Genomic DNA, 144,179 nt, shown 5'->3' with positions numbered 1-144,179 from the left:
AAGGTGAAGCTCTCTGGTGTCAGCAGAAAGCTGATTTGGGGGATGGCAAGATAATTCAATGAAATTTCTAGTAACGACAAGAAGATTTCAAAGAAACCTGCAGGTAAAGTACTATTATTTTTCAGTAAATATTTGTTCTGCCTCAAATTTACCCCATTGGCAGAGGTTGAGTTTTAAAGGGGGCTGTGCTGATAAGGACATCCCAAGTCTTCAGATGCTTCGATTCCTTTAGAAAATCTTTCCTGAATTTAAAATCCACAGGTGAATTCCGGAAAATAAACCTCAGTGACAGACAGGCTAAGATAACAGTATGTTGGGCTGCTCAACTTCATATTTCCATTTTCTCTGGTACATTAGTTTTCTAAAGGTGGCATTTTGGCTCTGACCGAATGGAAGGGCAAAGGTTACTGAATCTGAGGCTGTGGCTGCTGGAAAAGAGAACAACCACTACAATGGTGGGGAAAGGCAGGCCACCAGCGCTAAGCACAGAGAGATGTGGGAAACTGGCAAGTAGGAAGAGGATGTCATTTTCTGAGAAACCAGGAAATGAGCTTCGCGTTCAAGCATTTCTATTTATGGTATAAGAATTGCAAATATCACAGGAGATATTTGATACCGAGATGAGGAAATATGTGACAGGCCCTTTAGTTTTAAGCCTTTGTCTTTGCATGGGCTGCTTTTGTTCAAGGAAGCAACAATGGAAAAGAAGGGATTTGGGGGGGAAAAAAAAAAAAAAAGGTTTCTGCCACAGCATTTCCCAAACTAATTTTCCCGTGCCCCTCTCCCAAGTGAACTCTACCATTCGTGACCCTTCTCTCCCCCTTTCCTCCCCAACTCATCCAGCATCCAGCATTCAGGATTACAGCCACTCATCTCATCTTGCAGCCCTGCCAGTATCTCTTGTACCCCCCTTCTTTCCCAGAGGGTGAGTCCTAGTTTGGGAACTGCTGTTTCCACTACATTTCAGTTCCCAGCAACCTATCTGTAAAATACTTTGACCAAAAGGGAGCTGTTCCCCAGAGACTGTGATGCTAATTCTGCTGCATGGCACTGGTGTGAATTCAGACGAAATCTCCTGGCCACACACCAGCGTTGTCCTGCTGGGCTTGTCCCTAAATGTGTAAAATGAGAAAACCTCTACAACGCATTTTTTAAGTGTAGCACCTTACTCTTCTGCCCCTGAGGTTAGCTGTACCGTTTGGTTAGCAAAATGTCTCTGTGCTCATTTCTATTCTGTTGCAGCCCCAAAACGTTCTCCCTTTTCTGCCAATAGCCTTTATTAATTCAGATACTTTTCCTTCGAGTTGCATTAGTTCTATGTTTTAAAGAAGAAATCAAGCATTGGGGGGAGGGAACACGGTTTTCACTGCTCTTTCTGGAAATTTGGAGGCAAAAACTGCGAAACTCTTCTATACCAGGGTCTTTCCCAGAGCTATTTCTCATCCCTGCTTTTCATTTACACTGGTGGCTCACCAGAGCCGCTGACTCGCTTGCCTGAGTGAGTGGCTGCACATCTCCTGGAAGCTATTTGCTCATCCATTACAAGGTGGAGGCAACAGCAATGCTCCGCGCTATTTCTTTATCTATCCAGATACAGATTTTGAAGGTTCACTATAGTCGTTTGACTTTGAAGCATCTTGGCCCCAGAATACGAGGTAATTAAAACAAATAGATGCTTTAAGGGAATTTTTGCTCTTTTGCTCAAAGGTTTCTGAGTTACTCAATCATCTCTCTAAACCAGCGTATCCTTCTCCCGGTGTCTGTTTATTACTTCCAGGCTAAAGCATATGCATCTAAACCAAGGAAAACAGTAGTGAGGTGCTTTGGGGAGAGTATGGAAGCGAAGGGAAATGATCAGAAGTTGTGATCTTGGTGGTAACACTAGACATAAGGTGCTTTCCTGGCCCACACTTATTGACCCTGATGGGGGGACGCCAGCATGACAGGCACCCCATTCCTCACACCACCCTACATCCAAGACCCATTTAGCTTCCCTGCCATTCACCAAAGTTATGAGAACTTGCTAGGTGTCATCATGGCCCTTGTCTTCTAGGGCACCTTGCATGCTTCCCCTTTGTGATGGTAGGTGAATTAGGATTATACAGGGAGATTATTTTTTTTTACCTGAAACCCGAGAGCTGCTGCTAGTGGCCGGGGATAAGTCTATCACGAACAAAATATGTCATGGTTCCAACCCTGTGCACGAGAGGTTTTTCTGCCTATCTCTCCCGCAGTAACGCTTGGTGTGAGAGGCGGCTGAGCCCCCCGCACGCACCGTGCTGGCTGTGCACAGGCTGCCGCCGTGTGCCGGAGCCGCCAGCTCTGCCTGGCAGAGGATGCGAAGCGGCTCCGCAGGGACCACGGAGAGGACGTCCATCAGAGTTCCTGTCAGGCCAGCACTTCAGCTTGCATGAGATGTAGTTGATTGATTGCTAAATTTGTTTCCACGACTGCTTGCAATATAAAAAAAGACAGTGACAGAACTGCACAGAAATATGATCTGATGTAAAACCACAGTGGTTTTCTACTTTTTAGAAAGGTTTTGTAATGTGTTTGAATTGACCACCTGGCTATCTTTGGCTGCAATTGCTAATCCTTCAATGTCCTTAACTGGTGTCCTTGATACTCTAAATTAGCTAATATTTTTAGAAGATTTTAATTTTTATTTTCAATTATGCAATGGCTGTATCACCAGATATTTTTCATGTCAGTATGATTAAAATGCTTAATCCCCTCAGAGAAATTTGCAATGATTTAAACCACTGTTAGAAATCAGCTTTACGATTTAGGAGAGTAAAAAGTCAAATAAATTTAGGAGGCAGCAATTCTTCTAAAAGGTTTTTTCACTCTCCTACAACACTGGGACAGATTCTTTGCAGAAGCATACTCAATGCAAGTACTATATGGATATGGGGGGGGGGGGGGGGGATGTCTTCTGCATTCATAAAATTGGGGTGCCCCAGGAATGGGGTCCCAGGTCAGCAGAGAGTTTCTAAGCAGCTGAAGGAACTATGACAGCAAAGCAGTCGTGTGCCCTGACCTGGCGCTGGGGCAATTGAGACACCACATGGATGTGTTTAGGAAGAGTCAAAGTGGTCCAGATCTCACCCTATGGACAAGACTTGAGGCTTAATTCAGGATGGGAAGCAGTCTCAGCAGTGACTGCTGCTTTGGCAAAATGATCAGAATTAAACTCCAATTAAATAGTCATCATGTTCATAAAGGAATTCTTTCTATCGGTCATTATATCAACTTTCTCCACGTTTTTCAAAATATTCCTGACTTTTCACCAGTCAATATGTAGCAGAACTTATATATGTTCATATCTTGATCTAATAACTATTGAGCTGTATTAATTAAACATTTTTAATTTGCCTAGGTGAGATTCAAATTTAGGCCTATGTTTCTCAAAAATATTATTGATATCACTTGTTTTTAAGATGTACTGTGTTGTACAATCTGTGTCAGAGCACTTTCCAGGGAATTTCTATGGTCTAAACAGAGGTTTTTGTGATTATTAATATTCAAAATATAAAAAGATGCTCCGTTCTTTTTGCATATTTTTTTTGTATTCTCTTGAGAGAGATATTGAAATTTCAGAGTCACAAATGGCTTTCAAGTATATGGGAGTCAGATTTCTCCTTGGAAATGTACAGGTAATTATTTTCAAATCCAAGGGGTCTGTGAAGAGTGTCTGGGTTGCTAGAATGAATTGCTAAATTATACGTACAGGTGCTAAGTGTTATTACGTCAAAGTGTAAGTGCAGGAAATGAGATCACCCAAAGCTACCACAGGCACTGCAATATTAAGAACTGGGTGCTGCAACCGTATTTATCTCCTGGTTTCAATTCTCCCCCTGTTAAAACCACTCATTAACTATTCTGTTGAATGCTGTGAAGGAGACCAGGCTGGGGTGGGGGGTACAATGAATTCGGACTGAGTTTTCAATTAAAATCCACAGTCTGTTCTGTTTCTGATAATCTCTAAATTCTTTTGAAGAAATGATCATTATAACTGTGTTTAATCTGTTTTCAAAACAGACTGTGAAATAGCCATTGTGTACGCACCTTCTGTTTTTATAACTTCTGCGCTTTGATATTGTAATTGATGCAAGTGGGTGCAATTAAATCTTTATTTGGAAACTTGCACCAAAGCAAGTCATTCAGAAAAAAAGCCACCAATGTGCTTTGACTCTAGATTCTCACACATATTTGCACTTACAATCAAAGCTTTTGTTCTGTTAAACTTACAAGGGCTGTTTAGCATAAGAAAGAGTTAACACAAGCTGCCTTAGGTTGTGCTAATTTCAGGAATAACACTGAAATGGGAAAAAATCTGCAAGAAACAACACTGTCTCAATAAAAATGACCAATTTATTTTAATAAGTAACTCACCACAAGTGGAAAGGTTTATTGTTTAAAATGACCAGGGATATGCCAATGATTACTGTCATTCAGTGATCAAATACCCCTCTCTTGATTTTCTGAAGTGAAAGGAAGATCACGAGAGAGCAGATCAGATCTCTAGCTCACACTACTTCTAAAATAATCAACAAACTCCACTGTTTTCACTTCTTGGGCTTTTACATCAGCACATGAGACAGGCAGGGCTCAAGATCTGCAATTAGCTCTGACGCGTGGTTTGTTAGCATGTCTTTATTATTAGTGCTGTGACACAGCTATTGATCAGCTATCACTGATTCAGGTGATTCAGGTACTGCTGTCTTAAAATTTAGCTGTGGATTCATTCGCATGAAAAGATATTTTGTAGAAGGGTAAGTGTGATTCGTTTCAGTAAAATGATCTGTCTGCTTGGTCCCACTGCAGGGCCAGGCTGTAAAAGCACGGAGCTTGGTTCAGGCTGTCAGCTGCTTCTGGAAAGGCCACAGGTCAAAAGCTTTTTTCTTTTGCTGAGAGACTCTAAACTAAAAAGGAAAATCTTAAATGTAATAAAAGGTGGTGTGTATATGTGTTTACACTAATATAAAATATAACCTCTTTTTCTTCTCAGAAAGTTCAGGTAGACCATTTTACCACCTATGAAGGAAAGTCATGATAGCACATAGTGGGTGCAGTCAAGTTTAAAAACCCTTACAGTGGGTTTAAAAACCTCTATATTCATTTATCCGGAAAATACCATCTTGGCCATCTTGAGACCCAAAGAAGACGACTTCAAAAGGGAACTCTTTGGCACAATAAATCTCCAGCATAAGCCAAGGCTATTTATGGAGTTCCCGTGCCAGGAACAGCCTCCTCATGTCTCTCAAAGACTAAACTCAGACTGAGTCTACCACTATTGGGAAATCAAACTCAACTCCACTGAAAACTTCTTTATTGTCGATGAGACTGGTTTAAATAGCACCTGGGCTAGTGTCTAAAAAAAGTGCTTGTTTTCTGATGATTACCTCTTGAGGTAACTCAGCATCTCAGGGACAGGTCTCATCTCCTGTAGTAGGACAATTCCCTGTTAGTAGAGCACTTTCTGTCCTTCGTGCCATCCTTCACCAGATGATGCTTGTAAAGCTTCTCCAGTCTGACTTGCCTGGAGTTTGTGTGAGTTCCAAAATTTGTTTTTAAGATCAGCTTAAGCCCATTTAAGATGAAACTATCTCTGAAAAGAGATGTATTTTCTTCCTTCACTCCCTTGGCTGCATGTTTCTGTGCCTTTTCCTGTGTCAGCACTTGCATTTTCATGGCTTTATGGTCTGAGTAAACCTGACTGAAATTTAGCCATTGGAAAGAAAAAAAAAAAAAAAAAAAAAAAAAAAGTGGTCAGCTAATGTTTATGTAAAGGAATCAGCAGGAACAAAAACCGGGAGGAGCAGAGCAAGGGAAAAGGATGGATTGTCGTTTCCGGTGGTTTTTGCTGGATGTGAACCTGCCCTCTGAAGCTGCGTCGTCTGCGGTTGGAGTGCAGCTCCTAGCTGCCTCTGTGGAGCCAGGTGTTGGACTGCATGTCAGACCACAGCCCTTACTACAAGTCTTTTGCAAATTCTAAATTTTCAGTGTAAAAGTGACTCTCTGATAGCATTCAGTTTGAAGAAAATGTTAGAAAGGCCTTGGATTTATTAAAGTGTGCAATGAAAACAAATTTCAAAACTAGTTGCAAAATGGCATTTCTGTCCTTTTTTTAGAACCATGTGTACAGACTTGGGAGGAGAATGACCCGACTATAAAAAATATTCTGAATTCCATAGGACCGTACAGAAGTAAGAATGGCTCTGCCTTTTATACTCGCCTAACTTACCAGGTTCCACCTTCCCACTGATTGATACCAGAATGAAGGAAGAGGAAAAATATTTTCCCTCCCTTCAACCAAATGTGGAATTCAAATAAAAACAAAATAAACCAGCCAAGCAAATATTACAACTTCCTGCTCCAGTCCTTTTAAAATTCAACTTCACTGACACAAGCTTGGAAAAGATTCAGTGCCCTAAATTACCACTGAGAGTAAATAATAATTATATTTGCCATAAGAGGAGGTTTTGGGTAAGTGTCAGCCTGAGGACAGCAGATGCGACTATCTGTTGGGAGTTTCCCTTTGCTGCCGTAGTAGGTTTTGCTTGGACGAGGAGAGGAGAAGGAGAGGAGAGAAGAGAGAGAGGAGGCTACTCAGGCCCACGGCGGCATCAGGAGCAGCAAACGCTTTTCCAACCATTTTTGCCCTTTCAGTCCTGCTCCTTTCCTCTCTCCTGTGTCCCTTCCCCTTTAGCGGTCACAGTCTGGGAAGTGCCAAGGGATTGCCTAAGCGGAGACAGGGAGTGCGAGTGCTGTGTAAAGGGCAGTGGGGAAGAGCTGTGGGTACTGAGAGAGAAAGGGGGAAGCCGTGAGGATGAGGAACAAGATCCTCCTGTGCTGCAAGAGTTGAAGAGAAAGTGCAGAGAGGGGCAGACTGTCAGAAGGGTCAGGAATCTTTTTTCTTACCCACAGCCTTTCAGAAATACCACAGCCAGCAGGCTCTGCAGCCCAATGTCTTTTTTCAGATTCTGCCCTTTGGGAAAACCTCCCAGAAAAGCATCAAACCTTGTTAAGCATCCCTTTCCTGCAACTATTCCCCTAAAACCTTTCATAGCCCCTCCAAAACCTTTCCCACTCTTCAAAGACCTTCCAGCTCCTTGCTGCCCAGTTTGAATGCCCTCAATCTCTTTTGCTTTCCTGAAATTCAACTAATATCTTCTTGTTCTTCAAAGTACCATGACTTTTCCCATCCTTTCTCCGCCAAATCTTTCTGCCACTACTACAACACTGAATTTTGCCTATCCTTTCTCCATCCTTGGGACAACATAATTACATCTAGTCAGTACAGCTGAACAATCTGCTGCTCAGTAGGCCCCTCAGATGGCATCACTCATGCCTGTCTAAACTAGCTCTGTTTGGAAAGAAATTATATCTCTCTTCTTTATCACTGAAGACCTCCATCAACATTGATACAGGACCCGCACCTGTTCTTGGGACTTTTTATACATCCAGAGGGGTTGTTCTGACCTGCAAAGTAATCATGATGTCTTCCAGCAACTCTCCACCCCACATTAACAGTTCCCTCTTGGCCTTTTTCAATATTACATTTCAGTTTTTACTCTGTCCTCACTTTTTCAGTTTTCTCTACAATGAGTTTTTTATACTGACACAAGATGTGAGCCATAGATGTTTTCAGGAGGTGAACTAGAGGTTTTGGCTGTAGAATAAGGACATTCTAGGCTTTTGGCAGCTAGAAAAGGAATGACAAGTGGTTTGGGTCAGTGGGATAAGCATATTAACTTTCCTTTTTCTTTTTTTTTTTTTCCTCTTAAAGTAGCTGGCTATATTTGAGTTGTTATCTAAAGGTCATATTTATAAACATACTGGTTTATGGTGCTTGTATTTGTTTTCACTCTACGATATCATTAATTTAATCCCAGAAACAATAATTTAGATGTAGAATTATATACATATAATCCTATACATACATATATTTCATATATGCATATATATATATTTAATTCTATATATCAATATTATTCATAGATGTCCACACATACTTTTTTAGGGATGGATATTGGCATTTAAGTCATTCCCATGTGTAGGAGAAGGTACTAGTGGCACCCAAGCCAACATTAGGAAAACTTGGCTCCAGCAAATGCATTCTCCCATGCAATGAATACCGCCTTATCAATCTTTTGGTAACTTGGGGTTGTGTTATGTCTTTAGTGTGTGCTTACCTTAGGTGTCATGACTACATCAAGATTTACAGTCAAGAGGCCTTGAGTGAGTCTACTAGCTATTATAGCTGTATTAGCCTACCTGTTTACTTGTAGGTGCTTATTTTAGGTGCCAATTTCCTTGAGGTTAATTGTCTTAGCAGGTGCAACTCTGGAGTTAATTATATATAAAAGGCAACCTAAGTATGTTGGCCAGTTTTCTCAATGAGAACAGAAGTGAGACCAAAAGGTCCCTGCTACCATATAAAAATTGCTATATGAAGGTATAGCTGGTCCTGCAATGCTTCTGGTCTTTCTGCTCCCAGATATTCTCGTCATTATGTCTGAGATGAGATCACAAAGGGGTTAAATGAAATATTTTCCTAAAGTGTTATGGGATTTGCTGATGCTTTGTTGTTATAAAAATAAAAGTGCTACAGAGGCTGTTGCTTCCTTGACTTGCTAGGAAAAAATGAATCTGTATGTTAAACTATGTGTATTCCCACGCTCTGTCCAGAACGACATCATGAACATAGTTGTTTTTTTAGGCAAGTGGTACCTTGACTATGTGCAACGTTAAAGGCATACTTAAAGAGGGAAATGGTTAGACTGAACCTTCATAATTAAATTTTTACTGATTTTGGTGACTTTAACCTAGGTATCAGTCAAGTCCTTCATTCTTTGTCATTACAATTTTTTCAGGGTGGAAGTTTTGAGTAAGGACAAAGATGGGAATTGTGTAAGAAGGAGGGACTTAGAGAAGACCGTTGGTCATCAGTTTACTAATAATTAACATTAAAAGCTATGAGACATTCTGGCTTCTAAATTGTTGGCATTTTTTCAATTTTTGTTAAGTATTGGATGGTTTACCTCGAATTTTTTCAGTAATGAAATTGAACTCTGTCCAAAAATGTGAAGTCAGCACAAGTTCTGAGAGCACATTGCTTGCTGAGTTCTCACACTTTAAAGCCTTATAGACTCCATATATACCCTCCCCTTAGCACTTTCCCTACTGCTGAACATGGGATCACCTACCTTGTGCTGATTGGTTAAGTCTGTTGATTTTCCTGCCTTTATTTGCCTCTATTTTCCAACTGTCTGGTGTTTTGAGCTCTTCCCAGACTCACTGATCACTTGTTTACTGTCCTGAAGTTGGAATTCTTGGCCAACTGGCAGCTGAGAAGGGAAGAACCACAGCTTCTCAGTGCATTAAATCGTCATATTAGGCTCTAGCTTGGAAAAACTTTTGCTGGCTTTGTTTTCTTTTTCCCTAAGCATGACATTACAAATATGTGAGGTTTTCATTTGTTGTTGTTTTTTTCTTCTTTTTTATTTTGGGATTTTAAAAAAAAAAAAAAAAACCACCACGTTTAGCTATGACAAATCTAACCAGCTCTCCTGCTAGGGTAAGAAACGTCTTTTTTTCATTATTGCAGTGGCCTTGCTTGGTATTGAACTACTATGCGACCACTAATAAGGGAGCTACCTTAGAAGAAACATTAACTGAGGAGAATGAGTATTTTGGGAGACGATGTAAATGACATAACACAAATTTGGGACTGATGATCATTGCAATCATTAATCTTCTTCTGGGGGCAAGTGATAGTGATGACAACAATCTGACAAATTGTAAAGCCCTGTGATGAATTGAGTCTATTATGAACTTTTGTTTGTCTCACCTGCACTCTATCCTCTGTTCTAGTTAACCCTCAGGGGAACTATTTTTAGCATTGCAGACCTGAGATAAATTGTAGTTGGGTATAACTTCCATACCATCTAATTCCATTGCAGGGAAGTTGGAGGAGGGCAGGAGAGCTTCCTTTAAAAACTGAAGAAGGCTAGACTCTTCCATCCCACAACAGCTATGCGCAGGCAGGTAATCGTGAGTCTGGAACTGCACTCTTCATGCATTTCTAAAGCCGTCCTTTTGTACCTAGCATATATATGGATTCATACTGAGAGACCACATGTATATGCCTATATACATTACCACAGAAACTATGGAAATTGTTCTAGGACACCTGAAATAGCATCCGTACTCCTAGGATAGAGAATCCTGCCTTTCCCTGTACTTGCACTGCATGTAATTCACTGAATCTTTCAGTATTTTATGCACTTACTGTATTTTTACACAGAATAATCATTGCTGGAATATTATGTTCAAATGACTGGGTTTGAACAGGCATAGCGAGGAGAAAGCTACCCCAGTGGGTATTTGGTTGCATGTCCTGCAAGTTACCTATTTCTTCTTCCTCTGGCCAGGCTGTAGAAGAAAGAGTTGATGTTTAACTATGCCACTCAAAGCTCTCCGAGTTTGGTAGGTGCACTCTGAGGAGACCCCACTGAAGCAACTCAGAGGACTAAAGTGAAGGAATGTCTGACTCCTGAATCTTGCTTGGCCTTGGGCATGGGCTTTCAGCACGGGGGGAATGCACAGAGGTGCCAGGAGAATGCTTTTAAAAGACCATGTGTCTGCGGAATTTTGGTGACTGCAGGTTAGGAAACAGCTGAGCAGAGTTTTGCACAGAATATAGTTTGGGATTTAGCACCTAAAGTTTACATGAGCCCATGTCTGACTTTGGAATGCCTATATATGGAGAAAAATAAAATTAACTGCTGACTTCAGTAGCAGCTGCTGTGTACTCAATACTTTTGATTAGACCATTTTTACTTAGGTTCCTGAATATGGATTTATGAGCCAACCATTAACAATCTTGGCTGAAGTTCTTAAAAGGAATTCATCTCTCTTATACTACCTATGATGAGGCCCAAAACCTACCAGTGGCTAAATTCTTTAAGAAAGAAAGCAAGCTGTTCTTTACCACACTAAATCATGGGTATACTAGGCTTGGCAGCCTTCAATAGTAGAAAATAGTAGATGCTTGGGGTAAAGAGTAAGAATAGGACAAGGAGAGAAGTATGCTTGTCCAGGATCCTCTCCAGGCAGTTCAGGGATTCCCTGTACCAGAAGTTCTGTATTTGTATTTAATTGCTGTGAGTAGATTTATTTTTTTCTCATGAACTTGCCTAAACAGTGGAATACATGTAATTATTTTTCCTCCAGCACATCCTGCAGCAAGTAGTTCCACGTTTTCATGGTGCTCTATATGAAGAAGGGTACCTTTCTGTACTTCTTTGAACCTGCTATTTGCCAGGATCTTTTGAGAGAATCATTTGTTCGTAATTCCTTATCTACCCTTCCTTTGCCACTCAAGATTTTAAAGGCCTTTTTATTATCTCATCACCGTATCACCCAAGCTCAACATGAGCCTCTGCATGTGTACATTTTAGGCTAGAATTTGACTGTGAACTGGTCTGTGGATTTATAGTCATGTTCTAGAACCTCTCCTGTTCCTATGTAAACTCTTCAAAACTAATTTAATCCAGGGTAGACTTATAATGATTCAAGGAAATAAAAAAGCAGATTCTATTCATATTGGCAGTGGAGATAGATAGACTGAGGTTGCTGCAGGAACCACGAAAAATCCCCTTTAATTACTTTCGAGAGCTGAGAGAGTTGAGAATTACATGAGGTTCTTGAGTAGAAGTGTGCGTGTGTGAATGTGTACGTATGTCCACACAGACACACAAAACTGCCAAGGCCATCTGTGCTGGAGGCAAGGTGGTGAGTTTAGTCTAGGCGCTCAGTACCCTGGCTTAAAGACGCTGCTGGCTACCATGGAAACTAATTGTATCACAATTACCTACAATTAATCTTGCATATTAGGATTGTCTTGAGTTACTTGTGTAAAACATTCGCTTTGTTACAAGTCTTATCTGAGTGGGGTCAGTCTGACCTTAACAGGTCACAGGTTGAAGTCAACTTGAGAAACTGTTTTATGATGCATTATTTTAACAGTATTTCAGGTACAGCTCTTCCAGCGCAGCTTTAATTTCAGCCTTTAAAACATAAACTTGTTGCAGATGGTAGTCTGGATAGAGGAGAAGCGGCGGAAAAGTCTGTTATAAACTGTCACAGCAAACTAAATCTGGCTGCAGTCACAAGAGTAGTGGTTAAATTATTCTGGAACATCAGCAGTAGTTTTTATGTGAAAACATGATCGTGTGCAATGTTTGAGGGCTATTGCTAACATTGGTTTTTGGAGATGAAAGCTTGTATTTCAAGTTGTTGAAGAGTCTTTGAAGATAAGTGCGTGCATGCATGTGTCTCTGTGCACAAAACACGCAATTAGGAGTCCTTTTAACCATGTCAGTTTTACACTATTGTGACTTGATAGGCCTCAGCAGAGGCAACCCTGACTTACGCAGGCATAAAGAGTAACAGAACTGGGCCTGTACATCATATGAATGCTCAGTATCTTGTTTATGTATATTTATACACAGATAGAATACACAATATTGTGTAAGCATACACACAACACAAAATAATGCACTGAACATAACTGTCGTTCGTGTTGGTTAGAAGTATCTAGAGGTTAAACCCTGTTGAGTTTGCATCTCATCTCACCAGTTTGAACTAGAACAGTCATGAGCTGAGCTGCGTTTTAGACAATGAGTCAGTACACAGGATGATACAGCACAATTTTAGGGGCTTTCTGATATTCCACGTCTCTGATCACCATACATTTTTAATGCAGAGTTACTAATACAATACTGATAAGAAGTACAGCTAAAGAGAATGCAAACAAGTTTAATAATGTCTTCAGGGCTTTCCGAGTGTGTAAGGTTATTCAGTCTGTTTACAGACCACAGTCTGCTAGAATAAAACAAAATCAAACCAAACCCTTGCCCTGAAGACATAATTGGCAACGTTAAGAATCTTACAATACCCCAGGGACAGTAGTTGCATCCCTACTTCACCACGTATTGTTGTCGAAAATATTGTTTAGTTGTTTATCTATCTGGAATTAGCAGATTAGGGAGTAGTGTTTTAGTGAATACCAACATCTGTGAAAGCAGTTTCAGTCTAATAGGCTGAAACAGACACTGTATAACCACTTTGGGGAAGAATTTGAGTAAATGCAATTGTGACTACAGTTTCTTCTTTTTTTTTTTTTTCCTTTCTTCTCCAGGTCAGCTCTGATAACAGCTATCTGGGCACAAACCACAGCCCTATAATCTCACTTTCTATTATGTATTCATTTTGCCACTAGTGATTCAGAAATAGCCTTGTGTAAGGTATTAAAGATCAAGTAAGCCAAGTCAACATTTCAAGACTCTCATATGGCTTTCATATAGCTGGGTAGAATGTGTCTTTTCACAATTGCAAACCTTTCTTCAAGTTGGATGTTAACACTTTCAGAGTAACTTTTAATGCCAAAACGACGTTCCTCCCTTTCAGTTCAAAGAAAACACAACATCTGTCATAATGTGAAATGTAGATTTAATGCAAGTGTCAAGTCAGGCACTTGGTAATGAGGTAAAAACCCTTGAGATTTTTAAGTCTGTCTTCCACGCTCTCCTATTACAGGGAGGGGAAAGGAAAGAACTGTTTCTTTGGCACTTAGCAGCTTTTCTGTGTCCCTTATCTATCCTTCCCGGACATCTTCTGTAAATTAGTGTATTTTTCCTGGCGGTGTCCCTGAGAGGGAGGAAGGTGTAATAATGCGTGCTTTGTGGCCGAGGGAAGCTGAGGTACAGACCAGACACAGTCCAGACCTGCCGAGGCACCGCCCGGAGCCCCCAGCCCCGGCTTGGGGTGGCGGTGGATGCTGGGTCCCGAGTGGAAGGGCATCGAGACTTAAACTCGCGGTCCGCATCCCTCAAGAAAGTCCGAGCGGGCGCGGCGATGGCGGAAGCGGCGGGGCGGGGTGGGGGGGTGGGAAGCAACAGGCTGGTGGCACCGTTCCCCGGTGCTGAGCCCGGCGCGGGGCCGGGGCGCGGCGCGGCGGCCGGAGCTGTCACAGCAACGCTGCGGGCCCGGAGCAGCCCCGGCGAGGGCGGCGAGTGTGCAGCTTGGCGCGCCGGGGAGCCCCGGCGTCTACAGCGGGTCCGGGGAAGCGCGGGCTCGTGGGAAGGGCTTGCGGATATCTGCGGAGAAGTAGAAATATTTGCTCCTTGGATGTCCCCGCCTCGCCGCCCGGTTTGGGTTTTTTGGGTTTTTTTCTTCTGCCTCTCTCCGCCGTTCCCCCAGGAAGGCTCGAGGCAGCCACGGGGTGATCACGGCACGGTAAGGAGTTGGGATTTCGGGATGCAAGTGTCACATGGCAGTGCAAACGACTCCCACATTAGCACTTTATCAGGATCTCAAACTGCATCTTTTATCTCTTTTAGAAAAGCGTCTCTCAGGGGAGGTTGCCCTCAATAGATCCGCCATAAAAAGATTTTAGTGTTGCTCTTGTGCTTCTGTGCATCCCACTGTGAGGGGGTCCCAGTGGTCCCTTGGGAATACAAGGAGTTGTGAGAAGTAACACAACTGGCCACCAGACTAATCCACTCCCTCTACCTTCCCGCTAGTACCTCCCCCTTCTGCTCTTTTTTTTCAATAGCAGCCCTTTCTCAAAATCTCAGGTTACTTTGCTAAAGAGTTCTCAGCCCTATAGTTTCTGCCCTTGTCTCTGCCTCCAGCTCCTTAAGAGCCACCCAGCCCCAGCGATTGGATTGGGCAGCCCGTCTTGACACACCACTGTGCCGAGTGCTTGAGGACGTGTTTCAACAGATGGTTGGGGTTAGTGTGTGTCATCACACTCGAGTGGGGATTAGGGGAGAGAGGCAGCCTTGCTGGAGCTGTGTGGTCTTCCCCAAGTGTGAGCTGCAAGCAGAAGAAGAACTACCTAGCTTTGGGGGAGAAGAGGGAGGAATCGTTTCCGGCAGCTCAGAGGGAAAAATAAAACCCCACATTTTGTTCAGGTAAAGTAAAAGGCACCTCATGCCTCTCTCTCTCTCTCTTTTTTTTTTTTTCTTTTTCCTTGACGGTTTTCAGAGGAATGCTAGCACAGCACACTTGTCAAAGCCAGTTGCTGCTGCCTTATCAATGCTGCTATTGTACGGCTGACAGATAACAGCGAGCACAGCCTGATGCTCGGCTGTCTTCACAGAGCTAACACCCGTAACGCAGCTCAGGTCACGCTGTTGAAGGTGTAGATTAGAAAATCTCTTCTGGAGCGGTGTATCTTACCAGGGCGGGTGTCTCCTCTCCCGCAGGCTCTGCTCTCCTCTCCCGCACACACGGGTTGTGCCCAGACCTCCAGGGCAGGGGAAGCGGCAGCCGGATAATTGTTCGTGGCTGTTTCTGCGGGTATAAATGCCTCCGTGTTTCGCTAGATCCGTGGAAACTGCGTGGTCGGGCGGGGGAAGGAATCGCGGCAGAGTATTTCCTAGGTTTTGAGGAGGATGCTTGAGCAGTGTGTAGCCTGTCTGGGGCTCAGCTGGGAGGCAAACCAGAGTGTTTTGAAAGTGCATTTGAGATGTCTGTAAAGTTTGAAGACTCCTTTATAGAGACCTGGCTGGGCTTCTGATGATCGGCATTGAGATGGTTTGGTTTACACATGGGCTTAAAGTTAAGAGAAAATCAGGAAAGTAGGGAAAGGCAGGGTACAATGTAATGCTGCTCTTGCAGCTGCAGCAGAGCAGATGGATGTAATTCATTTGCAGATCTGTTTGTGAAAGTTTTACAAGTCATTGAAAACTAAGTAGCATCACTATAATGGATCATTAAAGTCTCGCTGTATTTATAGATTCTAAACTAGCGATCTGAAGTGTTAATTAAAAGTAAGCAAAAATGCATGTTTAGGAAGTAAGAGAGGCATAAATGTAATTAGAAATTAGTTATGGAAGTACTCTGCTATCATTTCCATTTAATTCCGCTATTAAGTTCATTGATGTCTGGAGTGTGGGAAGCCCGGCAAATTAACTAAGGAGTCAGAAATGTTATCACTAATTACAGTATGTTAGCTTATCAGAGAATTAAGATGTTCTCATTGTTTTACTCTAAATGATCTAGATGGAGAAACTAGAGGATAGGTTATTTTACTTTTTTTTTTTAATAAAGGATTTACTGTGTATATATATATATATACTGTCTTCCTGTGCAGAGTAACAAAATGATTTGTTTCTTTCGCACTATAACAGATCTTCACACTAACTCTCACATACCTGTGGTGCTTACGAATTATTGGCCTCCTACTTGTGAAAGAAATCTAACACTGTCCTCACCATTTACAGGTGAGATATTCTATAAATAATTCTGTATATAATGTGTTCTGAAATAAGATCTGTTTAGTAGGCTGAGCAAGGGGATTTATAGCTGGTGCTTTGTGATTTTGGCATTCAAATGTGTAACGGTGCCCATAAACCCATGTTTCAGGTTGCACATATATTTTTGCCTCAAACCAACCTTTTTTGTTAACTTTTTTTTTTTTTTTTTTTTTTAGCAGCCTATTTGGCCCCTTTACAGGTTGTTCTCAGCTTGTATTTTCAAACACACTCTTCAGAAATAATGTGTCCTCAGAAGTGACCCAGAGAAATTTGAAACAGAGAATTAGTTAAATCTCTAATATGACTGCATGACCAGACCAGGACATGTGTGAATAAATTTGACTGGTTTGATTTTTCTCTCAGTCCACTCTTTCTGATTGTAAAAAGTGATGGAAACTTTTATGAGCTTAAAAAATAAAAATAAAACCAAAGGAAACCTCCACTATGACTCTATGTTAAAGCCTTATATATTGGATTTCTCCTTTTGCCTCTTCCCAGTGTGTCCTGTGAGAAGCTTCGGTGCACAGAGGTTTAGTCTTCCAGCAAAGCTAAGGTGCAGCACTGATTTGCACAGCCTGCTGCTGTCACAGCCTAACTGAAACACATCCATCTCTGTGGGTAGCATCAGATCACAGATCGGATGATCTATAAGAAAACATATTTTGCAAGAAAGTGCATAGCTAACTATACATGCCCAGCTTGTTATTGTTTTACTAGGGGAAAAAAAAAAAAACAACAAAACGAGTTTCTCTAGCACTGCCAGAAAATCTTGCTGAGAAACTAGGAACAGCAAATCATGTTTTTCCTTCCTTTATAATGATGGGGCTGTTTAAAAGACAATGCCCACGGGGCAGTCCAGCTTCTTGTCAAAATGTAATCTACTGTTCCAGATGGTAAACATTCAAAGACATATTTATGGTGACTTCTACATACCTTCCTTTGACATTGGCTTTTTTTTTCCCTGAGAGCACTTGTACTGGGTACACACATGAAGTTCCCATTAGCATCCTAGCAGCTGTAAAAGTGTTCAGGACTCACAAAGATGTTCCTCACAGTGAGATAAAAATAATCTGAGGAAAAGATCTGAGACTAGTACAACCTCAGTAGATCCACGACATGCTCAAGGTAAAAAATTCCAAAGGTACAAAAAGATCCATAAACTGCTGCATGAAAGCTGTAACACATTTTTGTTGCGGCTAATTCATCTTTGCTTGATATGGAATGCTGAACATACCAGGCATGTCTGTACTATCAACTGTGTTTGTGATGTGAGGGAATCTGCGCTGCACAAAAGCTGGTGGGTTCCTTTTTCCCCCAGCTAGTGAAGAGTAGGTGGGATACTGATTTTCTTCACAGAGTTGTTTTCAAAGTGTCACTTTTTTTTTTTCCCTCACTGCTCCCAGCAGTGAGGCAGAGCTTAAGAAAATGCTTTCCAGCCAGAATGTGTTCTGCCCTGAATTGTCTTAATTATGTGTCAGTTTATTGCTTGTCAGGGGCTTCCTCTTCTTAGCACTTTATAATCGAGGTGGGTGAGCTTGTTCCATCATAATATGCAACTTCAGTTTCTGCTGGTTGGCATGTCTCCTTGGCCTTTCATTGATTTTTGTCTCTGTTACAGAGGGGAAAAAAAATAATTATGATTGGTGTAATTTCACATTGAAAAAAACCCCTTGGTGAATTTCCAAATGGCGTGTAAATACATCTTCAAAAAGTAGGCTAAATGAGAGGTCATTAGGGGAAAAAAATGCATGTAGGAATCCAGAAGTATCCTAGAGATGGCAAATATCAGTGTGAAAATTATTGTAACAGCTCTCATTCCAGTCAGGAACTGATAAAAACAGTTTATTAAAAATGTTGTGATCCTGGGGACAGTGTTACCAAATGTGGAAGCCATTATAAAACCCACACTCAGTGGAAGTCAGACAGCTACGGAAAAAATATTTTGAAAGACTGGCAAATTCTGTTCTGACTAGATCACTTTATTGCAGACTATTTTGACAGTTTGCAGTTTATTATCTAGCTTTGTTTAACTTACATACTGCACTTGATGCTATACGTTTGTTCATGCAGGATCAGGAGTTCGAGCCTCGTGTAATGGCAGGACTCATTCTTCCCCAGGTGAGGCTGGACACTTGTCGCAGATGTCACGGGAGTCATGGGTTCCATGATTTCCTTAGCTTTAGAAAAGGCTTTGGGGGATTTGTGTTTGAGTGGGAAGGCAGACTGATGCGATAACAATTGAGAAAGCTCCTTTCTGAGTGCCTTGAGAGCTGCAGTGTTCAACAGAGAACGAGGGTCCCGTGACAACTCGGCGGTGACACAGAAAGAATCCAATTAGTGGCCACTCCTGCTGTTGATACTAGATCTCTCCTAAAAAATTTCCACCATTACCACGCTCATTGTAATCCCATCCACGACACTGATAATGGGATCAAGAGTGTGGTTTCAGAATGCCTGTTTAAATTTTAACTGCTGTCTTAGGAGATTTTAAGGATATTAAATTAGAAGGCACTGAGTAGCACAGCTCACAAGAGAGCTACGTGACACGCATCACCCAGTAGTTGTCTTTCTCATACTGCATTTTCCTAACACCTCCATCACAGGTAGAGCTGCTGTAAGGCAGCTACAGATGGAGTAAGGGGGCTGTATGTACATAGTGAATAATCCATTTAATTCTGGCTGCCCCTGCACTGCAATTACCCGTAGACCTTGTCCCTGTGCACTTACACATGTGGAAAGCAGCAGGAGAAGGGAGTGGAGGTGATACAATCCCCTTTGCTGTGCCCTGGTAGTGACGGCAAGCCAGTCTGCTTCTCCCTTTAACAAGTCCTAAACCTGCCTTCCCAGCTGGACCAGCAACATAATATTCCCCCTCGCCCCCCTCTTTTTTTTTTTTTTTTGTCTTTCGCTTTTCTTGCTCCAACACTAATTCGCCATTTCCATATGATCAGAGCGCAGTAACTCTACTGTTGTTCTTACCAAGTAGGGCACATTCAACACTGTCACGTGCTTGTAGAGGACACTCTAAAGCGGAAAAACTCAAGGCCTTCACCAGTGTCCCCTCAGAACACAACACGGTAATATACGAATTGCCAAACCAGACAATTTTTAGCGGAATTACTTTAGCATATTTCAGTTATGTCAATAGACTCCTGAGAGCCCCTGCAAGATCTTTGCTTTAGTATTGCTTGTTCATGCTCAAAAGTTATCGTTAACTGATGAGGGTAATTCCTTTTCAATTTTTGGCATCTTAAGACTTTTATTTTCTGAGAAAACAAATACTTGCTTCATTTTCTGGTATATACATTGCACACAGCAGATTTCGTATCAATGATTTCCCAGAACTTTAATTCCCACTTTCAGAATCTGCTTAAAAGGTTTGGTGAGCCTTTGTTACTGTGTGTACTCTGTTAATCCTGGAGCTCTGAGCCTTCCCAGCCTTAACCATGGCTGGTGATTTGGTTACAGTGAAACATTTGTGTAATAGTTGACCTTTTCACCCAAGAGTTTATCATGGCTTTCTTAAAATTTTGTTTCAATTTATTTCATAGCAAAAATTAACTTACAATTGACTATAATTCTACATTGTCATTTTTACAGCTCCCTGCAAAGTTGATAATATTGCTGGAACTCCAAACAAAAAATACTCCTTTTCACCAATTTTATCACAGGCTAGTGCAACGACACCACTGTTATATTCTGGAAGATTTCTAAATGCGGTACAATGGAAATCCAGACTGTTTTGTAGATCAGTGCTAGATTATCCACAGAATATTTCATGGAGTTTCTAAATTGAAGCAAACCACCGAAAGTCAATAATTTTGTGTTCTAAAAAAAAAAAAAAATTCTCTCCTAATGCTGTCTGAGTGTAATTACGGCACTGTGTGTTGCCATTTCTCTATGATGTGACTCTAAACCCATCTTAGCAAGGAGAGGAGCTGCTCCACAGCAGCTGTATTTTTGCGGTGCTTCACAGGAGGTGAACTCTGTTTGGAAAGCCCACAGAGAAGATGGGGGAGCCTTTGGCAGTGGAGTTCTGGAGAATAAATGTAACAGGGAGCTGAACATAGGGATTGTTTTTCTCAAAAGCATCCATAAAACCAGAATAGTGGTCTGTTCCAGTATTGTAATTGCAATGTGCCAAGATGTTCATTATTCTAGCATGTGCACTGTTTTGTCTGTTTTCACTTAAAAACAGAAAAATGTGTTACCAAGCCCATAAATGTCTGCAGAAGTGCCAACTCTCCTGACTTTCATCAGTAGACTCATGATATTTAGCCTTCTTTGCAAAGCTTCAAGTGTTAGAGGCAAGATATAATGTGAGAAGTTCAGATCTCTCCTTTCTGTTTTTTTTGAACCTAATCCTCCTGGTTGCTGAGGAAGCTGGCTTGCATGCAGCTCCAGAAACATGAAAGAAACTAATGGAAATCCCAAATTCCACCATGTAAATGCACGCACTTTGCGAATAAGGTGGGTTTGTGTATGTTACGCCTGGCAATTAAAAAGAAAAACAAAACTTTCTTTCCTGAGGTTTACCGTAATCAGCTCCCCTCACAAGTTCTGATCATTTGTCTGATAACTCCCATTTTGTTACGGAGGTTTTATTGCAAGGGAGGGTGAGGCTCCTTGAGTCCATTCAGCCAGTGGAATAGCTTGCTGCCCTGGAGAAACCCATCCTTGGTCCTCCTATCCTCTGCCTCCAGCTGTGCATTCCCATCTCCTCCCTCGTGCCAGTTCTGGCTCTCCGCTCACCTCCTGGCATGCTGAATGAGCTCACCAGAGCAGCGGGAAGCTGCGCTGGCTGCCCGCCTGGTGAGTTGGTTCAGCTCAGCAAGTGGGCAGAAACTCCACATGGTGCAAGGGAAGCGGTCAGAGCTGGTGGCTTGGGGTGAGGGGGGAAAATGTGGCCACCCCTTTAGGGGTTTGTGAGCTGTGAGATCACTCAGCTACCTGGTGACATCTCACCCTGTGAACCAGGGTGTTGTGTGTGTCTACGGGAGAAGGTGTGATAATAGACATGTGCGACTGTGCCGGTGCTGCCATGAGGCTAAATGTATGCACTTTTAACGAAAGTGTATCCATTTTTATTGAGAGGATTGCTGCAGTGTCACTCAGAATACAGAAAGGCCACCCTTACTGTTTCTGACTTTTTAAATCAACAAATAAGCTTTGAGAGAAGCTAATAAGAAACGTGGGTGGAAAAGAGGAAAGAAATGCAGGTGTCTGCTGTGCTGCTGCTTTACAAAGGAGAATGAGATTCTGAGGGTGGGATCCAGTCTGCATAGCCAAGGCACTTGAGGTGCCCCTGAGTCTCAAATACTTATACAGCAGCTACCTAAAGGCATGTTCTCTCTCCTATCAATGAAAAGAGTCCCTCTGAAGGCCTCCAGGCATTGAGGTTAGGCAGGCAGGATTTCCTCTTGGAAACCTTCGAAGGTACCTGCCTCTTTCAGTTGCACGTGTAGGGATGGAGCTTACCCACTTGCTTTACAAGGATTGCTAAGGAGCTTAAGCTGGAGGCACTTGATAGCACCTTGAGTTTCTTGGTTGGCCCACAGACGAGCAATGCCATGGATAAACACTGTCTGTATTTGAACAGCTGTGATGTAATTCCTACACAGCTCTTTAAGGTGTCTCCTGTACTATCCACAGAAGAAAGCACGAAGCCGGTCTTTTATTTGAACAGCAGGAGCTGTGATTCACTTGAAGTGACTAGGATGCTCATTTTATACTAAATGTAATTGAGGTACTGACTGTAAAAATGGAACACTGTACTCATCCAAAGTGTCATCTGTTTCACTGCTGGGTTATGCTGACAAGAGAAATGCATGGCCTTTTCTTTCTAAATTATATCAGTTACAGGAAAATGTTTTTAAAATCACCCACTGTTGCTACTTGAAGAAATGTCTCGAAGGCCTGTGAGGCAGATGTAGCTTAGGGGGATCAGAGATGTTGTTGGTGCCTGCAAGCACTAAAGGTGTAGCGAGGAATAATGGATGATCTTACAGGGTTATGATGTTGGACAAAGAATGAAAGACAGACAGAATTGTAAAAGATTCAGTACTCACATTTCCGGATTTAGCTATGCTAAATCTTTTGAGGATTATCCCCTACTGACTTGGCTGCCTCAGGGCATGCCCATCACAAATTAGGGAGCATCAGTGTAATAATAAACAGAACATGCTGTAAATAATCAGCACAGGATACCTTTTAACTATCACTTTTTCCAAGGACTGCAAAGATGCTAAACAATAGTAGATTTTAGAATATTTGGGGTTTGGTAACTTGTTAGCAATAAAGAAGTACGCATTAAGCCAACCTTTGTAGTAATTTTTAGCAAAGATTCCCTTCGTGTCATTTTATTGAAGAGAATAGCTGTAATACCTGAATTCCTGAATGTGTCCCTAGTAAAGCACATGTGAACTTATGTTGTTGTGATCTATTTTACATCTACAGCCAATTTATGAACTGAGACTGTAACACTACCTGCTTGGCCACCATTGTGTAGGATTTAGGGAGACCATTACTATAGTTAGACCAATTAAAATGTTCTGAAGTTAACCCACGTTTATCTGCCGGGCATTCCAATAGTTTCTTTTGTCTCGGCATTCATTATCTCACTGGAAACTTCAGTCCGTTGCTGGTATATAGGCTCACAGAGGAAGGCTTCCTGTGCTCCACTGCTCTGCAACTCAGCTCCTAAATGCAAACGGCCCCTGAGTTATTTTTTTGTTTCCTTCCGCTTGGTATGGATAATTCCTCTAAAGCATGGATCCTCTGAAGTGAGGAATGGTAAAATGAAAGAGACTTTGAGGGATGCATGGTCAGGGATCACCAGGCTTCTAAAAAAAAAAAAAACACCAAAGAGTTCATGATAGAAAGATGAGCAGCCACAAAGATGTGTTGAAACAGGTATGTCCCTTTTTTAGGGCTTTTCCATCTTATACAGCTCACACCCAATTTTCCGTTTCGCTGAATTGCTCTGCAAACTTTTCTTCTCCACAAGTTTTGCACCTTTTTGCACCTCAGTAACTTGTGAAAGGTTTAAGATGCAGTATAACCATATCTCAAGAAATAGGTATCTTTTACAGGTGCTTGTTTTGACCTTGAGTACCATGGGTACCTTTATCATAAAAACAGTCTATCAAATTCTGTGAATCCTTTAGAGTGGAGAATAGTTGCCGGCATGGGCTGGAAAAGCCAAGTAGAAGAAGGGCATGGCTAGCTAGGACTGAGGTCCATGCTGTCTTAGACAAGTGACATTGTGCAATCATATCCTGACTTTGTTCGTTTTAAGGAATCCTGTCTACCTTGTATGTAAGCCTGGAGAATTCACTGCTCCTTCTGGCAAATGGACAGCATGAGCAGTATGAGAAGACTATGCATGCTTTGTTTATTGATCCTTTTGTGTGCTGTGTAAAAATCCTTGATCATTGTCAGAAACCTGTGAGGTCATTGAAGACAATCAGGTGCTGAGGAGCTTTAATGCATCCCCGTGTGGTGAGCGAGCTCTGTGGTCATGCTCAGGAGTATACCTACCACACTGCTGACCTTCTGTTCTCCCTTTGGGTACTGCTTCAAAGTTGTTTTGAATAAATGTGTTTGTTACATATTGTGCACTGTTTACTGAGGTCATTGACATGACCATCAGCAGCTCCAGTTGGGATGAGTGATGCTACTGCTGTGACCTGTCTGCTTCACTCCTCTTCTGCAGATTGCTAATGGAGTGCATGCACACACCTCAGGAGCTCCAGTACAAAATCCAATGCAGAGCAACTTTTTAATTTGACACAAGAATATTTGCCCTTCAGTCAGAGATAGTTCAGGTAACGAGCAACAGTGATTCAGCCATTCTACATTTGCTGCACTAATACAGCTGTATACTGAACTGTGACAGCAGTGTTACCAGGACAGTGGACAAGGGACACAGACATGTGGAGCATCAGTGTGTTGAATCTGGTAGCTATTATTTGAACTATTCACTCTTTTTTAAGTATTCAAATACCTATAGCTCCCAGAACTTCCACTTTTCCCCTGCCTACAATAGAAGAGTATGCTGAGTTTTTCAGTTTGGAATTGATTTCAGTAATGCATGTATTTATGGGTTTTTTTGAAGTCATACCTTACTGTCAAACAACTCATCTTTAGAAAAAGTGTTGCAGGTGGTTTGGATGAGAGCCTAACACAGGGCAGAGCAGGTCGCCAAGAATGCTTCACCCCCTCTCTTCCAGACACCTTGCTGAGTCGCATATGGTATGAAATGAGGAGTCCATGTCTCAGCCCTTATCTCCAAAGCTCTGCGTGGGCCACTCTCATTGTTTGAAGAAGTTCTTTGCCCTGTTTCATCATGAATCATCGACATCTACACTTAACAGGAACAATGTAACTGAGCAATGGAGGAGGAAAATTTAGGTGGGCAATGAACTGCCATTCTGAACACTATAGATACAGCCATCACCAATGAGTCTGAGGGAATAAGCACCTTCTAAAACAGACAGAGTAGGAGTCTGAATCATGGTTGGTAGACCTCCCAAAGGAATGTAGACCAGATTTGATGAGTGGAAGATGGAAAGAAAATACATTCTCTCCCTCTTTCAGTGGCATTTCATTGTTCTTCTTGCACATATCTATTGATCCATCCACATATCAGTCTGCTCAAAGGTATGCTTATATTTTCTTCCAGCAGAAATCCTGAGCATGGTATTGCACAATCAAGCATTTCTAGGACATTTACCACATATCATGTTCTGTTGTCCAATACCTACAGTTGCTGTAATGGACACGGCGAGGTGGTGGTGTCAAAGAGGAGCTAATCTGTTTTCTCAGCAGTTTGGAAATGACAGATCTGGAGACCTTATTTTCAGTCTTACCCCTTTGTAGTGCTGAAAGAAAATTCTTTCTTCCTTAGAAGCCTCATGTAAAACAAAAATCTTCTACTTTGGTAAAGACACATATGCCCTGGGAACTGTTCAGCTTAAAGTGCAGGTACATGGAAGTACACAGGATGGAAGATTGCCTTGGGCACCATGTATATAATTTGCAAAGGCTAAAAGCATTATTCCTCTTTTGCTGTTTCTTATGTGTTCTTTGTATTTTTCCCCATTTTGTATACAGTACACGAACCGTTTTCCATTTATGCTTTTATCTTTTGATTTTCCTACTTTAAGATCTTGTATTCAATGCTGTCAGGAAACTGCTTTAAATGAAAGTGATGTGGAATAGTTTTAATGAAAGCCAATAGAATGTGAACTTAATCTTTTTCATAGGAAGTTTTACTCTGGTCTATCCTGTGCCCTGCTTAAACACATTGGCCTTTTTTGACCTTTTTGTTGATGAAGGTTAAGTGAGAAATATCTTTGCTGCAGCCTTTCCAGCTTAACCAGAAAGACTTTCCGCACTTCATACACCTTTCCCTAATCAAAATCGTTGACCTGGATTTTCAGAGAGAAATTAATAGCTTGTGGCAATGATGATGAAGTCTCGAGCCTTCATCTCTCATGTCTCCAGCTCTATTTTGCCAGTGATGATTTTGCTAGTCCTCTTGCTAGAGATTAATGAATCTCAGGAGCAAATCTCAGTTTGGTTAATGGGTTCCTCCCAAACATCTTCATTGGCATCAAGAACAAATGTAAAGAATTCCTATATTTGCAATTTATGAACGTTGATTGCATTGCTTCTGCAAAAACCTAGAAATGTTGTCATGTTTTCCATCTCTGTCTGGGCATCTTTTGCACCTACTGTAACACAGACAGAGACAGAATGCTCTCAGCTAGTAAGGGGGCTATTGCCTGTCCTTGGTGTCCTGGCTTCAAAATACTTTGACAGTTTCCCTGTAAAAGATTTTCGAAGAGAGCAGGATCTATGTCCTCAGGACACTGCTGCTTTTAATGGAAAGGCTGTCGTGTTCTTCAGTTGTCATACTCTTGAGAGAAGAAGAGCTAGGTCTGAACCTCACTCTTTCCTTCAGACCCAGCAGTACCCATTGCAGAATTTTGCAGGCTGAGATGTCTCCATTTGTTATGCCACAGCAAATTGTGCTCCATGGAGCTTTGTCGTGATACCACAATGTGCAGAGGCAGCGTGAGAGCTGATTGTGTAGCGCAGGGAAAGAACCAGCCATTCTTTAACCTCAAATTTTATTTTGGTTTAGTTCTCAATTTAATCAAGCCACTTCTTCCCCCACAAAATACAATCACACAATTAGCATAACGTTCTTCCATAAATAATCTGAATAGGGATGTTCAAGTCAATTCTTTATCCTTCTGTCAAGAATAAGGAAAGTTACCTTTTCCTGTGAAGAGAAGACACTCTCAACCAGGCTCCTCACAAACATATAAACATTTCATATAGTCATAGAATGATCACAGGAAAATTCACGTTGGAAGGGACCTCAGGAGGTCTCAGGTCCTGCTCAAACTAGGCTCAGCTATGAGATTAGATCCAGTTGCTTGGGGCTTTGTCCGGTTGGGTCTTGAAAACTGCAGAAGATGGAGAGTGCACAATGTATTGGGCAACTTGTTCTGCTGCTTGACTTTGTCACAGGAAAGAAACTTGCTTTTATCTATATGCAGTTTGACTCTTTTGTTTGGTTTATGCCCATTATCTCTTGCACTCCTGCCATGTACTGCTGTCTCCTGACAGAGCCTGGACCTATCTCCTTTATAACCTCTTTACAGGTACTGGACAGTTGCCGTAAACTCCCCCCAAAGCCAGCTCATCTCCAGACTGAACAAGCCCAATTACCACAGGTTTCTGCTGCAGGGCAAGTGCTCCACCCCTTGACTATCTTGATGGTCCTCCACTGAACTTGTTCCAGTTTATCATTGCTGTTCTTGTACTGTGGGCCCCCAAACTGGGCACAGTACTCTAGGTGCTATCTAATGAGCTCTGAGCAAAGGGAGATGATCGGTTCTCTCAATCTACTTGCTATGGGGCTGTTAATACAGCCCAGGGTGCTGATGTCCTTCTGTGCTCCCTGGGCACACTGGTTCAGCTTGCTGTCTAACATGATCCCTAAGTCATTCTCAGCAGAACTGCTCCCCAGCCAATCCATCCCCAGCCGGTGTCATTGCAAGGGGCTCTTCCTTCCCAGGTGCAGGAATTAGCATCAGTCCTTGCTGAATTCCGTAAGGTTCCTGATGGCCGGTTGCTCCAGCCCACCTAGGTCCCTCTGAATGGTAGCCCTGTCTCAAGGAGATCCACTTCTCCTCACAATTTGTTGTCATTGTCAAGTTTGATGACAGTTTCTTATTTTGTTCAAAACGCTCTCAAGTTTTGTTCTCATTATTTTACTTTAAATTACATTTTATTTTTTATTTTTGTCCTGAGTTCTCAGTGGCTCTGAGTAAACTGGATATTTATAAAAAGCAGTATACTAAAGCAACTCTCTGTTGCAGCTTGTAATTTTTTCCTGATATATGCAATTGTTCTTAACTCACCTTTAAATAGCTCTTCCAGTCACAGGGAGCTGCAGGACAAATAGTTCTCCAAAATATATTCACATGGGATGGTCCTCTTCCAGATTTTGGCCAGGTCTGTCACAATAGACATCTTTAAGAAGATCTCCTTCACAGAATCTCTTTCAAATTCAATGGGTTCTGTGCAGCCCAACTAAACAGAGCATTGAAGACTACTATTTAAAACATATAAGCTAAAACCATGCAAGAATTTATCTCAAGTGTAGGCTTTATTTTCAGTTACAGAGTTTTATTACCTGTTTCAGAAGTTTGAGAGGATTTTAACTGAACTTTGTGAGTCCTGAAATACATCCATTTCAAACAACTGCAGCCCACAATCTGGAGATCTGAAAACAACTTTTAAAATTTTGCATCTCTTATCATCAGTGATATTATTTCTAGTTCCTTGCTGCTCTTTAGCAGCGCTGGCAATGCTGCCTTCCCTCATCATCATGTTGCACGAAGTTCCTCCTATAATTTCATTGTCAGTTCTCAGTAGTGGTGTTTCTTATATGCCTCTGAAACTTTAGAACTGCTAATTAAAACAATTAATTTTAGTCCAACATGCATATCTTATTGATGTGTATATTGTCCTTAAAAAATTATTTTGAAATTCTATTTGTTGCCAGATAAGGAGTTAACCAATGGAGCTGAAATTTATGAACTTAAAACATACAAAGCCACCAAAGCCACCCTAGTTTAGTGATTGTTCTGGGTAATTTCATTTCCCAGTCACCCTGTATGATTTCTACCTGAGTTTGCTCATACCTGCCCTCTTAAAAAGCTCCCTGCTGTCTGATCTTAAGAACTTTGTGAATGGCACTGAACGTTCAATTCATTCAATGCCCAGCATTTAATCAGGAACACATCACTTCTACCGACCTCTGGCAGTATTCTAGGAAACATAATTTTAATTTCTCCCGTCATAGTTTTTGTGGCAAAATATCTGAATCACTTTTTTAGTGAGAAGGTTGTTTGACATGTAGGAGAGGAGATCAACTGCTGACTCATACTTTAGGCAAGTGATGTGACCACCTGCACCATTCAGCCGATTCTTGAATATTTAGAGTGAAATACATATTTCCAGCTCAGTCCACATCTGAGCTATCTTTGTCAAGAGTTTCACAGTGTGAGGAAATAAAGAGAAAGGAAATTTCACAGATTTTTGTAGGGTTGCAGTACAGGGGAAAACTTTTTTCTGATACTTGTTTATAAGGTTTAGCATTGAAAATGCTCAAAATAACCTAAACTTCAGTAACATTTACTTCTTAAAACCTGGTTACTATACTGCTATTTTTGACCTTTTCACTGAATTGAGTTGGTAGCAACCATGGTCTGATTCAGTTTTTATCCATCCTCCTTCACTATCCATCATCTTGTAGCTTCTCATAGGTAACCACTATGCGATAGCAGTTGTCACCACAAGCCCGTAAACGTCTCTGAAACTAACGGCTTATCTACAGTGGCATTTATTAACTTTTTAAATCAGTGCAAACTCGCTTGTATAGATGCATTGAAACTGGCTCAGCATTCCTCAAATAAATGTAACATGGGTTACAGCAGCTTTGCAGGTACTCCTGTAGAACAGACATGTATGCGACCACTCTCATCTGGAGGATGTTTCTAATTTCTTTGGCAGTGCTCTTTCAACCACAAGAGCTTTGACCATATAATGGTTGAGCAACTCCTAAAACTTCCTCAGGAGAATGAGTTGTCTATTCCTGAGCAGGATAATTTAGGCACCCAAGCTCTGAGAAGGCAGAGGTTTCCTTCTTGCTAGCTAGTTAGGTCTGCTCTTGCAGGGCAATATGGATCTGAAATGCAGTTTTAGACTTTTCACTTGCAGCTTGGAGCCTCAACAATAATCTTTATTCTGCACTGATCCGTGATCTCTGATACCTCGGAGCGATTTCAGAATCACTCCTCCCAGCTGTTGCTCCATTAATCTCCTGAAGATTAGAGGTCCCATTGCAAATAAAGCTGAATGTGCTCCATAGCATCTCCTAAACTACTCCAATCCATAGCTCTGCATGTTGATGTAAAGTGAAGTCACCATTTTTAAATGGTAGTTAACATGCCGGGCTATAAACAAGACGCACCGGGGAGTTCTCCCATCGGGACAGACCTCCCATTCTGCTGTGTCTCTTAGAAGGTCAGTTACCTTGGCCAGAGTTGGGGGTATAGAAAATGGAACAGCTGGAAGAACTAACTTCTTAATTTAACTGAGTGCAAATATCCAAAATCATGCATTGGGGCCTTGAGTTTTACTGCTGTCTTGATATTGTGCTACCTTGTATACTGTGATATTAAGGGAAGATTGCTGATACCAATTTTATGGCTTTTACACTTCAGGAAAAGTTAACAATGTACAGTACAAAAGCTGAATGAAAGAAAGCAGACCCAAGATTTTTAAGATCTAAAATAGCTTTTATAACTTAGAGCTTTCACAGTCCTTCATATTGCTGGAGAAACTCAAAAGATACATGTTTTAAAAAAATCTCGTTGGAAGACGAGACTTAATGTAGCTGAAGCATGACTCTAATCTAATTTAGATTTTGTGAGTAGGACATGGAAAAAAATTGTGTTAGCAAGAACTAGTTCCACCATCATGTTTTAATAAAGGAAGTGAATGTTTGTTCTGTGTGTGTGTGTGTGCGCGCGCGTGGGAGGTAGAGCAACAGAAGAAAATCCCTGTATCCTTAGCGTCAGAATTTTTAATTTAGGTTTCACTCTTTTGGTTATGTTTTACTTCAGGAATTTCCCATTTTTCAGTTCATGATAAGGACTTCCATTAGTATAACAAGTTACACAGCTATGAGAGAAGCAGTGCAAATTATGGCTCCCAGCCAATCCACGAGTTCTTTTGTCTCCATCATTAATCTAGCTAATGGTAAGGTAAGATTTCATTAAAAGAGGATGGTTTTTTTCCTGAGAAACAAAATTTACTAGAATTCTGTATTATATAATATACTGAGGATGCAAAATGTCTCTGGTTAGACTGACAAGTCACCTTTTGACTGATAAAAATATATTCCAACTGATTACTAAAGCAGTGTTGGTTAAGGATAATGGTGTAATAGGTACAAATTCATCCCATAATTCCTTTAACCTCAGTAAATATATTGCAAATGTTTAGTGTCTATTGTGGTAACATAAAGCAGAAGTCTTAATTAGTCTAAACAAAACAAATACATAGGAGAGTTTTTAAGTGTGTTTCCAATTTCAGAAAAAATTCTCATAGATTTGCCTTATTTTTATTTTTTTTCACATCTTGAATCAGACACGAGCAAATGTGTTTGTATGTGTGTGTTTTCCCCAAAGCACTGAGAAGAATGTCGTGTGAGAATTATCTTTTCCATTCACAGTCATGCTGTTATTTGGTCACATTTCAATCCACTGGAAGGAAAAAAGAAGGTAGGGGGAATTGAAAGCACAACAGAACTGCTTAAATGAGTTCAAACTTCAATGGCGCTGCAACCCTTAACAGAAGGCAGAGCTCTGTTGTGCCTATGGAATGGTTCCACACTTCTTAAAAAAAAAATTAAAAAAGCAATGACATTAACAAGATAACAGAAAAGATTCATTACTCACAATTTTTTTTCTGTTTTTTTCAAGTTAATTTCTGCATTCTCCAAATCAGAGAGGCAAAGTTTCCAGTAAGTAGTCTTCCTTCCCTCCTTCCTTGCCTTCATACATTTCACTTTCCTAAATTGCTCCTTAAATATTTTAACTAAGGTCATTTTGCTTTTTGATTCATTGATTGTAGTGACATTGTTCTTTATGTTCAGAAGGCAGTGAGGAGTAGTCGGGTCTCAAGTCAGAGTGACTTTGTTAAGTGCTGAAATATAGGAAAAGCCTGCTTTATCAAACTCCTGAGTTGTTTTTCTGTCTGAAGCAACCTTGTCTGTAGTTTGTGTTTCTCGCTAAACAAAAGGCTGTATTTGGCTGCTGAAAAATCAAATCTGCCAGAACAGTAAGGCAAAGGGAGATGCTGATATTTTATCAACTAAGAAAGTACACACATAACTGGGGGCTCATTAACCCTCATCAAGTCACATCTAAAAAATTTCCTGCTCCACCTCCCCCTTCAAGTATTTTTAGTATCAGTTAACATTTTAAGTCTATTTTGGGGTTGCTAGTCTCCCAAATACCCAAACTGAGATAGATATCCTTTTAAATGCAAATTATTTGTTTTCTTCTCCCACAATTGCATAGCAGAAACACAGGAATACCATACACACTGAGGAGTTATAACAGTTTGTATGAAAGTAACTTTTGAGGAATAGGTGCCTGTCAGGTTCAGTCTATTTCAAGAAGACTCTGCCACCTTTTTGCTGTTTCTAAGATCAGTCATATTTGCTTCCACTTTCTTCAGTGATTAATTCTGCTGGAATAATGATAATGGGAATATTCCCCAAGCCTATACATCTATTCAGTACTGGTACACTGACCAAATCAAACCTTTTGGTTACATAAAAGTAGGAGTAATTGCAAGCTAAATGTAAAGTGACTTGCTATGTCAGAGCTGAATTGAATCTTTTCTTTCATTTTAGAATATTTACTATATTTTTATTGCCTACTACTTTGGCTTTATTGTATTTTTACCTCACTTCACTTAATGGTCAAATTTTTAGTTTGGCTTTCTACTTGTAATTTAGAAGGCAGAATTTGCCCTTTGTTCTTTTGAAGTGTAAGAGTTGTGTCCAGTTCTGTCACTGGCTAGCTACCTGAGCACTTGGAAGCAGAGTTGAATCCTATAGCCAGAGCATTTTTACAATGTAGCAAAATAGATTAATGAGTCAGGCTAACACATTTTTCCAAATGGAAGATCAAACACTGTGACAATTTTTTAGTCATATCCACCAAAATCATGATGAATAATTAAATGAGCAGAGTCTGTTGTCTCAGGAAAAAAAAAGTATAGAGATTAGTTTTATTTAAAGTAAGGGTTTTGCTCATGGCTGTTAAAAGCAATATTCCACACTTTGAAAATGTGACACCAAGAAGTTTTCTCCTGCACTGTTTCACCCAGAATTGGGAGGCAGGGGCCATTTTATGCCTGGTGCTGAATTGCCCCTTGCATGTCCAGTATATGGATGATGGAAGTTCTTTCAGCAAGGAATCTTTAGCAGTAAGTGATAGAAGCCCTTTAGAAATTAGTCTACTGAGATAATCCCATTAAGTTATGAATATCTAGAAGTGTATGTGATCAGTTTTAGCTGTTACTGTGTTGCAAATAGAAATAGAAGTTGTATTGATCTGCTTAGGCTGATCCATTGGTTTTTTAAACAACAGATGTTTCCATTGTTATGGCAATACTGCTACATGAGTGGTGAAGTCAGTAATGTTCAGACGTTGCTGGCATTTGGTTTGCCTTTTCACTACTCTGTCTTCGGCATCTATTATGAGCAAGGCTAGATGGCAAGAGAACAGTGCCAGGCAGTGGGAGAGCTCTGTGTATGCTGGAGCTCTGAGAAATACTAGGATATATCCTTATTCAGAAATACTTCTTACAGTGCCTACTGAAGGCAATGAGAAACACAAGGCCAGAGGAGAATGGAACACTTACATAAATTGTGGTTGCTCAGACTGCTCTGTAATCATTCCTATAGATGGTCCAGCAAAAAGTATTGGATAACTGGAATTGGATTCTCTTGTCCATTTATTGGCATTTGTGAAGTCAGCCACCAAAATGTTTTCTGGGTCATTCTGTTTTCAGTGAGTTACAACTCACCTTGGACTTGTAACTTGTGCATAGAATATTTAAACCCTGGAAATGCAAAAACATTTTATGCACACAGAAATCACCGAGTTCTCCACTGGAATCAAGTTGTTTCTGGGTGAAATGGGAAGCTGCTGTATAAGGACGTTCTTTATACAGAGTTGCTCTGAGGAAGTAATGAACATGTCTCTGGCTGAGTCTGTAGAAAGATGTGGGTCTAGTATTTTCCTGTTTTCTGAAACACTTCCTTGCTGGCATGGAACCGAGTACATAAATTCAGGACTGACTCAGAGATGGAGTGAATCACACACAACACTCCCTGTAGTCCCTCCAGTCTTTAGAGGCTTTGTGACTGTTTCTTTTGTGAGCTTAAATAAGATCATTGCAGCCCCAGGACATGGTAACAGTCATTTATTACCACTTCTGAAATGATTTGGGAAACTCTTTATCACCAGAATGTCCCAGGTATGGGAAAAGTCCTGCACAAAGTAAACCCTCCTATGTTTTATTGGTTATCTGTGTTATATAGGAAGGATTTCTCTCACTGTCACACGTACACCTACACTCCCCCAAATTCACAAACAATATGCCACGCAGCAGTATCTAAACACCTGCTGTTCAAAGGCAGAGCAGTAACTACTAATCTTGCATTACAGCATGCTGTAAGCCTTTCTCATCGTGGGACGCTGTTAAGTCTCCATCTGTACCACAGGTTGGAAATGTGTTGTGGCTAGGTTCCCGACTAAGGCTGTATTCAGAATTTAGATAGTAAATGGTGCACGGAAACCTGAGGAAGACAAATGAAAGAAAGAAGAAAAATTAAAATGCTCCTCCAATTTCTTTAAACACAGCAGCATTTAAAGAAAACAATGGGTCCTTTTTCCATAAAATAAAATTATGGTGTAACATCCTCTCCAATGTTGTCATAATTAACACATTTGTGCACCTACTAGAAAGTATTGTATTTTCATATGCTCATGAATGTGGAAAACAAGGATCTGGAAACTTTGACAGTGGTAGCTACCATCTCCATGTGTCTTTTCTGCTCTGTAATGGACTAGTTCAATGCCCACTAAAGTGAATGGAATGATTCCTCCTGATTCCAGTGCTATTGGATTCATTCCTCCAGTAGCTTCTTTCATCGTCACTCTGCTTCATTACCTGATATTTTTACCCTTTTGTATGTATAAATAAAGAGGTTCCTAAAGTCAACTGAAGTGAAAACAACTGTTTCACTTCAGTTGGTGTCATTTAGGAGATTCTTGATTTCACCTTATCACATGTACTTAAAACTAGTGTCTTAAGTGCAGTGGTGAGCAAGAAAGAAGAGGTAAAAAAATCATAGACCTCTCACAATGAAAGGAGATATTTTAAACAGGGGGAAAAAAAGCTTTTATTGTACACATGAAGCCAGCTTATTGACTGTGAACAGGGATGATTTGAGGATTGTTTTTTAAACATCTTCCCTCTGTTTGATTTGCTGTTCTAACCATTGTTTGCATTAGATTATTTTCATCTAGATAATTTGTTTTCTTTATTTGCTTTACTATTATTACATTCTTGGCCATTAGAAAACACTTTCCTTCCAAAAGTTCTTTGCCCAATTTGTTTCCCATAACAACAACAATAATAGGAAAAAATTACTCTTTTTTATAGCAAGTTAAGGGCCAGAATCCATCCTTTGGTACTTATGTGCAGTCACCCTTTCAGCAGGATTTGCACCCTGTAACCGAGGCTAAAAAAGTCGGCCTCTGCATCACCACCTCTCCACATAACTACAAGTAACTGTAAGAAAACGTAGTAAGACTTCATTTACGTTTCAAAATTGAGGGAATAATTTGATAATCATGTTCTAGTGTTTGCATACCTGTCCCTTCTTTGCATCCTCTCATACTGTATCTGACAGCTAATCTTTCGCTGCATCACGTGCTTGAAACTTGGTCTAGTTAATACGGTAAGTGGAAAAAATGTGTTAGTTGTGGCTTCTTGGCCTTTCATTATATCACAGATTTTGTTGGGGGAAGAAAAGTGCTGTAACTCTACTGTGCATTCAATCAACTCCTGCGAGAAGGGGTCTGGCGCACTCAGCCATCCCTAGCGCTGGTCACCTAGGAGTTATTGCACTCAGAAGGTCAGCAGGATGTTACTGGCTCCTATGATGTGGTCAAAGGAGGGCTTATGTGGCCATTGGGACAGATAAGTTGCATTGAGTGTGATTGACTGTGAGAGTGCTTTTTTTCATTCCTAGCCTCTTGGCCCAAGCCATATACATGCCCAAGAGTGCTGAGGGTATCCAGAGTGAAAGGCAAGTCTTCATTAGTTGCCCATAACTTTATGTGACATTAATGGTGAGCAAAAAGGTTCGATGGTAGCTAGTGAGAATCACAAAGAAACCCTTCAGTTGGATCATCCTAGCTATTACAGCATTGCTAAAAAATTGGAATCTGATCAACAAAAAATAAATAATTAAAAGCTGGAGAGACCAATCTCTCAAAGAAAGAGAGCCAAAAATGCATATTAGGTAATACAATAATAATGTTATTTTTCACATCTCCAATTATTTCATATCTATGTATTTTTGTTGTACATTAAGAGTGTTCAATCTAGATTCTGGGCTCAAATTTTCAAGGTGAAATCCCAGAAGACCTATTGGTTTTCACAGCCACTACCAACTTGAAAATCTAACAGCACATTGGTTTGTTTTTTTGATTTATTAGGAAGCAGGCTTAACTGAACTTACTGGCTGGAACCTAAACAAGTCTTGATGGATTTCTGCTTTGCACCTGCAGAAGTAGCTTTAGAGAGCTACTGCTCTCTGTAGATACTGTACCCTAGTGGTATAACTATCTCAAGAAAATAATTCAAGAAAGACAATTGTTGATAAATGAAGAAAACTGCAGTAGCAATGTACTTTGCTGTAAACCTTTCTTGCTGAAACCAGAGACAGTGGTCTCAGCAAAGCTTATGGGACAGATCAGAAAAACATCACTCTATGCAATGATTTTCTTATGGTTCTGGGATATATTCCTAGAGACAATATATAGATAAATGCAAGTGATTTTTTTTTCTTTAAAAAATTATTAAATTTATCTCTTAGAAATTGTTATAACTTTCTATTGGTTTATTTATTACCAAAAAAAAGAGTGAACTGAGGAAGAGTGGAAAAATAATGTCAATATTTCTTTCTTGCATAAGAAAAAGGTAAAATTTAGAGCACTGTAATATTGCAAGAACTTATTTATAGCATAATAATAATAATTATGAGGTAATTTGTTAAGTTCCCAAATAGTGGCAGCTTTTTATTTAAAATTATCTAGACTTTTATAGTCTTGGCCACCTAAAAGCTGGTGATTTAAAATTCACAATCCTTTCTGATTAACTGAGATGAGTCCACTGTCAGGGACTGTATATGCCACTATATTGACGTGTTCCACCTTAGAAAAGCAAAGGTTACATTTCATTCTGTAGCAGAATATTAGGGGTGTATGTATATCAGGTTCCTTGATTTACACTGTCTCCATTTTGGGTTTGTTGAAGGGAGGGTTCATTTTTTTTTTTTTTTTCTTTTTTTTTTCCCCCTCCCACTCCATTCCCTGGAAGCTATAAATGCCCCAATTTTTCCTGGGATTTCTTTTTTTATTTTTGGTCCCAGGTACCCAGCTGTGCATGAAATAATGCTCCCCATATGTGTTCATTGTTCCCGTTGCTGGTGTCTGTGCAAGTCACCAGAGTTTTCCTAATAAGGTTGGGTTTGACCTTTCAGTTTTCAAATGAAGAATCTAACAGCATTCATTATCCTCAGAACAGATACACTTCCTTGCCACTGCCCTTATAAAACAGCTGTAAGAAACAGTAAAGCATGCGTGTTCCAAAACCGAAGTCAAACCCCAGAGCTGTTCAAGAGTGCGTAAGCACTAGGCAGCCAGGCTTTGGCTGGCCCTTCCAGAAGGGTGGTGCACCAGATGCAGAGAGATCCCGAAGAAAAGGAGCAGGCAGACTGACAGAGAAAGAGACTTCACAACAGAGGAAACTAAAGCCTGGAGAGGCTTTTCAACTGACAGGCTGGCTTAGGCAGGAAAAACCTTTCTGGTGGTTTTAGCGTCCCCATATCCAGGGTGAGGGTTTCACGATGTACGTGCTGACTGCTGGGGTGGCACCCCCAGTTCTGCTCCTTTCTTGTGACAGCGCTGGCAGTGGTGTGACAACATAGGGAGCCAGATGACAGAGCTGACTCATCTGAAAACTAACCTGCTTGCTGGTATACTTTTGACTGGCAGATTAGTACCTTCACCTGTCTCCCCTCAACCCCAGGAGCGTGCCTGCTGGAACACGCTGGAGAGACACGTCGCCAGGAGGGGAGGGGAAGATGATGTCTCTTCTGTCGGAAGCTTGTGACTAGTTGAGGTTAAGGGAATGTGAAACTACAGCTCATGCCAACAAAATATTTCCTGTGTTCATGAAAATAAATGAAACAGAGCTGCTCTTCTGTCAGTGAAACTTTCTCCTGACTGGAGTCACCTATGAGATCTTGCTTCTTAATAGTAGCTCAGGTCAGAAGAGGAGAAAGTAGTTATGAAACGATTGGTTCTTATCAAAGGAGGAAGATGAGTGAGGAATTTAGATTAATACAGTAGATACTGGTAGTTACATTTTAGTCCCCTAAAGACAAAATAGACTCATTTGCGCTAATTTATACTTGATTTTAATATTACCTCATTTTAGAAAAGAACAAATAAATGAAAGAACAATTATGAAAGCCAAGACAAGTATCTCCAAAACTGAAAATTCTATTAAAATATTACAAATATTCTCAGAAAATACCCTGACAAGTTACAGATCTTAGTGATGGACATCTAGCTATTTGAACCATCCATTAGAATCTGAGGCTGGAGATATAAAAATTTTGTTAGTCAAACAGTAAGACTACGCTTAACTTGAAGATATAAATTTCTGTTGAATTTGATAAAGCTTTCCCACAGAGAATATAAAAGCAAAGCACTTTCATTTGGTTTTGACAGCTAAATAAAATATAGCTTATCATTTCTGTATAGTTATTTTACAATAGTATAAATCCTTCTTTTTTGTTGTTGTTGTTGTTGTTGCTCAGGTAGAAGAACATCTGCCATAAGTTTTCTTGTCTGTATTATGGCACTAAAAAAGCAGGTACACATTGATCAGTATTGTAATAATGAATAAAACACAAGGAAGACAGGATTTTTAAAAATTAATGTATGCTCTCTAATGTTTCAATTATTTTAACTATGGCAGCTTGCTGATTTGTAAGCAAGGTAATTAGACATGGATAAACTTGGATCTGCAGTGTCATTCAGCAAAGTAAATAGGAATGAATAAGTCTAGTTTTGCAAACAAATTCTAAATCCAGTATGAACAGAGCTTGTGTTATAACTAAAATGTGTGATTCCTAGCAGCTATAAGTATTAATGTGTTTTCCTCTTTTTGCAGGTTTTGCCTATAATAAATCCACTGAGCAAGACATACAGACTTCTGTCCAATGCTATGAAAATTAACCAAGGCACATTAACTGCAGGAAATCTTCAAAGGTACAAAAATAAAATGCTTATTCAGTAATTAATTAAACCAAACAAGCCATCAGCATGTGCTACATAACCTAAGTATTATGTCAGGTCAATAATTAAGCTGTAGTAAATCTTCTGGGGGTTCTATCCTGCCAAACTTTAAAGGCTCAAGACTAACCCAAGGACCCTTAACATTTTAGTGAGCCAGTAAATGATTACACAGATAGCTTCTCAATCCAAAGTTTGCTACTATTAACTTTCTATTTTTTAAGACATCCAGAAATTGTATGTTTTGTGGTTGTTGAATAATATCCTGTGAACAAAACGTATGCCTTTCTTGAGCCTAGGAGAAGGAATATTTTATAGGTTTGAGTTATGTCAAGATAAAAGTACACTTTTCCTGCAAGGAAAGATATACATTAAGCAAAAAGTAATGGTTTGGAATTTTCCCTTGTTTATGTGAACATGATGATTATGAAAACTTGAAGCTAATCTCACTGTATGCAGCTGGTCATGGTAAAGAAAAGCACTATGCAAGCTGTCTTATGCGACTCTGCCAAAGCAATTCCAAAAGTTCTACACTAGTTAAGTGCTTTCAAGGCCTGGCTGACTTTTAGGTGGAATTAGGAGGTCACAGCAAGTTGTGTGGTGACCTTATGATGTGGGAATTATGGCACTAGGCTGAGTATCAAATCATATGTGTCAACTTAACAAATAAAAATATAAAGCCACATGACAGATCACAGAGCAGGAAGCTTGAAATGCTCTGAGACTCATTTTTTCCCTTACCTATATAGTATTCTGTCACCTCATTTACATAAAATATTTCTGGTTAAACAATTTGCAAATGCATTTGATTTAATAGCAGATATATATATGGCAGAGGTAAATTTGGATTTAAAATTAAGACATTACTAGCAACGAAAGACAGCTGGTATACATCAAGTTTATTTCACGTGCGAGTCTTTGTGTGGAATTTTGTTTGGAACCAGTTACTATTTGACATGTTTATTTTAATTACAGAATATTTAAATTACGAGATCTTCAGATAACCTTTTGTAACAATTAGAATGAATATAAGATTATTCAATTTGTTTTATTTTCTGTCCAGATGTGTGGCTGTATATTGGTCCCATATAAAGCACATATTGTTTGTTTGGCTACAGCATATCAGGATATCCAGACTGTCCTATACCATTGATCTAGTCATTATCTCCAGTTCCAGATTAATGTTCTCCCCCAAGTTTATCTAAATTTTTCTTAGGTTTATCTATATTTTTCCTAGGTTGCTCTTAAAGAGGTTAACTAGAGTAGGGCCAAGAAAATGCATGCTTTAGATTTACACAGAAGTGGAAGTTAGGACACAACATGATTTAGAAGAGTGAACTTGCTTTTGTTGAAGAGAATGAATTGGATTATTATTTGCAGTGCCTTCCAGTTTTATTCAATGAAATGACAAGTGATCATTTTGGTGATGTTCCCAGTCTACCAAAGGCAGGAAGCAAAAATAATCTTATGAAAAACTTTATATTGGAAGATTTCCAAGCAATTTTCGCACATCTAAAGGTTAATTAATTAATTAATTAATTTTTAGAAAAAGCTTGGACATTGTTTATCTAACCTGAAATTTTAGAGATTCACTGTTCATTGACTACATCATGTGCCATTGTAGAGACATTTCTCAAGAAAAATTCATAAACATACTTTTTCTCTATAGATTTAGAGTCATGGTATCATACAATGAAACTGTAACTGTGATGTATGCATAAATATAATTCATATTTGTCAGTATTAGGAATGCCTTCAGAATATTTATTGTGAAATAAAGTCTTATCACTTGCACAATGGATAAAATAGTTGGAAAGTTCCAAGAAAAATGAAAAGGCAGCTTTTTGACCTGAAGCTTAAAAATCATGTCTCTTATGTATATAATCAATTAACAACACTCGCAGTGCAAAGCCTTTCCTGGCACATTATCCGCTGGCATTCCAAAAGCCAACTTCAGTTAATTAAGTTGAATACAACTTAACCCTTGGGGTTAGGTGTTTTAGAAATGTAGTTTGATTAATGCACACATTCATATCCTAGTCCCAGTTCCAAACAGGCTTTTGGATCCCAGTTTATTTCTGGGAAGTGTAAGAGCTTGAAAAACCCATTTCATCTCATCTGAAATGAGCATGATCTTGAAACAAGAACCAGAGAGGCATTTCACTACAGGTTACAGGGCTTAGAAGAGAGGGGTTGATAGTCAAGAGTACTAGGCTGACCAGTGGTGTCTCCAAGCAAGAAGCCTGGGTAGATGATCAGATGGGTCTCACAGAATTACTCGGAAAAATCCCAACTGGCAGTAGATTGTTAGGAGAGGCTGGGAAGCTGAGGAAGAGACATAGAGGAAGTCTACATTTTTTCACAGTTCACTACATCACCCTCCATTTTACTGAGGGCACAGTCACCACTCCATCAGCAGAAGCTATTGCTGAGCATCTTTCGAGAAGGCATGCAGCAGAACTATGATCTTTTGGTAGGGTTCCTTTTTCTGTGCTGTGGTATTTCATTGTTACTATTTGTCTACACAGGATGCAGCTACGTTATGCTGAATCTGTAATCAGGCAGCCTTTCTCTAGCTGGGATCTTGTCAAGCGTTTTCACCTCCTTGTCTAGAGGCTTTTTCTTACTCTCCTGCTAAAAGGTCACAAGGAAATACCGATCAAAATAGGCAAGTCCCATGGGAAAAATCCTCTTAACACAGAGGTGCATCTCTGTGTTGCATACATATACACGTTCAGACACGCACCTACACAATGATTATCTGCTGAGAAGCATGTGCTGAACTATTTGTTTCTGCATCCCTCCCAAGATGATCTCTATCATCAGTGACCTTAGTTCTATCTCATTAGTATATTCCACTTTTGGAAACAAAACTGATTCATTCTCAACTCTTTTTTTCCTCTCATGCTGTCAAGTTTATCGGTTTGGAAAAGAGGATTACGTAGAAGGGGATTATTAGCTGAAAGATAAGGGGTTTTCCCCCAAATGCATTAGGGTAAATGGCTTTTAACTACAATAGATATAGCTGATAAAATGAGATATTCCAAGGAGACACAACTTTGCCCCTTAATTTCCTCTTTATTTTGTGACTTTCTTGCCCACAGCATGTTTCTGATCTGACCTGGTAAACGAGTGCCCTTTCCAATTGTTTTTCTTTTCCATCACCTTCTCACACATAAACCTTTTCTATGTTTTTCTGTACGCACTGTTGATTAAGATCCAGAGGGAATTTTTTACAACCTGTCAATACAGTAGAAAGTCTGTGATCTTGGAGTTTTCCCTTTAGAAGCTGTGAAAGTGAAGATTCTGGGATACACTTTTAGTATATCCATAACCTACCACACGTCACTTATACAAAGCAACAGGCACTTGTTTGACTTTGTGGTTGCTCATCCCTATTAAATTAGTTCACACCAGTAGAGCTCCAAAGAGGAAGTATGAGGTTTTTTCTCCTTCGTTTCCTCCTGCCACTTAGTGGAAGGAGTTCTCAGCTGCTGATTATGTTGCTTCATTGGTTTTCTTACTGGCGTGTTTCTCTGCACTGCATGCCTTAATGAGGAACAGGCGGTCGGCAGTTTGGTGGGCAGTGTGCTGAGAGTGTGCTCAGGAAAAGAGAGATGGGCAAGAGAAAAACAGATCCAAAAAACTTCCTTCCCAGGAACTGAAGGCTGGAACTTTTGTATGAGTGTACTCTTAAGATTTCAAGATCAAGCTTTCAAAATGCCAGTCTCTGGAAGTATTTATGAACCTTTTCCCACATTTAGGTGGTGGTTTGTTCCTGTAAGAGCCAAGTCACTTCCTTCCTATCCAGTATCAGTCATATTCATGCCTTAGTGGAGAACTGGTGCTATGCAAGGACATCAAAATAAGCCACACATAGTCTGATAAAAATACTTCTAATATTTCATGTAAAGAATGTTTTTAAAGTAGATTTTGTAAAAGAATTGTATGTGTCGTTATTTCCTCTACATCTTCCAAATATTTCCATTCAGATGTTTAAGAAGAATGAAGATTTTTTCAGCCACACACTTCTAGTGCCAGTTACTTGATCCAGAAGTATCTCACTGTTTTTCTTGCACAAATGCAAGATGTCTTTATTAAGAAGTAGATCTATAGCATCATGAAGATTGTGATGATATAGTCAGGGAACGGAAAACAAGAATATTAGAAAGAAAACTCTTTTCTGGCTTTATGGATTAAGACCAGAATGACAAAAGAAAACAGCTAAAGCAAAACCATACAAACAAATAGAACTGCCTAATGTGATATCAGTGGTGAGATACAGTAATATTAAAACTGTAAATGCTTTTTGAGTGAAGTATGTGGATGATATTAACATTTCTTCACAGAGGACTTTTTTGGTCATCTAGAAAAAACCCGACATATCTGCAACTGCTTAAATCTACTTGCAGTGAGAAAAGCACTTGGACATGTGTTTATGTATGTATATGTGCTATTGACATAGCAATGAAGCAGCTTACTGACTCAGGGCCAAGAAACACTAATGGGAAAACTTTCCAGCATTTGTTGTTGCCTTGCAGATTTACAGATCTAAGACAATGTTTCTTTGCTCATTGTTGCCTCAAGTTGTAATCATTTCCCCTACCACCTCCTCAAACTGTTCCCAGAAGGAAGAAGAAAAATGGCCAATTTTCTGTGTCACATGGTCTGGTAGGTTTTGGTCTTGACAAGCAACCAGATTATGTACTAGTGAAGTGCAAGCTCTCACTTAAAGAAATGTTGAGAGTGAGGATATTACTTCTGGGGAAGAATTCAACCCTGTTTTACACTTTATTCCTCATCTGGAAGAAAAATGCATGGGTTTCCAGCCAGTTTTGCTGTTCTTAATATCTGTATGTACAGATGAAAGATGAGGTGTACATGAGATATTCTCATGTAAGTCATCACCCCCTTCTCAACTCCTTTGGTGCTATACTGCAGTGAGAAAGCTGGAGCATTAGTTAGTTGATTAACCTGGTATTTAGAGGATTTTAGTCTCACCTCCTTGCTCCAGTCAAGACTTTCCTGTAGAACAGTGCTGCAGTCAGTGCCACAGGGAAAACATTGCTTCACCATCTCACAGGAGAGCTGCGGAAATAGATACATTTAAGATTACGGAGTGCTTGGATAATGCAGTAATGGGATGCTCATAAATGCCATAGAGAAATCCCAGGCTTCACGGCTCAGCAGCTGTGTATCACACAGTGGGCATGTTTATCTCTAGGAACTGATCCTGGAAGCTGCAGACCACGCTGGTTCCCACTGAAGGCGTTCTCAGACCCCTCGGTGATCGGGTCCAGAGCCTCTATGGGATTTTGAAATCCTGTGAGATGTAAATTAAGATGACTAAGGCAATAAAATATAACCACTGATTAACAAAGCAGGTCTTTATAGCCATTAATTCTACATTTATAAATAGCTGGAGACATGACTGAGTGACAATGTTCAACCATGCAACTAATTGAAAGCAAATAAAGATATGATGACACAGTAATTGTAACTGAAATGAAAACATTCTTCACCAGCATTTTTAGATTCTTATACACACATTAACTTTTTCTTTTAGGTAGGAGGCCTTCCCCGCAACTTTTCATAGTTTAAATAGTACCAAATTAAACCATCACGTACACCACGTGTTCCTGAATATTTAAAACTATGCATAACTATTGAGGTCATCCAGAATACCAGAAGACAACCAAAGAAAACAGTTTTTCTATGGAAACTTGGACTTTGAATTTAGGTTGTGATTTAGATAAATTTGTAAATATCCCAGCTAGTGGCCATGATGCCATCGAAGTGGTGAACTGTGTTTGCAGGGCCTCAAGCTTAATATTCTAGAAGGATTATATCCTGTGATGCTCAGAACAAACATAGTGGATGGCCTTTACACCTCAAGGTACTCAGCTGGATCATGATGAATTTTTAACCTTATGAAAGAAGAATTTTGAGAATTTTTTGGGGTGGTGCTGATGGTTTTTATCTTTTCCTCATGATTTCCCTTCTAGTCATTACCAAGTGCTGTTGTACCACCTTCTGAATGCATGGTCTAATTCTTGGGTGCACCACATTTTCTGCTGGGTCTCTGTTGTGAGACTTTTCTCCCAGTCTGAATATTGTATCACATGCACGGCACAGGCTGGGATAAAAATAGAGAGGTGAAGGTGAAGCATGATGCTGAAATACAACAGCAACAAAGATTTAACTATTAACTCAAAGGATATTAACTGGAATAGATGGCATAGGGATGCTTATAGGCATTTGCTAGGAAAAAAAAAGGCGATGAGAGTGAGCTGAGGGGGATCTGTCTCATTCCTGGAACATTTCAAATATAGAGCTGTTCTATTCAGTCTTTCAGACTTCTGAAGAATTTGTGATGACTTTTATTGAAGTGCAGCTTTATCGTAAGACCAATATCATGCGGTTCCCACGTCTTCTGTTATTCATCATGGTTACAGTGAATATATTAAAGTTGTAGAGTTTGTGCTGTTGAGCAAGGAATTTTACAAACATAACTTCTATCTTATAAATCACTAGTACTAAAGGTATACAGGCTACATTAGACAATTTCCTTTAGCAAAGATTTGCTGGCTACAAACTTTAGATGCCCTATATACAGTTACTCATTAGATTATCACCATTATAACACCTGAACAAGTCATTTACCTCTGGAGGACTTGCTCCACTGTATCTCACAGGAATGTAATTAGCTATTGAGTTAATATACAAGGCAACATAAAATCTTGTTTAAATTTTTAACCTTATTGGCCAGAAAAAGGGGGCGGGGGGGAGAGGCTAAAATTGTTGTCAGGTTTTTTTGGGGGTTTTTTTTGCTGTTGAAGTAGTTCTGAAGCTTGTTATTCACTAAGCAAAGATTGCTGAATAGGAAGATGTCACTTTGCAAGCTGACTTTTCAGTGCAGGACATTTCTATGTGCATTCTTGATGAGTATATTGAATAGCAATAAAATACTTCCATAGATCAGAGTTTTAAAATACAAACTTGAAATGTGTGTGTCTTCTATCTAAATAACAATATAAGAGATTTCTGTCTCTTATGTTTCATTGTCTTTTTTTTTTTCAGACTTATGTCTTTTCTATAAGGTATAATAACGAAGAAATAGATTTTCGTAGCACTGCTACTTCGCTATATGAAGAAAATAAGAGGGATCATTTCACCCATCAGCCATTTCAAGGATATGGAATTTTATTGGTTCTAGCCAACTAAACAAGAGTTTAGTGAGGAGTAGAATATTATGTTCTGCTAAAACCGCAGAGAAAAAGTAAGCAGGATAGAATGCAGCTACTTAATTAAAATATGTTGTGTATGTCTTAGAGATGTTTATTTTAAATAATGGGTATTTTCTTTAGCTGTGTGAGCTCAAATGCTGTTTCTATAAAGGGAGATGTTTCACCTGCTTCAAGCTATAAAAGAAGATTTGTGATTCTCCTAAGTACACATGCCCTAGATTAATGTTAGTGTCAAACCGATTCTGCGTTAAGCTCATTTAATGTACCTCTGGGCTATAAGATGTTACTTTGCCAGCAGCAAAGGTCACATGTTTTCAGGTATTGACAGTGCAAGTAATGACAAGTTGTTTCTGTGTTTGAGTGGATCAGGGTCCTTTTAGCATTCATTCAATGAATTTGGCAAACTGTAGCCTCTGCCCAAGAGAGCTCTGTGCCTTTGAGCATACAGCGGAGGGAATTATTAAACCTCCAGCTCTGAAATCTATAGCTTCATTTAGTTCAGACCTCCCGAAGGAATTTTTATGCCTTTAGCTAAATAGCAAACAATTTTAAAGCTGACTTTACCTAGGTAGCATAATTCTTCTAGATCATATAAAGAAACTGAAAGTATAATTTAGATATTTATTGGTTTCTAAAGAACAGTTTTGTTTAAATATATTTATGTACAGTAGGTCAAACTAGCCTTACAACTACATTTAGAAAAAACAACAGCCTCTGGGAAACTTTGCAAGCATCAGTCCTAAGGAAAGAAGCCTGATCAAACAGCTGAAACTCGGGAGCAGAGCTGAAGTGCTGCTTTCCTGGCTCCTTCCTGGGTTGTTGAGTGATGAAGCGAGTCGTGTAACAATACCAAGATTTACACAATGTTGTGAGTCATCTTTAACAGGTAATCAGAAAGTGCATTTAGCCACTCACATGGGAGCCTGACAGTTCCCAAACAGTCACAGATTACACACGGTTTCTCCTGTACACTTTTAGTGGGGAAGTTTTATTCGGAGAAAGGGTTTGTTCTCTAAGGCAAAAGGCAACAAGGGGAGTTGAGGTTATGATGCTCTGGGTATAGAATCGGCTAAGTATTATCAGATGCCTACTATCTGTGTGGCAGATTTTTTTTTTCTGTAGTCTGGGATCTGAGCAAGGGGAAATGGAAACAGCTTACAGGGCATGTCAAAGAAGGGATGGATACCCTAGATATCTGTCTCTTGCACAAACACAGAAACCTAGGTCAGGGCTACAGTCAGACTTCTCTGGGAAGCAGATACTTGGAGCCTGAAGTCATGTCCTCAGTCTCAGTGCTTCCCCCTAGACTGTTTATACGTTATCCCAAAATTGTCACTTGATAAAGAGCAGAAAGGTCTCAAGAATGCCAGCACTCCATCTTCACATCAAGTGATCTAACCTGCAGAACCGAGCCCCCCTCCTTCTCCCCAGATTATGAATCTTGCCTGGAGCAGCTTTCCCAGGAAAGGTAGACTGAACCTTTTGCCACCATTGCCTGGTGACTGAGGAACTCTCCTGGGACTGGAGCTGGAGCTCTAGACATCATCAGGAGGAGGAGGGCTTGAATGTCAGACTTCCAGTTTCCTGGTGGATCCCCAGCATCCCATGAATTTCCCATGGCCAATGTGTGCCTCACAAATTGGGCTCCTCTGGAGACTTATGCCTGTTTCGCATCTCCCAAACAGCTTTAGCTAAAAGGCAGGATCTTAGGCAATTAGTGCAACAAAGACAGGGTGACAACTGAGCAGACCCAGAAGCCTAGCATTAGGTCTCCAAGGAACTTTAGGTATCTTAAGCTGTGCAGCACGATAGGTATGGATTATTTTAATTGCTCTTCTGAAGTTAAGCTCCTAAGTTTCTCTGAAAGGGCGCTGATGTGATTTGTTGCATGCTTGCTGAAAAGCACATTGGTTCATGTTATAGTGACCCAAGTATTATTAGAGATTGTTCATTTGTTCGCATACATGTCACACAGTTCCCAGAGGTGTCCATGCAGGGGTTTAACTGAACCTGATTAGCTTAATCAGCTCAGACTTGTGCATGGACATGCCTTTCTCACATCTATGCCATTTGTTTCACTGCCTCCCTTCTTTTCCTCGTCACGTTTTTCCTTATCAAAGTTTTCCTAACTTTAAACACTTCCCTGAACCTTTTCTTTTTTATTCTCTTTCCAGTTGCCTTTTTATCTTTGTAGAAAACTGCGGAAGATGTAAAAATGGCAGATCGAAGATGAGACTAAATATGATCTGAAAATGCAATACAGTTTGCCCCCAAGCTCTTCACAGCAAAGTTTGGGATCTGGACAGCTTCCTTAGCTTGCTTAGCACAGCTGAGCAGAGGAAGGATAACAGGACAATCTCAACTATGATGGTCTATTAGGCTTCAGGAGTAAAAAAGTTAAAAAAGCATTAGAGGGCAAAATTGTGCCAGGCTTTCCCTCACACTAGCACTGGGTACTCAGGCACAGCTTCCCTAAAGCCTAAGGCAAAGCAGTAAGCAAATATTTTTAGTGTTGCAAGCGGAAGTCTTACATCAGTGTTACTCTTCCAAAGGCAACAGTAGTACATTGGCTTATATTGTTAAAATTAAGGATTACAATTCATGCTTCTGAACACAAGTCTATTTTTTCTTCCCAACTGCAGATTATAGGACAGTAATATGCTTTCTCTACCCTTATGATAATAAGGATACTGAGTTTTAAATGTGTGCATGAGAAAGGAAAATAATGCATATATATGTGTGTGTGCATATGCCTGTAGGTAGATATCAAGACATAGATATACTATCTAGCCTTGTTTTGTTGCGGTGATCATTGAATCCCCAGACACAAGCTGCGAAATCATGAAAATTTAAGAGGCCCTCCCCAGTGTGATTCTTTCATCCTCGTCCTCTATACCTTTTGTAGTTGTACAATAGTTGTACCTTTAAGTACCACTCGAAGGAGCATCTCCAGGGAGATTTTAGTCCATGTATGAATTAGTCTGACAAGCAGACTGGAGTAGTAACTATTGTGCAGTGTGTGTGAATATACTAAACTGTCACATTGGCTCACAACCTCTATGTTCCAATGGAGTCCTTTGCTTTTGGACAATTTCGACAAAAACAAAAGGAAGAGATTTATTATTACATGTATTTGAAGAAAAAAATTCTACAGAAGGTTGACTAAAACTCTTTCAAATTTGTGCTTTTCAATATATTTTCAGTAAAAGGGGTTAGGCAATAGCTCAGAAATGACACCAATTACCTGATCTAGTGGGTGGGATTCAGGGACCTAGATGTAGGTGTTAGTGTGTGAATATCTGGTCTCCCATTACAGGCAATAGCATTTGAGTCGATACAGCCAGTGGGGCTTGGAGAGCTGCACCTGGACAGCCAAAGAGTTTCCAAGTTCCCCTAACTGTACAGACTGTACTCCCCTCTGACTGTCGTGGGGGCTTAGACACCTACCTTGTGGAATGACATTGACATTTTGAGAATTAAATCTAGGTGTCTACAATGTGGAGGTGAATCCCACCCAGTGTAATTATTTAAGTAGATGCAGTTGTATGTGTGAAGTAAATACGGTGATTGGATTAAAATGGTTGTGATTTTAACTTGAATAAATTCCAACCTATTCTGTTATGTGGCCCTCAGGGGTAATTAAAATCCAGTGTCCGGCTAACTTACTTTCAGGTGCATCTACCTAACACAAAAGGGACATATATGCCTGTATTCATGAGGCAAATAATTCTAGAGTTCTTTCTCATGATTAAGATATTCAGGGTGCTCAGTAAGCATTTAGTAATGCTAACTCCCGTTAAGCATTACATAAGCCAATTACACTTATTCATTTCCAATGAAAATATTAAAACCAGAAGTTAGAGAGCTAGTCCTGTAGAGTCTGAATGATTCTAAATAATGATTAGCACTGTAAAGTAAGAGCACTCATCACCTCCCAAAGTTGTTTAGCACTAAGCAGGGTGGAGTTCTCAGGGGCATGTTCATACCTCGAGAGACGCTCAGCCTAAAACTTAAGAAGCACTGACAAGTCATCAAAATAGACCTGAAGTGATTTATAGATTTTTGTGCTTGCTCCTGTGCATGAAGGTGAATCTGACTATAAGTAATAAAATTCCTTCCTTTAAATAATAAGATTCAGTCTTGTTTTTCTGTGCAAAACAAGTTGCTGACAGCCCAGAAATAAAGAAGGGTTTGAATTTCTTTTAGACTCAGAGCTCTTAAATTCTTCTGTCTCAGCACTGCCTCACTAGATATGTTGGTTGTGCACCCATTCAGAAGCAGGATACAGTCAGCACTTGATTATCCATGTGTTGCAGATTATTCATGCCACAGATATTAGCTGAAGCTCAGAGCCACATGAATGTGGCTACATTGCTTCCAGGAGCATCTCAACTCCATAATCAGTACAGCTGCTTTTGCATTACACAGAGCTGGAGTTAATAAGACCGTATGAATCTTATCTGGCTCCATGGTAAGCCAGTTCCCTGGGAAACACAGAGGCTCTTGATGGCGTCAACCTGTATCCAGCTGGGCTTTATTAATGTGGATTCAATGCTGCTCTGCCAAGCCCATAGTGGAGCTGGCATTGGTGGCAACCCTGAGGCTGGCAGGTGACAAAGGGTGGAGGGAGTGAAGCAGTTGTGACTGCACCATGGTCCATTTTTCTAGAAAAGGAGTTTGCGGTTTATTAGTGGAGGCACAGTGCCACAAGATTTCAGACCGTTTGTTCAGGTTTTTTTCATTTTAACTAATGTGTTTTTCTGAAGTACCGGGAGAAGTTGCACAGACCTGTGTTCAGTCAGAGCAGTCCATGTGTTCCAAAACCCACTCTGGATATCTATAGATTGAGGGGGGTTTAGTGCTTACTTAGGTTTAGTAGGATAGATATTTTAAGTTGTCAATAAGAGATTGATTTTAAGGGTGTGTATTCATCTCTAAACTGTACTTCACATCAGGAGACTCTAATGCATCAATCCTAGACTCACACTGGCACTATGACCTGGGCAGCTCTTGAAAGCCTGTGGCATGCAATAGCATTCTAGCACTGACTCTTTCAGTTTCTCCAAACTTTTAACATTCATTGCATGTACTTTTTCCTATGACAGTGAGACACATATGTTTTAGAGTAATCTCGAAAGTCTAGTTTCATATTTATTAAAATCTTAGTGGTTTACGATGGCTGTGAAAGTTGCTGCAGTTGAAGCATGCTGCTTCCATACCTGATGGAGGCACTTCCAAATGAAGTTGTTCTTAGCTGCCCATGGTTTTGCCTTGTCAAAAGCAGAGAATTCTGCACAATAAACTTTTGGGATATTCCCCCAGCTTCTTCATGATTGTATATTCATTTCATTATTTTTACTTTTCTTTTCAAAAGTCCTATTTCAAGTAGTGGAGGTTCTGAAACTATAGTGTTAGCTTGTGTGTAAATGAAATCCAGAAACCTCAAACACGCTGTTAGACAATGGAAAACTAAGATCCACAGACAAGACTGAAACATAATAGAGAAAATGTAACAAGAAAAACATCTTAATTGTGCTGAACCAAAGGTTTCTATAGGCTGCAAATATTTTTAATTTCTATAGCAACTTATTATCAAGAACTTTCTAAAAAATATGAATCAATTAAGCCTCACAATTTAAAAGTTAAATAAGAGTTATATTGGGATGGTTCTGTTTATCATTACAATACAGTCTGATGCATTTGTGGTTGATGTTTGACAGCATATACCCCTGTTGACCCAGATGGTAGCAATCACATACAGCAAGTTTTTCTAGATTGGAACTGTAGACAAGATTCTGACCAAAACTTCCTACACATTGAATGTAAACAGTGGCAAAATTAAGACACTGCCTAAACTGAGAGATACGAGTGTTAGTATTGTCTGTTAAATGCATTGGGAACTCCCATACATACGGGTAGTAGTTCCAACTATGTCTTGGTGTTTGCCTGGGCAAGTCCCTTAATCTTTTCTTATCAAAACGAGGACCAAAGACATGCCACGTGGAACAGATCCTGAAAGCTCTGTGGAGTCAATAAAATCCGTTGCCTGTGACCCCAGAGAAAACTTCCTTAAGGACATTTGGTAAAACTTCAGTGTGCTTGTATTTCTTTGAGCCTTTCTGCTAGAAGTGTTGAATTATGCAAGCTATGTCAATAATTGCCTGAGTTTGACTACATGAGCTAAGTAATTTAAGAAATCACTTATGAAAGTAGTGAATTTGATGAGAATATATGTTAAGCTAATTAATCATCAGTTAGTCACGGCCTTGTATCTAGACAAGCAGCAGTCTTGCAATATGCAGTGCCTGGGGGCAATAAGTAAGAATACTGTATCTCACATGAAGCTTTGGGGGCATTTCTTTTTTATCTCACTGTGATTGTGCTAGCCTATAGACGTATCATAAATTCATTAAAATGCAAACCCCAATATATTTTGTACAATGTCTGCCCTTCCAGTGGTGTAATCCAGATACTGTGTTCTTCAGCTGAATTTCCTAGCCTGTTGGAAAGAGAAAGCCCAGACCACAGAAGTCCCTGTGCCACAAACACACTGCCTATTCTGTTTCATAAACTTGCACCTTTCCCTAAAGCTTCAGAAACTTTAACTGTATCCAGCACGTAAACTAATCTATCTTCCAGATGTCCCCATTGCAGAACTGTAATTAAGGACAAGAAGTGATCTGGTGGGTACAATGCTCAGAACCATTTCTTTGTAGATGAAAATCAGCGCTTTTCCAGAAACAGCTAATCAGAGCAGTTTTTGTTAGTGCATCATTTCTGTCCTGTAAGGCTCCTAGAGTTGAATGTTCTGCAGGAGTTTGACAACCTCAGTGCTGTCGTACTGTAGCTGAGTGTTAATGGGACAAAGGTTTTGATAGCAATAGTGGGGTTTTATCCAAGAGGAATGGTGTCACTGTTTTTATAACAGAAATCTTAAAAAAAGCCTTTGTGGTCTCTGCTGTTATTTTCACCTAGGAGCTAATTTATGGGCAGTTCAGCGTACTTGGCTTTTCACATGGCAAACCTGTGACATGTCCTTTGTCTGCTACCAATGCTTCCCAACCCAGGGAGCTCCTTTCAGCTCACCTGAGTGGACTTTCAGTGCACCTGAGTGAAACTCTTTCAGCTGCTTCTGTGGCTGCTTTCTGCTGTGCTTGTCAAACCTAACTGAACTGTAACAAAATTAACAGGGCTAAAAACAGAGCAGTAACTAGGAATTAAGAAGCTGATAATATCAGTGTGGCCAAATGTACTAATCATAAAACAAAACAGTAAAATTTCACTGCTCATATGGCAGCTTGTTTGCTATATTACACCAGTTCCTGTATTTTACATGCTCAGTTGAAGATCGAAGAGCTGTCTCTTTTTCAGGGGAAGATTCAGTTCATTCATACCATAGCTATAGGCAAAATTCTTCAGCGCACTCTATTTTGCTGTGAGAATATTCATGTTCTGAAGTCAAGCTCAAATGTTCAGTCACTTCAGCTATTTGAACAAACCGATTGTTTAACATTTCAAGTCACTATTTAACAAAGTCCATTTCACGCAAAAATGGTCCCAGTTAATTCTTGAGTTTACTTTGCTAGGCCAACCACACTGAATTCTTGAACACCCAAGGAATAGGTGCAGTAATATGAAAGTACAGTAAAAACCCATTACTATTTCGTTGCTCATGGCTTGGACAGGCGTACTCCTTGCTGGGTAAAAAACTGGCTGGATGGCCAGGCCCAAAGAGTTGTGGTGAATGGAGTTAACTCCAGTTGGCGGCCGGTCACAAGCGGTGTTCCCCAGGGCTCAGTACTGGGGCCAGCTGTCTTTATCAACAATCTGGACGAGGGGATCAAGTGCCCCTCTCAGTAAGTTTGCAGACAACACCAAGTTGTGCAGGAGTGTTGATCTGCTTGATGGTAGGAAGGCTCTACAGAAGGATCTGGACAGACTGGATCGATGGATTGAGGCCAGCTCTATGAGGTTCAACAAGGCTGAGTGCCGAGTCCTGCACTTGGGTCACAACAACCCCAGGCAACAATACAGGCTTGGGGCAGAGTGGCTGGAAAGCTGGCTGGTGGAAAAGGATCTGGGGGTGTTGGTTGACAGGTTGAATATGAGCCAGCAGTGTGCCCAGGTGGCCAAGAAGGCCTACAGCATCCTGGCTTGTATCAGAAACAGTGTGGCCAGCAGGACTAGGGAAGTGATTTTGTCCCTGGACTCGGCACTGGTGAGGCCACACCTCGAGTGCTGTGTTCAGTTTTGGGCCCCTCACTACAGCAAAGACATTGAGGTGCTGGAGCGTGTACAGAGAAGGGCAACGAAGCTGGTGAAGGGTCTAGAGCACAAGTCTTACGAGGAGCAGCTGAGGGAACTGGGGTTATTTAGCCTGGAGAAAAGGAGGCTGAGAGGAGACCATATCACTTTCTACAACTCCCTGAAAGGAAGTTGTAGCCAGGTGGGTGTTGGTCTCTTCTCCCAAGTAGCAAGTGATGGGACAAGAGGGAATGGCTTCAAGTTGCACCAGGGGAGGTTTAGATTGGATATTAGGAAAAATTTCTTCACCAAAAGCACTGGAACAGGCTGCCCAGGTAAGTGGTTGAGTCACCATCCCTGGAGGTATTTAAAGGATGTGTAGATGTGGTGCTTAGGGACATGGTTTAGTGGTGGACTTGGCAGTGCTAGGTTAATGGTTGGACTCTATGATCTTAAAGGTCTTTTCCAACCAAAACAATTCTATGATTCTATGATTTACCTTGAACAAATTAACTGGAGGCCCTGCATTAGCAGGGTGTCCAAGGAACTTAAGGCAATTATGTGATGCAAAGCTGTAGTAGCAATACCAGTGTTCCTAACCTTGCCAGTACACTTGCTAGTAAGAAGACAGCAGGTCTTTCTGTTGTCTGGGAGAAGAAACAACTCTTCTGCCTGTGTCTCTCTTCTCCCCTTCTACCCTATCAAAATGAGTACAAGAACAGGATCCTCACCAAAACCATTACATGATGTAGCGCATGGTGAGGGAAGTCTCTCATGCAGGAGGGGTGTACCAGCTCATGTTTTGGTAAGGAGGGCTGCAGTGCTGGGAAGGGATGAAATTTCAGCTTCGTATGGCTCTGTGGCTTCTAAGTTGGGTCCCCACCCTTACAAACTTGAGATTACTTTATTGTAAAGAAGAGAAACATAGAATTACAAACTTGTAATTCTATTAAAATTAAAACCATGCTTCAGAAACATATAGCTGGCTTGGCTCAGTACACAGGACTGTTCCCTCCTAGTCTCTATCTTTAAAGGAGGCACTGGGGAGCATGGATTAAATGATTAAATCAAATCAACTAACTAATTACATTAAAGCAGTAAGTTGGATTAAATTTTTTGGTTTTGCTTTACAATATTGTGAAGGCAAACTCCTTGCACAGCTTCACACATAAACTAGGAAAGACTCTTATTTAATGGGACTTGGCCACAGGAGTTGTGCAACGGATCAGAGCCAGAAATAGCAATCAGAAAGAAATGATACTTCAGACAAAATGGAGCAGTATTCCCTGACAGTTCTGCCAAATTTGTTAATTTATTTTAATGATTTTTTAAAGCACTGAATGATACTTTGTTTTAGTGGAGGTAACCTGCCCAAGCTAACAGGCTACATGACACTGAAGTCATGTTTTGATTAGCATCAAGATTTCTACATGCCTAAATCAATTCATTGTGCAAAGGTACATGAGCCAAAAAAAGTAATACTCAGAATTAATGATGTTTGGTCATCTATTCTCCAGTGAGACTGGAGTGTGGTGCCCTTCCTATTGCATGTCATCAGAGCTGTCGTCTTCAGCCCTGAAGAAAACACATTTTTTAGTATTGGCAACTCTCTCTGCTTTATCAGACATCTCATTTTTGGCATCACATGATTCTAGGAAAACTTATCTCTTATTTGGAAGAAAAAAGAAATGTTCTTTAGTACTTAGTATTGCCAAAAAACCTTTCAAAATGTACAACCATAAAGGCTATGAAGCCAAAAGATAAGTAACACGAACACAGCATTTATTATTTTTTAAAATATCGTTATTTTGAAACCAGTTTCCTGATTTATCTTGGGGATTTGACTCATATCTTTTTTATTTAATGCTTGCTATTGGCAGAACTAGAGTCCCTTCATTTTTTTCAGTGGTTCTCCTGATTTCTGCTGTTCAGTAACTTGAACATCTCTGTCATTTTCATCTGCATGGATCACCCTCATTCTTTAATGCTACTGTTACTATTGAAGTGAGTGAGTGTGTTGCAAAAAACTTCAGAATGGAGCTTAACAAAAACATCTTTTAGGAAATTTAAGCACAGTCCTTCAGACTGTTTCAGACTGGATCTATTGTGTAGCATGGATAAATCACTGTTATTCTTTTATTCCTTCTGTATAAATATAACAGCAGTATAAAAATCTTTTTGATGTCTAAGATAGTGTATGGCATCACAGGAAAACTAAGGAGGTCTTCTAAGCTGATTAAATAAAACCAACAAGAGTCACAGGAGGGAAGGGAGGAGGGAAAACACTTGCTTGCCTGATCCGAGATGTTTGCAAGAGCTGCAGCAATTCTCCATCAGTTAAGGATTGAACTTTCCCTGGTGGACTGATGACCTTTGATGTGATAATTGCTGGTTTTCCTGAAACTCCGAAAGAGAACATGTATAGTAGGGTTAGAAGAAAAAGGGATAAATATTAATGAAGCAGTGGATTTTCATTCAAGAACAGCAGGAGCCAAGCAGTTAAACGCTCCTTTTCATCCCACGAAGCAGGATAGAAACTAAGATCCCTATAATATTTGCCACATAACTTACATACCTCAATCTCTGAGCAGTTTTAGAGTGTTGTGTATCTCTATGGATAAGAGCTTATTCTGTTGTTGAAAAGAGTATTCATCCTGCTAGCTTTTCCTTCTTTTGAAACTGTCATATAAAATTTCATTGAAAATGTTATTTTAAGTATTAAGTTTTTACTTCCAATGTAATATATACATAGTGTAAGGATATTAATTTTCCATTATGGTGACCTTAGAAGTTTTATTCTTCAGGTCAGGCTGGGTAAGGTACCACAGGACAGGAAAAAGGTGAAAGTATTATCCATCTTTTGTTGTGATCCATGTGAAAGTTACTACCCTTCATATGAATTCAGGTGGATCCTAAGTTACTACTTTTCAGGATCCTCTTGCACACAGTTCACCACCCTCTGTTTGATCATAGAAAATGACCAGTAAATGTGTTATAGTTGGCATGCAGTTTGCTTGCTCTTTCACAAGCTGGGTGAAAATAAAAATGTTTGCAGAGCAAAACAGGGACAACACAGCCCATGGCTTACTGCAAACACTTTTTCTTCTTTTTCTTTTTTTTTTTATTTTTTTATTTTTAACAGAGATGCATGTGTCTTATTTACCTGGTAAAGTTGTTTTCTTCTGGAGTTACTTGTTGCTTTGCTTTAGTTAGTAGGTGAAAAGATACCTACAGTTTGCCAAAAGGCTTACCATCTCCAGTCAGATGTTAATTTGCATGTCTGTCATGGCTTGGAAAAGATTAAGTATTAGCCTTTCTTCTAGCATGTCAGCCGCATTGTGCTGTTATCTTGAAGTATTTTAAAGCCAAATAAAATTGAGATTTTTCAGACTGATTAGCTGGTGTGACTGCAAAGGCACTTTTGTATTCAAGAAATGTCTTTGTTATAGCAGCCATCATATCTGACCTGCTCCCTAGGTCAATAAAGATGAAGGGCTCTTGGTCTGTTGCAGAAGGATCTCATTGTGGCCCACAACTGGGCCTGCTTTCATATGCATACACTTACTGCCAACCTAGCAACATACGTGTTCTCTTCAAATGATTAATATAGCATCAAATGAGACATACTGTTTCTCTGGAAAACATCCTTGTAAAGCTGACTGAAATGGGAGGTTAAATATCAAAGGGCTAACACAAAGAAAGGGAATGATCAAACAACTAGAGTATTTTGTGATTTACATGGGTTATTTTGCTGATGATTAAGTAAAGAAAAACCTGCTGAGATGAAGAGTAAGCAATTACACATTGAGGAAACTCTCATACTTATTGCCTTATTAGTAGTATTCATAGACTCAGAGACCCTCCACAGGGTGATCACTTGCTAATTCCTTATAGCCAACAGCTTTGATGTGCTTACATTATGTGATTTTCTTGAAGGAAGGGAAAAGGCAGAAAATATTCACTGAATGCATAACCACTGAGCATCACAGAAAAACCATGGAATTCAGGAAACAGTTGTAAATAAGGAAGGCTGCATGCTTATTCAACTGTCAACGTCCTTTCCTAGAATGCCGGTTAATAAGAACAATATGTTAATCATAACCACTGGTTATTGCAAGATACAGAATAATTCCCAAAAGTGATAGGGAGATACTTCATTGTCAGCACAGCTGACAGTAGCAGTAATAGTTGGCTGTGGAAGTAGAGAAAATTTTGATTACTAGAACTTTTACTGAAGTTTCAGTGTGCTACATATATAAGAAAAGACTTTGGAAAATTACACTTAAAAAACATTTTCACTAGAATAGTAAATTCCTGGTTCCTCCCATCTGTAATAAGGCTACCTTTCTGGTAAGGACCCTTTCCTCTATGCTGACAGTCATTTTAAGCTCCTTTTCTGCTGCTAGGGCAGGGGAAAGGTGCTCGAGGAAAAATTAGGTTCAGATGTCAGTTGATATTGTTAGATAGATTCAAAAACAATTCCAGTAATGGTGGATAGAAGAGAACATCTTACCTGTGTCTGTGCCAGTAATGAACCAAAACCGATGGTGTCTACTGTTCAAATGCCAGCAAGTGCTGTTCCTTGAGGCACATGCATGTTGTGAGGACTTTTTTTCTGTGAGAGCACATAGTCTAGGGACCTGTGAACAAAGCAGCAGGATAATAACAATAGTCTGACCATGGGATCAGCAAGTTCATCTACCGCCACAACTGTCCTAACTTACAGTTGTTCAAGACGTGCTGCGCTTGCTGCAATGGATGACATGCCCAGTTAACAGATGAGGTATGTGCTATGGTAGTCCACAACACAGCAGCAGGTAATATGTCATATTTTAGTCTCCACTGCTATTGTCATTACTAAAGTCTGAATGTCCTGCAGATTATGCAATTTAAATGTCCTCTCTCTTCAAAGAGAGAAAATGCATGGTGTTGTAGAGCATTTAAATGTAGAATGTCTGATGGTTGCATATTTATGTATGGCAAAGAACCATAACACAGATGAATAGTTTATCATGAACCAACCTGAAAAAAATTGTGCTAGTAAATAAGTAAATATCAGTAAATCTTTGCCAGTCCCTTACTTAGCTCCTAAGGTAACACACACCATACATTACTGAAGAAATGCAGTCTGCCTTATATTCCTACAGTATAAAGCAGTAAGTTAAACCATGGTTTTACTTTGAACATTGACCCAAATATGGTACTGTTGGCTTGTCATTTCCCTTAATAATATCTGAATAGTGTGTGATCAGTTTACAAGTAAAGAGATGAATTAGCGTATGACAGTCATAGCTCAAATGCAAGGCTGATGAATGGAAACAAGTCAGGAATGCATCTTTCAGGAGGCTTACCTGCATGATCATTAAGGATCCAAGCGCATAGTCCAGTCTAGCTTAACATATAATCATCCATAATAAATTGCAGAATGGCGTTAGTTTTGGAAAGTTCTTCAGTAGTAATATCATCAGGTTTTAAGGGAGGCCTTGTACAACTGTTGTCATTTAATATCGTAGGGACCTATGATCTGCACTATGTCTTTCATTAAAGGTAGAGCTGGCCAGAGGATGACAGTTCAGCTTTCATGGATTCAGATTTTCTCATTTCACACTGCAATGGAAACAAAACCTTTCCAGTGGTTTTTTGTTTTTCTTTCCACAACATGAAATTGTACTGAAATTTATTTTCAGATTGAAAAGTTGAGATTTTCCATCTGAGCCTCAAGTCTGGGAGTAAGCAGAAAGCTTAGCCTGGACTCAGAGTAGTGGAGCTGATCCTCCTCTGTTTTAGTTTCAATGTTATTTTGTTGATACCAGTGATATTCTACTAGCTAATGGTTTGCACAGTGAATTAAGGAACTTGGATGAAAGATGTTATGTAAGAAAACATGCAAAAATGTACTGAAAGTGTTATATCCAACATATAGTTTGCAAACAGAGAATGACACATTAAAAATTTGTCCAAAAGTCCTATTCAACAGGATATTTCCATAACATATGGCATAAGGAGTAGGTTTTTTCAGCAATAAGCCTTAGGCAGGTATTAGATGCTAACTTGTGGCATTCATCACACTGTCTAGGAGATAGATGCATATGATTCACACCAGTCAATCAGCAGCTTTGGTTTTAAGCAATTTCACGCTAAAAAGAAAATGTATTAGCAAAAGCTCTTTGCTATTTGGTTATGGTTATTTGCTTCCTAAAATTGCCTTCCCACTGTGTCCTCACCTGTAAGCTAAAACCTGTATCATTTGACTGTTAACAGTTGATATATATTTTGTATAGGCTGCTGAACTAAATGTTAAACCATAGAAGATAGGATAATTTATAATAAATAGACCTATCTTTATCATGCTAGTAAAGGTGATGATTTATGACATCCTCCATCCTACTGTATGGCAATTTTTGTTTCGTAGTTGTTGTTTACACCTTTCCCCACAGAACAGCTGATTCTGTGGATTTATCCGTAACAATTTCCCAGTGAAATGTACTTACCCATTGCAACTTTTAGGGCAACTTTTCTGCAGTTATACATAATGGAGTTTGTTTCTCATTCAGCTGAACAGACACTTTTTCACTTATTTACAACTGATGCTGTTGCTGCCAATACATGTCATGGCCATGAGGCACCACCGGCCCTGCCTGTCCCTGCCCACCCCATGGGGCCTTCACCTCCCTGCCTACAGCCCAGGACCCATTCCAGCCCATGGCACTCCCCCCAACCTGCCCAGGGCCCAGGACCCCATTCCAGCCTCCCGGGGCTCCCCCCCACCTGCCCAGGGCCCAGGACCCCATTCCAGCCCCCCAGGGCTCCCCCGGCCCTGCCAGGCCATGGGCCCAGCTGAGGCCTGCCCTGCCACTCCCTGCCATGGCCGGCAGGGCTCATGCTGTGCCCTGAAAATGTGGTTATAGGTGTTGCTTGAAACACAGGAGGATTTCATTTGCAGATACATAAAAATTACATTAGTGAACATAGGAAACACATGCCAACACTCAGACATTTTGCTTTATCTCTTTCCCAGCTCTATTCCATGAAAAGCTGAATATGTAATTCAATATTGTAATAAAGGCCTACTTTTGGGAGAGAAAACCATGCAAAGAAATGTGGAACAGTCTTACAAATAGTTGCAATGTTAAGATAAATGCCTCTGACCAGGGGTCAACAGAGTTTTAAATGTAGGAGATAATGGAAACATAATCTGGTGCCATATGATACTTCAGCATAATGTATTTTTCATTTCAGATCCTTTCTCTCTCTTTACACCCTGAAATGTTTGGTATACTTTTGTCCAAATTTTAACATGTCTATAATCTAAAGACACTTTACCAGCTAGGGAAGAGGTAAGATTCTAGGAGCTTTCAGTAAAACAGAAAAACATGAAGGTGGGGTAGCCTGAGCAGGTGACCAATTGGTGGATGATGCTATATATGTGCTACATGGGTTCTGCCATCCCCATCCTGCAGCTCTGGGGAGGGGATTTAGGGGATGTCGTTTGCTCAGAACCACTCTGCTTTTAAAGGAGATGCTAAGGAGAGCTAGGAATTTTATAAAAGCGCATTATAGAATTGAATAAAAGAGCAGAGACAGGAAAATGTCTTTTCAGGATATCCTCTTTTCTGTAGCTTGGAAGTCTTTTGCACTGTCTTTCTGTTTAACACCACCACCACCACAGTAAGTGGTTTTTCCAAACAGTATTCATGTTTTTCTTTAGGTGTAAGTTAAGTTTCCAGATATGCAGCAGGACACTAAACACGAATAACAGCATTTTCGGTCTGGAAGTTTTTCTATGATGTTAACATTCAGTGTTGAATTCTTCTCCTGCAAAGGAAAGTGTATGGGCAGAAAACAAGGGAGATTATGCCACGACCTCCTTGTAGAGTTTTTCCAAATCTTCTGTCCAAGAGGCATTGTTTGCTCTTCGCCATAAGCCATGGAAAGCACCTCTGATTTTGGAGGGAAATTATCTGGAGGCTGCGTTAGTCTAAGAAACCTGTGACCCTCAGTCTCAGAGTATCTATTACTAAGAGCTTATGATCAGAGCTGCCTACACAAGTAACCCTTACAATGGCAAGATTCTGCGGGAACAAATGCAGGCTAATAGCTTCATTCCTACTAGAGTAAAACTCTAGGAAATACATTAATCATTGTGATGTTAATAGATCATAATGATATCTTCAAGAATAATATGTTTTGGATAGTTTTTAAAGTATTAAGAAATAAAAAGGATTTGTAAAATTTAATAGATGTAGAGCTGGTTATGATTAGCCTTTTTTTCCAGGAGGCTTTTCCTGTAAAACTGCTTTATTGTGGTTATAAACCTTCTGTCAAAATTTCTTAAATTACATGTAGAACTACACATATTTTGCAAATGCAATACCATTGTAAATAGAGGCTTTGGAAAATTATCATTATTCACTGTCTGCAGCCCTGTGTTTAGAGTTTTGTAGTCTTCTAAAAAACTAATAGGCAGCCTGAATGATATTTTCAGGAACAATTGAAAATTGTTGACAGTGCTAAAAATTTGAAATTCCTTATTCTAAAGCAATAACTGTTTCACATAGTGAGGTAGAGGATGTAGCATTTAAGATGCCTGCATTTAGACTTTAAAATCAGCCATATGGGACAGAAGGGGTCCCTCTGGAAAAATATTCGTTTAACTCCTGATAAATTACTCATTTTTGCTTGTTTATTTTAAAGGACAACATACACAGGAATGTATTCATGGCAGATGAATTAGCTCCTATATTATGAGTGTGCAGTGTGGTTAGTGTGAAACATTTACACCACCCAGCTCATCAGAAACCAGTCAGATCATTTGTTTCATTCCAGCTGTGCTCTTTACATTTACATGGGGCCTGGGACAGAGGGGATTTCAAATCTCTCTTTTCTCATAAATAAAGTTGCACTTCTTTTCCAAATCCTGACTGTTTTAATCTGTTTCATTAACAAAACAAAAACAAAACCACAAAATGATGTCTAAATCAGTTTTTATTTCTGCTGAAGCAATGACCACTGAAATAATTGGAAGACTTCTCCCCAGTTCAAAGGTCAACCTGTAACTATAGCCAAACCAGCTCTTTTTAATGCCACTATTCATTTCTGGTCCTGAACATAACACAAAAAGTTCAGAAATAACCAGAAATAGAAAAATGTTTTCTGTCAATCCAACTATTTGAAAATCTTCACTGATTCATTCATTTTACAAGTCAAACGCTCTGTGATATTTTGGTTTCACTTAGTTCAGCTCACTTCTCCCTCTTTAAACAATAGCTGTACCTCTTTAAACAAATATTAAAATGTATTTGACACAGCACTTGTTAGCGTCTAACATTTCTGGGTCCTGAATATGGGAAAGACATCAATAAACTAGAGTGATTTCAGCAGAGGGACATCAAGACGGTTGGGCTCGGAGCCCTTGCCCTGTGTGAAGAGGCTGTGGGAGCTGGGTTGTTCAGTGTGGACCAGAGACAGCTTTGATCTAACAGCAGCCCCCCAGCACTTACAGGAAGGTCACTGAGAAGATGGAGCCCCATTCCATGTGTGGCAGGAGGACAAGAGACAATGGACATAAATGGAAACAAAAGACATTCAGACTGGATATAAGGAAAAACAAATTTCACCCTCAGAACAGTCAAGCAGTGGAACAGGGCCCCAGAGCATTTGGGCAGTGTCCATCCTGGGGGGTTTTCAAGGCTTGACTTGGTAAAGCTCTGAGCAGCCTGGTCTGACCTCACAGCTGAGCTTGCTAAGGACAAAGAAGTGGATTCTCTATATGTTGGTCTAAGCATTCCTGAATCGGGTCATTGACACAGTTTATGAGACACCTTTCATATAAGAACATCTCATCTACATTTAGGAAAAAAACATCCAGTAAAGCAAGCATTGATGGTTTCCCCACAATAATCACTGTAAACTGCCTCCCAAATTCCTTCCTTCGCAAAATGAAGAAAAGCAGTACAGTTCTGTCCTTTGCCTTTCTATCTCCTTTCCGTTATCTGGAAGTGATTTCTGATACATTCTGGTTCTTTCCATTCCTGATCCATTCTGTATTATTTAGAAGTTTCTATCTATCTTTCCATTCCTGTCTTCCCTCGCTGTGCATAATGTACAGTCAGGTGCTGGGACATAAGGTTGACTGCCTGCTCCATCACTGCTAGAGAAAATAATTCAGTATGCGCCCTGTCAGGCATCTTAGTACCATCTTGGCTCATAAGCAGGCTTACAATTAACTATCTATAAAGATAGAAGATATCTATATCATTCATAAAGATTATATAAAATTCTGTCTCTTCATTGCTAAATAGGAACTTTGCTTAATAAGAAGTGCATTGGAAATAAAAATATCTGTGCTTGAATGTATTCAGCCTCCACTTCCGTGCTTTAAAACTGATCTCTCATCTACAGAAGCCAGGACTGTGAAATTGAAGTACCTGTATGTGCACTTGAAAGATGAAGAAAGTCTTTCCGCAGGCATTTTCACTTGGAAAATCAAGGTGCATTTATATGTCCTACCCTTTCAAAATGTTTTCTGAGATAAAGTTATTCACAGAATAATTTCAACAAGTCATTCTCCAGTCTCTTAGATCTCAGACTGAAGATTATTTTCAAACAGCTCTTTGAGAACAGATTTCCAGAACTCAGGCTTAGAGAGTTGGTATTCCTTGGACAGGTAAGCTGTATATGGTATATTCTGTCCTTGAACAGGGAAGCGTGGCTCTAATTTCCGGGTTTTTTGATAGGAATATTAATTTTCAGATGAAATTTAGTATCAAGATGCTTTGTACATTTCGGCCTTTCCTCATGTGCCAGTGATGGTTTGCTTATTTTGAAATATTCAGCAAAGATCTTAAAGTGTCCTTGCACCAGGGATTCATTGAAAAGCCTGTTGGAGTTTGTTTTAAGGAGGTGAGAAGTCCTGCTGAATCCAGCAGACATATTTATTTTGCACAGCAGAACACATGTATCAGGGTCAAAGTAAGGACTTGGACACCTGATTTGGCAGTAAACTCCATCAGTTGTATTCCTTGCTCATATTTACTGCTATTCCTGTGCAAAACTATTTTCACCTAGTAGGACGTGGCTCCCATAACACTCCTGCCATGGGACTGACGCCACGTGGAGATAACTTTCAGAGTTTCCCCATGGTGGGTCAGTGGCATGTCACCCCAGGAATCCTCTCCCAAGCATAGGCAGGTGTGTGCTTGAGTGGGGACTGTGGGACAGTGAGGTGACGGGAGGCGAAGGGACTGGAAGGATTCCTGTGAAAGCAGACACAAGTCCCCCACCTTCCTGGGCTGGGGCTGTACCTTGTGCCCCCCAGGTAACGCAGCTGGGGGAACACCAGGGGCCTCCGGATTACAAAGATGGATAGCAGGGGTGAGGTGCTTCTCGGCAGTGCCTCGAGTCAGTGCAACTTCCTCGCTGACTAGTCTTTATGGAAAAGGATATGAAGCATCTGGTTTTTGTAACAGATTGTTTTGTTTGGTCTGACTGTCTGTTTACTATTATTAGTAGGCTGGTTTCTCTATAGTACAGGTTTGTCAGGGAGGAACTTATTTAGAAACACATTTCTGGGTCTGTCAAGGAGCTTTTACATGTATATCAGTGAAGGTAAAATTTTTACTATACCAGCACTGGAAAAGCTGCTTGACAAAGAGAAGCAACCTAGTAAGGAAGATCTTGCTTAAAAAGTGGTACTCAGGACCTGATCCATGGAGTCTATCTTAGTAGCCCTATTAAGTTCAGTGTGAACGTACTGAGAGTAAAACTCATTTGAATATAATGGTACTACTGGGAAAAAAAAATAAAAAAAAATTATTAGGCTTGGTCTCCAGACCCGGAAGTGAAGGAGAAGGTCAGTAGATACCATATGCAGTCCACAGTGGATCTACGTGCACACTTACTGTGCACGTAAGCACACAAAGTACTGATGCTGGGAATAAGTTCACTTTCTGCTCTTAATAATTGAGTAAGTTTTTCAAAAGCACTTACAGGAACTGCCCAACTCTCCTGGTTAGCCAGGGGATGGCACCTACCTTAATTCCTGTGGTGTTTGTGAGAAGTCCATCCTTCTGCGTTCTAGCTAAACTACATCTGAGATCCTCTCCTAGGAGTACAGGTGCTCTGTTTACATACATACACTTATATAGATTCATACTGCCCATTCCTCACACTTCAGTCCTTACATAGACTCCTCTGGTCCCCGTGAGCTCCTGCTGCTTGCCCTTGTGCAGTCAGCGAGGAGAGCTGCCAGAGCAGCTGTACAGTAGGCTCAGCTTCCACCCAAGACCACCCACCCATATGACCGCACAAGCTACCTTAACCTCTCCCTCTTATAACAGAGGTGTGTACATTACTATGAGGAAACGGGCGTGTTCTCTCTCTTCTTCTATATACGTAGATCCATACATATTCTGTGCTAAAGATGCTGTGTTCATATTCAAGCTAATCACGTCCATTTATTTAGGAAAACAAACTGTTTACCAAATAAAAAAATCAAAAATCTATCTTTCAAAGAGAGTTGCAGACCTTTGAGGGGAAGTAAACATATCTAAGAAGGAACCTTTTTAAACTGAAAGAGTTCTCTATCTAAAAGAGACATGAAAAGCTATGCTCTTGCACAGTTTCTAAAGCCAATGGATTTAAATAGGAACTTAAAGAAATGTGCAAACTGTGTCGCTGTTGTTCACCTCTGTGATATGATCTCCCAACTCAAGACTACTTACTGGATCACTGAATCGTCAGTGTGTTATTGTATGGTATGTTTTCATAATGCCCCACACTGCTGAAGTGAGCAGGGATATAGCAAAGATATGTGGTTTTAAAATGGAATTTTAAAATTACCTGAAATTCCTTCATACACAGAGTTTACTCTTTATATTTGAAAAAATACTTGGAGTATTTTAGCAATTATATTACCTGCTAGCTGGAAAGCCACTTTCTTTAAAGACAAAAAAAATCTGATATCAGAAGCCTGTTTGGAGCCTAGTGCACATCTAATTATCTTTCTCAGTCTTAATTATTTAGCAAGTGCTAATAAACTACACGTATCATGACACTCATGTTTAATAAGCATATAAATTTAATTGATTTTTTTCCCTCTCTTTGAAGACTAACAGACACGGAATTCAATCACAAGGCAATGGCATTATAACTTCCAATATAACATCAGGTTTTAATAAGCCTCCTGTTTGCTGCACACATGTGCTTAAGACTGCCTGGAAACCAAATCAGTAGAGAAAAGGGATTACTTTAGATTACTTTGAAATGTGCATTGTTTGAAATGGCCTCTGGTGACCAGCTTTCATGAATGGCTGATTTTACTTGTGGGGCACGTCATCTGGCTCAATTATACCAGGCTCTTTTGTATGACAAGTGCACTTCTCGGCTCTGTTGAAATATGAAATTCTAAAACAAAGTAAATCAGATGGTGAGAAATAAATTTAAGTAACTGTATATTATTAGAAGTTTGTCACTTAGCAGTAGGCACTCTTCTTAGTGAAAAATATGCGGGAATTTTCTTTTTAAACTTTCTCAGATTGGAAGTTAATATTAATATATTATTTTTCATTTTCTTTAATGTTTTGTTCAACTATATTAACAGCATACTTTCTTTTTCTCAAAGACAGATCATTTCTTCTACAGTTTTTTATTTTTAAAATGTTATTGGAGTATGTTGTTTTACTCTGACATATGAAGTGTTGGAAACTTTTACCTACTAAGAATATCCCTTAACCTCCACAAAGTTATAAAAGTGGGTTAGCAAGTGTGCGTTATACTTTCAAGTCACTGCAGGCTTTTTCCTTTCCTGTCTGTAACTGTTTGCAAAATTACAATGTAAAAACGTAATACAAGGTTATGATTCTCCCTGCCTGCAATTACTTTAAATTATAGTTACTTTAAATTAATCTACCCGGAGGCACTGATGATACATCATTATAATACACAGATTACATTTGGAAGATGAGCAGATAACTGATTGATTAGTAAAGTGTGTTGGAAATCCAATAGATAGTGATTCGATTAGACCCAGATAGGAACACATTCTTTGTGTTCACTGTAAATCCTATACTTTACAACTAAGATTAGGGGATTAACCTTTAAGAAGTGATGGTAGGTCTTGCTTTTTCCTGACTTCTTCTGTACTGTAAATGTGTTTCCCATGGCTGCAAGCTCGATATTCCCACAGGAAACTGACCCACAGATTTACGCGGTCGTGCCTGGTAGTCTGAGATTGCAGTGTTTGCCTTTTAAATAGGAGACAGAAGTGTAAGATGTGAGAAGAGCATTAACGTTACTAAACTTAAACCAGTCATCTGTCAACAGCTTTTTCCACTTAAGTGCTTCACTGTATTAGTGAAATTGAGAGTTGTTATTGTTGTTGTAGGGTGTTACAACCCTCTAGCCGTCAAGGTAATATGATTTAAGGAGAGATGTGAGACTTCTGAACCACTTGGTTGCTTTGATGCAGATGAACATCTCGCCTCCCTGATCTTTTATTATGTAATTTCAATCTGTCTGGAAAATCTTTATGCAATTAATAATCTCATTAAATTACTAATTTTGTTGGGTCTTTAACCGCACACCTGCTATGATTCAGAGTATGTGGGCCTTCGAGAGGTCCATCCACCCTTTGACATGAACATCAAAGATTCACAAAAGCTGTATGTGTGTGGCTGAGAAAACCTCTTTCACTCCCTTTCACCTTGGAGTTTCCATGTATGCAAAACGTTTGTGACTACAGCAGCATTGCTAAATGGACACATTTCACTTTAAAGCAAAGAACTGAAAATGGTAGGCATAAACCACTGAATCTGACCTTCATAGGGGCACTGGTGGGTGAAGCCACCTCTGGTTAACATGATGCCAATGACAGCGATTTCTGGCACTGCAGGCAGACTGGCAGGTTTTTGAAATTATGCTGATTAGATGCCCACCAATGTGACCAACCTGTAAAGTCATATTGGAAATTACAAAAAGCTGTCAATAGCAGAATCCCTACTCTGCTTTTTATGAATGATGAGAATCCTTCTTGTTGTCCTTTTTGCCTTTCTACTTTTCTTTTGGAGAATCTGATTTTAAGGAAACAGAGAACACTGGGGTCATATTTCCTGTGAAAAACATTCATCAAAGCTAAAACTGCCAGCAGGTCATAGGTAAAATACATAGCAAGATAATGCTTCTCTGCTTGGGATAAGGAAGGAAATCTCATTTTTTTGTGGTGATTGATATCTGAGGTTTTGGTTGTTTGAGATGCTTTATCCATTTATTTATCAGAGAAACCTATAAGAAGAAATTATCCAAAATGGTCTTTTAAAGAAAAGAAATGAGGCAACTTATCACTTGCAATGACAAGGCCTTCTGCTTCTTTTCCATGCTTTTGATATATTTTTGTGCAAGTTCCTAGCACTTGTCAGCAAATCTCAAAAATGTCCTAAGTAGCAAAATGTTCATTTGTGGACTATATCTTAATTATATACAACTATGTCAATTTTTGGAGGCAGGAAAACCTAAGTACAGAGAAATAATCAGTAGGATACTGGATAATAACGAGGAACAAAATACTTAACCACAAAATTGCTGCTACATTAGGAGTTTCTTGATTTAGGATCCCTGTTGTTCCTTACATTCTCAATTCACTGGGCATATTTATTGCTAATATCAAGGGAAAAGAAACCAGAATTCTTATTCTCAAGCTCCACAATCACAGTCCACATTATTACTAGTATTATTATTATTATTATTATTACTGCTGTTTCCTTTATTGGCCAGAGTTGATCTATTTTTGTTTCTAAAGAAAGGCCACTAGAACAGCAGGCCTTAACCTATAACTTTGGATGATGTGCTGTCCCCGTTGCTCATGCTCAAAAGAAAACACCAACACTTTGGTGTAGAGAAGACAGAGTTGTTTGCTCTTTGTTACCACTTGATCATGAATTGTGGATGTGGGGCATTGCATAGCCCATGGTATTGGGGACGGACATATGTCCAGTGTCCTTACTCATTACCCCCACATTTGATTTCAGATTTACAAACAAGAAAGAAATCTATTTATGTAAGCCAGATTCCCTATGCAAGGATGTGTTGAAGCCACATTTGCCAAATATTAAATATGAAGAAGTCAATACATCTTTAAAGCTTATAATGGAGTATATTTATGGATACTCAGTGCCCTGTTTCATAAATAAAGTATGTGATTCTGGACAGATTTTTATTGGCCAGACACAAAATGGCACTTTAAGTGAACATAGTAAAAAATGTGGACATGAAAACAAAGTGGATTTTCGAAGGGAAAATGCTCTTTTTTGAAAACTGGCTGGTTTGTGTTCCAAATTAAGCACTTTCAGCCAACGCACTGAAAAATCTTAAACACTTCTTGGCCAAAATGAATATAAAATCTACGAACAGTTTCAAAAGATACTATTCTACCTTTTGCTTTTCTTCTTGGTCACTGAAAGATATTCTCTTAAGAGACCTAGAAATAAAGTCCTTCTAGTTTTTATTCCACATCACAAGAAGTGGCACTGTAGCCCTTCTTTGCAGTTCCCTGCCAATGTAATTCAAGTTTCACGGGTAATTAATTCTCCATGCCAACGGGTCCTTGAACTGCCTGTTATAATACTAGCAGCATAGAACCAACTAAGGAGCCAAGTTTTCAGATTTTATCCCATGAAAGGTGAGTACAAACTATGAATTTGTGCTCCTATGAAAACAAAGAATGCCTGAAAGAAAAAAATTACATTCAGATTAAGAAAAATAGATTTCTATAGCTTCATTTATTTACTATGTTTCAGTTGTCATAGATATGTTCTATAGCAAAAATATAATTTAAATTTTCCAAATAGCATATATAGAAGCTATGATCAGCACTTGTTTAGTTGGCTAGAGAAAAGCATTTTATAGTACCGTCTTGATTTCTGAACATTGCACAAAAAACTTTATTTCCCCATGTGAATTTGAAAATGTTCCTTTTGGAATTTCTCCTATTTTTGTCTATTTCTCAAGACAAATTACAGTGTCTGTAGGGGCACTTGTAGACTACTAGCCAGTAACCAACACAAAAATTGCAGCCTTGTCTTCCCTGTCAAGCCTGTATTTTGACAGTTTTCTTTACTTCATTTCCTTCTAGAACTGGAAAACAGGCTGTAAAAGGACAAGTTGTCAAAGATCACCTTTTAATAAAGATTTGTCCTATGCAAAACTGCAATAGTTATGAGCAACAAAAGGTGGCATTACTGTGCTCTTGTGCAAGAACTATTCAATGAAACTTGGATCAATAATTTTATAGGCATTGATCAATCCTGATTTTTACCTTTATTCATCAAGAGGAAAAAGTTAGAGCTGGAAAAGAAACCCTTCATGGTCTTTTTCCTAGAAAAGACTTGCCTAACTTGCTAAAACAAAAGGATTTTTTAAAAACTAACTAATATAGCCCAAAGAGGGTAAAATGAAGAATACTTGTCAATGTTCATTTGGATTAGCGTAACTTTTATTAGCACCGAGGTGTAATTGTCAGGAACTTGCAGTTTCGTACTGTGGGGGATTATTCAAACACGTTGGTGCCAATGTTTGCTCAGTGCAGTCAGGATGACTGCGCTTTCTGGGTCAACATTGTCTGAAAAAGTTTGCTGTACGGTACAACTGAGGTAAGAAACTAAACATTGAGTCTCACTTCACGTAGCCTTTCGTGCTTTGTGAGGTCAGTCAAAGTTTTGCTATTTAAAGATCAGGCATTTAGAGAAAATGTATTTCTGCTTTTGCACCAAGAGCATGTGGTGTCTGGTGTCTGTCAGAAGAAGGCTGACTTCTCCGGTAACCCTGGTCTTCGGGGCTTTGTCAGCTTTTATGTGACTTAGAACAAATACATGGAAATTGAAGTATTTTTAAAAGTCAGTCCAGACTAATTACAGGCTTCCAGTCTACTTATCTGAATGTTGTATAATCACCGAAATGGCGTTTAACATTAAATGCCAATCCTCTGTATTGGCTTTGCAGTGCTCTAATGTTAGTCGGAGGCTGGACTGTTTGTTGGTGCAGAGACAATGAAAGACAGGATTTCTCTGCAACAGACACTTGGATTTTCCTTTTAAAGACGTTCACACTCTTCTGGTGTAATTACAGCCTGCCAGAGTGAGGAGCATGAAACTGTTTAGCTTGCGAAGCTTAAAATAAAAGGTGTATGTGAAAACAAGAACACGATCCTTTTTCTAGCAGTCCAGCACCAAGTCCCATCCGCTCCCTCTCCTATGGCTTCTTCCCCTGAAATTTAGAGCACCTTCCTATTAACGCATTTTTAGGTGAGTGATGGGGCCCTTTTTGTCTGCTGTGTTGCTCTCATTAAATTATTTCTGCTTATTAATCTGCTTGCAGTTAATGTTGCATGTCTGAATATGAAGTCTCAGGTGTGGGTGCACGGATCTTCTTGTGAATTATGCTCCAGTCTAATTATATAATGTGCACCCCGGTTCCCATGTGTGCCTCCTCTTGGGCACACCTCTTGAATCTTCTTGGGCTTGGGTGGTTTTTGTAGGGGTTTTTTATTGACCAATGTCACCGGGCTTTATCCACGGTCCCAAAATAAAGCCCAAAGGAACATATGTGGCAGGTCAGTACCCTGGAGGGAGCAGGCACGACTCTGTGGTTTCTTTCTCACCCCCTTCCTTTTTGCTCCCCAGATATCCCCTCCCTTCCCTTGTGTAACAGGAGGGTTTTGCAGAGCTTCAGTCAGTAATGCCAAAAATGTTAAAGTGTAAGTGGCTACCCATTCCTCCCCGGGCCAATCAGTCATTTTCAGTCGCGGGTTTAAATCTGCTGCAGCAAAGCCAAGCCTCTGTGCTTGCATCAGGTCTTACAAAAGCAAGGCTGTTTGACTGACAGGCACGGAGAGGGGGTTCTGATAACGTACTGAGCCGACTCTGGAAGCGGAGTATCAAGGACAAGGCTGTGCCAGAGGTACTGTGCATTATGGATGAGGCACTCAGGTCCGTCGTTGATTGATTGAGGGACAGTTACGCTCTTTCACAATGCTGGGTAAGATCATCTGGACTGTCACTTAATATGAGCTTTCTTGTCAGTGCGAAGACGACTTTTCACATAGTGATCCAATGCAGATTGCAAATGACAGCCACGCTCTCCTCTCTGCTTTGTAAGGGTTTAGTCGCTCGTGCAGGTGAGTTAACCTAAAATAGCTTTATCTCTTGCCAGGTGCTGTATGCTGGACATACTCTTATTCTCAGAATCTCAGGCTGACTATAACTGTTGGAAAAGCACCTGTGTTTGATGACATAATATGTATGCCCTTTAGCAGTCAAGGTGCCATCTAACTGCTGCATAGGTGTGGTACTAAATTCAGGAGGTGAGCTGAGGAGAATGCAAATTTTTTCTACTCTTTTCTTTCAGGACAGAGAAAGAAGCTGTAACGAACAGTTCTGGAGACTTTGAAGCGCAGCCACAGTGCTGAGGTCTTTGACTGACAAGCCTTCTGCTTTCTCCTTACAGGGCTCCTCCTACAGATGTTCTGAACACGTCTGCATCTCAGCAATTTTTTACTGTGCCCAGGTACTGAATATAAGGAACATGCTGCACAAAAAGAAGCGTGGGGTGTAGAACGAGCGTTGTGAGGAATATACCAGAAGTCATGCCTATACAGCATGCAGGCAGTGGCATGACTTCAAGCAAAAATTGTTTGAGAAAGTGTAGTTGCAGAATGACCGAGTTTATTCTTAGAAAATGACAGAATAAAGCTCTTATTCAACAATATGGCTTATAATCATGTTAAATGGTATGTGTCAGGCTTGACTTCCCCAAGCGTCATCCTTTCACTGTGTGACTGGGAGTTTATTGCTTGAACAGAATTTCTTTTCCTCCCTACAGGTCTTGAAAACTAGAGCTCAGGCACTTCTGGATCGGTCTTTTCATTGAAATACTGGAACTACTATGAAGTCTTCTTGGTTTGCACTCATCTTGGCAGTGCTCGGTATTGAATTGCTAACAAGTCACTGTTCCACCATTAAGTCCCCGAGGTTCAGAGGACGCGTGCAGCAGGAGCGAAAAAATATCAGACCAAATATCATCCTTGTGCTCACAGATGATCAAGATGTGGAGCTAGGTGAGAAACAATTGTTATTTGCTACTTCATTTCATCACATGTCTTTCAGTGATTTCTGCCAAGCAGAAAGTATTTTAAATTGAAAGTATTTTAAATTTGAAAGATGTTCAGGGACTGTTTATCAGGGAGTGTAGTGACAGGACAAGGGGTAATGGGTTTAAGCTGAAGGAGGGTCAATTTAGATGATTAGATGTTAGAAAGAAATTCTTTACTGTGAGAGTGGTGAGGCACTGGAACAGGTTGCCCAGAGAGGCTGTGGATGCCCCATCCCTGGAAGTGTTTAAGACCAGGTTGGATGGGGCTTTGGGCAACCTGGTCTAGTGGAGGGTGTCCCTGCCCATGGCAGGGGGGTTGGAACTAGATGATCTTTAAGGTCCCTTCCAACCCAAACCATTCTATGATTCTATGAAATTGAGAGGAGTTAACTGGTCCTGGAACAATATCAGAGTGTGGGACAAGTATGGAAAATGAGTTAGCAAATATTATTTAATATCATTCATCACATTTAATTACAGACTTTAGGAAATATATGCTTATCAAAATCTGCCACGGAAAGCTTTAATCACCACCATAAAAGGATTTAATAATACATGCAAGGACATACAGGTAAAAAACTTGCTTCAAAAGCCCTTTTTCACTTTGTGACTTTCTGCAGCATTTAAAAATTTGAGCCTTATGAGGTTAACCTTTCCCTCAGTGCTGTATACAGGAGTATCTATATTCTCCACATATTTGTGACATGTATGTATGTCATCTGACATGTTTATGCACACAGACAAACTGGTCTGGTTTCAGGACATAAGCTTAGTACTTCTACGAATTATTCAAGTGTTTAAAATTCATCTTCATTAAAGCTATGCTATATGCATAAAAATAGGATAGTTTTGCTTTCACAAGTATACTAAATATCTGACCACAACCTGGACATACCAGCCAGAAGTGTTTTTCACATATTTTTCTTAGGATGGAAAAAGTTAAAACACTTGGATGATGTTCCAGGAGGCCTTTGAATGTTTTCCATTAAGTAAGTTAGAAAGATATTAATGGTAGTTATGCATATAACTGATTTTTTGGTTCACTGCCCAAAGTGAAAAATCAAGGAGAGAAAGAGGATCATTTTAGGTTACCCCCAAGCAAATATTTTAGTTTTGGGGGTGGGAGGTGAGATCAAAAAGGTGAAAAAATGGCAAATCAATTTGAAATGAAATCTTGCATTCTTAGTGTTTTTTAATGAAAGACGTGTTTTTAATAAAAGTATAGTGAATTTCTAAACAAAATGCCATATGACATTGAAAAATCAAAATGCTTCATTCCAGAAAACTTATAACAAAATAGTTCATTTGTTCTAAAATCACATACTTTCAGCCAGAAAGTTGTAGACAAAAAGTGGTCTAGATCTAAAAGCAATTCTTTAGTTGTTAGCACTTTTGTATTTGTCATGATGCAATTATAATTTAGACAGTCTTTCAGGGTTGTGAGAACATAATTAATAAACTATATTTCATGACTGAGAGTTAGTGCTTTTATGCAGCAGATCTCCAAGACCAGGCCCTTAAATCTGAGCACATCTTATCTTTTTTATTTCTCACTCCTTCAAATGTCTGCTCTGTTTAGCCATGCTGCATAATGAATGGCTGTTCCCAGCTCTATTTTTGGCCTAAAATACAGCTATTACAATAGGAATGCATTTCTTCTTGATAGAGTCGTTCTGAAAATTTCGTTAAAAGGGTCAAGTCATGTCTTCCTTTTGTGGTCTGAAAGAGCCTACTTTCTCCAGGGCACCAGGGAAGGTAGGTCAGCAGACACATGTCTCTGAACAACGTTACCGACTTGCTGTCTTCAGTCTTGTGAGGGGGTTTGCAAGTGGTGAAAGAGGGGGAAGGATGTGGCAAGCCACTTTGTTCATATTGTGGAGCTCCTCTCTTTGAAAACTGCTCTGGATATTTGCAGGGCGCTCTGGCTCCTATTAGCAAGCCGTTGAGCAACAGCCTGGATGTGTATGCATTCCCACTGCATTAAACGAAGACACAGGTTTCCCCTTTTCATAGATCATTTCACAGGAAACAGGATTCAGCCCCAAGACTTACTGTACTGCTATATTCACACTTCTGCTAATAAATCATTCTGCTTATTTGCAAAGTAAAGCCATACTGTTTTCCATGTGTGAATTATCCCCTTGCCTTTCAGTGATTCCTGAGAAAAATCTTAAAGTTTCCCAAAGGTCAATGGGAAATAACACTTTCTGCCACAAACAGAATAAAGCTTAGGCATTGGTATCCAAAAATCACAAGACTGAAAGTCTCTCAGTATGGATTATTTGCTATTGTATTCCCAGCACGAACATTTCTAAAAGCTGTTCTAAATGAATGCTTGAACATAAAAGCGTATAAGGTACGTTATAGACTTCAATCAGGAAGGATTTGTCTCCAGAGCATGTATAAACATTGAACCAAACTAATCAGCTGGCTGAGTGCAAATGATATACAGGGGAGTTATCCAAAGTAAAATTTGCAAGAGGCAGGGAGCTTGCATTTAGTTAGTGCTCAAAGCATAGGAGTATGCACATCTTCCTATCAATCTGCACCATCCTGAATTTTGCATTCTGGATGCGAAGAAGTTCAGCAGAGCTGCTGTCTCATTCAACTTATCAGATAAACCCCACAAATTGCTCCACAACTCCAGTCAGTTCCTATCTATGTTGGGAGGAATGTGTCGTAGAGGAAGGATATTACAGATCAGGTGGTGGATGGCAACTTAAGCAGTGTGAAGCAGCCTGGCCCACAACTCTTGAAGAAACTTGGCGAATACTTGGGTCTGGAAGCTGGGAAATGACTGGTTAAATTGTGCTTCTGTGCACTTTCTTCGTCCCACCAAGATCCTGAGGGTAGAGAAATAACTGCCCAACACTGAGGCAAATGAGCATCTTGCTCAAGGCAACGCACCAGCTCCCAGAACTGCCCAGAACTACTGCCCCCATGGAGACAACGTACTGCTGCTCTTCGGGGCTGCCCCTGGGGTCAGGTCTGTACTCTGTTCAGGCACGAGTACAGGTATTTCCAACTTTTTGCTCACTCTTTAGTCTCTTCCCCTGACCTCCAGATTCTCTATCACTTGCACACATCAGTACCTCAAACCATGATCCCCTCAATCACTTTTATATTCCTCACTGTAAATAATATCTTGCATAATGTTAGAGAGGAGTCAGAACTAATGAACACTTTGGTAGTTCCAGTGTTTCTAACCCAGAGGTCTTTGAGATGTCAGAGAAGTGGGAAAAGTTAAAAAAAAAAAAAAAAAAAAAAAAGTACAGCGCTGGGTGAAGGACTCACAGAATCATCTGAATACATTGCATCAGGCATAATTTGTCTGGTTTGCTTTCCATCTTCACTAGAACTAAAGCACTTAACGACACAGGCTGAAAAAATGGGGATATGTGCTGAGATCTGAGAAAGTCCATCACCTTCCTGGGGCCTTGTGTACAACCCATAAAAAGACAAGGTGGCTCTAGCCATCCCTTTGTGGAGGTGCCCACCTGTGATACACCTGAATGAAAATCCATAGCAACTTTAAGACTTGTTATGAAACCTTGGTTACCAAACATATTTCTTGATAAATGAGAATAGACTGAGGTGACACTGAATTTCTTGCCTGACAAAACTTGCTAACTTCTGTGTCCAAAGTGGCTGTTCCCGGTTATCTGGTTCGCCTCAGGTACTCCCCAATGAGTCGTGTAGAGCGCGAGTGTCCTGCTGTCAGACAGCGCCTGAGTACATGTGCCCCAAAGACTGTGGGCCAGATGGTAAAGAGCACAAGCTGTGAGGAGAGCAACAGACAGCAAAGGATTATAACTTATATCAGCAAGTTTTATCTCCTACTTATGTTTTGTTTTCCAAATGAGGAAGTCTCACCTGCTTTGAAATGCCTATTCCAGAATTTCCAGAGGGGCTAAATCTATTATCAGTGTCAGTAAGTGCATACCTGGAGGAAAAATGTACTCATAAACAGCAGGTTTGCAAGAGCAGAGGGCTGACCAAGCAGAGGAACGAGGAAGCGCTCTAGCAGCTACTCATTTATAATGCAGAGAGGCATGAAGGTGCACATCAGCTCTGCTGCTCTTACTGTGCATTAGCGTACCTGAATGGAGCGCTTTCCATTTAAGGACCTACAAGCACTTTACAGCTGAGCTCTCAGTAATAAACTGTGATATTTCAAAAATGGGAGAGCTATGCCAAAAAGCAAAAAAAAAAAAAAAAAAAACACCAAAAACAAACTAAAAAAGAAAAAGCCAGCTTGGAGTCCAAGATGAAGACGTGTAGAGTGAGGATGATCTCTCTTTTGACTTTTACTCAACAACTCAGTGAAATGCTCCCACTCTTACAAAAGGAGACTTTTTGTGTTCAGGGACCTCTCAGTTACTCTCCTACTTCTCTATATCATTTATCTATAGCTAAACATATGGATTTTGTCTGTATTGAGTTCAGAAAACCATGAATGCAGATGCTCTGCATTTAGAAAAGAAGGGCTGTGAAAGAGGAAGAGTCCAAAATTATGGTGACATATATGCAGGGTATTAAATGTATCCTTAAAGACACAGACATTGGCACTGCACCAGGAAATGCTGAAGAGCTAACTGCCTCTTCCTTTGTTTAACCAAATAATTCTGATGCAAATGATTTCATATTCAGCACTGACTGTAGCCCAAAAGCAAAACAGAGCATGTTCAACTTTAACTAGTAAGATAGTTTGTAAGATTTTACTGCTTACACCTAAAGTTGAGCCTCCTTGGGAGTTTTGTGCTTTTACAGACATGTCTTCCATTTTTTAAAAACTTTTTTTTAAAAAAAAAATTTGATTTTCAACAAAACCACCAAGAAAAACTCTTACTGTATCAGTGGAATCAATGAATTTAAATTTAAACCTGCGACTGTCAGCTATTTTAGATTAATTGTAAAACCAAAGAAAAGAAAAAAGAAAGTAGAATTCCAGAAACCTCTTTTTACCACCAAAATTGTGCAAGTATTACAATTCACAAACATGTTTCCTGGACACATACTGACATATCCACAGTTCACCCTCACCTTTCAGTCTCTGCTCTGTTGAATAACAGACAGAGCAAAGTTTGACAGCTGTCAGCAAATACTGACAGACCCTATCAGGACTTGCTCAGTCTTTCTGCAATCAGAAATCTGCAAGCCCTGCCTGTCTCACCTTGTTGTTCAAGAACGTGTTTTTAAGGATGCAGAAAATGTCTTTGTTCCTTAAATTGGATCAATGCAGTTTCTTGAAAAAGGTGCTGAATTTTGCCAATTCTCTTTGCATACAGATTTATCCCCAAAGCTTATTTTGAGCACAGTGCTTTAGTATCAGAGCCAGACATGCTGATCCTGTATCCAGAGAACTTTCCACTAGAAAAAATTTTACCGAATTCTCTCTCCTCCCCCCCATCTCTCACTCCCTCCCTTACTTCCTGCCTCTCTCTCTCTCTGTCTTCCTGTCTGATTATCTGATAAAATGGAAAGAATTGTAACAGATTCATTGATAATCTCAGCATTTTACGTATTTTATTGGCACACTGACTAAACAGCCTGTTTAACACACTGTTTTCCTTCAGCTGTGTTTGAAGAACTATTGACCTATAAATTTGATACAGCTCTGAAGCTTTAACATTGTATTTCTAGGTTAGTCTAGAACTTTGTTTTGAAGCCTGAGAAGAAAGAACTCACTATTTCTGGAATCCTGAAAAATATTTTTGCTGATATAATAAAGATCTTAACTTTCCTCCTAAAATTACCTATGCTATGGAGTAGTACAGACTGATGTCCAAAGGCAAGCTAATCACTGGTCCTTTACTTTACTTTTAATGATATAATAGCAGCCAATATGTTCTAACTAGTTTTTGCAGCACAGTGATGATCAGTACCTCTTATTGCAGGGTCCTTGCAAGTGATGAATAAGACCAGACGGATTATGGAGAATGGAGGGGCTTCTTTTATCAATGCATTTGTAACCACCCCGATGTGCTGCCCATCACGTTCCTCCATGCTGACTGGGAAGTATGTGCACAACCACAACATATACACCAATAATGAAAACTGCTCTTCTCCCTCATGGCAGGCTACTCATGAGCCACGCACCTTCGCCGTGTATCTCAATAACACTGGGTATAGAACAGGTAAGAGACAAATCAACAATAGTTCTTTGTTTAAAGTGAAGGTGACAGATATTCAGCAATGGGTCTCGAATCACTGCCTAAAATGAAGCAACTATTATCCCAAATCGGGTTTACTGAGCAGAGGTTTAGTGTTATGGAGAGGGAGGGTAGTACTGCCTGCTGGTCCAGATCCACAGCTAACGGCCATGTAAAGAAAATCACTTGTAATGGAGCAGAATATTTTCACGTTTGGATGTCCCAGGTGGGAAATAAGCTGTTGGGCAGTTACACCTCATGTGAAAGAGGTGCATTTCAGTGGCATTGTGGGTCTGAACTGGCAATTCCAGCTGTGATTATGGTCAGTGTTATGGCCTGCTTGTGGACAGCTGCTAACAGTTATGGGAGAATATGTCAGGGCCAGGCTGGGGACTGGTGCCAAAGACCTCACAGGAGCGAAGTGCCTGTCATGGGAGTGAAACAAGGTGAATGGTAGAATTTAAACTTTGCCATGGGGCAATATTTCATTTGCATTTTCTGAAAAGGAACAGAAACATGCCTTTAAGAAGGATTGTTCTGCTGTGCACCAGTAAGATTTGATAGTTTTCTTGTAAATTCCTGGTGGTTTTCCGTAGTCAGGAGATCCCTTTCCTGTCTACAAAGAACTCTTCTTATTCCTCTCGTCTGCACTTCAGCTTGATGTAAAACCTGATTCATTTCTGCATCACCTATCCCCTAAGATTCAATCTGTAGACACGTTAGGCTCCAGCCTGACTTCCCCTTTGCAAGGTACAGGAGTTGTGCGAGGTCATCAGGGTGCAATTTGTCCAGAAGCGTCATTCGACTACAAAGAGTCCCCTTTACAGGACCAACGAGGCACAGATCTCGGTGCCAACTGCGTTCCTTACAATGTAATTGGCAGCAGAAAAATTTGTCTCTATCAGCGGCTTAGGCACAAGAACGGATCGCTTTCAAAACATATAGCAGGCGAATGTCTCCATGCTGTCTGCTTGTCCTAATTCTCTTAATGCTGCTGTATCCAATGGCTCAAATTTATCTGCCTGTTTGCCATCTTTTCTTCACCACACAGACAGCTCGTTCTTTTTTCTTCTGTCTCTCTGCATCTGTAGCTCTGGAGAGCTTCTACATCCTGTGTAAAAAGCAAAAACAGACAAATATTTAACTGCTTTGGACCTGGTGTTGGCTCTGATACATGTGCTGAATAGTACTTCAGTCTGTATTAGGGTGGTTTCAGTAAAGTTGCCATCTGAGTAGAGCACTGAGTAAGGGTCAGCATCAAGGCTTCAGAGGAGAAAAAGATGAGGAGAGAGAACTGACAATCACTGCTAGAAAAGGTGCTGAATTCACTGTAAAATATAAGCTTTGTCTCATGGCTTATGTCTCAGAAATCCTTTCTGCTTGATATATGGCTGCTTCACGTGGAACCTGGCTTTCCTGCTCTTAAAAAATTCAGTATCTTATTGATTTTTAATCTAATACTTGCACAACTAAATGCCTTATGCATAAACTGGATAGCTCTGTCACTAGCCCTCTCTGCCCTTCTGGGGGTAAACACTCTGCTTTGGGTATGTCTTCTGGACTGCCTCGTATTATGAAGGCATGTGGAAATGTCTACTAAATACAGACTTGGCCCTATTAAATGGAAAGGAAAAAGGGGTCAGAAGACACGGAAAAGGAAAAAAAAATCCCTTTACAAAGGCAGGCAGAGAGAACATCAATCCTACAACTGTCAGGGTAGGTGAGTTTTAACGAGAGCCAGGAAAGAGAAAAAAAGAAATGGAAACAAATGAAAATACTTGTATGAAACTCCGATTCTGACCAAGGTACATTGTCTGACCCTATAATAATATGGCCCCATAGAATTTATCCATTTACTCCTTGTAAGATGAGCCTACCTTCTAATTACCCCACAATTATTTTCTGAAGTGGCAGCTTAATTAATAGCAGGTCTTAGAATACATTTTTCAAGGACAGTGTTGCCTCATTAAAAAGTCATCAAAAGTCCACTAACCAACTAATAATCTACACTTCACAGCTAGAAAGTTTAGTAAAACTGTAATGACTCAAGAATACCTGGGAGCCAAGAATAATTGGGAGTGAAAATGAGGGAACACGCCACATAGGCTAGTCATCACTCTTGTGTTGATATTGCAGATGCTATGAGTATTTACTCTGTGTATTTCTCCGTGTTTTGAAAGGAAATCAGCATCCTCCTCAATGGGAAACCAAGGCAGAGAAAGAGAAATGAGTGACCCAAGGCCACTCACAGTTTGGTGACAGCCCTGGTAAGGCACTGGTCCAGAAAGCTCCAGTCCAGATGAGACGATGTGCAATACCTCCAACCTGGTTCTTTTTGAAATGAGGAGGATTTAACTCTCACTTTTTGCATAGGCTATATAAGTCAGTGGAAATAAAGGGGTGGGGGAGTGTTTACATAATGTCCGTCCTTCTGTTAACTCCAAATAGTTTCCAACATCTATAAAGCATCCGCTGTCTAAACCTGCCACAGCCTTAACTAAACCCTCTATACTGCAACTGATCGCATGCGGGCAAACTGCTTATGAGGGGAGTCCTGCTGAAGTCACAAGGACTCCACACAAGCACAGCACCACGTGTAAAGAGAGGTCTGTAATGTACCCTAATAAACTGTGGTCATAATTAGCGCCCAATGGGAAAACCTGGCAAAGAACAGAATGTTTTTTCTTCCCTTTTTCTATTTTACTCTTCTACTCCTGTTCTACTCTGATGTGACCTAATTGAGACATTGCATTTCATGGAAACATCCCTTTTTGAAGATTATATTTCAGTGCTAAATCATAGGCAGGAACTGTGCTGGGTGCTAAAGGGCAGACAATATTCAGGAACAACACTGCCCAACCAAAATCACTTTTGCTTCTATTTATCGTTTAAAAAATCCCACAACAGTTAAGGATGTTTCAATGTTTACGTTTTCCCGTACTCACAAGCCATATGCTAATGCATAATGCGTCAACTGCACAGCTTCCTGATTGTTGAAAGTCTACACAATTGGTAATATTAAACTAGAATTTGTAGAAAACAACAGGGAAGACACAGGAAATAGGTAGAAAGAGAAAATAAAGCAACTCTGGAGAGCTTCAGAGAGGTGAGACATTTGTTTTAATTACATAGGCTCCATCTGCTCATACTGGGGAGGAAAAAGGGTCACTCTGTAATCACTTTGAAATTTTGTGGAAATTGTGAGAAAAGCCTGAGAAGCTTTCTTTCATCTCATAGTTTTTAATGTCAGTAGACATCACTTCAGCTGTTTAGATTCAGAAATTTTAGTCGTAAGATTAGCAGATGCAGGAGTTAGAGATTTTGCTTTCATTTTCCAAAGTACTGGCTGGTGATTTGCTGTTCTCTCAGTCCTCCCTATGGTACTGTCAAAGTCTCTTACTTTCTTTACCTTCTACTGTTCTGTTCCTGCCCTACAGCACATTGCCTTGCCTCTCAGATGTGCCCTTTGGTGTTGTCAGTTCACACTGTCATTCACCTACACAAACACAAACTCCAGGAGTGCTCTACCTCAACCTTGGCTTCCTCCAGTAGGGAAGGAGGACTGTGCTACACCTTAATAACTGAGCAGTAGCCGCGCATTATCTTAGTATTTTAGAAGACAGAGCTATGACAGCAGCACAGCGCCAATGTCCAGGAGACATAAATATAATAATCATTTTATTGTTACATAGTGCATCACGCTTAGTATACTGCAGGATTTTAACCAGCTGAAGTTTCATCACTTTGCAAATATGAAAAGCAATGTAAGTTTAAGATTCCCACCCTGACTTTACATGTGTATGTGTTCAGAGCCCTCTCTGCTTAGTGTTACTTTGTAGAATTACTACCTTCTAATCCTCGTTCTTCTTAGCCCTTCCCAGCCAGCATAACTGTGCAGCAGAGAGCAGGAGTCTGCCCTGGCTCAGCAACCGCTGACAGCCTCACAGCAACACGCCAAACTCAGGACCGGGCTCTCCCCTTATGGAATCCCATCTGAAAGAACAGAGATCACCAAATTAGGCAATTATGTGGTTACATTTTTTAGAATTGTCTTTGGGAAGATGTATTTCCCAGTATTTTATTTCTTACTCAGAAGTATCAATCCATCAGAATAGCATTCAGGATTCAAGCGTGCAAGTGTCCTGATGGCATTCTCAGCCTTTCATGGGACAAAAATGGTAACTTAGCAAAGTTAAGCAACTCGAACGTTAATTTCTAAATGTTTGCTTTTGTAAAACTCAAGAAGTGAATGGACATCCAAGATGTCACTATCTGGCATGTTTTGACATTAGTCACAGACTTCTGTGTAGTGATGAACAGAAATGGTCACTTGCTTGACATCTAGTTAATATGTTCAACAGAACATGTCAGCTTCTGATGCGTGTCAGTTGACATCTGTCACTTATGGGTACCTTTCTTACTGTAGTGACCAAAGAACTAATAAAATGCTGAGATGACAAGAGACTGAAAGCTGAGGAGTATTTAAACTGTGCACCATTCCCATCTGACACACAGGGACAAGTTAATCTTTCACAAAGGGAGGAAAAACTATGCCTCCTGAAGTGTGGGCAGACAATACGTTTCCTCTGGAGGCAAAGCCAGTGAGTTTCCTGTTCACAGCTTTGCAGTACAATTCACTGCCAGCACATGCTATTTTTAATCTGTATCGTTTCAGTGACCTAATTTGTATCCTGTCTCATGCACCCTTTCAAAACAGAGAGGATGGCAAAGTATGATACAGGGGTGGGAATAAGTGTGCAGGGAATGAGTCCTGGTTTTCAGAGTACTTCTAAAGGGAAAATAAAGAGAGAGAGATAGAGAACTCCAAGCTTCCAGGTTCTTTCTTAATTGGTAGAAAAGAGGCTGGGGAGCATAGAACATAATGTAACTTGTAAATATTTTAAATAATTAAAAATATGCCTCACTTTTCATAATAAAATTGCTCTTTCAGTCAAACTAAGAAAAGTATAAATAAAAGTGAAATATGCTGAATATATTCAAATAGTCCACAAAAAGTGCAATGTAGAAGAAGGAAAAGACCGAAGGCAGGATTTTCTAGTTCTATGGTATTATGCAAAGTGAAACTTTTTTTGGTTTCTGTCCAGGACCTCATCAAAAACCACAGTATGTCTGCCTACTTATGCTTAAAAACAGAGTCCTGTGCTATTAAATGTTGCACAGAAAAACGTGCACTAAAAGATTTTTAGTGTGTTTACACATTCAAGTCCTTCATTTAGGAAAATCTGGGTAGAACATTGTGCAACTATTTAATCTCTCTTGTTCATGTGGCCAAATGATAGTTTCTAACTACATAATAACATACGGCTTTCTGGAGAGTGAAATTTCTTTGCATTAAAAAGATAGATCGGTTTTATCAAGAGGCACGATGCCAGCATCTGCATCAGCAAGGATGGGGCTCTCAGATCCCTTCTGCAAAACTCTACCGCTTTCCCACTGAGTCACTAAGCAGAGTGGATTTTTATCACATATGGAGGGGTGCAACTATAGGTTTTCAGATGTCTGCTGAAAGGAAGGTACTGGTGAGACTCAGGGGTCCTTTCAGGCATTGTTGTGTCCTCCCCTCTGTCCAAAAGCACTTCTGGCTCCCTTCATCCTATCCTGTTAGGTGGAGCAGTCTCCACTCTTCAGTTTTCTGGCCCTGCAAGACCTCCCCTTGGCCTCTCCTCTGAGCCTTGTCCCCCTGCTTGTCTGTCCTCAAGGCGTTTCCACCCACCCTCCCCTCACGGGTTCAGTCAGTCCTTGACAGACACGTCCTGTTCCACTGCTTACCTTTAGCGATCTCCTTTCCCAGCCTGATCAGCAAATCTGCTTCTCCCACCCCCCTTGCTTTGTCAGTCAGCTTCTTTCTCCTTTCTGCACTCACTGTCCAGTTTCTTGGTTGACATTGCAAGACCTGGACCCCCAAGCCCCCACTGCGTCCCCCACCCCTCTCAGCTCCTTTGCTGGATCTCCAGCCGTTCCCCAAACTGCTTGTCCTTATCTGGTCACCTCCTGCCCTCTGCATTTCAATCAACTTTCTCCCACCTACTGACACCACTCACAGGTGGACAAGGAATAAACTCCCAAGGTGCACATGCAAACTGCAGGGTTGTTTTTTTTTCAAAACTAAGCAAACTTTGGAGATACTTTCACCAGGATGATAAAAGATGCCTCCTTGACAGACAGTCCATCACATCTTTGACAGAGTTCATGCTCTCAGAGCAGAGCATGGAAGTGCTATCAAATGAAAGCTCGCGTAATTTTTTTCAGATGTTAAATGTAATTCCTTTTCCATTACTGCGGTTCTCAAAGATGGCTACTGTTCGGGCTAAGAAGTTTAAAAAAATTCAGCCTGAGGCAGACATCCAGTGTGGAAAATTTCAGTCCAAGTATGAGAAAGTTATAGGCAACTGAAAACAGGGTCTTATAATGAGAAGTGTCAGACATCATCAATACTGGAAAGTGCTACCAGCTTGGCCCATAATACAGGCTTTGTTAAAGACATCACCCAGGCTAACGATTGCTATATCAAGTTATAGGCTAATGCCTTTTGCAACTGCTGAGTTATAAAATCTTTAATGCTCTTTTTGGTTACAATGGTAAACCTGGCAGCAACTGGGAAAGACCCACAAAGCTGGAGAAAAAGTAGAAAACCTGAGGTTTTCAACCGCGGTTAAGTTACAAGACTGGGAACTGCGAAATCTGAATAATATTCTTGGCAATGCCACAGGCTTCCTGCGTGACTTAGGTCTAGCTGAAGGTTAACCTCTTGGTGCCTCAGTTTCCTCACCGCATTTTTGGGACAGTGCTTATTTCATTTCCTAGGCAGTGCTGGCATACTGACCTGGCTTTCTGCACTTTAATGACGTGATACACTAATCCTCTGTAATTTTTCAGCAGAAGGAAAAAATGAAACTTCTCGGGTTTGAATCTATCACTTTCATAATGGGAAGAAAGCAAGGAGGAATTTACTGGAATAATCCGGAAGTTGCAGTTTTGTTGGGCTCTGTCCCCAGAAGCACAGAATCACTGTGTGTCAGCCCTGAAATGTCATATAAACAGTGCTTCACAACTCCTGTAAATGGTTTCCTGACTTTGTTAAAGGAAGTGGGCTGTCTACTTAAAGCTCTTGTCTGGGTCACGGTGACTAAACCTTACTGCAGCATGCCTTTTTAAAGGTTTGGGTTTGTTTTAAATCGGAAACATTCCCATAAGCCTCAACAAATAACAAGGGCGTAGAACATAATATAGGTCCTTTGATCCATGGAAGTGCAGAGATGTCTCACCAGTAGTTGGAGCCCAATTCACCTGTACGCTAATCCACTGATGCTGACAGGAGTTCGGGGACTAATTCTATTGTGTAATACTGTAAACATTAGTCATAAATGCTTGTAGAAAATACTGGGGAAAAAAGTACTAGGAATTATGAGAATTTGAATCACATTCAGCTATAAATATCCTGACTTCAAACACCAGAGATCCCCTGGGTCAAATTCTTCTTGTCTTGCACGCATGGCAACACCCTGGATCTCTCAGTCCAGTTCAGGACTCATTAGCTAATTGCTGAAGGGAAAACAAAGACCTGTATTAAGGCACCTATTCATGTTAGGTACCAAACATGTATATTCTGCAGCCACTCCTGAGATGCATAGATGTCTGTATAACTGTTCAGCATGCCATGTGTTGTTGTTTGCATAAACTTAATTGAACATACTCACACAGAATACAATTATTCTGATATACTAAGCTACTCTACATGTGATTAAATAATAACAATGTGTCCTGGGAACAGTTAGCAAAACTGCCAGAATGCAGATAAAAACTGTCTTATTAAAATGCAAAAATCGGCATTTATCTTTCCTGTTATCCCTGTGGGGGCCATTACATGCAATAATGAAAAGATGTCCCTTGAAATGGCATTACTTTTTAATGAGGTTTTTACCCATTGAGTCATAGTATCAGTTTTATTAATTACAGGCAGAAACAGCTTCCTAAACCCTGTAACTGCTGAGCACAAGTGGCTTCTAAAGCTGAGCATTCCCAGTCAGTACTCAGACTTTGGCAATTCAGCAAGTGTCAGGCTACAGCTAAGTTAAGGATGTGGGTTGACTCTACAAGCCGCGCATGTGAAGATCCAGCAAGGACATTTGCACATCACTGTGTCAGCTCCTGGGCAGTTCCGTGACATGTTCCATAGCGCTTTAATTGTTTACAATCCTCTGGTTAAGAAAAAACAACTGGGACACCCGTCATGATTACTTGCTGATTATTATTTGGCCCCATGGACACTACTGTCCTTTCCTTTGACTCTGGCACTTGTCTTCATTCAGAGCGTGAAGAGCCAGACACCAACGCTGGCGCTGGGCTCCAGCTCTGACTCACTCGCCCTATCCTATACTCAGTGGTACTCAGAAAGCCCCACGGCAAAGGGACTGAACTCTTGTGTTTCAGTAAAAGCCTGGCTTTTCCCTTCATCTGTCTCATTACTCATATCCTCCTGAGCTTTTGACCAACAAACCACTCTTGGTTAAAGCAATTTGGCAAATGTGATCCATTATCATGGGTACCGCTGCTTCTACTAGTATTTAGGGCTTTGCTGTACATTTGACATGGGAACTGCTTTATTCTACAACAGGGGGAAACATCTATTTCTGCAAACTGTCACTCAAGAAGCTGCTTAAAACTTGACAGCTCTGAGATTATTTTTATGATAAAATACTAAATCATTGCCAACACAAAGGTGAATAATGGTTCAGGCTGTCAATCCAAAGTCTTATAGCATGCACCAAAATACGGGGTTCAGGGGGCCAAAGGGGAGCTAACAAAACATTATTAAAGTTGGAAAATTAAGTAATCTAAAGCAAGGAAATTCCAAGATGAATTGGCCCCCACCAGTTCCAAGCCTCCCTTTCCGTTTCTAAATTCAGTTTATCTTTTCTCGTCCTTATGCCCCAGGTCATTTCATCTCTGCATTTTATGCTGGTGGCTTTCTCTCAGGTAATGCTTGAATATCAAAAGAGAGAGAAGGAGAGAAAGAAGCTGACTGTTCCTTGTTTTAGTGCCAAAACTGAAACCGTGGGGACTTTCTCAGGTCCATAAAGGAACACTCTATGGTGACGTTAAACTGAGAAGCTGTAGTCTTTCCTGATCATCTACCTACATGCTACAGTTTTTCAGAGCTTGGCCATTTTGAGGCAGATTTTCACAGCCACCTCTGTTATTTACAAAGGCACTACATCAAAACCTAGACACTAGAACTTCTTAGGGAAAAGCTTGGCAATAATTTTCAAATGGGCAAACCCATTTATTTTTCCCTAGCCTTTTTCTTGGAAATTGCTAAACTGTTTGGCTAAAATGTTCCGCAGCACAAAATGCAGCCTGAGTCAGATAGCATGGAAACTATCATCACTAATGATTGAAGTTTGGCAAGACTGTAAATAGCAGAGTTCAGGTCTCAGTATTAGTCAATCTTAATTATAGGTGGGGCTATCAAACCATCCTACATGATAAATTGCCATAACTTCCATTTCACAGCTTGAAAGCCTCTGATCTGTGTGGGAGGCAGGTTGGCAGTAGAGTCCTTCACAGATGAGCACAGCATGCGGCGGTTCCCCAAGGTCATGCAGTAGCTGCTGATGGATCTGGGATGGCATTCAGGAGGGCTGACCTCAGATCTCCCCTGTAACCACAGACTGTCCTTGATTTTACTTGGCTTGGTAATGCTTCCTCTCTCTCGGTCATATCACTCTCCCATACTTTTCTTCACTGTTGTCCCTCTCTAACTTCTCTTCTCCTTCTTCTCTTTCCTTGGCTTCCCTTCCCACAGTATTTCAGCCTTCACCCTTACATTTTCCCTGGACATCTGACTCTCTCAGAGTTTAACCCAGTTTGGCTGCTTTAGAGGAGAGGTATGGTTTGCATTCCTGGAGGCTGCAGTGCTGGGCACATATTCCCTCCCCACGGTCACCCTCTTCATCTCAAGCTTCTTGACTTCTGGTTGGCCTCAGAAGAAAAAAGGAGAGCAGCTGGGTTTCTTTCTGAGTGGCTGTGGGAGGAAGAGCTGGAAGCCTGGTCTAGTGCCTGTAGGACTTGTTTATATGACACATTCCACGTGGTATAGGAAAGTAACATTATATATGACTGTAACCTCTGGTTACTGACAGTTGGCAGTTATATGATTTGATTGCACCATATTCATGGTGCAAGTTTTAATTATGAACATTTTGCTTTTTCTACCAGTTTTCCCAGGAAGTTCACCATGCCCACATCAATCAGATCTGAATTATTTAAGCGCTTCCACAAATGCGCTTTTTTGGTTAGGTTGAATGTGTTTAGGTTGAATGTGAGGTTCTCCAAAGTGACTTCATTTCCTAGTAGGAAACAAGTACGTGGGTCTGACGTGTGTCCTGAAGCCCAGCTGATGCAGTGACGCTGGGCAGCAGCTCTCCACGGGCAGGCCTGGCTGGCAGAGCTGGGGCCGGCAGCGAGGGCAAGGGTTGCACAGCACGAAGGGGTGCAGTGAGGTGGGCGGCCATCTCCCAGAGGACCCCCATCCCTGGACAGGGAGAGGTCTCTGTCTCTCCCTCCTCTTCAGGGCTGTCTTCTTTTGTGAACACCAGGAGTACCTTTTGTGCTGACTGCTGGGGACATGAATGACAGAACTGCTGGCACAGGTGACCCTCCAAGGGCTTGTAAACCTCAAGAAGGTCAAAAATGCAAACAGTTAAGTTACTCAGACACCCCAGTAACTGGGTGGGGCTGAGCTGGAGCTAACAAATCCCTAATAACCAAAGTTGCGGGCCAAGTGAGGTGTTTCGTCACCACACTCCCCAGGCAGTAGAAAAGCAGGGCAGAGCCATCCAAATGGACTTTTTTATCCAGGCCAAAGACTGTCCACAAGCAGCAAAGAGCTTCCATACCCGTCTGTCCCTAGAAGCAACAGGGCTGCATGTGCCAGCGTGCCATGCCAGCGTTAATCCACCCTCTCAAAGCCAGTTTGCCAGCTTTTGGTGTCTGCGTATCTTTTGCACAAGCCATTCACAACTCCCAGATAGCTGGGAGCTCGCTGCATTGTGCGATTATTTTTCTTTTTACTTCCTTCCAGAGGAATTGGCAGGAGCACCTGCAAACCCTCCTGGGCCTGACGGCAAAGGCTGAAAGTTTCAGTCTGAGTGGGTTTTGACTTGTCACCTGGAGCTAATGGAAAAAAATACACTTAGTTTGGCAGGCCAGGTAGGGGTAGTTGACCTCCGTGTCTTTGTCTCTTCATTAGTTTTGCCCTAGGAAAGCTGTGGTAGCAAAGCAGGGCAGGGATTCCCTCTTGCTCTACCCAAACGTGGCCCAGTGGGATGGAGATCCGAACTTACCAGACCTTTTATCAAACCAGCAAATGTTGCCAGGTTGCCAAGCCCAGACTTTCAGAAGTCAGAAGCCAAGCTCCAAAACATCACAGGACTTGCTTAAAACCACAAGGTGTTTCTCAGATGTTTCCTCTGGGGACTGAGTTTTTATTCCATTTTCAAGTGGAAACCAAGAGAAACATACTTATTCTAAAAAAAAACAAAACCTGAAAATATTTCACATGAGCACTAGATTCCAAAAGATTAAGAAGAAAACCCAAACTCACAAAGGCTTTCAACTCTCATAAAAACTCTGGAAATAACTTATTTTAATTTCAAAACCCTTAAGGTATAAAAGGAACATTTTTGATAAAGCACCTCTGACTCATTCTAACACTTTTATCTTCATTCATGCATGCTTGTGACTCAGACTAAGAGACTTGGATTGCAAAGCCTCATGTGTGTGTGTTCTTTTTTTTTTAACCTTCACAGCTTTTTTTGGGAAATACCTCAATGAATACAATGGCAGCTACATCCCTCCTGGGTGGAGAGAGTGGGTTGGATTAGTGAAGAACTCTCGCTTCTATAATTACACCATTTCTCGCAATGGTAACAAAGAGAAGCATGGATTTGATTATGCAAAGGTATTTTCCAGATACATAAATGCTGCATCATTAATCCATATAAAAATCACTTTGGATAATTAATTAACCAGATAATTAATTAATTAACCAACTACAACCAAGAAATTGAGATGTCATTTTCTCTCCAGGGCATTTCAGATTGATTTCCATGTAAGAATATTAATCGTGTAATGGAAGAAAGTTTCCAAGGGCAGCCTGGTGATTCTTCCCTCCCTCCCTCCCTCTCTCTGCTAGAAAGGAATGGTTCAGTGGCAGAAGCAAGTAGTAAACAAAGGCTTTTCCCCAAAATAATTGTGCCCCTTGTGCTACTGAACTTTAAAGCTAGCTGAGTGTTGTCAGTTGTTACCCACATAAGAAACCTTAGTTAATGCTGCTTCCCATTTTACAGTGCACACCAAAAAAAAAGGCTATGCGCCTGTGGTGTCAGACTCCGGATATGAGAATAGATAAGCACGAGAACACGGCCGTTGGAAAACTTCAGAGCTTGTTTGTGCTCTTGACAAACTTTGGAAAGTATGCCAAGGTGACCTGCCCACTGCCGTGAAGTTTCTCGGAAAGGCTTAGGAGCGCAGATCGCAGACTTTCCAGTGTGCAGAATGCAATCTGGAATTTCCTCAGACTGCAGCTCACGGAAGATGATACAGATGTTGCAGCTGTGGTTTCTGACCCATGTAATGAGATTTTATTGGAAGCTCGCGATGCCTGTTTCTGATTTCCCCGCCCGTAGAAATTACATGATACTAATTATATATTTATATGGAGTGAAAAAAAAGAAAATAAAGAATATTGGTTAGTTATACATTCCTTACACGCCCTGTGTATGTAGCTAGAATAAACAGGCCCATAGGAGGGGAGTGGATGCTTTGGGAGAGCAATCACACAGGCGTTTCACTTGAACAGGCCACAGACCCAGAAGTTACCACACCACCGGTGCCTCGCGCTCGTTACCCATTTTGTACACCAAAAGGTCACTCGCTGTCTCCTCCATATCGCTGCAAGGATTGCAGCAGCCAGGGCTACTGTGTGTGCTCCCAGCGTGCTACAGGAGAGGGAAAGGGCGGGGGGACAGGGAGCGGGCAAGCGAGGAGGTCACAGCTGGTTGGCTTGTCCTAGCACTGACATGCGACGCAGACCTTGTCCCTCAGGCTCTGCTTTTGCAGCTGTTCGGGGCCTCGAATCCACAACATATGATTAGTCATGCCTGGAAGTGCTTGAAATTACAAACATTGTCTCAGCACTTTCTCAATGAAGCTCGCACTAGACCTCCAGGCCAACAGTGAATGCTCCAAGGTGGCAGGTGGTTTAATTTAAGTTTTCATCTTTTTTTCTTAGTTCCATTTCCTCCCTTCCCCTTGTAGGCTTCCATTTGCCACCTTGGCTGTGGGTTAAGCCAGTTTATTAGCGAGTCACAACCTTAATCTCAGCAGCTGCACTGCTTAAACTTGCACAATTAAATGAACAGAGCCTGCAGGAATTCAACTGCTCCCTGCATTCGCGTTTGCAATTTCTTTGATAAAGATTTTTGCAATCTGTTGCCTGTTGTAGCTTTCTTCCACTTTGTATATATTTAAAAGTATATTCTGAACAAAGAGCATGCAAGAAATGTTTATGTAAACAGAAAACCAAGTGAGAGTCAATGATTTCTTGCAGTTAGGAGCCATTAACTTGTGAAAGTGTTTTATCAGTGAAATTCAAGAAACATATCTTTGTCAGTATAGTCTGTCATTTTAAATGTTACCTAGCATGATATTACAAAATCTGGTAATCATATTTACTTAATGCCTTCTGGTGTATCTGATTTGCAAAATACTGTCTCGTTTTATGTGGCCTCGGCTGCTTAAGAAAGTAATTACTGCTCAGTCTCCCCTATGGTCCCTTGAATCATACATCTCTTTGATGCTATGTTTTTACTTCCTGATCTGAGCTTTAATGAGGACTTGAAAATAACATAATAACATGATAGTATGTGATCTAATTAATCATGCACTTTGTAACTTTTGCTTTGTGTTAATCGTATGTTCCAGGACTACTTCACAGACCTAATCACTAATGAGAGCATTAATTACTTCAGAATGTCTAAGAGGATATATCCCCATAGGCCCATAATGATGGTCATCAGCCACGCTGCGCCCCATGGCCCCGAGGATTCGGCACCGCAGTTCTCAGAGCTCTACCCCAACGCTTCACAGCATATGTAAGTCAAAAATCACACCCTGCCAGACCCACTCCTTGAACCTGCTTCTTCTGAGGTATTTGATTATGGAGACATTGTAGGGACGGAGAATTCAAATATAAGCAAGCCATAGTAAGCGGTGAATGTTTGCTAGTTTCTTTTGTCGTGCTTGTTCCTTTTGGGGAGGAGAGTGACAGCTCTGACCATTATTAAAACAGAGAGAAGCTCTTTTCCTCCTGGGAAGTTGTGGGAGATTAAAAGGTCAGTATTTGACTTTGTAAGGGCAGCTTCTTACAATACCCTGAAAATATGTAGGCACAGGTCAGGATCTGTCGAAAAGATATTACTTCCTTCATCTTCCTCTAAGATATGTGCTTCCTGGGTTCTAACTAACTGAATGCAAGGAGAGTAAAAACACACTTTTGTAGCTTTTGAGTGCACCAGATTTGTTTATAGACTAGATACTGGCAGATTCCCAAAATAGTCTATTAGACTTCATTTTTAAATAACATGCTTAATCTTTTCTGGTGATTACACTATGATAAAAAAAGAACTCTACATCTTGTTTCTAGAACTGAAGCCAACTCTAGTTAAAAATCTGAAGATAGTCTACATCTTGCTTTATACCTTGAATATTCTGGGTCCTTTTCCTCATAGTGAGGTGTTAGGGAAGCTTTCCATTGCCCTTCTGTCTGCTGTGGACATGTGTACTGCTCTTTCCATTTGTGCTTAAACAACATCTTTACACCTCTTTCCACACAGAAAAAACTTAATAAAATATTTTAGCTGGATTGTACATTGATTTGGCCTTGGAAAATGAGGAGGAATCAGCTTCATCACACAGTGGAAAAACTCCTTGGAATAAAAAGTGCATTTTTGACACGCTGCAGTAGCTCACACACAGGGATGTTTTTTGTAGTTGCATTAACTAATCTAAAATTGCAAGGAATAGCAGTTACTACATAAACTACATGCATAAACTGATCATCAGTTGGGGCCAGAAAGAGATATGCTGTTCATGGCACATGATTAAATATTTGTCAGTTTGTATATTTTGTCCTCTTATTGGGTGCTACTTTCTACATATGCCACTTTCCCTGACTTTACATTCTTAACTACATTTTTCTTATCCTATATTCTCAACAATCTCACATTCCTGAGACTGGACTTTGCAAATAATGCAAACCAGTCAGCAATATTTCATACTTATTTAGATACTCAGGCTAATTCCTACCTGTATACAGAATTGATGAGATTGATACATTAGTTTGTAAATATTCGCTTGAAATTGGTTCTCAAGTAATAACCTGAAGAATTATTATCACTTTTTTATGTCCCAAAGATAAAATAAGATAGACATGAACACATAGAGCCTGTCATATTGGTCTAACAGTATCTGGAATTATGTGCTCCAGCAGAAAGCAGCAGGGAATGCTGAGGGGAAAAAACCCAAGAGATATTCCTTTTCCTTGTTTTTCCAGCTTCTGAAAATGACCAGTTTAGGTGAAACATCCAGGCCACTGTGCCCCGTTCTCTTTGCATCCATCTGATCGCTTTTTGAACTGCGGTGGCAGCCCCGCCATCCTGTGGCATCAAGTTCCAGAGTGCCACTGCATGCGACAGGGACAAAAGACTGCCTTTTCTTTGCTTCCAAACCTGGAGCTTGTCCATGCCACTGGTGTCCCGTAAGGAATAATGAATAGTCGCTACATCAAATTTAATGGACCTCTCCCATGTCTTCTTTCAATCACCCCTTTTCATAGCAAGAGAGTTATATCTATTTGTTCTCACTCTGTTCAACAGATTGCGTCCCGTGTAGTGGCACAGATTGCCTGGCCTCAGGCAAGCCATCCTGTTTTCTGGGGGACTATCCATCATGCAGCAGGGTAGGATTCAAACTGTTTCCGCTTAGCTGTGGGGACTGTGTCTGGAAGAAAAGCACTGAATCATTGTATCTCAACCTACCTCTCCCCAGGCCAAAGCAACTCATTTTACTTGTGTTCACTGTCTTCTGATAAAAGAGTGCTTGTAGGAACTTGCATTGGTTTATCATGATCCTGACACTTTCTACTGCTCGGTGTTTTCAGCCTACTTGTTTTCTAGCTTGTGCTACTGGAGCCAATGGCTTTAGTCAGTCTTCAAAATTTTAACTGCCTCTCCACCTTATACAGGTTGCGTGTCACCTGCAAAGATCAAGTGGAGACCCTAGTTATTGATTTGCAGGCTTAGTTGCATTTGAGTACTTGCGTAAATTAATTTTTATTTGTGTGAATTCCTGGGGTTTAAATACCTTGCTCTGCTAGGCTACTTGTGAAATAGCCCAGAATATGAGACTCAGCTGTGCTGCTTCTTGTCTTCTGGTGTTGTTGATTTCTTGGCAACCTTCTTGCAAAGAGTTTTTTCTTTAGTGACCTCAAGAGATCCTTGCTGGGTTGTTTTGTGTTTCTTATTGCACTGACTGACTGCATGTGTTAGAGTTCATTCTGCAGACTAAGAAATGAGACAAACTGAACATAAACTGCCAATTTGGGTGGCTGAAGCCTCCAAATAGCTGATTTCTCTAGCAAAAATATTAGCAACATGCTCTAAAAGATATAAGACGCTTAGTTCTCACAGAAATATTCAGTGCTCCCTGTGAAAACAGCACAAGAACAATAAAATCCCTCCTGCCAAGATTTGTGTAATTTGAACGTTTAACCCTTAGGTTTTCTTCCTTGGTGGTCAAGCACCATTTGAATCCCTTTCTTTCTGACCTTGGGTGACAGCCATCTGACCTTGGATTTTGTTTTTAAAAATGTAGTTGCTATATCATGTTACTGTAACGCCTACCTCCAACAAAGAAGGGAAACCAGGTCAAAAGCTGCTTGCTGGCTCTACAAACTGAGATGGAAGGTTATACCTACAAACCAAGGATTAAGATAGCCTGTCAACCACATGTGAGGGGAAGTTTTGCTTAAAAGGACAGTAGCCGAAGCAGGCTCTTAAATTATGTGACATTTCTTTGCTGGGAAAGTACCTATCATTTGATTGAAATACTGCCTTTATACATTAAAAAAAAAAAAACCTCCCAAAACACAAACCAGAACTTTGTTTAGAAGTTTTCCACTTGCACGTATGCAGAGGGGAGTGGCTACGGCAGGAAACACTCCAGTTCAGGGAGGGTTCTAACCTCAAATGTGGGCATCCATTGGTCTCATTTCCCCACTTAACAACACAGAAAGAAGAAAATTGAATGAATGCAGCAGCAAAGTCCATAAGATTTATGAAAAACCCATCAAAGCCAAAAAGAAAAGGAAGAATTACATACCATTGTTATCTTACAGTCCTGTCCTCCTCAGTATAGCCTGCCAGAATGGCAGAAGTCTTACAAGGACAAGAAAGGTAATGACCCTGCTGCATGATTAACTGTTTAATCATTAATTTTAAGTGATCCCTGTTAATTCTCATTAGCTCCAGTTTAACAGACTATATCATAAAGGAAGCAGCAGACACTCTATTGTTTTTAAGCGTCCATTCTCCCTCCCACTCTCCCACCTCTCCTCTCCTTAAAACATGTCCTATTTCTGACACCTGAAAATATTTCTGAAAGTTTATGCTGGCTGCTGTCACCATCACGAGTGACATATTTTCTGAAAATAAATCATACTAATGCATGTACTCTATCTATGCCCAGAAGTTATTTCTGTGGAAGAAGATGGGACTGGAGAAGAGGTACTAGATGAAAGCAACACATAGATTTTTGCTGTGATAATGAACATCATCTGTTGGGGAGCAGAGTTGCTAGACCTTTGGAAATGCTGTTGTTGAATATGAAGTTATGACACAAGAGATGGCTCTCTAGGTGTCCCTGGCATCTGTTACAGGGGAATCTTGTTCCATCAGACAGCTGAGCAGGAACCCTCTGACTCAAAGGATGCTCTAATGAAAGCCTGAATTCTCAGTTATGCTTAGGGCCTCTGGCACTTTAACTTCCCTTTACCTTCCAGTGTGAACCAGTCTTAGGGGAACTGTGAATCAGACCTAAGCTGTTTATAAGCTGTGAAGTAAACAAACATTAGAAGCAAAAATCTGCGGGAGGCAGGTTTACTGAAGAATGCAAAAAATGGAAATCTGAAACACTGCTGGCTGTGCTGAGTTAAAGATCCTCGGGCTGGCAGGAGGACTGACAACCAGATTTTATGGTTACCTGGAAGCAATACTATTGCCAGGCTAAATATCTTCAGAGGAGCTGCTAGAAATAGTATCTGGGAAGAGATCGGAAAGCTTCCCAAGATAATGTGAGAAAAGATAGATGATAGGAAAAGCAGAGCTTTAAATGTCCACTTAAAGATAGTATGAAAGGTGCTGAACAACCAGGTCTGGTGGTAGCAGTGTGAAGCATGGAGAGCAATGCTGTTGCACCTCCGAATCCCCAGAGCAGTCTTAACTGCGAATTTGGGGTGTGAGATGGCTGCGTTCAGGGTGCCTTCCAGTCACTGAGGCTGAGTCTCAAACATCTGCCAGTTACGACGGTATTTCTTGTAATGTGGACAAAAAATCCATTAGAGTAGGATTTGCATCAGTAATAAATCTTGACATGTCAGTGTGTCTTGTCACAGCTGACCTGAGGCCCACTTAGACTCCTGACTTAGAGATAAATGATCAAAATCATCACACACATCATTGCGAGTGTGACTTTAAACAGGACTAGAAGAAATAGTGTGATACAGAAATGTGGTAAGATTCTAGTTACCCAATTAACTGCTGCAGCAACAACAAATAATTTCCGAAAATAAAAAGGTGTTATATTTAACAGGTAACAAGTTATTTTTGTCCTTTATTCCAAAATAAAGCAGTTGTGTTACACTTCAGAAGTGAAACTTTCATACCTTACATCCTCAGATATATAAATATCCCTAGATTTAAAAGATTTCTGTTTTAAAAGGCAGCAAAAGTAGACCCAGAATGGTGAAATTCAACTTCACATTAATACTGACAATGCCAGTGGTCATGGGGTTCTTTTAATGTTGCTCAGAATCTAGGCTTCCTGCTTTCCAAGAACAGTGTCTAAACCTGGAAGTCTACTTTCCCTGGAAAAAAAGGATTTGCTTCTTTTGTTTATTTACTCTTTTTCTGAAGAAACATGACCACTTATGCAATGTTTGCTAATCACATTTCAAAGAATAATATAGGTGTTAATTTTGTACAGAAACTGTTCATTTTTCACAATGAATTTCACCATAGGTATTATTTTAAAATGTTGTTGACATTTGTTTTTATGAAACAAAAATGTTCCTGGGCCATATAAGTACTGTATTATTTTCACTAACTGGAGGACTCCCAATCCAAACAGAAGATTAGCCAAACACTTTGGGGATGAAAACCCCTGAGAACTCTATGGAATTATTCACAGTCAACTTTTTTAGGCAGTATTTTTGTGAACATCATTTTCTTTTGTTGGATAAAAACAGGAGGGAATTAGGAGATTGTAAATAGAGGCAAACACAGATTTTTAGTATGAGCAATTGAACAAACGTTTGTAAATGTGCTTGTTTCTTTCCATGTTAACCCATCTGAAATGGAAATGTATATATTTAGATCAAACTTTTAGAAAACAAATGTTAATTTCAAGTTGCACTGAATTCTGGGAGCTCTTAAAACGTGCTATACTCTGCTTTATTTCTTTTCCACACAGATACCACAACTGTGTAAACAGCATTAACCAAGCTGAATCTCCCATTCTTTTCTTAACCTGTAAAGTATCTTTTTGTAATAATGATTTGCAGAAGGGCTTTGCTCCATTTGTTTCATTGAATATCACACAAAAAGCAGTTCAGTTACTAGTAAAAGATAGTGTAATTCATTTCTGAATGATTTGCTATTTGAGGACCCCATTTCAATAGGTGCTCCAGCACAAGCATCAGTTGTTTTGGGTTGCTGGGTTTTTTTATTTCTTACCTAACCTAAAGTTATTGTGGTACCTTAGAAGCCAAATAAGATGCATTCTCTATTTTAAACTTCAAATTTAAATATACAAATATAGTAAATATGTTGTCAGTAAGAGTAATTAAAATGTGTGATATGAAATGCTGATTGTTCCTGTAACTGAAGGTTATTGAGACCTTTTGGATTCAGGCCACAAAGCTGAATGCTAGTATAATTCCTTTCCTTTCAACTTTAAGTATGTATTTGAACTAATGCTTGCAGATAAATAAATGATAGATTTCATGGTGAATCTTTCCTTAAAGAGAAAGGTGTAGTAGGGCTTATAGATATTTAGTCCTTCCATAACCTATAGAATACTGTTATCACCACGGTGGGCTTCCCTGCTGCAGTTTAAAGAACAGGGAATGCAATTTCCATGATGTGGCATGAACAAAACAATGCACATCATTGATGTAGAGACATTAAGTGCTAACAGAACTCAAACCACACAGGTCATCCCTTTTCTGAGGAGGCTGTAATCTAAGGCTAGAGAAGGCTAATACTAATTTACTTTTTTAGGCTTTTTTGCAAATGTGAACACTAAACGGAATGGTTTCTCTGTATATTTATTCAAATAGGTGAATGATTATGAAATCTCAGGGTGAATTATTTTTCTCATTCTGAGAATGTGTTTAGGGGAAAGTGCCTGACTAGGTTCAGCATTTCTTCTTGTTAAATATTTGGGGTTTGGGGTTTTTTTTGGTCGGTTGGTTGATTGGGGTTTTTTGTTAGTTAAGCTGAAATTGAAATTTTATGAACCTGCATCTTCCAGTGTCCTGCCCAGTGCCAGAACATGTCTTGGCACTGTCATGGAGTGCCAAGACCCAAGGTAGTATAGCCTACAAGAATGACAAATACGATACCTTTTTAGTAGAGTAAGCATTTGCTTTCTCAATCTTTACCCGCTCTACAGATTTAATATTCATGTAGCATGTTGCTGGTCATTTTACAACTGACCTACACGAAGGGGAGCACTTTTTCATGTTTTCTATTTTTGTAACATGTAAAATGAACTCAGTCAGTCTCCGGGCACACACTCAGAAGTTTAAGTGCTTTCCTATTTGCTCATCAACTAGCAAGAATGACCTTGAAATCAGAAACTGCTCTTTACTGCATTCGGGGGCGGCATCTGAGCTATTCAAGGGGAACCCAGCAAAGACTGACAGGCAGGTGAGCAGTAGCCCCTTGCCAGACTTAGAGGCCATGGACAACCTGAAAATAATGAGGTACCTGGCACCGTCTGCTGATCATGGATCAACAAACATGCTCAAGACAAGATAGCCTCCATGGCTGAGGAGAGGCAATAGAAGACATGGTACATTTCTTCAATCTTATATTTCCAGTGCTAAGAGGAGTCGAGGAAAAGTAGATGGCTGTGTTACTTTACAGCAGTACTTGTCAATACAGAGCAAAGCCGTTCCCAAAAATGGAAGAATAGAAACAGTGACAGACTGTGCCATGATGACTTTCAAGGGCTTATAACAGCTGAACATTTAGCTGATATCTCCTACTGCTTCAAGAAAAAAATGTTGTGATAAACAGTTATCACTGACAGGGAAGAGGTCTGTCTACTTGGAAAGGTTTTCAGAAATCAGCAATATTCTCCCCAGAATTCACCTCTGTTGCATTTGGTTTCAGATTTTTTTACCCCCCCCCCCCAAAAGGTAGACAGATCTCAAGGCAATGTCAGGTCTTGTGCCTGGCAAGCAGTGCTGTTGTGGTGGATTTCTGCAAGGCAAAACAACGAGGGGCATGCAGCAAACAGATACAAGCTGTGGGGTTTTTGGATTCCTTTCCGTCTCTTCCTTAGTACTGTTTCCCCTCCACTTTGGACCCCCATTTCACATTTCTTCATCAGCCACTGGCATTGGATATTTCACAGAAGGCCCTGTTCCTTGAATTGTCTGGGAGGAAAATTCTGCTCACTCTCTGCCTACTGCATTTCTCACCCAGGAAATTCAAAATGCATTTGGAAAGTGCCTGTGAAAAGTTTTAACCACCCTGCTAAATCCTTGAGTGCTGCTTTTAAAGACTATCCATTACATGGAGGAGGCTTCTGACAATGGCCTGGGAACATGAGACCTGAGCCTGCTTCAGCAGCTGGCTCTCCTTCCTGGCACAGCGGCAGGCTGTCACGGCACTGCCGGCTGAGCACGGCTCACAACCACCTCATCCCTCCGTGGCGGGGGCACTCAGCAGTCTGCTGAAAAAAAAAAAACCAACCAACAGTTTTACTGGAAAATGCTGATTAATCAAAACTGAGTTCTTTCATGGGAAAATATCTTGTTTGACAAACTTCCAAAGAAACAACGGAAAGTTTGCACTGGAAGTATCCTTATTTTCTGTCAATGTCCCTAATGCCTGATAGGTGACTAAAACTCCTAAGACTTGCTTCTTCAAGGTCTAGGGTTCCATCAGTCCATCCACTGGGGCTGCTGGCTAGCCAGCCGCTTAGAGGACTCTGCTCCTGGGCTCAGTGTCATTAATTTTGTGGTAGTATAAATATTCATTTTAAAAATCAGACTTCTACCATGGGAAATGTCAAATAACCTGACATTTTATTTCAACCTGAAATAAAAGAATTTCCAGCAGAAAAGGAAATTCACTTTATGTGTGTCTTTGCTAACCTTTCCATACCTCTTAGGAAGGAAGTACTCAAGGAAATGTTCACAAATCCTGTGATACCATTATCTCACTTCTGTTTTCCCTTGAGGCTAATGGTTAAGTAGGTTAGTCAAAACTAGCTGTATGTTCTAGAGATATTCATACTTCTCGAATTCTACGTAAATTCTTAAAAATGGTGTCCAATTAAAATGTGGACTCCATTAATTTATTGCAGTTGACTGTCAGTCTATTATGTTGTCCATCCAGCCAATTTTTATCCTCAGAATATATAGTTATAGGCTATATGTATAATAGCTGCTTCAGTAAAATCAGCTGCTTCAGTAAAATCAACTGCTTCCACCATTCTGTGATGACCTACAACCACGTCAAGAAAAATGAAAGCTAAATGAAGGACTTGTCAAAGGTGTGACTTTAAGTTATCAGTTTACAATGTTCTGATATTATTCAATGCTATCTCTTACGAAAGGACAACTATACATAAACATTTCTGTGGGGAAAACGTACCTTTGGGTAATGCACATATTAAAATTATCAGCATCTAAACAGTCAATTAATATCGAATTGCATTTTTGTTATAGACTGAAGAGAGAACCATAGGAATCAAATTAATCCAATCACACAACAGCAATTTTTCATTTTCTATTTACGTTTCTTTTTCAAAGGTAATACTGCAATACATGTATCATGTACTGCAGTGTATTAGAAATGGGGAAAAAATAAAACCCAAAGAACTTCATCAAAACAGCAAAGCCTAGATTCTCAAAGCCTAGATTCTGCAAGTGTTAGAGAAGGTAAGTGGTCATACGCAGGTGAAAGCATTACAGGACATGGATTTTGTTTGGTTTCTCTTCACCTTTTAGTTGTCATGTATGCTAGGTATAAAAACAGGATTGATGGATTTGGACCGTGCATAACTGTACAGCAAATTTACTTGACATATTTTTTGCAGTACCTTTTATTTAGAGATATCGGTGAACCTGTTCTTGTTTCTTAGATGACATCCTTCAAAAATTCATTGTCTGTGGATAGAACACCTCTCTTGAATCTTTCCTTTGATGTTTTTGCAAACTCCTAAAGCATCATTCTTTGCTTCAGTAGGACTCTGTGCCATACTTCCTCGTACTAGTATCAATAGCAGTATTAGTTCAGTATTATTGGCATAGTTCATGTTATGCTGGTAATGCACTGTGCTTTGTATTCACATTGGAAAAATAACACCTCAGCCGGATTTAGTGTATAAATAAACATTATTTTGGTATGGGTGGAACTTGCACATCTACCACATCACTGGGAATCACTGGGGCATAGCTCAGGTGAGGGCCAAGGACAAGTGATGGAGACTGAACATGAGTCTGGAGTCAACGGCGCTGGTTGCAGCAGTTTCTCAGCTTTATCCTTCAAGGCCACAGCGTGGCTTTGTATGAGAGCTGACCCTGCACCCGGCAGCCAGCCCCAGGGGGGTGGCACTCAGCGTCCTGGCAATGCCCGTGCTCGCACTTGCCTTTGGTAATGGGAAGGGGAAAAAAGCCAGTGCTTTTGCCCTTTGGGACATCTTGAAAACTGATAACTACAGTGTTGCCATTCTTAGTACTGACTACTAAATTTCTCTGTTCCACAGGGAAATATCTTTCTTGTGAGTTTCATTTAGCTTGTACTAATATAAAGATAACTTCCCCACTGGAAACGTCAGGGCAATTTACATTAATACTAAGGAGAAGTAGTCATCTTTGATCTCTGACTTCCTTCATTTTTCTGCTTACCTTTATGGGATGCACCATTCAGATGAGCATTTTTAATGATTACAGATTCTTCTGAGAAATATGTTTTGATATATCCCAAATATTAGCATGGATCTGGTAGTGGTCTTTGAACCTCAAAGAAAGCTCAGAAAGCAAGTGGTTAAAAAATTTTGATGATGGATGAACCAATGAAGCTTGGAAGCTACAGAAGTGATGTTTGTTGATATTTGACATTAGAAATACCAGATACGACATTGAATTTGTGATTTAATTGTTTGTTGGCTATTCCAGTATTAGAGGAGTTCCACCTTGCTCTGATGCCTGTGATGCTGCACAACTTTTCAGACTCTTTCTTTTCCTCCCAGCACTCCCAGCTATAACTATGCACCAAACATGGATAAGCACTGGATCATGCAGTACACGGGGCCCATGCTGCCTATCCACATGGAGTTTACAAACGTCTTGCAGCGCAAAAGACTTCAGACCCTGATGTCAGTTGACGACTCTATGGAAAGAGTGAGTTCAAGACACTACTGTGAATACAATCTTATTTGTCACCTTCACCGACCGCAGCCTGGGGAGAGCCCTTGGGCTACAAAGAATTACTCCACATATCCCCAGTATAAATGAATTCTGGTTCTCTGCAACATAGTGCCAAGCTCCTCGCTTGGTTCTTTTAGTTGCTGGGTGAATAAACTGATGATTTTTTTTAAAGGGAAAAGTGACTGGGCCTAATATAAAGCCTGGTATTAACAGAAGATGCATCACCTGCATGTACACATGGGTAGACACAGGTGTGCACATGACAACTTCTATTCATTTCACACACACCCTTCACAGTTCGTCCTTCAGCTGAAATCTGGGAACTGGCAAATCACAGCAACTCAGGTGTCAGTCTGCTAGTGTTTGCAGAAGTTAGGCAATGCAGTGTACAGCTAATTATAGGTAACATGATACATGAACTATTAGGTGTACTTTGTATGACTTTTTGTTCCAAAATCAAGCTCCATGACCAAAGATCTTCCCCCAGAGAGATTTCTTTAAACTTTAATAAAAATTTACAGCCTTTTCCCAAGCCCACAACTGTAAGAATGAGAAAGTTGTAGACTAACACAGTAAATCAAATCTGAGTACCATTTACCCTAAAGCTGTAGCAGACTTTTTCCCCAAGCTGTGTTTGAGTACACAATGGCTTTTGGACATACTAATGCAACTGCACTAGTATTATCATATTTTGCTATTCTGATTTTGTGGACCTGTTTCATTTTCCCCTCAGTCAAATGTGAAATTGAACTTGTAAGTTGATTTTTTTAGAGCACAGTAAAGACGAGATGTAAAAATGTCCATCCCCAGAATGTCTGTTTCAACCACCTCATCAATGCCATGTTTGGTTCTGTGAATTTAAGGCAGTAAAATGATGATTATACATGATGGTTATGCACAAAAGATATTTTGCACATTTAATTCGGAGTTTTTCCTATGCTGTGTTGCAGTTATACCAAATGCTTGCAGAGATGGGAGAACTGGAGAATACCTACATTATTTACACTGCTGACCATGGTTACCATATCGGGCAGTTTGGACTGGTCAAGGGGAAGTCAATGCCATACGACTTTGATATTCGAGTTCCTTTCTTTATTCGTGGTCCAAGTGTAGAGCCGGGATCAGTGTATGTTCTCTTATGTCTCTGGCACAGCTGTTGAACCTAATATAAATGTTTCTAAGAGCATGTAATTATCACTCTTTCTAGTTTCATAAAGGATGCCCTATGATTGCAGAGCAATGCATTTTATAAAGAGGCATATCTTTTATTTTGCTTATTATTAAGTTATAATGCAGATGAGAAAATTGTATAATGCGTAGTCCTGTAAGGTTAGGCTTTGGGTTTTGCTTTTAAAAAGTAGGTGCTCATCTTTACTGCTCACTTTCTGGTTTAGCAGAATGGATGGCATCATGCCCTCATTGTCAATGAGGTAAGAGTAGTGTGACTGCCGCACCTCCTTGTCTTATTGTGCTTAGCTTTTTCTTTGCGATGACAGTCTGCAGTACTGGCCTGTCGTTCTCAGAGTTGTAGCCTTCAAAGGGGATTTTCTGAACTTAGCACTTCTGTAGAGCTTTACTCTCTTCAAAGGCCTGTTAAACATTAATTACCATTCTATTTCCAAGAGAATGTGAAGACTTACATATTGAACACATGACAACTATGACCTTTTCTGTTGATTTGTAGAGTACCTCAGATAGTTCTGAATATTGATCTTGCTCCAACAATTCTGGATATAGCAGGACTTGACACACCTCCAGATATGGATGGCAAATCTGTCCTAAAGCTTCTGGACTTGGAGAGACCAGGAAACAGGTGGGTCCCAACATATTTTTTTAACCAGTTCAGAAGCAAACGCCTGAGTAAATCAACAACTGAGTGGAAAAAGATTCTGTGAAAATGAGTTGTGTCATGCCATTGACCACAGCTTTCACATTTGAAGAGTCTCTTAAATAGCACATCTATAAAATTGCAAGTATATATAAGTGGAGAGGTGTTTTTTCAAAAATAAATTGTTAACACTAGCAGTGCTATACATAGGTGCCAGCAGTAAATATTATTATTTTGCTTTCAGGTTTCGAACAAACAAGAAGACCAAAATTTGGCGTGACACATTTCTGGTGGAAAGAGGGTAATTATTAGGGGTGAGAGAGTTTTGGGAGAGCCTGCCTGCTGGGAACACTCTTGTACATGCTTCCCTTTCTGCTCACTCCTCTTCCTTTTTATGGTCAGTGAAGTAGTAAATTTTGCAAGCCAACTTACAGGCCTGACTTGTTTTCTAGTTTCCCACCACTGGCTTTGCAAGCTGCTGTGCTCCCAAATCTCTAACTCTGAAGAAATTTGAAAGCATGCTTTTCTGGCCACACTCCTAGCCTGTACCTCCTCTTTCTCTAACATTGTACTTGTGATCACTTATGTCATTATCTGGCTCATTTTCTTTCTAAATCTGTTTCAAATCCAGCTGTGCAGAATCCTCTTATCAACTGATTTTGTATTTTCCATCACATATTGAAAGCATTCTTCATTTTTGTTCTAGCTAAGGAAAGACTTATGTGTAAATGAGATTTATGACTCCTCTTTTCACTGATACCTCTTTACACCCTCTCACCTTGCCAATTACTGCTGTGAAAATTTTCTCTGGGTAAAAATTGTACAGCAATTTCCTTGTGGCACTTTATGGCTTTACAGATTATGGAAATCTTGTGTGATGTAGTACAAAACAGTGCATATAAGACACACTGCAATATATAAGATATAGCCAAGCTAGTGCTGAATGAATATGGAAGCCCTGTAGTCTCTTCAGCTGGACTTTTCAGCCAGGCAGATACTGCTTCAGCATGTTTTGCTTTGTGAAAGAACATACATTTATTTATGAATGGTGCTGAACTGTATCAATTAGACGTATTTCAGCAACCCTTATTTCTCTTTGAGTAATTTCCAGCAAATCACCTGAGCCTTTTTTTCACTACATGAGCTACATTGAAGGTCAGTAACAGAAATGTGGAATTTTTTTTTTCTCTGAGAAGACTAAATCTTCAAGCAGCTTTGCTTTTCTAGTTAAATTAATCATTCCCAGATTTTAGAACAATGTGTCTAAAATATTCAACTTTATTTTTTTTAAAGCAAATTTCTACGCAAGAAGGAGGAACCCAACAAAACCACTCAGCAGTCTAATCAACTACCAAAATATGAGAGAGTAAAAGAATTATGCCAACAAGCAAGATACCAGACAGCCTGTGAACAACCAGGACAGGTAAGCCACAAGCAACTGCAGTCTCCTATGTGCCACAGGGAAATACCTATTTTTCCTGATGGGTCAAAAGAATTTGAAGAATTTGGCATTTGGAATAGACCATTATTCTGAATATCTCCAGAGCAAAGAAAACCAGATGCAAATTCCTCTAAGCAATGGTCCAGTTTAAGGTGTTGGAGGGTTTGCCGTCTCAGTACAGGGCTTATGGTAAAACTCCCACACTTAAATGTAACACTAGATGACTACTTTTTCTTTAATTCAGTGTATTGCTAAATATGCAAGATAATTCAATGATAATTATGAATAAGGGAGAGATCTTTTAGAACAGTGAAAGCTTGTACTCACTGGACTAATTCAGAATTGCTGAAGCAAGCTGATTAGTCCTATGGTTACACGTGATTTCATTTGCTGGGATGACAACTGGACAACATACTAGGTAATCATCATACTTTATTATTTTTTGAAACATCTTTAATAGAAGAGTCCCCTCGCTCAGAAACCTTTGCTGCTTAGGGTCACTGTAAGGATTCAGACAGTGATACCCATACCCAAGCGTTACTTTTTCTTCGAATAGCCTTAATAATTTCAGTATAACGTCTGACTGATACAAAGGTCTAATTGCCTGCTCACAAAACCAGAAGTTACTGCACCCCTGACAAGGATGCTTACACCTGCAGCTCCATAGTGCATATAGAGGGAGGGAGCTATATTAAGAAAAAATGAGTTTGACTCCAAATCCTCTTCAGTCTGTTCTGATTTAATGCTATACCTATGGTAACATATGAAGATGAATTTACTAGGGAGATGTGGAAGGAAGCTGTATGCCTTCCCACTGACACCCCCTCCAACCAGGCACACACTGGGGGCCCCAGGCAGCGGCTCGCCCCCACCCTGCCGTCCTCCCCCTCCATCCCTGTCCCCGCACACCTCTCCAGAGGAGTGTGAGGTGATTTCTCCCAGGCAGGCGTTTGTGCCTTTCCCTCAGATGTTTGCTCAGACTGCTGCAGCCGGCCGTAGGCCTGGCACTGAAGTATCGGTAAGCTGTTTTGAACGGGGGCATAAAGCCTCACTGTGCTCCGCTTCCATCTGCAGCCACCCATGGTGCTTTGCCCAGGTAGGGCTCTGCACGGCAAACCGGAGGGCGCTGGGGGAAAGCTTGCTCACTTAGAGAAAGGCTCCATCGCTACCTTTCCCCTTCTCGTTCATTAGAGCGTAGTGTTACAGTAAATGTTGGTTAATCCCAGATTGGACTGGAATATGTTTTGGCTGGCACATTGTCGATCAGGTCCTCTGCCACAGCTCTCACCTCACACATGCTCCTTAAACGCAGCCACTTTGGAAGGGATATACACAATATCGCAGTCTCACCCAAGGGCAAAGTTTTCAGGAGTTCAAACACTGCCATTGTAAACAGAGATTAAATTTGAAAAATTGAACATTTTTATAAAAACTAAAGGAGATCAATGGAGTCATTTAGACTGTTAGACGCTAAAATGTTTAGTTTTAAAATACCAAAATATTTTCTTTGCAATTATTTCTTATATTTATTACCTCTCATGCCAAAATCCCGATTTGGAATTTTTTTTTACTTTTCCACATATGAATAGAAAAGATCAAGTGTCCTGACCAGATATCACACCTGGATCAGTAGGAAACAGTGTTCCCAGCCCTGTTCCCAGCCTACTGTGGTAGACGTGTCTTTCCACCCCATATCGGTGAATCCTGTTTGATCAAAGGGCGGAGGGAGAAGGCCTTGAGCCGGCAAGGAGCTTATGAAAGCAATGGTGTCTGATAGTGACCCTCCCACCTACAAACTCCCATCGAGGTCCTTTAAATGCTGAAGATACATCAGCTCCACAGAGCCCAGCAGCCATCCTTCATGGCTGAAAGAAGGACAGGGCTGAACTGACCTTTTTAAGACCAATTTTCACACCTAGCTATCAGTGTATATAAATTCTTTTCTTAAACAAAGAGACCAAAATTGTCCCTGATACTGCTAACATCCTGAAGGCTTCCTGCAGGCATGCCAAAGTTCAACGTGCCCACAGAAACCTCCTGTCAGACAGAGCAAGGGCAGTTTCTCTGTCAGGGACAGTCTGGATGCAGTGCTTACAGGAAAGTCGATGTAGATTAGGAAGGGTGTGAATTTGAAGAGTGATATTGGAAGTAACATGAACATCAGCAAGGCATTGCAATGTTGAATAATTGTCCGCAGGATTTTTTCCATGTAGAAAAAATCTTAAAGAAAATTAAGAGCTAATAAGCCAAATAATTTTACTTCAGCCCAGATTGTTTCTGATGTGCAATATGAGGCATCATAATTTAATATGAGGTTCCTCAAGCAGATTTCCCCTAGCCATTTTGCACCTCTTGGAAGAAAGAAAAAGGAGATACTGTTATGTGGGTCTTAACTTTGTGTTGTATTTTGAGATTAGTATCTTTAAATTACATAGATGCATATATAGAAAAAAATCTTCATTTTAATTATGATGGTTTATCATACTTCCTAGATTTACTCTAATTGGTTGCAGTTAACATCACTTAAATTAAAATCGCCTTCACAGAATAAGTGATTGCTGAGATATTTTTAAATAATGACATTAGCGGTCTGTGGGAAGTTGCTGCTAAATGTCTGGAACTAAGAATAAGCATTTGGTGAATTAATATACCAATGGATTGTCTAGTACATTTAGAGCTTGTTCTTCATTTTAATTTACTTTAGTCAATATCTAGTTCATTTGAAATGGAGAACACAATTGGGAGTTGAAAAAGAAGAAAATTTGTTTTTCCTGTATTAAAATGAGGTGTGATCCTGAGACCTGCTAGTTCCAAAATCTCCAAGGATATAGTACTCAGGAAAATAATTGTTTCAGCTTATTTTCTATTTAATAGGTCAAGTCTAAATAAAATTTTAAAAAAGTAAAAAAGAAGAAAGAAAATTAAAAGAACCTGGCATAGTAAAGACACTTTTTAAAATTAAGTTTCAAAATTTCAATTTTTTCTATGCCCAATGTCCACCCAAAAGTAAGTAAACATAAAAAAGGAAAAATAGAAAATATTAAACATCTGTATAATTGCTATAATTATTCCTTAATTTTTTAAATTCTAAATGACTGTGAAAAAGAGATAGGAAATTTAGAGTATAGATTACATTTAGCTGCAAATCAGTAAAGCTTATGGGTCACACAAAAAAAAAAGTTTTGTTTCATTAAGAAAAAATAGTTATAAAATGCATATGCAAAATTAAGTTACACTACTTTCACAAGGATTTTTTTTTATTGTTTTAATAGTTTAGCACCATTGACAGATTGCATCACTTTCATTGCAGAGCACCCTCCTCTTGCTGTTTTTTCATAATCCCCTTCATGGAAGGACAGTTCCTAAAAGTTCACTCACTTCCTTGAGAGCATAGCAGAAGTGGGATGTGCCCAACTGCATGGATATGTTCACTTTTGAGTTATGGTCAGCCAGTCCTTAACTCGGGTCAGCAGTGAGCCCTTGTGGAGGAGAGGAGCGCGCATTAGCAAGAGCAGTGCTGACGGGTCATGGGAAGCGATCACTCGCCTCTCCTTGGTGCTTGCGGGCTGCAGCTGGAGTGCTGCATTAGGGTTGGGAACTCCATTAGCAGAGGGACTTTGGTACGCTGGAGGAAGATGAGTCAGATCCAGAGATGGTCAGGAAGTACTGAAGAAGGGCAGAGGTTTGTTTAGCCAGGAGAACAGAAGGTAAATGGGGAATGTAATTGCTTCCTTCAACTAACTTATGGCTAATTAGAGAGAACACAGACCCAGGCACTTCTTGGAAGTGCACAGCAAAAGAGCTATCAGCAACAAACAAGTTGCAGCAAGGGAAGGTCTGACTAGGTGTGTGGAAAAAAGTGTTACTGTAAGAATGATGAAGCACTGAAGCCCAAAGAGGCTGTGGAACGTCCATCCAGGGATAATTTGAAAACCTAATAATGTTGTTCCTACTTTGAGGAGAAGGTTGGACTAAATGACCTCCAGGTGTTCCTTCCAGCAATGGCACATAGTCTTAATTTTTTGCTTGCTTAATACCTCGACTTGAGGATTTCATGTTTCCTTCCTCCTCCTCAGCTTCATAACGTGGGAAGTGCTGTTAACTTTGTCCACCTTGTGAGCGAATTATGGGTCACCTACCCATATCGTATTTACAGACTAGATTTTGGCTCCTGCCCTGACCCAGCTGTTGACCTGCGCTTATCCGCAGCACAGCCAATACCGCCACACTCCAGGCAGGTTCATTCTCCCTGCAAAGGGAGCAGCAGTGGGGTGGGCTCTCTGCTCAGCTTTGGGGCTTGGGGTGGGGTAGAAGTTTACTTTGCGGTCCCTCCTTCACATCCCAGAGAGCACTCAAGAAATTGTGATGGGAACTGGAGGTTTATATGCCAAATTTGTCACCATTTTATGTGGTGTAGCTTACTGAGCTCACCTGATTGAGCCCAGTTGGTTTAGTAGTGACTATTAATATGTTTGAGCACTTAAATGGTTTGCACGGTTTGGGTTTTTTTGAATTTCATTGATACATATTTCCTCTCTCATCTTTACTGTAATAAGGCACACAGTACAGAAATATTTATTCATCTGCAGCATTGCTACCCCTGCCGTTGTTTCAAAATGAGAAACACTGTGAACTTTTAACTAAACTTTTAACTAAAACTTTCTTAATTTTCCAGTAGAGCAGAAATAATAGCATGTGAACAAATGTTTCTCTGGATTAATACACCCTTATCATGACACAAATCTCCTCTCAGATTTCCACTGAAATGAGAATATATGTTAGTTCAGAGGCAAGCTGCTCTTAAATCCTCTGGCAGGTTATTTTTGTTGAACTCACTCCATCTTCTCACCCATGAAATTCTTCTGGATACTTAGCAAATATCAAATAAAAGCATGTTAACTCTGTTTTCATTTATACTTTTTCTTTTGCTCTTCCCTTACCTAAATGTGTAATTAATGAGTTGAGTTAATTCATAAGTATTTATTCTTTTTCTTTCCACCAGTCTGAGTCATAGGAATTTTCCTGAGGCATAATTTTGACTTCTGGGACTTAACACTGTTTCCCAGATAGCAGTTACCTTTCAAGGTCTCATGACTAATAGGCTGGGTGTCTCCAGTGTACTGTTCAATCCATTATTTATAATCAGTATCAAATCTATAGCTAAACATGCATTTTTATCCTCTTACAAAAATTACATAAACTACAACCTTATTTTAAAATTTTCCCAACAGAGGGGGAAAAAAAAAAAAGCGCCACCCTACCAAAATGAGGACTGTGAAACTTTGTGTTTAAAATTTCAGCTCTTAGGTTGGATGACTCGGCAGCCAAACTCAGACATAGGTCTGTTTATTTTATGGGCATACATCTCCAACCATCTGCTCAGCACTACCTGCCAGTTTGTGAACAGCAAAGGTCTGAAACTTGTGAAGATCTGTGGTCTGCTGCCAGTTCCAACGAGCACTGACAGTGGGCAGAATGGAAAAATGCGTCGAGCTGCCCGTCTTTCTATGACGCACATGCCCATAAACTCAAACTGAGATAGACGGGTATAATGCCGTAGCCACCAACCTTCCTTGTGCTCTTTTTTCTTGCACCTCAGCTTTAGAGATGCAGAATATTATGTTTCCTCCTGAGGAAGTGTGTCCCAAAACTGCCCTAAAGAAATAATGTTGCATTTGGAGAATACGCCTGAAGACTGTACAGTGAGATTTTAGTTAGATTAGGTCTCAATGTATTTTACAGTGATTTAAAGCTTTACTGGTAGTCACTGGAGACATGCTGTTGAATCCAAGCATCAGCTCTGCAGTAAATGTGCAAGGTTCTTCTGGCTCTGACCCAAAGAGCACGTTATGTAGTCTGTACATACCTCTTATTTCTCATGTATCCTTCGCCATTTAAAAATATAGCGTAAGAATTTAATTTTATTGTTCATGTTCATATTTATCATGTTATCATATCAGCATTCAGTCAAAAACATGTCTGTTTGTAATGCTAAAATAACACTTGCCATCAATCAGCTTACAGATAATATTGTAAAGGAAATTAGAATGGGGCTTATTAGGTGTAGTCTGGTTTGGCTCAAGTATCTGTGTTCTCATAAAATAAATATCACAGACTATATACATTTGTAAAGGTCAGCTTTATGACCAGCTGCGAAATATGAATAAAAACACATAAGCTGGTAAGAGCTAGCCAGAAGTGTCAGATGGCTGGCCAGCCACTGACAGCCAGACCCCAAGCACCCACTAAAACCCAGCTAAAATTATGATATGGCATGTAAACATCACTCATGGATCCTCCCAGTTTCTGAAGAACCTCCTGATGCTTGCAGAGTTGAAAGGCACTGGTGATCGACCTGTTTTACTAGAACATCAGTTCCAAGCTGGCTCTTCTTTGCCATCTGCCCATTGATTCCACCTTTTCTCAGTCATAATTCAGCAGAGCATCTATACATAGGCTTAACTGGAAGCATATGTGTTTGGGACCAGTCATGTGCTTAAAACTAAGTACAGAATTTAGTGCTTTCGTGAACAGCTGTTGCTCACTTTATACCCTGCAGAGTCATCCCTCATAGTTGACAGAAGCATGCCTGCAACTTAGTTGCTCAAGAATTCATAGGAATTGCCAGAAATTATGATATCCCTTGTTAAAATACCACTCTGTTTATGAGTTAAAACCAAATATGAAGATAAGTTCCTTTATCTCTAAAAATAATCCTTCAAAGCCTGGTATTTCATATTTCAGCCTAAATATTTCACATTTCAGCCTAAATATTTAAGTTTCCTATTAAACAGAGGGCAGGTCTTGACAATTTTTCAAATTTAGGCAATTCTTAATCTGAAGTACCAGCTCTATTCTGGATAAAATCCAGCAATATTCCAGTCTGGAAAGATCACTGGTTTCATTGGTTTCATCTCTTTTGATGCACAACTGTGTTCAGCATTTTTACGACCATCTGTGATGGGCTGACCCTGGCTGAGGGCCAGGTGCCCACCAGAGCCGCTCTATCACTCCCCTCTTTCATTAGACAGGGGAGAAAAGGTACAATGAAAAAAAAAAACAAAAACTTACGGGTCGAGATAAGGACAGGGAGAGATCATTCTCTAATTATCATCACGAGCAAAACAGATCGAACTTAGAGAGGGAATTCATCTTATTTATTACTAAGCAAAACAGAGTAGAGGAATGAGAAATAAAACCAAATCTTAAAACACCTCCCCCCACCCCTCCCATCTTCCCAGGCTCAACTTCACTCCTGGCTTCAACCTCCGCCCCCCCAAGCGGCACAGGGGGACGGGGAATGGGGGTTACGGTCAGTTCATCACACGTTGTCTCTGCCGCTTCTTCATCCTCAGGGGGAGGACTCCTCTCATTGTTCCCCCGCTCCAGCGTGGGGTCCCTCTCATGGGAGACAATCCTTCACGACCTTCTCCAACGTGAGTCTCCTCCACGGGGTGCAGACCTTCAGGATCAAACTGCTCCAGAGTGGGTCCCTCACGGGGTCACAAGTCCTGCCAGCAAACCTGCTCTGGCGTGGGCTCCTCTCTCCACGGGTCCACAGGTCCTGCCAGGAGCTTGCTCCAGCGCGGGCTTCCCACAGGGTCACAGCCTCCTTCAGGTGCCTCCACCTGCTCCGGCATGGGGTCCTCCACAGGCTGCAGGTGGAATCGCTACACCCCCTCATCCTCCCTCCATGGACTGCAGGGGGACAGCCTGCTTCACCATGGTCTTCACCACGGGCTGCAGGGGAATCTTGCTCCGGCACCTGGAGCATCTCCTGCCCCTCCTTCTGCACTGACCTTGGTGTCTGCAGATGTTCTTACATCTTCTCACTCCTCTCTCTGGCTGCAAAAGCGCTCTCTAACTGTTTTTCTCTTTCTTAAATATGTTATCACAGAGGCGCTGATTGGCTTGGCCTTGGCCAGCGGCGGGTCCGTCTTGGAGCCGGCTGGCATTGGCTCTGTCAGACACAGGGGAAGCTTCTGGCAGCTTCTCACAGAAGCCACCCCGTAGCCCCCCCGCTACCAAAACCTTGCCACGCAAAACCAACACACCATCTTATCCGTGTTATCTAACAGAAAGACTTTTTGGTAGAATGACACCTTAAAAAGCAATTTTATGTACCAAAAAAGTTTAGACAGAAAACACGGATTGTGCAAGAATAATTTTTAGCACTTTCTGTAGTACTTCTTTGAGATTCTCTTTTTGCAGAGTTTTCATCTTAAAGTATCCAGTGAAATATAGTATAAACTAAGTACTCCGCAAATTAAATGTATATGACCCAATAGTAATGGGTTATTGTTATTGGTACTGCTATTTATAACTGAAAGACTAAATTTATCCTTTTCCTTGGCTCCTATTTGTTTACACCTGAGAGTGGACATTTATTGGATAATAACAGAAGTCTGTTGATGTTGAGTTGTAACTACAGACAAGCTAATAGATTTGGTAGAGAATGCTATGGAGGTGAAATAAATATTTGATGTCTCAACCTAAGTACCTACACTTGTAGAGCTGACAATGCAGTCCATGCATTTTTTGTAAAGAAGAGAACTGCTATAACTGTGACACTTAAAATCAGTCTTGTCTATGTGTCAAGAATGTGAAATTGTGTAGTCTGGAAACTTCCTAGGCTATTTTCTCTTTCTTCCATTTCTTAAATGCTGTGAAGTAGCTCAAAATTGGCAACTTTCATATAGTTTTTTCTGTTATACAGTGATTAATTTCTTCATTCTTTTTTTTCCTCCAGTTCTGTCCCTGTGCATTTAACTGAATGTATTTCTAAAGTCTGTCATACATTTCTCGCTATATTACGTCAGTTGTTATAGGACAAATTGCTTCCCCGTCTGTTGAACCACTGACCATTGCACTTTTCAGGAGCACTTTCTCAGGGGGTAAGGCTGTATATAAATAACCATCTTTGAATATATTCACATCAGTAGTCTCTGGAGCTGTGCATGATTCAATAGAAGGTGGTCCGGTTAGGAGGGAGCGGTGCAAAAATTGGGATCTGCCCTTATGAGCAGTGTCAACCCAGTTCTAAAATGAAGGAGGGGATTTTTGTTCCACAAAAATGAGCAATTTCAAATTCCCTGAGCAAACCTGGCACACAATCCCTGTTAAACAGCTGCACTCGCGTGCAATCTTCAAATACTGCTGAGATCTAACAACAGAGATTAATATTTCCAGGAGCATTTAGGAGCCTCGGTTAGGACCAGGGTTTATGACTGCTCTGTGGGAATGTGTAGCGGGCCTTAGCCCATAAACATTTCTCACTATTCAGGTCCAGTTCAGCAGAAATAAACTGCTGCTGCTCTGTACTATTTACTATAACCAACTAATTACAGGGCATTTTTCAATATGCTGTGTGACATAGCCTCTTTGAATGGCACAGAGAAAGCAAAACCAGGACTCAGTTACTGCGGTAGCACAGCCCTAAACCAGACTCCCTTACCAGTATTATCACACCAGGTCCCCTGACACTCACCCGCATCTGGTTACTAATAATAGAGGAAAATGGTACACACATACACAGCCCATGATGGTATTTTTCTCTAAACTCTTTTCAAATTTAGATCATACCTTTTGAAACAGGAAAGAAGGGAAATGAGACCTTGAGGACGTGTTTAAATTCATGAAGTCTTCCTTTTCATGCCTTATCTTAGCAGTCCCTAGACTGAGCAATAATAGTCAGTCAGTCATACGTTACCAAAGTGAAAAAGCACCTGAAAAATTATTGTCACCATGTTATATTTCCGGTTGCATGTTTTTCAGGGTTTCACAGCTTTGTGATAAAATCTGACAAGATATTTAACACTGAGGTGTACTGCAAATACCGCGTAATTACGTTTCATAGAAACCCGTAGCTTGCCTACTGTTAAGACACCTTTCATGAATTGTCTCATAAATTTCCCCTCTATATAAGGGGGCAGCAACTCTCTCAAAGCTTTCACAGTCTAATAACTAAACAATGATTTGAAATCCTGCTTAAGTAGATATATACAGTGCAGCACATCACAATGATTCATGCTGAATGTATAATTTTTATGCCTTAATTATATTCAGTAATAAAATAGAATTATTTATTTTTAAGGCTGTGGCACAAACTGATTAATATCAGGAAATTGAGACCCAAGGTAGTTATGAAGTCATTTGCTGTTGTCTTGCTCATGTAGCTCTAAGTCACAACTGGAGCTGTGCCAGTAGCAGCACAAAGCAAAGCCACTAAGTACAAACAATAGACTTTACCCAGCCCATTTGCTCGCCTTTGCCTTTGAAATGACTTTATAAGGGCAAACTTCTACCCCCAGAAGAAAATGCATCATGCCAAGGTTGTCATCTGAGGAAAAGCTCCTGCTGCAGCTGCAGTCCTGTGTTTGCCTCCCTACCAAGGGGCAGGCATGTGTACTTATCGTAGAATCATAGACTGGTTTGGGTTGGAAGGGACCTTAAAGGTCATCTAGTTCCAGCCCCTCTGCCATGGGCAGGGACGCCCACTAGACCACGTTGCCCAAAGCCCCATCCTTCCAGGGAGGGGCATCCACAACTTCTCTGGGCAACCTGTTCCAGTGCCTCACCACTCTCACAGGGAAGAAATTCTTCCTAACATCTCATCTAAATCTACCCTCCTCCAGCTTAAAGCCATTCCCCCTTGTCCTGTCACTACATGCCTTTATAAACAGTCCCTCTCCAGCTTTCTTGTAGGCCCCCTTTAGGTACTGGAAGGCCACAATAAGGTCTCCCTGGAGCCTTCTCTTCTCCAGACTGAACAACCCCAACTCTCTCAGCCTGTCTTCGTAGGAGAGCTGCTCCAGCCCTCTGATCATCTTCATGGCCCTCCTCTGAACTCACTCCAACAGCTCCATGTCTCTCCTGTACTGGGGCCCCCAGAGCTGGATGCAGTACTCCAGGTGGGGTCTCACAAGAACAGAGTAGAGGGGAGAATCACCTCCCTTGACCTGCTGGTCACACTTCATGTTTACTTATCATTTTACTTACGTGTTTAACTTTTAGGTCTGGCAGAGATTAAAGCAACTCAAGCTTCTGCAGGATAGGATAGGATAGGATAGGGTAGGATAGGATAGGATAGGATAGGATAGGATAGGATAGGATAGGATAGGATAGGATAGGATAGTTCAGTTGAAAGGGACCTACAATGATCATCTAGTCCAACTGCCTGACCACTTCAGGGCTGATCAGAAGTTAAAGCCTGTTGTTAAGGGCATTGTCCAAATGCCTCTCAAACACTGACAGCCTTGGGGCATCAGCCACCCCTCTAGGAAACCTGTTCCAGGGTTTGACCACCCTCTCGGTAAAGAAATGCTTCCTAATGTCCAATTTAAACCTCCCCTGGCGCAGCTTTAAACCATTCCCACACGTTCTATCGCTGGATGCCAGGGAGAAGAGCCCAGCACCTCCCTCTCCACTTCCCCTCCTCAGGAAGCTGCAGAGAGCAATGAGGTCACCCCTCAGCCTCCTTTTCTCAAACTAGACAAACCCAAAGTCCTCAGCAACTCCCCACAGGGTGCTCAGTCCTTTTACACCTTTACCACTCCTAAGCTGCCTTTGCAATTTGCTGCCAGGGGCAGGGACGACTCGGAAGAGCTGGCAGCCAGCACACGCGGAGCCAGCCAGGGCCCCCAGGCGCATGTGCAGAACAGATCCTGCTTCAATTCGGGGTGACTATAAACCAGCAAAGCCCCTCACAGCAGGATAGTCCCACCAGGTTTCAGGTGGCGAGTTCAGGACTCCGTTGGTGTGTGGGTATTGAGGATCCTCTTCCACATTTGCTTCCTCTCTGAAGTTGAACTGAAGTGGAAGGAAAAATGGAGGTGGGGAGCTGAGGTGAGAGGGAAATAATTGCTGGAGGGTAGGTGATGAAATGAGATGAAAGAAGGAAAAGATGAGTCAATGACAGGAAAAAAGGCTGACACAGGTTAAGTTTCACAACATACCTGAAACGATATAACAGCTTGTTGCAGCCAAATGCTTTTCCTCTCCCATTATTTTTTTTTTCTTCTACTTCTGAGTTAGTCCTCTTTTCTCCAGCTGAGGAGGGAATAAATCAGTGCAGGGGTCCCTAAGTCAGCATGCAGTCAGAAGCAAGGACTATCCCTTTTTCCTGTGGCAACAGCGAATTGTTAGATCAGCTTAGGTGTCTTATGAAACATCACTGTAAGAAGGAAGGTAAACATGGGGAAAATAAGAAAACATACACAAATTAAAATTTAATGAAGACATATTTAGTTGGTGTATGTGCCAATGTTTTTTTTTATTGATGGAGAAATGGGGACCCAGAAGCCAAACCTAATAGTCCTGGACTTCAAAGAATAGTTTGGTATTCATAGCGGGAAGGAAGGTAGAAAACAGGGGAGGGGAAGGGGCAGTGCATCAGTCAGCATCTTCTTTTATGTGCATTAATGTGTTTTATAGATCTAAAGATGAGCAGAAGACCGTTATGACTTCCTGCATAATGCCTGCTCAGTGCCCAATTCCGCTGGCATGGGCAGGGATTCAGGAAAGTTTGTCTAAAAATTCCATCTTAGAACTCTAAAGCATTTTTATAATGACACTTTTAAAAGTAAAATTAAAAAAAAAAAAAAAAGGAACTGAATCACATTTAATCTGTTTTAAATAGAAAACTATTATTGGCTTGTACTAGACATAGAGGGTCTTGTTTCGATGTCAGTCATAATACTGTTAAAAGTGATCTAAATGGCTATTGAAGCCACTCCTCAAATCTCTTACTATAATTAATATTACACAAAGAGAATACTTATTTTACTTTAAAATGGTGCTTTTGAGACTCATTAAAAACTAGCACCATATGTTTGTAAATGTAACATGTACCCACCAAACACAGGAAATACAGCGGTGCAGTCGGTTCTTATCCTGTAACAATCTTCTCTTGCTGCAGTAGGAAGAGTGCACGTGCTATTGCAGAATAAAACCCTGCAAAGTGTTATAGATCTCAGACACCTTTACTTGTAGAAAGCCATGTTGTCACTTGTAGGTGTATGTTTAGACTGAAAGTCTGGGCATGAGTGTAATTTCTTAGGCAGCCATCAGACATGTGCAAGTCTGTGGCCTTTTACACATGGTTTACTGTTCTGGGATCAAAGTCATGCCAATCCACAGGCAAGGTCTCTGAGTGTGGGATCTATCTTTAAGCTCAGCCCACACGTTAGGCCAGAGAATGCCTCCACGCTGCTGCGGTTCAGAGCCACATCAGCTCGCTCCTCAGGTTACCAGGTCAGCAAATCTACCTGAGGATTAGTTTTCTTTCTTCACTCCACAGGCAACTTGACAGCACCCCCAAAACAGGCCAGAGCAGCCACTACTTAATGGCAGAGACTTACCAAAATGTGTGTGCTCTGATATTAGTGTCCATTTCAAAAATTAAGTTAGGGACTCCATTAGGACCAGCATCTAGCTGTCTTCCTATTATTAGTGAGGCAAGAGAAAGCTATGCTATTCAGTTATGGGAACCAAAAAAGGACACATTATAGGGAAACTGAGCTGAAACTGCAACTAAAAGGCTCCAGTTATCAATAGCATTATTGAGTTTTGTTCCCTACACTGTTCAGCCAAGCTTAATTGCTTTGTATGCAAAGTCTGGTCATTGTGGCTTAAGATGCACAAGTGAACACAACTCATTGGGTAATAGTCATTTATAGTTGTATTCAAGTTATAAATAAACATAACTATATCTAGTTGTCCCTATTGTTATTTGGACTACAACTGACTTAAAATCTTCACAGGCTTCTTAGCTTGTGCAGGGTGTTACGAATGCCAGATCTAACCCAGCAGCCATATATGGCAAGCTTTGGGCATGGGCAAAGGAGCTGTGATCTGTCAGCACTTACCCATGTTTTTTAAAAAAAAAATGTCATTTAGCTTTTTTAAGACAGTTCAGTGTGGAAAGGAAATTAAAGTCCCAGTTGCTTTCTCATTTGAAATGTGAAGACAGTGGGATCCACTGGAAAAATCCACCTAGAATCTTCCATCTGGTTCAGTGACGTTGATAATCAAGTCAGATGTTGTGCAGACAAGCTGGAAAAAACTCTGTTTCCTCTCATTCTCCTGCACTTGCTCTGATATTCAGCACTCATACGGTGCCTTTACAGGTAGTTCTTCCAGACTACACCTTTTTCTCCCAAGTCTGATACAAATCTCAAGACTTAGGTATCCACAGCAGTTTACCCAAGCTAATTTATTTGTTTACTATGCCTAAGGTTCTTCCCCTGCTTGCACCTGCTGGGTGTAGGGAGGCTGGCTGGGGGTATCGGGCTTTCAGGCTTCTCTCTTCTCACATAAAATATAGAGCCAGCAATGTTTGCAGGTCTGAGTGGCATGGTTTGCAGGGGCATGCCTTAGGGTGCAGGTCCTAAGTCTGGCTGCTGGTAAGGAAATAAATTGCATGTTCTTAGTGGTTTATGTATTTTGCTATGAATAGCATCCACAATTTGTCCTTCTCTTTTCCAAGCAACCCTACAACTGAACCAGTTCTTCTTCATGCATGGGAATTTATTTTTTTATTTTCCCCTGAATCATGTTAGAAATAACTCACAGAACAAAGAAAGTTTGTTTTTTCAAAGGAAGAAAAAGTTGCTGAAAACAGCCCTGACAGCTGTAGTCTGTGGCTCAGTAAATTAAGACTTTTTACTTCCTCCTTTCAGGGATGTGTTTAGTCTAGATACTCTTGATTTATATATCTTTTTTGGCTGGGTTGTATTTTTTTATGCAGATTTGCACTGATTTCATTTAAGCTTATGTTTGCCTAGCGTGAGAGATATGTTGAGAAAAATGTGAGTGAATTTAGTCCCTTAAAATGTTTCCCTTCTCAGTTTGTTAATTAAGGGACTGCTTAATTTTTAAAGAAATTTGCCTATCTTTTTTTACAATCCACCTGAAAGTAGCAGGGGTTTGGAAGGCAGCTGGGAAATCATCTTCATTTCTCTCTCTCACAGAAGTGGCAGTGCACAGAGGATGCTTCCGGCAAACTTCGAATTCACAAGTGTAAGGTATCTAGTGACATACTTGCCATCAGAAAAAGGACCCGCAGCATACACTCCCGGGGATACAGTGGTAAAGACAAAGACTGCAACTGTGGAGACACTGATTACCGAAACAGCAGGACCCAAAGAAAAAATCAAAGACAGTTCTTGAGAAACCCTAATGCGCAAAGTAAGTGTTATCTGATCTCTTGGACTCTGAGGCAAAGAGCAGAGGGTAACGATGAGCCAAGTGTTGGTTTACCAGGATACTCTTGTTTTCACCTCCATGTCTAATGAATACATCCATAATTGGCAGTAAGGTTCTACATAATTGCCTCTGTAATAACAATAATGATAACAGCAATATTGATCCTTTGGAATAGCCTTTAGGCTGGCGGAGGTGGCGGCGATGCTCTGGGGCCACCTATCGCGCTGCTCAGACGTGACAACCCGGCAGCATCTGCGGATCAATCAGTGTCGCTGTTTGCTAAGATGGTCAGACCAAGTGTTCACATGCTTTTTGGTGATGTTCCAAATTCCAAAGACGTCTTTTACACGAGGCAGTGCAGTGCTGTGACCGCTGTTGGACTGAAATTCTGCTCGGCTGTAACTTTCCCGCAAGTCAGTACCGGGATCCCCGCAGGGACACGAGTGAGATTGCAGTGTCCTCTAGTGGAGCGTGGGCTGAAGGGAATGTACAAGCGAGTTTTAGGACAGCAGTACTTGGATTTGTCTCTGCTAATGATTTCTATAAAAGAAGCCATTATTTTAAATGGAACAAGTATTTTCTTCTATCTGCCGAGCAATGAAGGTGAAATTCTGTAGCTATAGACAAGCCGACCCGGATTTCAGACTTTGTTTAAGAGCAGGCTGTATTCTCCTGCTCTCATCTAGAATATTAAACTGGGGAATGAAATAAAGATGAGTCTTTACAATAGGAAGATAGTGAAGTTGCATGAGAAATGCAAAAGTTAGAAGATGCTGCACAGATGTCTATGAAATAAGAAAATAATGTTAGTATAATTCAAAATATTTCCTGATTTAAAGCTTCCCCCACTCTGGATATGAACAAGAATCCCTGGTATTCTTTGTACATTCAACCACAATCTTGTTTGTCTTGAGCTGTCTCATTGTTCAGACTAAATGCTGCCTTGATATAATTTCTTCCATTTGTTTAGTATGATCTAAGGAACTTCACAGTGTGTACAGGCAGCCCTCTGCTGAAAAGTATACATGTCACAGACTGACAGGGTGATTCTCAAACTGGGGAATGTTCCCCTAAGCGATATTTTCGAGGGGAGATATCTGTTGTGTACCTTGGAAATAGAAGGTGTTGCCAGCTTACCAGCAAGGGCTGAATGGGGATTGCAGCTAGAGACGAGGTGACTTAAGGAGAGAAAGAGGGGAAGTATGGAAAGCATCTGAAGGGGGGCACCAGAAAAACTCCATTTGTTGTGCCTTTCTCGTTTACAACATTCTTATTCCTCTTCCCTCCTCCTCCAAATTTACCTTAGCACTCATTTGAGTAGAGCACAGAAAGACTTGTGATGATGAAAAGTCATTAAGGGAATGACTAGTTCAGGCCTCAGTTTTTAGATGACACATGGATAAGATGCTTATATATTCCAGACTCTTTCAGTGACTTGATTAATAAGTGCTATCATCAGAGAGTGCTACAGTGCCAGAAATTGTCCCATCTGACCCTATGAATCTTTCTGCATTATTTTATTAAAGTGTAATATGGTTATAAATCAGAAAGATGCTTTGAAAATAGGGTTTTTTCTCTTCAGAAAGATGAATGTTTTCATTGACTTGACTGGGAAGCCTTTTTTCACCTGACAGCAGGCAACCACTGAAACAGTTTAGAAGGATAGGGTAGTTTGAATGAAGAGTTCAGTGAGGCTCGCTGCCTGCACTTCTAGAAGATTCTTGCGGGAAAGGTTCAGTGTGAGTCTCTCAAAGACACTAACATAAAAACTGCAGTAGACCAGACACTGCCTGCCAAAGGCAGTACTTTCTTACAGCTCCCATTTTATTCTGCTGCATGAATTATTATTAACTGTTAGGTGACAAAGATGTGCTCAGCATCGATGTAACAAACAGAAATGCCCTAGAAGTGATTTTTACAAGCTGAAATACTTATTTCTAGGGTTCTGTGTCTGTGGTTTTGCTAGCAGAATATGCATTGGTATGGTATTGACTGTGGATTTTATCAGCTTGATTTAGGACAAGTGCATTTAGCAAAAGAAGTAAAAAGTGTAAGGTCGTCCAGACTGAGCCCAAACACAGGTATTCTTGTACATAGCATTAAAAAACCCTCAGAGAGTTAATTGTCTTAGTTAATCTGACTCATATACACTGCTGTACGTGCAGAACTCCAACACGGTAACTAAAAGAGCTGTAACCCTACTAAGCATAGAGCTTAGTAGTGGGTAAAAGTGACACAATAAATCTCGCTGTAGCTCTACAATGCAGCAGGTGTTTCGTGGGCAATGACTTGTACACATAGATACGGATGATGTGTGTGTCAAAGTATATATCCATATAGATACATATACACTGATATATGATGGATTCTTGCCCTTTTAATGCCTACCTTTGAAAAGGAAAAGATGTTATCCTTTTAAAAAGTAATTTTTATTCTAAAGCGTAAGTCAAACATGTCACATGCCTATTTACAGGTGGTGATTTGTTTCACAGTACTGAATGGTTTAATTTTCTGAAGTAGTTTCTAATCCTGTGGTCTCTGATTTTTTGAGTGTCTCTTTCTAGATATCTGATTTCTAAGATACTGATTTTATTTGTGGATATGATATAGATGCTATATGTGGCATAAGATCAGACTAGCATGAAATGCAAGCCTTGAAGCAATCAAAATTTCATGCTACATATGAAAGCGTGGGCCTCAACATATCGAAAAATCATTAAATAAGTTTCTGTAAAGCCACAGAAAAAATAAGCTGTTTTTACTGAACAGCATTCTTGTTCTTTGGAGTGTGCTGTGTGTTCATGGCACGGGTCATGTAGATATGTATATGCAACTGGGAATGTTTCTTTCTTCTGCTTCAGAATACAAACCCAGATTTGTTCACACTCGCCAAACCCGGTCCTTGTCTGTGGAATTTGAAGGTGAAATTTATGACATAAATCTGGAAGAGGAAGAACTGCAAGTGTTAAAGACCAAAAGTATCACCAAGCGTCACAATGCTGAAAATGAGGAAGACGCAGAAGAAACCGATGGCGCTCCTGGTGATGCAATGATTGCTGATGGCACTCATGCCATAGCTCAACCCAACTCTGTCAGAGTGACACACAAGTACAACTGCTTTTTCTGTGGTTTTCTTAAAGTGAAATTTTTGTTTTTTAAATTGTATTCTCTTTCTTTCCTTTTTTTTTATGATTTTATGCTTACAATATTTAAGAACTTAAAACTACCATTGTAGATTTTAGATAAACCTGAGTTGTATTTGTGTGTATATTTTAAAGGGAGGCATCTAGTTTAGGTTTTATTTCTGAGGAGATGTAGGCTCCAAAGGGAGATTCATGCTCTTATGGATCTTATGGATCTTATGATGCATTAATCACCCTGCGAAGCTGACACTCCTGCTATTCTTTATAAAGTCTAAGATACCGGCTTAGCATAGAGGCCTAAATTTGAGACAACTGAAATCCGACTCTAAATGAGGACAGATGAGATAAATTACATAATCTTTCTTAATGCTTAGTTCTTTGCAGCCACTAACTTTAGCTAAGATACATTAGACTTCTAATGAGAGGCCTGAAGAGACTTGCAATCATTTTTCCATTCTGGAAGATGCCTAGATTTCAAATTTCAGCCCTACCCTAAATCTGAATGAAAACGCAGAAACCTCAAAATAATTTTTAGTTTAAAAAAGCTAATATGATTGATGTGAAAAGCCAGGCAGATGCAGGCAACAAAAATCTTCTATTTGAGCCTTTTTATTGTGCTTAAAATACAAATAGCATTTCTCTCTTTTCTTTTAATCTTTTTTTTCCCCGATAACATTAAGGAAAACATAAAAATTAATTTTGAATAAAAAAAAATTATCCATTTCTTACATTGATAATTTCCAACCATGGCATTAATAAAGCCTTAGATGGATTTCTGGAAAAATTATTATTTCTTCATAAAGTGTTTTGACTTTTTATTGAATACAGTATTGCTTTCAGAATTCTTTGAGTGAGGAAAAAACCATAGTAAGAGAACATGGGAAGAAATAAGCATCTAAATCTTCCTTTCTGCTATTCTTCTCAAAAATTAAAAGAAAGGTTCTGATGAAGCAGGACCCGAGAAAGGTCATGTCTATAAAATTGGAATATTTCCTTAATTAAGGAATTTCTGTTTGTCATCATGGAGACTTTCAAAGCCCAGCCTGTAGTCTGCTGGATTTTCTCTCTCAGTCCACCTCCTTGGCCTTCCATGGGTTTTTGTTTTTTTCTTTTGGTAGAGCTGTTTTTTCAAACACTGGTATGAATATTTTTGTCATCACACCACTTTTTAACTTAAGTGTTCTGTTAGGGTTTTTTAACCACTTATTTGAACTCTTTGCTCTAACTTTGTTTTTTATTGATCTTTATTGATTATATTGATCTTTAGCGCATTGACTGTATGTTCTGTTCTTGACTGTTTTGCATACTTGGAAGATGAGTCATATTCATGTGACAAGAGGAATATATTTCTCAGCAGCCTGGTGGTTAAATAAGAAATGGCACGTTTGGTTAACAAGAGGCTTTAAATTCTGAACAGATTTTTTGTTTTGGTTTCAATTTCAGTTCTGATTGGATTAAGAATCTCCAAGATAGCACTGCCATTGCATTTTTGCTTAGCAGGCCCAGAGAATCTGTCATGGATAAGGATTTTTTTACCTATTTTGCAGAGAAAACACATTGAAGCAATTATTAACGTTCTCAAGTCAACATGAGAAGACCTTGTAGACTTTATTTCTTAACAGAGTATAGCAAAGAATTGATTAGGAATGTTAGAAGGAAAAGAAGAAATGGGTAGGCAATTGGGAAACCACTGACCTTCTTTTTCCTATTTGTTAAACTCTTGTCTACAGATGTTTTATTCTTCCAAATGACACTATTCACTGTGAGAGGGAGCTGTACCAATCCGCCAGAGCCTGGAAGGACCACAAGGCTTACATTGATAAGGAGGTAAGAGGTATTAGAGGTATCTTAAAATCTGACTGAAGTCTTTGCACTGCTACCTTTTCAAAGAATAATTGTGACTTGGAAATATTCTGTGCAGATTGAAGCTCTCCAAGACAAAATTAAGAATCTGAGGGAAGTGAGAGGACACCTAAAAAGAAGAAAACCAGATGAATGTGATTGTAGTAAACAGAGGTAAAAGAGGCATTCAACACTGAAAGCTACGCTGATTGCTAAGGCTTACACATTTTCCAAGTTTTTTCAGATGGAAAAGAAAGAACATAAGCTTTATTGATATTTATAACCACCGTAGGTACTCATTTTAGTTAGATCCCTTTTAAGATTAGAAGCTACTGTGAATCAAAAGAAGATAAATGTTAAAATTTTAAGATTGAGTATGTTTGTTTTCTACTAACGTTTTTGAACCCAGCCGTAGTTTTGCTATAATCTAGCATAGGATTACTCACACAGATATAACTTCTTCAAATTAAGTGATAATCATGAATCATTCTGTGTAGTTCCTTAGGAAAATGTCAAAGATGGTATGTTTCTGGTTTGGTTTTGTGTTGAAAATGGTTTCATGACTGGAAAATTCCTATTAATTTTCCCTGTAGCTATTACAACAAAGAGAAAGGGGTAAAGGTCCAAGAGAAACTCAAGAGCCATCTTCATCCCTTCAAGTAAGATTGTTATTATCCTCTCACTCTCTCAGCTGGCTTTTTGGTGACTAGAGAGATAAAATTTTTTGGCTTTGGGTTGTGGGTTTTTTTTGTCGAGAGGGAAAGGGAGGAGGCGAGGGAAAGAAAAGGTCACATGTAACAAGCTCTCACAAGAAACCTTCAGTAGTTTTGGACAGACTTGTGAAAATTTATGGATAATTTTAAAACCTATTGATAGAAAATGGATTAAGTTAATAATTTCAGAAACTGACTGCCCTCACAATTGTTAAAAAGATCCAGTTAAATGCAACAATGCATCATTTCTCATGCTTACTGAAGAGAACACCTCGTCATAACTGGGGTGGAAGCTGAGCCAGATGAAGGGCATATTCTCAATCCTCTCATCTTTAAAAAAGCCATAAAGATGTAAACACTGCTAGTGCTGTTGTTAACCAAGTAGAGACTGTTCTCTGTCAGCTGTGCCCAACTTTCTCTCTGAACAGAGAAGCAGCACAGGAAGTGGATGGCAAACTACAGCTCTTCAAAGAGAACCGCAGAAGGAAGAAGGAAAGGAAGGGGAAAAAGCGCCAGAAGAAAGGAGATGAGTGTAGCCTTCCTGGACTGACGTGTTTTACCCATGACAACAACCACTGGCAAACAGCACCATTCTGGAACTGTAAGTCTTATGTTCGGGTGCAGACATGACCTAGGTTATCCTCTGCTGTGTTACAGAGTATCAACTTCTTGCAATCAGAGCATTAGTTTGAAGAACTAGCACCTAGTAATACTGCTTCTGTTGTTATTCTGAAGAATGAAGGAAGAATGTCATTTCAGTATGCTTGTAATTATTACATTACTTATTTATATGAAATTATTACGAAAGGCTGGATGCTAAACACTGCAGAAGCAAAAAGGAGAGTTGGCCTCTAAAACATAGACTTTTGTAACCAGCCATTAAGATTTTTGTCATCTCTTGAAGATCAAGATGAACTAATGTTTCACAGGAATTTTAATGGGTTTTCCACTGATTAATAAAAACCTTATTCTTCCAATTGCCATAAATCCTTTTTGGGACTTGACTTTTAATTTTGTCAGAAACTTCAGCCCAAACTTCAGGACATTAGAGGTCTATTTTCATTTTACCATTTTGGTTTCAAATTGTATCAAACAACTTCACCTTACTGTGAAGAAAATACAGATACTATCCCTTTTGAATTCTTCCCATTATTCACATTTTTTATATTCTAAAGGAATTTAAAAATCACAGTTGTGGAACACTCACCTGGTGTATTTTAAGTTCCTTTAAACTTTAGGGTATATAGATAACCATCCTACTGAGGTATGCCTCAACATTTCTTGGTATTCAGCATTAACAAAAAAACACCTTTCTCATTGTCCTGGTTTCAGCTGAGAGGATTGATTTTTCTTCATAGTAGCTAGTGTGGGGATACGTTTTGGATCTGTGCTGGAGACAGCATTGATAATATAGAGATGTTTTTGCTCTATGGACTTATTGTTGAGCAGTGTTTACACGGGGCCAAGGCCTTTTCTGCTTCTCACACTGCCCTGCCAGCGGGATGGCTGGGGGTGCACAAGAAGTTGGGAGGAGACACAGACAGGACAGGTGACCCAAACTGACCAAAGGGATATTCCATACTATATGACGTCATGCTCAGTTTATAAGGAGCTTGGGGGAAGGGGGGGGGGGGGGGGGGTGGCGTTCGGAGCGATGGCGTTTGTCTTCCCAAGTCACTGTTAAGTGTGATGGAGCCCTGCTTTCCTGGGGATGGCTGAACACCTGCCTGCCCATGGGAAGTGGTGAATGAATTGCTTGCTTTGCTTTGCTTGTGCGTGTGGCTTTTGCTTTACCTATTAAACTGTCTTTGTCTCAACCCACGAGTTTTCTCACTTTAACTTTTCTAATTCTTTTCCCCATCCTGATGGGGGGGGAGCGAACAAGCGGCTGAGTGGTGCTCAGCTGCCGGCTGGGGTAAAACCACGACACTCATCTTTGGTGGCAGAGGAAGAAAAGTGATTGAAAACTTTACTTTCAAAAACTTCAAGATCAAATGATGATTAAGTTGCAACATATTTGACTCCAAGCAGAAAATTTGCTAAGAGCAATTTTTCATTTGGAGAAAGATGTTGTCTCCTAGTGGTAATCTGTTCTGATTGCACTAGAACTTCTGCTAATACACTTTTTACATTTTAAGATGTTACTAAAGTAGTCATAGGCATAATTTTTGTTTTAAAGACAACAATTAAATTGGCTTATTACTTTTTAACTGTGGAGTAACAAACAGTTATGAAAAGCATTCTCATATTGCTGTGCATTCTGGTAATGCTGCAGCAACAGTCACGGGGTTAAAAAAATGTCCCTTTGACACAGTCACTTAAAGAAGAGCTAATGTATTGATTCACATTACACAGATAAAAAGGTCCAATATCATTACTATTTTTATGAAGTTTCTTCAAAACATTGATACTGTTACAGCTAATCACAGTACTAATAAATCTAAATAAATCTAAATAAAAATCTAAGGAAATATTAATATTTTATTATAGAAATTAAAGAGACATTCTCCTACAGCAAAACTTTCTCAGCAGTTTGTTTGAAAATTAAGAGAGCTACCTGTCTTAGAGCCTTTTCTGCTGGCAGAACAAGATTATAAACAAGATATACCCAGGTCACCTCTATGGCTGCTGTTACACCTGGATCCAGGTATCTTCAGTTGGGAGTGGAATCCCACTCTAGGTTCCCCAGGTTGAAAAGTGAGAACAAAATGTAATCCGGTTACGCTGCTTGGGATTGTCCTGCAAAGGCCTGACTGAATGATTCGATGTTGTTCTTATTTGTATATCAAATAAATGAAATGAGGGATTGCAGTTCAAAATAATAGTTAAGTGGAAATCTCAAGCCAGTAAGGCAGAGCCACTTAAAATGAGGCATAGGATCATCCATTGGTCTTCCTTCCCACCTTGCTTCTTCCATCTTCCCGACATTCAAGGTGCCAGGCAAGCTCCCTGCTTGCAAACTCACCTCTTCGTTGCCTAATCCCTCTCACGTGCCTCATCCCATACACTGCCTCGCACTTTCCTGACTGCTGTGTCATTTCCATCTCACTTTCAGATCAACTAGCAATCATCTGACCTTCCTCTGTAGTGCTCACAATTCTGTCATTTTCTGTTGTACTTGAATCTCAGAGGGTCTACTAGATTAACGTTATATGCTGTTGGAGGAAATAGTATCCTTATATATAGTAAGCAATTCCAATGAATCTATATATAAATCTTAAGGATTGGGATTTGTGTTTGGTTTTTTTCTGAAGTCTGAATTCTGCTCAATCCCAATAAACTATATATAATTCAGAACAGAATATGTCTCATTAACTGTAGGATTCACTATCTTCTGCTTTCGTTAACTGTATGTTTGTGAAAATTATGTATTAGCAACATTTATTCTGTTTTAGATTTGAATCTAACATTATTCAAATAGAAGATTTTTTTTTTAAATTGGTCTAGAATTTAAGTACATGAAAACCTATAGAAGTTTCACTAGCAGAAGAAAAAAGCATATTATTTTTCACTGAAATCTAATAACTTGTTTCTTTAATTACAGTGGGCTCTTTCTGTGCTTGCACAAGCTCAAATAACAACACTTACTGGTGTTTGCGAACAGTTAATGACACCCACAATTTTCTCTTTTGTGAGTTTGCGACTGGCTTCTTGGAATATTTTGATATGAACACTGATCCCTATCAGGTAAACCCCTTTCCCTGTTACAAAATGTTGTTCACCAAACTCGTCTAGTTTATTTTTATTTCTGTTAACAAATATTTTTCCTCTCCATTCCTCTTTTTCTCAGCTGACAAATACAGTACATACAGTGGAAAGAGGCATTTTGAATCAGTTACACATACAGCTAATGGAACTGCGAAGCTGTCAAGGTTATAAGCAGTGCAATCCGAGACCAAAGGGACTTGAAACAGGTACAAGAAAAATAGAAGTGTATATTTCCATTTTATTCCTTTTTATTTTTTTTTTTTAAATCTGCTTAAGTACTACATGTATCCATGAATCTCCTGAATAGTTTGGAATGATCCACATACACCATCTTGCGGAACTGCGTGACCAGGAAGCTTTTTTGCAAGTTTGCACAGGTTATTCTAGGCAGATATTGATGGCAAACAACCACATTTGACAGAAATGCTGCAGAAAGGTTATCATGTAATTTGAGCTAATCGATAACAAGCACAAGCAGTTCTTCATAGTTACAACTCTTTTCTCTGTTGCAGGGTTTATTTGGTTAGTTTTTGCCTCCCAGTAGCAGGTGAGGTATTAAATCCTGTGTTTATTTCCAATTACTGTCTGCCTATATGAACAACTTCAGGCTCTACACCACAACTGAGACTTAATATTGCAAACTTCTAATCAGCAGTAGTATCCTCCATTTTTGAGGAAAGCAGTATTTCTTTAGAAGAGTCTCTGAGTACAAAAATAGCTGGTATTTACACTTCATAACTCTGGAATTCATTGCACTTAAATTTGATTGATTGAATACTGTGATTATTTTTTTTTTAACAGGAATATTCCCTTCTACATAATTTGTGGTGTTGCATCTTTGTATCTCTTTCTTCAGCTGCAAATGTTTCTCTTTTTTACAATATCTAATTGTTTGGGGCTTTTATTATTTTTGAAAAGCTGTGGTTTTTCAGTTCTTTTATACAAAACTTCCAGGAAATCTTTGTTGGACTGCAGCTCTGTCTTTATTTAACACAGTACATTTCTTTTTAGGAATTAGATGCTGTGCATGGAAAACTACATTGTGAATGGTTTTACAAGTTCTAAACACTAACAAAAGTTACTCTTGTATTTTCCTATATCAGGAAATAAAGATGGAGGAAGCTATGATCCACACAGGTATCCACACTTTTTTATTCTCCTCAGCAGCTTCTTTCCAAATAATTGCATGACCCCAGTCCATTTCGACTAATGTCTGTATCCTGCCATGTTGCACACAGCATAGCTTTTGATGCATGCATTTTCTAACTACTCTACACTGAACTTGGCCATTGTTTTTTAGATCTACCATTCTGCATTTAACCTAGCTCATTGTTGTAGCGAGACTTCATACAGTTCATATTTCGTGCCTGTATTTCTTAGATGTTTACACAGGGAAAATGACACAAAAAGAATCACCTTTTTTTTGGGTTGTTTTCCTGTTGTTGGGTTAATTTTGGATGGGTTGGAGTTTTTTCCTGGTTTTACTTAGGAAGTCCATACATCTGCTTTTTAAACGTGAAACAAATTTTCTGAGGTATATGTATCCAAAGAGCCTAATCAAACCTAGGGAAGGAAAGTAAAATCTTCTCACTGGCTTCAGAAAATGTTGACAGATGCTGCTTTAAGCAAAAGCAGTGCTCAATGTGAGCTCAGAAGCCAGAAGGAGACAGTTCAGTAAGTGTGACAGAAAGATGAGGCTCCTTTGGGCCGGGGAACGATGCTTTCAGACCAGATCACACACGCATGAAAAAAAATTTCTTAAAAAGGTTGTAATATCTGAGCCGAGGAAGGGCACTAGGTGAGGGTTTTTTATACCTAATGCTTGAACCTGAGGAATGCATGAAAGACTGCTGTTTGCAAGTGTATTTATCTGTTTGCAAGTGTATTTATCATACCTATATGTTTATCATGCAGAGCCCAGTTCCTCCTGGTGGAGGAACCTGTCAAACACAAAGCAAAAGCCTGAAGAGACTGAAAAAACTCAGGTTTTATCAGTACTGCATTTGCTCTTCAGTTAGCAATACTTGTACTCAGCGGAAAAAACAGATTAGAAGAAGCCTGTCAAGTGTCATATTTAGACTTCATATCTTCTCATGGTATATCAGTTCTATACATTTTCAACTCCATGCACTTGGGTGGAGCAGCTCCTGATATGGATTATTTGCCTGAGATGTAAACTGGGTCGAAGGAGCATACAAGTCTATACAAAACTTCTTTTCACAGGGTCTTCTGAAAAGAAATTGGCCCTTAGCTCCCAGCAGCCAGGGAACAATTAAGATAATGTTTTGCAATGTTTTATATATCTCCAATTTAAGCAGCTAATTTTTCCTTGCAGCCAATTTTGTTTTTTCTCACTTGAGTAGTTTTGGGATCTAGGAAAATGATAGGCTTTTGTTTGGTTATATCCCAGTTGTTTGCATTGCTCGTTACAGTCTGGTAACTGTAGGTTACTACAATGATAGAAAGTAATCCCTGTAATTATGCTTTATGCTTCTTTCATTAGAAGACATCCTTCGAAGCATTCCTCATTTTAACTACAGATCTAACAGAAATGGCATTTTTGAATTGTAGGATTGCATGAAATAGTAGAGCACACGGGATTAATCTTTCAATTATATCTTGCTACATTGTTTAGTAATCAAAACATTCTAGCTTCTGGTACCAAGTCAGTAAACATTCTGCTCCAGGGATAAAGAGCAGGTATAGTATAAAGAAGTGACATCACTCTGTGCCATTATATTCCAGCCACCCAGTTTCTCGGTATACACAGATGCTCAAGTTCAACATTTCGGTTCAAGCCCCATCCTGGTGGAAATTGCTAGATTTTTTCTAAAACAAAATTTTTTTAAATGAACAGAAAACATTTCTCAGGAATCATTAAAAGGTTCTCTTAAAGTATGCTTTTTTTGATGCCTGCAGAGGAACCAACAGAATACGAAAGGAAAAGCCCCATGCTGCTAAACCACCTCTTGGGCTTCCTTCAGACCATGTAGTTTCTCCAGTCAGATGTTTCCAGCTGGAAACATCCTGAGTTAGTACATCACTACCTGTGTTGCAAGTACAATATACAAGTCTGTATGGAAACAGTTAGGATAGTGCTGTTTGCTTAACACATAGGGAGAGAGCTCCATCAGGAAAGAACAGGTGTCACCTGTATCCTTTGATGGACAGAACATCACTCTGCAGACATGGATGATAACAGTATGTGGGATATTGCACTGTCCCTTCTCCTGCTTGTCTGAGGTTTTGCAAAGCCACCGAGGAGATGACTCTACCTACTTGTCTTTAGTCTCAGTGGAGATATATCTAAATGTCTTATTAGTTTTGAGAGAATGCAGCCACAGATGGCATCCTGGGACTCTGGGTTATGATAATTAGAGAGTGAAGGTTAGCTAATGCTTGATTTTAAAAAATTGGAAGATGTATTACTATGAACAGTTAGCAACAATTTTCTCTTTTCTGGGTTTATGAGAAGAAGCTGAGAGATTCCAAAATATTGATCAAGGAAACCACTGCCATGCTGTTACTCAAATGCAACTCATCTGCACTTTCTCATTTCACACCTATTTGTAATGAGATTTCTTACAGGGAAAAACCTTTTCTTTTCTCTCTCCTTCCCCTTGTATACTTCAATTTCAGTGGGAAACTTTTCATGCCTACTGCTAAGTTGTGGAATTAAGGTGTGAGGTGACTTGCTTGGTCAAACAAACAGTCAGCTCTAGGACCTTAGGACTTTGCTTTCCTATTTGTTCAATGTGTATGAATGCAATTTTAAACAAGGTTTTTTTTCTGCTTGACATGAAGATTGTGGAACAATTCCCAGTGCCTTTCCAGCTGTGAAACTCCTCTGAGACTGCAGAAACAGTGCCACATTTAAAGGGGAAAAAAATAGATCCAGCATGAAGGACTATGTAGCTCTGACCCAGTCTTTGAGCTGTTTTGTAGGAATACAGCAAACTCCTTGTTGATTTTACTTCTGTGCAGCACAGCCCCATTGCCCTGCTGCTGAACCTGATGGAAAGCCTGCTTCCCCTCACCAGCCCCCAGACCTGCTGCCCACCCTGCCACCCCGGCTTGCCCAGCTCAACCCCTTGTCCCACTGCCTGGGATAGGCAGGAGAGGCTCCTCGGGACCCAAAGCTACCTGTATGGCCCCTGCTTTGCCCCCCACTGCCCTGGTCCATCTCCAAACCTGTTACTGATCAAACAGCAGCATTCTGGTTTCAGTTTCTGCCATCACATACTAAACCACTTTGGCCACTGACTGTTCCTACAGCAGGTTTTTTTCCTATACAGGCTCTGATTTGGCAAAGAAAAGGAAAAAAAAAAAAAAGAAACTTCCAATACAAATAATAACAGAGCAAAATTTAAATATTGTTGCATTTGCAGTGTGGCTAATATCTTAGAGAGTTTGGTGACTAAATTCCTCAAAAATGCATCCCTTCCTATTATGTTTTCTAGGGCTCTTTATGCCTCTAAGCACTGGAATAATAAGACTTCTTTCTTGAAACCTCTGCAGTATTTAATTATTTTTTGTTTCAGGAAACAAATTATCCATAATTTGACTTATGAAGATGGCGCTCATGTGGTCATACCATGATTTCATTTCTCTTGTCTACTTCAGGAAAAGAAAGAAAGAAGATGCTCTGTCATAGCTGTCCTACCAAATCCAAAAACCTTGTGGCGCTTCCTGTAACAGGGAGTTTGCCAAGTGTTTGCAAAAAAAATATTTCTAGAACTTGCTTTAAAAAAAATAAGATGTTTAAATTCTGTGTTGTAAAATATTTACAGCTGTTGTATTAAGTGAAGAAATATCAAGTAAGATCAAAGATTGAGGTGTTTACAAGTAAGGAAAAAGGTCTCCCTTTGGTGGGAACAGAATAAGGCAACTCATCATAAGAAAATCTCGAGGTTTTTTTCTGACCATAATGGTATTTTTTTGAGTTTCCATATGATGGACTAAATATTGGAGAAATTCTTGCCACTGTGAAATCCCAAGCTAGTAAAGAAGCAAAGAACATAAGATATGATAGATACAAGTTGTATATTCTGTTTTACTTGAACAACAAGAAAGGTCAAGTTAAAATGCAAAGAAATTAATGGAGATGCCAAGAACCCACTGTAGGATGAAGGGCTCAATACAGATAAATAGTTCACACTGTTAGACTATAGCCACTTGAACTTCCAAGGTAATTACTACTGGCCTACCTGCCTGTACAATTTTCAGAAAAATAATGTCATCTCAGTGAACTAATTACTGAATATTGCCTACAACATCATTTGTAAGGACAAATTTGCCACTTTCCCTGACAGGTTTTTGCATTACCTGATTAGTTTTTCCGTGTCATCCACTTTGTTGCTAAAACCTTTGAACTGAAGACAGTCTGCACAGTGAGTTAAATGAACTAGTGATGTTCAGCGCTACTTGTCAATATAAAAATTTCACACTACATTTGATAATCTGGGTCACTATAGTCACGGTAGTGACTTTTAGAAATCTTTTGGAAATGGGTTTCCTTCATGTCTTTGCTTTTTCTGGCTGTGATCAATATAAAATGCAGCCCCGTTGCTACTTACAGACTCATATGTATGCCCTTTATTCAAACTGACATTTTCTTTGAAAGCTTTGGTTTTTAATAAAAAAAATTAAAACCTGTAGGAGATTCTATATCTATGTATATTTTAACACTATTTTACAGAGTGGTGCAGTCCTATAAATTAATTCACACCAAGTTTTTACAGCCTTTATTTCTCATTATTGCTCGATGTAAATTAAGGTTCATGTTTACAAAGTAAATAAAATACTACCCATGGCTATCATTTATTAAATAAAATGTAGCTGGTTGGTTTGTCGACCATATGTCTCAAGCTACCCAGACACCAAATTCCTGTGGGCGTTGTTGAAGTTCAGGTCACTAATGGCTTTCAGAGTCAGTCCCATCTTGTATACTTAACCATTGTTTGTTTTTTCCATATTTTGGTTGAGTTTTCAGGAAAGGCAAATAGATTTTTCATGTATTGAAACAACTTTCCTGCCTTGAAATATTAGAGGAAAGATTTATCTCTGACTGTCATCACAAAACTCCATTAGACCAGATTTTGCTCTTTTTCACTCAGTCCAAGGATGTAGCAGAAGACGGCGAGCTTCTTGCTGTGTGTTCAACAGGAGATGTGAACAAATCTGAGGCCAGAATCATTAATATCATGACAGAAGATGCGGAGTGTCTTACATTTTGAGCCACATATGTTATGAATGGCAGTGCTTTCAAGCAAATTGGAGTAGAAACACACATGGAAGTTTTGCTTGCACTTTTAAGCTGATGTTCACCATTAGGCTTTATTCTTTCTTTCAACAGAGGACAGTTATGGGATGGATGGGAAGGCTAACCTGCCCAGTTTCACTGGCGACATCGACTGGCAAGGACTGGAAGACTTGTACAGTGTGAATGAAAGTGTATATGAATACAGATACAACTATAGACTTAGTCTGGCTGACTGGACTAATTACTTGAAGGATGTAGATAGAATGTTTGCACTGCTGAACAGTTACTACCAGCAAAATAAAACGGACAAGGCTAACACTGCTCGAAGCAACAGGGACGGGGACGAATCATCCACGCCGTTTACCTTGGTGGAAATGACTTCTGCTGAAGAATCGAGCGGCTTGCCTGCAGAAGAGTTGCAGCTTATCGTGCCAACGGACTTTGCAGCCCTCGCTTTGAGCACAGTGAATTTAAGTCAGGAGAGGAAACTTGAATTAAACAACGATATTCCTGAGAAAAGTAGTTTGAATGACGCACACTGGAGAAATAATCATCAAGCTGAAAAATGGATGGAGGATAAAGAATCGGACCGGTTTGATATGGATTTCAGTGGAAATGGTCTGATAGAGTTAGAGTCCCGGCATAGCTTCATGCTACAACCCATCAGCATTCCTCAAAAGGACACTCATCAGGACAGTGACGCTGTGGAAGAAATATTTGAAGATCAAATCTATCTTCCCATGAGGTCTGATGAACCCCTTGTCCATCAGGCTGTAAATGTATCCATTAGGGATTCATCTATCGGTACCCAGAAAACAGGACCTTTCTTAGAAAAAACGGAACAGAGTCTTGCAGGGGAAACTTCACAAATCCTAAATGTAGAGGGCAGTGCCTCAGCTCCACTCTCCTTGGAGTAGATCAAGCTGTAAACCATTAAATAAGTTCCCCTTTTTCTTATTAGCAAACTAATAAAGGTAATCATAACAACTGACATTCCATGTTTATTGTAGATACATCTTGCAGCTAAATTGAGCCCAGTTCAGTATTTGTCTGTGTGCATTTTTTTTTTATTCACACGCACATATTTTCACAGTAATTCTCCCCACTGGGAAGCAAGATTTCCAGTTTTTTAATGAAAAGAAACAGTGTTAACTTTCAAATGCAGTAGCACATTCTCCAAAAGTTAAAAATTAGTCCTTTGAAGAGGATGTTTGAGTTACTTTCTCTAGTTCCAAATGACTCCACCATGAATGAATGTTTCAGTCCACCCAATCTGTCTGCATAATGTCTTTTTCATAAATTATTTTAACCACTGGAAGTTCCTAATGTCACGCTTTTAAGTAAAATGCACTTTGAATATCTGTATGCCATACCATTTACGAATCCCATACCTTACGTGTTCTTGGTTTGCTCATTGTCTCATGTAATTGTGAAACCAATAAATAGATTGACAGGAAAGAGGTAAACAGCATGGACTGTGGAAACAGACTCCTTGAATATTATTTTAGCAAAAATATTGCATGTTTTTGTTATTTTGATTTAATTAAGTTTACTCTCAGAAAGGTATGGCTAATGATTGTTAACTGTAGGATGATTTGTTTATCTTGGATTGTTTCCCTATATGTTGATGTTGTCAGTATTAAAAATCCATGAGGTTTTTTGACTTTTTTTTTTTTTCCTGATACTGGTAGAAAGGTTTACATCAATACGTATATGCTTTTGTCATCACATCTGATTTTTATTATCCTGAGCAATATCTTGAAAGCATTATTATCATTTTGAGACTTAAATTCTTTTTGTTTTGAACAGGCATTAAAGGGAATGATAAAATCATGTTAGATTTACATTATTTTAGATACAAAAGGCACATGAGGTAAAAAATAGTAGTTTAGATAATGTTGTATTCTAAATTTTTCTTGAACTTTACCAAACATTAAATTTTATAAAGTATAATACAAAAATGACTTTGAAAATCTGTATTACTCGAAACTTAATATCTTCCCTTGCTTTTTTATAAATTTCTAAATAATTAGCACAACAACAACAAAAGAGAATTACCTCAAACAGATGTAATTCCAGTGTCCAGTTCACAGGTGTGTTTCCTATCTGTTACATGTTATTTAGTGTAGTGAGTATTTTCTGGCTATTGCAAGCACTGCAGGTTAAACTTACATTCATTGCATTGTATTTTAAGTTGAAACTTTTTAAAAAGGAAATTCTTTTAGTAGGATTTTAATAATTTTAAGAAGCAGTCTTTCTGATGGACTCTGTACATATGTTAAAATTACTAGCTCCTTATCTGATGTATGTGTCATGGGCTGATTGATAGAAAAACGTATTTATGGTCATGAATGATGCTCTTTGTACATAGGTTTTAAGTTACTAGGATACAGACTGTGTTTTTAAATCTTGTATAATATTTCTGTGATACTTTTATAGAACAATTCTGGCTTCGGGAAAGTCTAGAAGCACTATTTCTTGAAATAAAAAGTGTTTTACTTTACCTGCTTCAGAGAAGTCCAGATGATCCAGTTTTTCTCCTAATTAAGATTTATTTTAAAAATATGTTAACAGTTTCAGTTTTAAGAATCCATCCACATTTAAAGCAATGGGTAACAAAATAACACACTACATTCTGTTAGTTATAAATTATTCTTGGAGATTGTGAATAATATATATTTTTGGTTAAGACATGCTGTGATTTTTTTTTTTTAATTTTTTTTTTTTAATCCCCAATTCATCTGATCCTTTGTTCCTTGAAGTTGGTGCACCGAGCTGCACCACGAGTGGTTCCCAGAAGTAAAGCACTGTTACTGCTTTGCCGCTCGACACCAGAGCTCTCCCTGTGACAGCAAAGCACAGCAGTCCGGACACGCAGGGCTTAACCAGAGTGGACCACCGATCTCTAGTCAGGAGGAGTGTCTTCTCACACAAGTCTTCACAAAAGGGAATGTAGGTTTCAAGGTCAACTCTCTCTCACTTGTACTCTGTCTTCTTTCTTCTACACAGTCCCTGGACACTCATGCTCCTGCAGACGTGAAGTTTCAGGTGATAGTGGGAATCAGGAAAGGGGATCAATGGTTAGCCTAAGTGTTCAAAAATCAGTTGTTGCAATGCTAGATAGACCCCTGAGAGATGTCTCCCCCCGGAAGGCACGCTGGCAAATGCAGGATGTATTTCAAAACAGGTGCTGAGCAGGCTGAGCCAGCAAGTTTGGGAGAACTTTAAGGACAAAGGCAAGTTGAAGCAAGGTCCCATACAACTACCTCACTCATATCATTGTGCAGTACGAACCATGTGCCCTCCATTATTTGAAAGTGCATTTCTTTGAAAGAAACAAGCAAGATGCTTTCTTTGCTCTTAATGCGTGGCCAGAGATAGAGAAGGGAATGGTGCAATAGTGTGGTCCACCCAGTCACCCCACTTGTTCCTTCTTACATGACGGCTTAAAGTACTCACTCAGGAAAGGGAAGACATCACATCTTCAGCTTGAAAAACTGGTCAACCTTCCTCTTCCAGGACTGTGCTCTGTCTTCTAAACTATCAGAAGTTTAGATAGTGCCCTATCTTCTAAACTAGGTGGGAGCCTTTTTTATAGCTCTTTTACAGGAGTCTGGAGGAAAAAAAAAATACAGATTCACTCTGTAGCTAAGAGGTACAGGGAGCAACGAGCTCTGATCCTTGCTCTCTGCAAACATGCATCAAATATAAAACCAGACCAAAAGAAAGAGGCCAAAAGCTGCCATATCCACCTAAGTAGGTGTGCTAAGCAGTGCGTTGCTATCCCCATACATTTTGCATTTCTTTCTGTACAGTACTTGTCCCATGGCTGAGGCAGTTGAGTCTATGAGCAGTGCATGGTGTGACTGTCAGGAATCTCTTACAGGCATCAGGCAGTTGCAAGCTCAGGAGGAAAACAAATGCCTAAATCTGACGTGATGGGCAAACGCTCCTGACAGCAGGCAAGGAGAGGGCTGAAAGGAGGACCTTCTTGGCTTTTTCTGATCAGCAAAATAACGGCAGATGTGTCTTTTTTGAAAGGCTGTACATAATTATCTGCTTTCTGAAGAGGGCCTGGAGGTGGGCAGGAGTATCTTGAAGACTTGCACATCTTTGAGAGGTGTCAAGATTA

General features: G+C 40.1%; 1 protein-coding gene and 1 long non-coding RNA gene across 6 annotated transcripts; both read left to right on the top strand.

Annotated features, from left to right (window-relative positions):
* Positions 1-14,658: 14,658 nt before the first annotated feature.
* Positions 14,659-18,452, top strand: LOC142600720 (uncharacterized). Of its 3 annotated transcripts, none has more exons than XR_012834280.1 (3): positions 14,659-14,987; positions 16,209-16,301; positions 18,405-18,452. It is a non-coding gene; the product is annotated as an uncharacterized LOC142600720 (long non-coding RNA). The 3 variants fall into 3 exon arrangements; XR_012834281.1 differs by lacking the exon at positions 18,405-18,452 and adding an exon at positions 16,833-16,948; XR_012834282.1 differs by lacking the exon at positions 18,405-18,452 and adding an exon at positions 16,514-16,756.
* An 18,185-nt stretch (positions 18,453-36,637) lies between these two features.
* On the top strand, positions 36,638-142,555 carry SULF1 (sulfatase 1). 3 transcript variants are annotated; one of them, XM_075743922.1, is made up of 22 exons: positions 36,638-36,713; positions 38,976-39,073; positions 74,083-74,142; positions 74,458-74,692; positions 80,625-80,864; positions 92,711-92,862; positions 94,887-95,056; positions 105,729-105,879; positions 106,857-107,032; positions 107,591-107,719; positions 107,979-108,035; positions 109,028-109,157; positions 124,145-124,361; positions 127,241-127,487; positions 129,253-129,349; positions 129,444-129,538; positions 129,958-130,023; positions 130,506-130,678; positions 133,622-133,764; positions 133,868-133,991; positions 134,889-134,922; positions 140,141-140,312. In XM_075743922.1, the coding sequence occupies exons 4-22, from the start codon at positions 74,521-74,523 to the stop codon at positions 140,169-140,171; spliced, it is 2,604 nt and encodes an 867-aa protein (XP_075600037.1). In that variant the 5' UTR covers positions 36,638-36,713; positions 38,976-39,073; positions 74,083-74,142; positions 74,458-74,520; the 3' UTR covers positions 140,172-140,312. The 3 variants fall into 3 exon arrangements, with proteins under 3 accessions (XP_075600037.1, XP_075600035.1, XP_075600036.1); XM_075743920.1 differs by lacking the exon at positions 134,889-134,922 and having other exon boundaries at positions 140,141-142,555; XM_075743921.1 differs by lacking the exon at positions 140,141-140,312 and having other exon boundaries at positions 134,889-139,385.
* The last annotated feature ends 1,624 nt before the right edge of the window (positions 142,556-144,179 follow it).

The sequence above is a fragment of the Balearica regulorum genome, chromosome 2 (genome assembly GCF_011004875.1).
Source record: "Balearica regulorum gibbericeps isolate bBalReg1 chromosome 2, bBalReg1.pri, whole genome shotgun sequence".
In the NCBI taxonomy this organism is placed as follows: Eukaryota; Metazoa; Chordata; class Aves; order Gruiformes; family Gruidae; genus Balearica; species Balearica regulorum.
This window is presented reverse-complemented; position numbering and strand designations above follow the sequence as displayed.

Bases quoted from the DNA above. Each gene is read 5' to 3' on its own strand.
- SULF1 (XM_075743920.1), top strand. From the start codon at position 74,521: ATGAAGTCTTCTTGGTTTGCACTCATCTTGGCAGTGCTCGGTATTGAA. The intron at 107,033-107,590 runs GTATGTTCTCTT...GTTGATTTGTAG, and splicing joins AGTGTAGAGCCGGGATCAGT to AGTACCTCAGATAGTTCTGA. The intron at 127,488-129,252 runs GTACAACTGCTT...TCTTGTCTACAG, and splicing joins TCTGTCAGAGTGACACACAA to ATGTTTTATTCTTCCAAATG.